The following is a 143,490-nucleotide window of genomic DNA, read 5'->3' on the forward strand; positions in this document are numbered from 1 at the left end:
CACAAAAGCAAAAAAAGGATTAATGACGATTTTCAGAGGCAAGTGTTACGACTGGAGATCTTCCACGCTGCACACTCCGTTCGACCAGCCTTTCGCCAGACCTCCGACTCCTACACCTCCACCCCGAGACTGCCGCTGCGGGGAATTCCCGGCCCTCACCTCCGCGCGGCGGCCGTTACTCACCGCGCGGCGGCAGGGCGGGCCGCCAGGGGGCGCCCCTCCACAGGCGGCGCCGGCGGAGCGGGGCCGCCCGGGCCGCCTCCCCCGCCCAAACCGGCGGGGGGATTTCGGGGGGGGAGGCGATTAAAACGAAGCGGGATGGCCCGGACGGGTCAACGGGCAGCTTTGGGCAGAGCAGGAGCCGAATCGACACCCGCCCCCGCTCCTCTCCCCAGCATAGAAGGGGTGGGGTCTATTGTTTAGGGTTACCTGGGGGGCTTCCCCTCAGTGCTGCCCTCCAAGCTGAGGGGGCTGGTGGGTCTCCGAGGAGGGAGCTTGCTTATGTGGTGTTTTTTGGCTCAGGGGCCACGGCTGTTGACTTAGCAGGGTATGAATGTGAGGATCGAGCCTGCGTTGTAACGCTTGCGTCCGGATCCGTATTTGCCAAGGGTATAAAGCTGAGGCGTTAGTTCAGCACAGAGGCAGAAAATTCGAGCGGAGTTGCGGTGCAGGCCGGTGTTTGGGAGAGGCGTCCGGGGCAGGCCTGAGCCCGCTGGGGCTTGACCAGCATTGCCCTAGGAAACAGGTGGCCCAGGGTTGCTTCCATTTCCACAGGGAGCAAACTGAAAGCCAAGGGATGATGCACCTTGCACAGGGAAATACAGACCAGAGCTGGGAGCTGCGTGCGCTTCTCCTGCGTCTGACCGCTGGTAACGCCTGGCGGACACGGATCTAAACATGTAAATGTTGTTCGGATTACATCTGCAAACAGCGTGAGAGTCCGCATCCATTATTTATAACATAAAGACGGGATCTGAATGAAGTTACTTGTTTATGAGAGAGGAAAAACATCAATCCAGAGTACCGCAGACATAAACTCGAAGGGGTCAAACTGCCAAAAGGAAAGAACGTGTCTGTAGAAAAAAGATAAAGTTTCCCATTAAAATCCACAGGGGAAAAGTTTTTAGTCTGCAAAACCAGGGGAGATTTTCTCCTTTCTGGGAAGTAGTGTGGCTCCATGGGGTACTTCTAGGGGTTTCTTCCATGAAAGGAGGCTGGGCAGAATGTGCTTGTATATGTTATCCTGTGAGCTAGGTATGACATTTATGAAGGGGTCTGTTGCTCCACTGGAAAATGTTTGGTTTATTGTCCATTAATCAAAAAAGAGTTTAAAACCACTTGTGTAAAACTGCTCATTTCTTAGCAAAAAGTGGGCAAATTGTTTGCCTGCAGGATAATAAAAAGGCAGATTGGCTGTAGCTTTTCCTGCTTTTATTCTCCATGGTGACAACTCAAAAGCAACAACTTTAAAACTGCAAGCACAGCAAATGCATAATGCTTAGTAATTGGGAATGAGGATGTGTCCCAAAAAGCTGTAGAAGTGTTGTATTTTCATTATACACAGTACTGTTATGTCCTTCTCCCCCCCATTTTGAAAATAAGTTCATTACAGGAGAGAAGGGCAATTTAAGTAAAATAACAACAGCCGAGTACAGCAAAGAAAGCCACTCGCTCACACCATAATGGGGGGGAAATGGCTGTTGCAGGCGAGCAACAGCAGCAGAAAAAAAAACCCAGCTCATTGATAAACAGCAAGAGGAGTATACCCCTGGGCTGGGGCTTTCAAAAAGCCCTATGAAAAGTCAGCAACAGCAGGCACCTAGCTCCCACCCCAGAGTCTCCAGACTGTAGCTTGTACAAACAGAACTAAAGGTGAGTCTGTTGGGATGCATGATGGGAACAGTGTTGGTGCTCTGCGGCCTCTTTGGCTGGGACAGGGATGCACAAGAGGCTCCTTTCACCTCTGAGTTCATTTGGGTGCTTGGAGCACAGAGGGCATGTTGTTCTCAGAGCACTAGTAGAGGCTTTGCAGAAAAAAATATGGTTTTGTAAATGAAGTGAGCAGGTGTGGTGGAAAGCAGCCACCAGGCGTTAGAGATTAAAACCCTGACACTTCCTTGAACTGAATTTTGCTTTAAAAATGAGCCTGTCAACTTTTAATTCATACTTTTAAACTCAAATGTAACTAATAGCATCTTGGAATCCCATTTGCTTTCTATGACTCACAAAATGCTGCTTCTCTCTGCCACTGCTCCCACCAAGGACCATGAAAACTGAATGAATGTGCTTTTGTTGTTTGCACTTCTGAGCTCTGACTGCAGCTGCCCTGGGGTTGAAAACAATACTTACTAATTTTGAAATTATGTTCATCTTTAATTGTTAAAATGTTTTCAGTAACATCCCTGCTTGGGCTTGAGACGCCTTGGGGTTTTGTTTTGTGTATGCTACAATTTTTGCTTTCATAGGGGGTAAAAATGTCTTTTTACAAAATGCCATTCACTCTACATCTAAATTGACCGGAACCCCTATGCGCAACACTGAGGGTTAACTCAAAATAGCCAAGGAAAGCAGAGGGGTCAGAGAGGGATTACAAGCATAACAAAAAGTGACAGGCAGAAAGGGAGAGGAGGTGAAGGTCTCTTCTAGCAAAGGCCCCTGTGCAGGCAGGGGTGAATGTCAGAAAGCAATTATAAAAGTCAGAAGAGAATTCAGATGGGAATCATGGCCGATTCATTCTTTTAGTATTAGCTAACTTTATTCTTAAGATTTTTCTGTTTCTAATGCTCATAATCCAGCTACCATTTTTAAGATCATATCAAAATGATACCTGTCCCATCACATTATGTAATGGATCTCTTTTCTGATCTCCCAGGCAATGGAAAAGGGTCTTTAGGAGCCCCAAGTGACAATGATGGTGGTTTCAATGTCACAGTGGTTGTAGAAAGCCCGTATGGCTAGTACAGCCCAATGGAGATGCTGTACCACAGAGATTTCCGGAGTCATAGGGTCAGATCTGCAGCATCTGGCTTATGCTAAAGGTCTCTTTGCTCCTGGACCCAGTCAAGAAATGAGCTAAAGCCCCATTAGCTTCTGTTTCCACATGTCCCAAACCCTGTACCTCGTGACACAGAACAGATCCTCACCCACAGTCCTGTGTGAAAGCTCCCTAGAAAAAACGGAAGATAGCTCCAAGCAGTTTCTCAGCAAAACAATCTCCATGACATTATTTTCAGAATAGCCCACGCATGATAAACAACTGTGTTGTTGTGTTTATGTACCTGTAACAGTCTGTGGTTAGGTTTGGCTTCTGAAATGTTTTTGTCATTGCTCCTTCTCAGGGATCTATATTTGTACAGCCCAAGGGCTGTCCTGCATCTCTTCAGAGAAGCTTTGGGAGGGACCTTGGGTCAAAAGAGACTTAGTCCTCTTCCAACATATGGAGAGTTAGCAGTTACTTTGCTCAAGACAACCTGGAACTGTAGGAGTGGGCTGGCAACTTGACCAAGCAAAGCTCTTCTGCGCAACGTCAGATCAGTCGGTTATTGGAGGAAGCTGGTCACATCCACATGGGGTTAACTGTCCTGAAATTCCCCGAAAAAAATGCTCCAAGAATGCCCCTTCTCTCTTTGCAAAAGGCCAGTACCATCTTACAATACCGGATACTTTCTTTGCTTCTCCCTCCCACAAATTTCTCTGGCCAGTTTTATGTAACTTTCTGGAGAGGGTTGGCGTGTAAAAGTGCCTTTGCTGACTGCAAAACCATTTGTCTTATTTCTGTTACAGGCGAACTGGTATTGTCCACCGAGAGGGGTCTTGTTGGAAAAGGTCAGGAAAGCAGTGTAACTACTGATCCGTGGGCAGCAAGTACCCAGAGTCACAAGCCAGAATGAAAACCACAATTCGGTGAGCTGCAGAGGGACCCAGACATCACAGCAGGAGCTGGGACCTCTTGGGAAACTTGGCACACACAGCTGCCAATGCTGCCTGCAGGGAAAGTCAGGTGGGCCTGGGACACGCTGCTGATGGCCATCTCTCACCTAGTAACAGCAACAAAGGCTAGCGTGCTTACAGTTCCAGTCCCCTATATTATATGCCAGCACAAAGATCTGAATAATTCCGGCTGCCTGTCTTCAGGTGATATATGTTGGAGTTTCTCAAAATTTCTAAGTATTCAAAGTGCTAGTTTTGTTAATTTTCCATTTCAGTGGAAATGGAGTGGTCTGAGGATATTCACACTGAAGCCACCCCCTGGAATTTCTAGTGTACTTTAAAGGAATAATGGGATTGTTGAGAAGTCATTACCATTGGTATTTATTTTCTCATTATGTCAAAACTTTTTTCAGTAGCCCAGATCACATTTTTGACAGCACAGCCAAATTTACCGCTGATGCTTGATCCTGCTGTTGCTCTAAGGACTCTTTTTTTACAGGATTCACTCATCATCTCGGTTGTCTTCTTAGCAAGTCACTGTTGTGATGCTTCATTTTAAGGCCACAAAACCATCCGTGTCCTTGACATGACCCAGACATCCATATCCTGTATTAAAAGGATTTTAATTTTATGCCAGCAATAAAAAATTATCACTGGAAAATCTATAATTTGAGACCCCATAATAATCAGGCTCAGTATTTTCCAGTGCCAGCATTCTGCAGGTGTTCTGAAACACAGCGCAGACACAAACCATTACTTCTTTTCTGAAACAAGAGGCTCCTCTCAGCGTCTCCAGCAGCCTCTGGCCCCTGGCTCCTCTCTGTTGCAAGTCACGGGTCATTAGGGTTGCGCAGCTATAGAGATGGAAGCCCTACTCTACGTCACCCCTCGCTTTTTGATTTGGTCCATTTGGTGCTGCTGCAGACACATTCCTAATGGGAAAAAATAAAGATGGCCTGAGGACAGACACTATCAGTAACTGAAAATTCCTTCAGATTTGTAAAGGGAGATACGAAATCTAAAATTTTAGAGCAAAGGTGGACCCAACTGATGGGTGCTGCCCAGATCTGACTTCAGAGAATTAAGACCTCCTCTTTTGTTTTTTTTGAGGCTGAAACTTTTATCATCTGGTAAAACTCATAGAATCACTAGTCATAAAATCTTCAGTATTCTTCCAGGTACTTGGATTTAAAAGAAATGTTGGACAGTTCTTATGAACAGTTGTTTCTACAATTAAAATAGTTTTCTTAAAAGAATTAGCTTGCAACTACTTATTTATACGCTAGATATATAAATGGCAACTTGTCACACATAGTGTACAAACACCCTAAACTACCATCATCAAGCAAACAAAACTGATTCAAATAAATGAGGGGAAGGCTTGTATTTTTAATACACACAACTCATTCCTGAGGGCTTGATCAAATAAACTACAGTGACTGAGATAAGGGACAGACATAACCAAAATGAGAAGGAGATTGTGACGCTCTGGCTTTCAGTATGATTTAAAAGATACAGGTATTCAGAGACTGTTAAATGGCTGTTTTGGCCCCTTTCTGATATCATCATTGTTGCAGATGCACTTTCAAATTTCTATGTATGTAAAATGTTTCCGAGGTCTGCTGGATGTCTGATGGAAAAAGATAGCAGGCTAAACTCCCTTGCAATTTGTGGCATAGGGGTTGCCAAGGTTTTCAGACTAACAAACATTAATATTTCTTGCTGCTGGTAGTATCATATGTGAGGGATGAAATGTTTAATTTAAAATAACATGTCGTGTAGCTCTGTAGACTTCTTAAGGCCATGGAGACCTCAGATGGCAACCACCTGCCCACCTCTTGTTAGCTATGCTGTGATTTTCTTAGGAACATACATTGAAGATGAGAAAAGATGAAAACACTTAAAATTTAGTCTCTCCAGCCGTAATACAAGTAAATGTAGTTGGCATGTAGCTAGCAAATGTAGTTGCTAAGCCACTCTCCCTATCTGAAAAGTCATGGCAGTCAGGTGAAGTCCCCAGTGACGGGAAAAAAGGAAACATCACGTCCATTTTTAAAAAAGGTGAAAAGGAGGACCCTGGGAACTACCAACCAGTCAGCCCCACCTCTGTGCCCAGTAAGATCATGGAACAGATCCTCCTGAAAGCTGTGCAAGGCATACGGATAGCAGGGTGGCGATTAGAGACAGACAGCATGGCTTTACAAAGGGTAAATTGTGCCCAACTATGTGGAAGCCTTCTACGATGGAGTGACTGCATTGGTGTGTAAGGGGAAGAGCAACTGATGCCATCTACCTTGACTTCTGTAAGGCCTTTGACATGGTCCCACACAACATCCTTGCCTCTGAATTAGAGAGAGATGGGTTTAATAGATGGACTGTTCAATCAATAAGGAAGTGGCTGGATGGCCACATCGAAAGAGTTGCAGTCAACGGTTCAGTGTCCAAATGGAGATCAGTAACAAGTGGTGTCCCTCAGGGGTCCATATTGGGACCAGTACTGTTCAGTCTTCAGTAATGACAGACAGTGGGACTGAGCGCACCCTCAGCAGGTTTGCGGGTGACACCAAGCTGAGTGGTGTGGTTGATTCGCTAGAGGGAAGGGATGTCATCCAGAAGAACCCTGACAGGCTTGAGGAGTGTGCTGATGTGAACCTCATGAAGTTCAAGGCCAAGTGCAAGGTCCCGCACCTGGGTCAGGGCAATCCCCAATATCAGTACAGCCTGGGGGATGAATGGATTGCAAGCAGCCCTGAAGAGGACTTGGGGATAGTGGTAGATGAAAATTGGACACGAGCAGCAATGTGCACTCGGCAGCCCAGAAAGCCAATTGTATCTTCGGCTGCATCAAAAGAAGTGTGGCCAGCAGGTCGAGGGAGGCGATTCTCACCCTCTACTCTGCTCTCTTGACACCCCACCTGGAGTACTGTGTCCAGCTCTGGGGTCCCCAGCACAGGAAAGACATGAACCTGCTTGAGTGGGTCTAGAAGAGGGCCATGAAAATGGTCAGAGAGCTGAACACCTCTCCTGTGGAGAAAGGCTGAAAGAGTTGGGGTTGTTCAGCCTGTGGAAGAGAAGGTTCCAGGGAGACCTTATTGCAGCCTTTCAGTACTTAAAGGGGGCTTATAAGAAAGATGGAGAGAGACTTTTTACCAGGGGCAATGGTTTTAAACTAAAAGAGGGTAAATTTAGATTAGATATAAGGAAGAAATTCTTTACAATGAGGGTGGTGAAACACTGGAAGAGGTTGCCCAGGGAAGCCGCAGATGTCCCACCATTGGAAGTGTTCAAGGTCAAGTTGGCTGGGGCTTTGAGCAACCTGATCTAGTGGAAGAAGTCCCTGCCCATGGCAGGCAGTTGGAACTAGATGACCTTTAAAGGTCCCTTCCCACCCGAACCATTCTGTGACTCCATGACTGTATGCCCCTACAGGCTAATCATTTTCTGGCCAAGAAGACCCAGGACTGGGATTTCCAAAACTGCATTCATCACTAGAGGAGTGTGGGAGGAGAAGAAAGCCATCCTTTCATCAATTCACCTTCTAGCATGAAAACTGCCCTGTCATCAAATCTATGGATATTATCCTTCCTCTCCCCTGACCATTCCTGGTGAACTAAAATGGCAAAAGAGTAACATGGAAATGAATCTGTCACTTTTATGGAGAACTGCAGTGCTGTTAATAAATCTCATGTTCCAAAAAGTATTGCCAGAGTGAGCACCTGAGGCCAGACAGCTCCCCAAATTTCCATAGTAACAACAGAGATCGTATTTCAGAGGCTGACAATGTCCATACCACAATAGGTTTCTAAGTTGTTTCTAGGCGTAACAGGGATCAAGATGCTGGACCTTAAAATGTTCCCATCATCTTCCTTCACATTATGATTTTAGCAGCTAAAAATTAAAGAAATGACTGCATTATACCCTATGAAAACCAGAATGTCAGGCTTCCAGATGGTATGAAGCACTCACTTCTAAATTCAGCTGTTCCTGAGACAACAGCCACTAAAACCATGTCACAACTGAAGTGAATGAAATGGTTCTAGGTGAAAAAGGTGACTTTCAAAGCTGTGTTCATCCACAGCATTAATTCTTTTTCCATTTCTGTTACTGCTCTCTTCAATGTCTGGGAAGAATAACCAGAAAGGAGTAATACTGGTAGCACAGAATAAAGATCTGCAGCTGCCCTCTCTCTGAGACTTTCCCCTTTTTGCTTCTTTAAAACAAAAAGGCCACTCACTAGGCAGAGATGTCTGGTGGTGCTGGAAGCAGAGCGCCAGCAAGGCTGGAGCACTGCTTACGATATGGTGGAGTCGATATTCTAGCTTGAAGCTCTACAGGGTCACAGCTCAGCTGCAAGAAAATGCAACTGTATCAAAACAAATTGCAGTTGGGGATGGGGGAAAAAACACATCATGCTCTCATCACAATAAAAGCTACTTTGATCCACTTTCAGAACAATACATCAATCTCACCTGCAACTCTCATCACACAATGAACAGAACTAAATATATTTAACAAACCAGTCCATAATTGTCTCTCTCTCTCTCTCTGTTCAGCCCTTGCCAAAGTAATACCTCATCAGTCCTTTTCTATAGTGTCTGAAAGGCTGTAGATTTTCTTTTACGATTTAGGGTCCGATCAGCTGGAGGCAGTCTGCAGCTGTAAGAACAAGGCCTCCTCCCAGCATGGGGATGATACAGAAAAGGCTCTAAGTGTAAGTATTGAGACAATATTTAATCCAGAGAACTGAGGAGACAGTGAGAGCAAGAGGTATGCACACAGGCCTCTCTCCACACACCAGACAGGGCAAGAGGCACAACAGCAGCCTTGCTTGTAGTTCAGGGCTGCAGGGACAGTAGGGACGTGGCTGCCTTCCAGCGCAGAATGGAGGGCACTGGAAAGCAGGGTGCCAAAGAGAGCCCTGGCCTCATTTTCCTGGCAGACTCCCAGAGCCTCTGAGATTTGAGTGCTGTTCATGGGAGTCTGTCTCTTACAAAAGCCTCTGCTCCCCCGATGAAACAAACAATTGAAACAAAGAGTCCATGGCTGGTGGCTGTGAAGGTTCACGGAGGCCCATCTTGCTTGTTGCTCTGCATCTTTTCCACCGCAGCCACCTCACAGTATCCAGCCCATCAACATAACATGTCCACAACTTCAAACCACGAGGGACATCCTCGTTGGGAAATCGTTCTGAGAGGGAAGAGAGAAGAGAAACGTCAACAGCAAAGCACCCATGGAATGGACAAAGAGACAGATGTAGCTTTGACAAAGATACAACCAAATAGCAACAGCCTTGTCTGCTCACACCCCTTTACTCTCTCACACGTGCCTCTTCAGCTAAGGCCTAACAGCCAAGCTGCTCCAGTGATAAGGTCTTCCCCATGGAACAGGCTTCCTGCAGCTCCCCTTCCCTAACAACCATACGCTCATCAGTCCTCACTAGACTGTGGCAGGGCGTTTTGCACACTTGCTGGTACCCTCTGTGAGGAATGCCCATGGGCATGCACCCACAGGAATCTGTCATCTCATCCCTTTCTCATGCCTTGCTACTAGCCCTGTCCCAGTCCAGAAGAACAGAACCTCTCAACCCTTGCTTAACAAGGATCAAGGCCAAGGCAATGCCCTGTAATTTCTGTAAGCCCTGGATAAGTTCCCTTCCCTACCATGACCCTCCTAAACCCTAGATAAACTCCCACTTCCTTAGATCACCAGGACAAAACAGATGCCAAAAACATCCCTTATCTCCCCAGTCCCAAGCATGTCTGTCTCTCCCCTCCATCATGGAGTCCCGTGTAGGAGCTATTTCACTTTCTGGCCTCCTACACCCACAGTGACTGCTCTATTCCCACAGTGACCCTCCTTATCTGGGGTTCCCCACACTCAGTCTCCAGGCTCTACCCTCCTGGAGAGCCCCCCCGCCCTGATTAGTAACCCCTGCCTGGTGCCTCCCCAGTCAACCTATTTGGATCAGGAACACCAGACATGGCCTCACTGTTTTCTTGGGGTCCTTTTTCCTCTTCTTGTCAGAGGCATTGAGGTAGGCCTGCTCCCTGGCCCTGTACGAAGGGCCTCGGCTCAGCTCCCTCTCGCTGTACGGGGGCAGGGTGTCCTCCCCTTCCTCCTGCTGAGGCGGTGGTGGCGGCTGCTGCGGCTGCTGCTGCGACTTCTCGGCTTTGTAGGTAGAGGGTGGTGACCAGGCATAATATGTTCCCCCTCCTCTCTGGCTGGGCTGCGAGCTCAGCTTTGAGGGGGTTTCACTGTGGTCACCGCTCTCATCGTAGCTCCGGGATTTCCTCTCCAAGACGCTGCTGAGGTAGGAGTGATCGTATTTCTGGCTCCCTCCGGGCGTCCGGCTCACCAGCCTGGGCAGGTGCTTCTCCTCATGGGCCCGTCTCCGGGGTGGACTGTATGACCAGCCCCGATCCGAGTCCGTCAGCGGCTCTCGGTTCCCTCTGCTACGCTTGGTGTAGTACTCCTCCATGGAGCTATCCTGGTGGGGCAGCCCGCCACCACGGCCGCCGTGCGACTCCGACCGCTCGAAACGCCGAGTTTCCTGGCTGTCTGCCCGCCGGGTCCGCTGGCTGTAGGACTCCGCAAAGGCTGCCAGCTCATCCATAGAGACGGCCGGCACTCCCACAGAGAAACTCTTACGGGACAACATCTCGGACTTGGATCTCTGCTGGCTGGAGGAGGGAAGAGGTAGTGTTAGAGGGCAGGATTCAGCTGCACTCATCCCCTCGGCTGCCTTCACAATGGAGGGAAACAGGGACTCCTGGGGCATGAATCATCACCTGTTTTCATCATCTTCTGTAGGAAGAGATGTATCACATCCTTGAAATCCCTGCTTCTCTCTGCCAACTATAAAGGCAGCATAGTGTGGATAGCTAGGACTCTACATGTCTAATGTTACCTGAGATTAACCCCCAAGTGCCCCTCCCTTGTCCTCCAGTATGCAGGGCTGGACTTGCTTGTCCTTGGCCCTAACACTTGTCCTGCCGGGAAAACCCAAGAACCTGGCTATAGAACTCACAGGAGCACAATTCTGAAGCAGATTTAATGGGAGTGAACTGGCACAATAGCCCCCTACTGAGGGAAGGAAATCCCTGCCATTGCTTTTGGGAGACTGGGCTGCTAGTATGTGAGGGAAGGATGTGATGTCTCTCTTCTAGGCACCAGAGTGCCAGTCCTTTAGGCCTGGAGTACAGCTCTTGCTGACCAAAGCACCAGAGTGTGATTCCTAGTAAGTGCACCAGCACTGAGAAGTGCTGGAGGGAGCACATACAAATCTCAAGAGAGCACTTTGGGAAGGGTGGCTTGGTGTCCTATTGACCTCACTTTTACATCCCACCTGGAATGGGGCTGGTACCTAGCTTTGCCCAGCTGGGTAGTCTTCAGCAGACTTGTGGGAATCAGATTGGTTCTGACCTCATCTAACGAAATCTCCAATTTTCACGTTTCTCTCTAACCCCTCTGTCCTGCTAAGCAGAACCAGAGCAGCAGGAAATGGAGACAAGCTACCAGTCCATCTGTCCCTTCTCCTTTCTTTACTACTTTGCCAGATATAGCTGCCTCCCAACACAGCACTCCTCACCTGTGCCGGAAACTGTCCCGCTCATCTCTGTAATCAGAGACAGCCTGTGATCTTGATGTGCTGCCCCCGCCGATCACTCCTGCCCAGTATTCCGCATCACCATCCAGGTCCCCCGCAGGAGGCAGAGGTTTCCTTCGCACCTGACGGTAGGGCTGCCGGAAGTTCAAGTCCTCTTCATGCAAAGAGCTGAGTTCAGAAATGGTGTTGTTATCTGCAGGGGAGGTTGCAGAAAAGGAATGAGATAGGCATCACCTGACAGCACGTGTGAGAGGGGAGGAGAGGACAGGAAGGCTGTGGTAAGCCCAGCTGCAGCTTTTTCAGAAAGAAGCTGAGCTGCCCTCTGTTAGAAAAAAAATCAAAATGGAATCCAAAGCCCTTCTCCAAACCCTTGACTGATCCTGCCCAAGACTTCTGGGGCTCAGTTTGGACACAGAGCTGCTGTTAGACCTACAGGTCTTCTGAACTGGTAGCTGGCAGCCAGGAGGGATATTCTAAGGGTATCGCAAATGCCATCAGATGACTGTGTTCCAGGTAACTGAGTTCAACCTTCATGCAGAAATCCCCCTTCAGCCCTGCTTCCGCAACACATGTGAGCTCTCTGCTCTCGCGAGGTGGGCGCTGAGCTTGGTGGAACATCATCACAGCAGTTGTGCCACCTCCCCCTTTCCTGGTGTGAGCCAGGCTGGCTCTGGATTTGGCCTGACTTGCCCAGCTAAAACAATAACAACCCCCTCAAAAAAAGATTAGGAAAAAAGTAAGAGACTGTCTGAATCACTGTCAGTCTCTACCCTGTCAAGCACACTGACATCTGGAGGCCTGACATACCAATCTGGAGAGGTCTTTTTATAGTTAATCTTGTGGGTGGAGAAGACAGCGTGCTCAGCAATGACTGTTTTAGAAGTATATATAATTTGTTAGTTATGCCTAATCTGTACAGAGCTTTGATGTAGTGTCATTCCCTAAAGCCCTTACCTTCATTGATTTGCAGGATCTCACACATCTGTTTTAAACGAGCCTCTACCAGTGCCTAACGTGGGTTAGGTCTGTGCGAGTCAGATGCTGCCCGGAGGAACTGAGCCCCCAGCCTGCTGCTGTCCTCCGCACAGAAGAGCTAGAGGACAAAGAGCAGCACTGCAAGCCCTCCTCATACGCACACCTTGTCCCACCACTGCACCTCTGCCTCCTAATGTGGAAAGATCCTCACTTGGGTTTGTATTCTCACACCCACTAAGTGCAGCCTCAGCCTCTGTTTAGGGAAATAAAGCTTGCAAGAGGCTATCAGAAGACAGCGAGGAGTTCCACACAGCAGCTCAGTTCTGAGTTTGCATCATGTACCTATTCACCACCCTCCTCCCCCCCTTCACCTGCAGTTGTCTGACTGCCAAGCCATTAGTACTGATGCATGTACCACCTCTGATCTTATGTTGACCAGTGTCACAAAATCTGGTGATCCCCTCATTTCTTGAATCTTTCTTGTAGTCCCTGCTCCTTCTGCAGGGCAACAGCCACTCCAAACTACCTTTCTGCATCCTTCAAACCACACTGTGCTCACTGCAGCCCACAAAACACACTTTTAATAAAATCAACCCTCTCCTATTTTGCCATGCTGGGAATTTACAGGCACCACACTGTAAGACATACAGAAATTGTGAAGACAATATCCCAGGTATTATCACACCACAGGCTATAGAAGGCATGAGTACAAACTTGGCTTTTTAGATGTTGATGATCCAAAAGTTTAATTATCCAAGTGGACAATTTTCATGAGCATTTGAGTATCCCTCACGTTGTTTGCTCTAATTAAGGATGATTAGGTCAGCAGCAGATCTTTAAAATCAGAACGTACCTGTAGATGCCTAAAATCTAGACTTTATCTGCCCCAAGTACCATATCCTGGACATCATATCCTAGAGGCTGGCTCTAAGGCAAAGCCGGTGAACTTCTAACTATGAATTTGCAGTCTCTTTCAGGTCAGTGAAAAAAAATAATCAAACCATGCTTGTTCCTCACATCTTTCTCGCATCCTCCTAGCTGGGTCAAACTGAGCCAGTTCTTTCTCGACATAGTACAGCACCTTCATGGAGTCCCTTTCCTTGTCAGTCTGGATCCTGTACCCTTTGCGCACTGCTAGGGAGAAAAGAAAACCATTAGAAAACCACATTTAAGTCCACGGAGACTTTTCAACAATATTACTTCTATAGTTGAGCTCACGTCTGCAGGCAGGTAGGCTGCGTCTTCCAAAACAGAATGAGTCAGTCCTTGCTTCAGAATAAATTTGTCTATAACGTGGGATGTGAAGTTGTGAGCAGCTGCATCATTTATAAAGTTTGCAGTAACAGCAAAAATGGTTTGGAAATGCCCAATCTGTACAAGCAAATGCATCAAGTGGTGTCATTGCCACAGAGTGATTCCACCTCCCACAAAGAATAGCAGAGAGAAAAGTAGCATTCATTTCCCCTTCCTCAGCACTACAGAAAGGATTCGTCATGGTACAGAAGAAGCAGTCCCAGATCAGGCCTCCTCTATGCAGCAGGGGCCGTAAGCTCCCAGTCTGCAGGGGAAGCAGGTGGCTGAGCATTTGGGAGCTGTCACTCTGCAGGACCACTCCACCCTCCCATCCCTATGAATTCTGCTCACACAGGTTGAAGAGCATGTGGTAGGAGAAGCTCCAGAGAATACAGAAGGAAACACAGAAAGTCCCACAAAGCACATCACACTGCTTTGAGATTTATACCAAATCCAATGACGGGGTCAATCAGGTCACTTGATAACTGTGAAACTGCCTGCTCTGGCATTCTTTACATGCTTTTACAGAAAAGGTATGTCTTACACATACACTAAGTGTTTGACTCCTGGGGTTACTCCATTTGCAGGGGAATTCTGGACAGCTTTTTTGGCTTTTCCACATTCCTGTGTGTGGAAAAGAAGCCCCTACACACCTGGAACCACAGCAGCTCTAAACTAACTCTGGCAGGCTGGCTCCATGCACACTTTACCTGCTAACCCTATGAACAGCCTGACTACTTCAAGGCAGTTCTATAGTCAGCAAGCAGAGAACTCCACCCATCAGGACTTTGAAGAAAATAAGGCTTTTATAGCAGATTATTTAAGAAAGGTCTCAGCCTGGGGCTATTTCAGGATTGACAGCAACACAGGTCTAAGTACAAAAGAGGACTACAACCCTCAAATTCAGCCTCGTTAGAGAACTGTAGTGAGGACAATTCACTTAGCGCTACAAAATGGAACCTGTCTGCCTTGCATGGGGTTAATATGTTCCCTTGTGTGAATACCGCAGTGTTGCATGAGTGCTCCTCTTGTGGCACAATTTAAATACTTGGATGGTGGTTTTGAGCCAACCTGTTCTGTTTTATCCCACACCCCGATACATCAAGCTACTAACATATGGGTTTGGTAGTACGTTGCATAGTATGCACTGTGTGGGCTGAACAAGGACTTGGCAGAGGTATTCTTAGGCACCTTCTGTCCTAAACTGCTGTGCATGTGTCTGTGCACTATTAAATAACCATGCTCTGCTTGAGAAATGGCTGTGCCATAGAAATGGGTAGAATGATTCCTGCAATAATCCTGCAGATTGCTTTAGGAGGAAAGTGCTTTACTGTGGGTTTTGACTGTGCACATGTAAGGTAACTAACTACATCTTGAAATACTACTTTGTGCAGCTGTACTTGGGAAAGGTATTAGATGTTAAAACATAGTATGGGTCTGTCAGGATTTTGCTTTCAACATGTCTCCAGATAGCTTAGCTGACAGCAGTCTGGAGTTTCACTGTGTTTTATTATCCCCGTGAATGTGTGCACAGTGACTGCAAATGCACACAGTGATTTACAGAACACAAGGAACCCTGCCTCTGCCTTCCAAAGTGGAAGACCATCACATCTCTTGAAGTGAGGTTGCTGCTGTGAAGAGGGGCTGGACTGACTGGCCTCAGAAGCAATGACTCCTGCTGCACTGCATGAGTAACAGCAAGACGAGTTCTCCACTTCACCTCACCATCATGGCTGACCTCTGTCTGGTACCTTGCCAGGAAAGAGGCCTCTCGCTATTCCTTCATCTAACGTGTCTACTAGGAGCTCAGCTAAGCTGCCACCTCATTTATACACAGGCCAGCAAATAACCATCAGCTGGAAATTACTCTAACATACTAATAACCTTTGGGGAACTTGAACAGGCAGCTTCCAGACTCTGTCTCCCCAGAGCCACTACTCATGCTGGGGCTGTGCCAAGTATCTATTTGGGCAACATCTATAGCTCCTGGAACTGATGGAGAATTAGCCAGGCTTCATGCTAGCTTCATGCTCGACTTGCTATTGCAGCTGTGTATCAAAAGGCAAATGAATTTCTTGGTTAATTCTGTAAGCATCTAGAAATTAACTTTGGGTTTAAATCTGCAAAGATGACCGTGAACAGCTCATAAGAAGTATTTTCCATTATAGATGAAGCATATTTTATCTCTACATTTATTTATGAAATAGTTTTTGCAATGATATTGAATGTTCAACTTATTAAATCTCTTTATTATTCCTTCGTGTGACAATCAAAGATATTATTGCTTCCTCCTCACACATTTCTTCATCTGTAAATTGCCATAACCCTTTAATAAGGTCTGAATACTTTTAGGCCCATCTTAATTATAAAGGAACAAAGATGCAGAGACATTAACCGCTTGTCCAGAACCATTCTTCCCTGTTAGACCATATTTTCTTCTCCTGAACAGTTCATAAATTCCTAATGTTTAATCTGTGTTTAACTAGACACTTTTTTTATTCTTTTGTGGGTGGAACCAAGTCAGCCAAAACTGTAAGCTCTTTCCCTCCCCAGAAAGGACAGCACTACTATTTTTTTCAGACAAGTGTGGTCAGGAAGTAAACGATGTCTCATCCTCATACATCTTCCATATTAAAGGTCTGGAGTCCAGCCCTCAGATCAAAAGCTTCCCTGTGTGCATGGTTTAAGGAATCTATGCAAGCATCTCCAGGTAACCACTGCATTTAAAATAGAGCATACATCCTAACTTACGTGTTGCCAACACTCTTCTAAATAAGAAAGCTGGAAGTCTTTTTTTTTTACGGTGTTCAGCCCTAAGTTTAGGATGGAGTTCCTGGGCTTCACTGGAGCTTTGTCACATGGCTTTCATGTAACCCTAGACAAATTTTCTAAATATCCTCATGCCTGAGTTTGCTCACTAGATCACCTCACAGGGGTCATTCATAAGCACAGAAACTATCTAGGGCAAAGGCTGTCCTTTTTAGCCTGGCTGCCAGGATCACAGAATCCTCCAGGCTCTGTCCCCCAGCAGTTCTGATCCCATTTTTTTAAATAGACTTGACAGAAAGGTTGAAGTCTCAAAGATACCAAGTTTCAGATCAGACCTACACTAGCTACGTGGAGGACACAGAGACACTAATTAGTGCTCCTTCTGAGAAAAGGCCTCTATTATAAACTCAACCATTACCTGTTTTGTTTAGCTTGCTGTCTGGCCAACCAGCAAATAAGTAGCTTGAAACAGCCACATAATGTTTTCTCTTCTACAGCCTGTAATTAGGGTATATTCTGGCATTGTGGAGGACCTTAAGAAAAAATGAACAGGGTGCAAGGTATCACCCTTCCTTAGCTCCACAGTTCAAGGAACACCCTGAACAACAGGTGCATGATCCAGACTAAGGGTTTGTCCATATTATTTCAAAAAATATTAATTAAAAATTAAAAAAGCTTAAGAACCTCTGTTGTCTTGCCGCAACAGTTAAAACTCTGTAATAATGGTTTTATTTGCAATATGTAGTATTTCCTGTCAAGTCCTGAGTTGAGGGATTACGTCCAGCCAGATGATTTGGATTATATAATAAATGCATCTTTCTCAGTAATGAACATGGGATGCTAAGAGCCATTCCATTTGGTTACGAAACGCATCCACAGTTTTTCATTCTGCATTTGTGCTCTGCTAGTAACGTACAGCAGAGACAAGACTGGGGCTGTGATATGACTCTTAAAAAATCCCTGGAGTTCCCATGGCCAACACCATGCTCTGCATGCAGTGACATTTTTCACAGGAGAAAAAAATTAAGCACTGGACTGTCATTCATCATTTTCTGACAAAGGTTTTTGAATTGGATACATTCTGCTTTGGATCAGTGATTGATTGATTTCCTATTTCAAAATGCTCCATTCCAGAGCTCTGTTTTGATTTCAGTGGGGAAAAAAAAGTATGATTGTTGAAGGAAAATACTTTTTGTAATTCCAGAAAGGTTAATACACTGAATGGGGCAGCAGAAGGATGTGTAGCATTGTTCCAAAAGCTTAATTATTTGATTATGCTACTTGGTCTTGTGTCTTATCAACACATCGTCATGAGCAAATTTAACAATTGATAATTAGTGTGGTGCTTTGAAATCAGACATGTGGCTGGATCAATGGCAAACCTACTGTGTCAGTATGGTGACTCTACATTGGTGATTGTCACTTCTGCTGCAGCGTGTTTGAATATAGACAGCCACTCTGATCCTGAAATGCTAGCATGTGGCTAAATATCTACCCTCTTTTTCCTTGATGGCAGCTTCCTTTGCAGCGGGAGAAGTGACCCTCACCAACAGAGAGTCATCATACTGATACTCTATGTCTGACATTGATCCACAACTCCTTTCTAGTTAGAAGCCTTTTATCACTCACATTTCACAACTGCAAAGGCTGAACAAAAGAAGTGGCCTACTGACTTCTGTAAGGTAGGAGAGGGGGTCCAGCCCCAAATGCTCTTGGGCAGAAACACCAAGGGAGCACGTGCCCGTGCCCAAAATGCCATGAGGACAGTAAAACATGCTGCAGCAAAAACTGCTGCCAGAGGGCAAGCAGTGCCCTACAGAGGGTAGGAAAAACAGTTTACCAAGAGACAGCAGCTCTAAGGGGAAAATGGCCACTGCCTCTGCTCCCCTGAAATCATCTTCACGCTTTTGTCCTCTCCAAGTAAACATTTGCAGCAGTCATGAGAGGGGTCCTGGGCATGAACTTGGCCTCCCATTCCCTGCTGACCTAACCAGGCACCCACAAACTGAGACTGTGCTGATGGCACTAGAAAAGCTGGACCATGTAGCCCTAAAGGATGCAAATGTCATTGTCAGAGCCAGGATTAAAATGCAGTTTCTCTGTGTTTCTTCTGTTCATAGCACTCTATCAGTGACAATCATTCCTCCCTTTCCCAGCCCTGCTCCCGGTAAGAGGACTGAATGTTGTGCCTAGCACTGCAAATTACCATTTTGGCTTCCTCCACTGGAGTCACTTGGGGCTAAGGGAGGGGGGTGCGACTTATCCATCAGCACAGCAGGAGACGGGACACCAGCTACAGGAACACTGGGGATGTAGTATGGACCTGGCATGGAAGAGACTGCAGGAGGGTACCCAGCTTTTGCTGCTTTACCTGCTACATACACTGAAAAAGAAAAAGAACAGCAGTCAGCATCACACCAGCCTCCCACAGACCCACACGGCACGTGGCTGAAACCTGCACATCACCAACATTGGTGACAACCCAGCAGGAGACAACTGGACAAATGAAATGACAAGGACCAATCTGAATTTCTCTAAGCCTCAAAGGGCACTGAGGGAGTTTTAAAAATGCACACGGCAGGTGAGATGAGCACTGCGAGATGCCCAGCAATTGGAAGACATTCAGGGTGTTACAGCCAGCATTACCGCTGCCATGATTTAGTGGCAGTTCAGCTTTAAAAACAACTGATGACTCAAGCAGCAAGGATGAGGCTCATGAAACTTGACAAATCTGCCTGAGCCTGACCAGGAACCTTGCTGGGTTGCAAGGATTTTACACTGTTGTAGAGGGCAGCTGCTTTGCACTGCTGGGAAGAAGCCTCCCAGGATGCCCTTAGCTCTGACCCGCAACATTCACTGACACGGCAACAACTTTGGAAGGGGAGCATGACACTTTGGAAAAGGAGACACAGCTGCCAAGGCAAGGAGGGCTCGGGGAATTACATCTGTAATTAACTTTGAGCGCTCAACCATTGAGCAATAGGTCAGATGCTTCACTCCCTAAGAACTAGTTCTTTAGTCAAGCAAAGTGCTCAGGGCAAAGGAAGCAATACTAGCAGATTCTCCTCCTGTTCTGCCAGGGAGCAGAAGTAGTGCAGGAGATTTGCATCAGGCTTGGACAGGGCCACTCACACGCCCGGGGACAGCAGCAGGACTCAGGACAGCAGGGGCAGCGGACGTAACAGCAGCAGCTGTGTGGGCAGCACTGGCACCAGCAGATCCCCACCAGGAGGAAGAACAGGAACGCCCCCAGGATCACCAGGCCCACAAAGACCCACTCTGGAAAACAAGGGGAGAAAGAAAGATACTTACAGGATTGCACATTGCTGTGGAAGGGAGCATCAGCAACATCCTCCCAGGGGAGAGCATAGGGGCAAAACAGGTAGGTGAATAATAGAAGTGGACTTCCTGCTGGACTAGGACTACATCCCCCTCTGTGTCGAAGCAGAAATGGCAGCTACAGAAACGTGGTCCCTTCCTGCGATGTCTCTGGCTGGCTGAGAGGCGAGCAGCACAAAGGCAGGAGCTCTGGTTCCCTAGCATAGAAACACTTCACACCACGGCAGACCTGTACGAACACTGCAGGACATACTCCATTAGCATTTGGATCTCATCAAAGACTCATTCTTCCCGGCCATGTTCATGCCCTGTTTGTGTGTTTGTTCCCTACCCACATTCTAGTTTTCATGGGACAAACGATGGTGAAAAGCATGCTATAAATAGCCCAGTAAATGAGCCAGGCCTGCCCCTTCGCAAGTAGGCCCACGCATGCAATTATTCTTTTGAATATGCCAAACGAACATCCTATTCAGGCGCTGCAGCCAGCCAGGAAACCTAACAACCACTTTTTTTGGTTTTCCCCCGCTGAAGCCTCAGATGATGTCTGCCAGGCCCCAAAAGGGAACGGCTGAAAAACACCCTACAAGTGAAAGCACAGAAGAGCTGGTCCACAAAAACCAGGATGGGGTTTAAATGGGAAGGGGAGCGAGAAAAGGTTTCTCAAACTTCGCTGCTGGGAAATTGGCAGTGGCAGCAACCGTGGTGGGACCAGGTGCCCAGCCCGCACCGGGACAGCTCCCAGCTCTGCATCTGGCCACCCTGCGCTTTGCAGGGGATTGCATGCACAGGGCTGTGCCTACTGCCACGTGAGAATTCCCTGAGTTAAGGGAATGGTCAGTGAAAACATCCGGACCAAAAAATCTTAAGACTTTGAATGTATAGGAGGCCTGGAGTTGGTTTTACATCAGAGAGATGCACCAACCTATCTAGAAGTCAGGCTACTGGTGAGGGAAAACCTGTGGGGAAAGACAGGTGTACCCGGGTGGTTATTCAACCACCTTAGAAAGATGGTAAGAAAGCAAAGAAAGAAGTGGTGGGGCTGCTTTGCAGAGAAAAAAAAGCAGCAGACCACTGATTCCAAACAGAAGTCCAGCGTTCACTAAGGGGTCTCCTGGTACATCATTATTTAAGATGAAGAAGTATTGATACAAGGATTGCAATGTGAGTACAGAATCACACCGGAGAAAAAAGTGCACCTCTCACCTGCCTCGCTAAGCTGAAAGGTCAAGGAAAAATGTTCAGCTTGAACCAATCAAAACAGAAGTTTTTTCTAGTTCTTAATAAAATGCAAAATAAGAAGTGTCATTTTTGATTCATCCACAACATTCTGTTTGAGCAGAAGTATAATTCTTGGCTTTGCTGGAGTTTTCCTTAACTATTCTACAAACAATTCCCTTTTTTTAATGCCATTTTTAATACAGAACTTACAATTTCCTTTAAAAAAGGTCAGTGAAAGATCTGGCATTTACACTTCATTTCAGAAGTGTCAAGTGAAATGTTTTGTATTTTTTGAGTATTTTATTTCTTTTTTGGCTGAAACAGATGAATTTCATTTAAATTTGCAAATAATTTTGGTCCTTGTGAAGTAATTTTTTTTTGTGAAGTTACTATATGCTGAGAAAAATTCAGCTAATGAATAAGGAAATGGCAGGAGGGAAGCATTCATAAATGGAAAAGTAAGAGCTGAGAAGAGATTACTGATACAGTTCCTCAAGTGCTGGTTCTAGGAACCATCTTATTTAATATTTTCACAAATGACTTTTACACAGAAAATAGGAATGTGTTAATGTATCTTGAGGGTAAGAGGTAGGAAAGAATTGTCACTAAAGATGAAGACTGGGATATGTTACAGAAAGGGCCAGTTGTCCTTTCTATAAGGACAGTAAGAAACATGAAATGCAGCAATATACTGAATTTCAAGGTATGCAGCAATACTTTCAAGGTCACACATTCAAGGATTAAGAACAATTTCTATTCTGAACAGGACTCCATTAGCTGAAAACAACTGAAAAACAAGAGAAATTATCCAGTATACTATTCCATCATAGAACAACTGTAACCACTTATGCAATACAGCCACAAAAACGGCACATGTAATCCTATGCCCAACAGAGGAGGAATTTCCAGTAGCGTTAAGGAAATATTAATGCCATCATACAAGGCCTCCATGTAACTTCATCTGAAGTTACTGATGTTATACAGCTCTGGTCATCTTTGTACAAGGAAAGATGAATTGAAGTTGGAGCTGATGCAAAGCAGGGATTTGAGGGGATGAAGGGACTCCATGGCCTGCCTTGCAGCAGGAGAGCTGAAGTTTGCTGCATTAATCTATTAAAAAGAAGGCTGAGAGCAGACGTAGCTGCTGCCTGTAAATATGCTAGGAGGATGCATGCTACGAGGGAAAGCAGGTATTACAGTTAAAGGCCTTACATAAATGGGCATAAACAGGCTATGAGTATTGTAGATGTAAGCTAGAAAAAGCACATCAAAGAAAGCGATCCAATGGGAGAGAGAAGGGCCAAACCCAGACTACTCTTAAGCTTGCTAAGCTATGGAAAGGATGAAATTACATGGTGCTTGGGATAGCAAGCAAGATAGCAAGCCAGACTACCCTTTCCAGTCCTGTACTTCCTAACCTATGCCAATCCGAGAAGGGCAACAGCTCAGTGGCTTTTTCTTTTGTCATGTTCTCATCTTGTTCTCTAAGACCATCACTGATACAGAGAAGGTGGTGAAATAGTATCGCATGACAGAAGTCGCCAGCCACAGCTATGCAATGAAGCTCAGATGTCAGATTTCCAGAGCTATTAGTGAACAGTTCACAACCACTCCATAAAGGACAACAGCCTGGTAGAGAAAAAAAACAAACAGCAAGTCCATTTTAAGTGTATCTGTGGTCTCTCTGAAAACATTCTAGGAGTACAAAAGGAGGTCAGGTTAGTATGTACATTGCACATTACAAGATACTTGCTCAGCACCAGGAGTGGATGTTTGAAATCAGTGTCCCAGTCACAGAGACCTTTGAATCAGGAAAGATTTTACTTCACAGGAAGTCAGACCATTTGCTTCTGTGATGAGGTTAAGGAAACAGCAAAAGAGCCTTCTGGCTCCTCCTTTATGCACAAAACTCGGATTCAACCACTTCTACCTGCAATTCCCTAACACTTCCTCCAGTACAACTGTTGTCTTCTTTCACAGCCCTTCCAGATACAACTGTGTAACCCTGAGATTCATATGACTACCAAGCTGAAATGCTGTGTGTCCTTGCTCTCTGGAAACTCCTGTTTTGTGCTTGCAGGAGCATCTGCTTTTGTTTATTCAGGTAACAGGCAATGCTAACAGCTGAAATGGGTTTTGCCACTGCCTTTTACACTTTCTCCTTGTTTATACCCATGCAGTGAGGGTACCAGAAAGCTACCTGGCCAACACACAAGAATTTTATACCCATTCAATAAAATTGTAAATAGTGGGGGGGAAAAGTGTTAGGCAACAGAAAATCAACTTCTGTCTATGCTGAAAAGACCAAACCATCTCCTGCCATGCTGAACTTCCAGGGAGCTTTGGGTTACACTGGAGGCGGAGGAGTGTCTGCCTTCTCTCTGTTTGCATCTCTGGGACAGACTTGAAAATAGCTTCACACATTTATGTGGAGTTGCATTTTTGCGCAAAGGTGTGAAAGAAACACTCCTTGGGCACTGTCAGGGGATGATCAGATGACTCAAGGGCTAAATGTTCTCACAGCTTTTCCCTTTCAAGGACAATCTGTTGCACAGTCTCTGTTTCCTCTGCAAGGAGTGCCAGAACTGGTGGCTCTCATTAGTTTGGCTAGCAAGGAATTTATCATGGGCAGAGAGCTTTCATGTCTGGTCCAACCACCTGGTGTTATCTAGATAGTGCCCTGGCCATGCAGCGCAAGAGGGGCTGTGCCATTGATGGGTTGCTAACCAGTGCTCTATTTCTAGCACCTCCTGTGCTACCATCTGTGGTGATGGCTATAACAGTACCCACAGGATAGGGTCTGCGGAGCGGAAGTTACTGCTGCACAAGAGCAGCTGACGTACAAAGCCATATGGGCACACAAGGCTGCCGAGGTCTCGCAGGCTGGAGCGGCATTACCTTTGCGCTAGCAGGGGGAGAGCAGAGAGCTTGATATAAAACCTCCCCTGAACAGCGCTGGCATTTCCGCTCGCACACTGATCCTGGCATGACATCAACCATCTCTGTATGTTGGCTCCCAGCATGGCCATTCCTCCCCCAAGTCCCAGAATCAGCTCTCTCATATCTCAACCCAATACACTTTCCCAGTAAGCGATAGGCTTTTCCCTTTTTATCCCCAGATAAAACACACGTAACAGTGAAACATACACCACATAAAGATGCTGTAGAAGGATAAACAGACAAGATGACAGAGGACTGGGTGAATGAAGGGTGAAATGACTGAATACCTGGCATAATCTCCACAGCAAAACTGGGCAAGAGATCAGCAAGCAGCCCTGTCCTGCCTAGAAAAGACAGAAGGAGGAGAACAAGGAGAGAGGTTACTGCAAGAAAAACACACTCCCCAGCCCCTGCCTTAGCCTCCAGTCCCCTTCCTCATCAGCCGACTTGCACTGTTAAGTGAATTCCTATCAACCACAGGTGTCATCCTGCTCGATGCCTGGTGTCTGCCTCTGCACTTCTGCCATTGCTGTGTCCTTACATTTTATCTTTAACAGCAGAGTTGGGGGGAAAGAATCTGCAACAGAGCTGCTCCGATCTAGGCACAAAACGACAAGAAGAGGGAGGTCCCCTTAGCATGGTTACACGGTAACATCTTTCCGGAGTTATGCTCTACACATGCAAAAAGCTCCTGGAAATGCATGACAGCCCTCAAACAGAAGGATTTAGTTTACTTTAAAAATGTTCCGATATAGTTTGGATGGATGTGTAACATCTTTCATCCAAGGCCCTCGACAAGTCAGCCACATGCGTCCAACACCCGTGGGTGGTGCTCTCCATGTGGGGCTCTGCAACTGCAGAGACACCGCCAGGAAAGGAGTCTTGAAGTGAGTATGTGCTACTTATTTCAAGATGCACGATCAACTTGGTGAGATTGTGTGATATAAGGCTAACTCTCAAGCAAAGCAAACCAACCAGGGAAGGATTTGTGTAGAAATTTGTGGGATTGCTTTGCAAAAGAAAAAAAAAAAAGCAAGCCAACTTCTTATTTGTAACTGAGTACAAACAAAATCCAAGACCAAAGGCAGCTTGGTGCCTGTTTGGTTTGGCACTGAATGTCTGGGGTATTTCTAATACAAAGCAAACAACCTGCACAGTGTTCAGCTATAACTTACACACACCTGTGCATCAGCAGAACAACCCTACGTGCAGCTGTGCTGCATACTCTTTTATATAGCACCAAGCTCATGCTAGGTTTTTAAAGACGTGCATAAGGTAGGAGAGTTGCACTCTGAAGAGAGACATACGTTGTGGATATAACATAGCAAAAGCAACTAAGGGTTGCGCAAAAGTGGTAGAAAGCTACCTTTAACCTCCCCACATGCCCTTCAGGTCCTGCACTAAGCAGCACTCAGACACAATGATGAACTGGATCCCAAGTTCCTTGGCCTCTAGTCTGTCCTTGAAGCGTGTTATAACCAAATTCCCACTGTCCATTTTTTCTCAGTGCTTCAGCAGAGGTTCTGTAGAGATCAAAAATCCACAAGGATGCTTGCTGCAGCCATAATAAACATACTCTGAATGCAGGCAGCGCTTTGCAACCAATTGCAACTCATCAAAGCTGTCCAGTACCCACAGTAACACCATCATGATGAGGTACTCCTGAAGCCTTAGCAAAAGATACAACACTGATCTTTCAGGTAATTTACTACTTTGAAGAAGGACTCTTGCCATCAGTCTACTGCAACATTTTCATCTACATATACAAAGAGTTTCATTACATTCTTTGCAGCCCATTTTCTGGAAGGATCAGGTGTCCAGAATGCTCACAGCTAGCTTGTTATGACAAAGTGCTCATGTATGCTTTCCGCTCACAAGATATAGGCACGTATACAACATATTCATGGCTTGTCTTGGGTGCCACAAGTGGGCTCCAAACACATGCAACAAATGTATGCCTTGTGTCACAGTATGCTACGTTTACATTACGTTCCATGTGCGTATTAAATATACTCCTTATTTTCCCAGTACGCACAAAAAAATACGCAATTCTTGCATAGGCCTCTGTGCGTGTATGCAAACAATGTACATGTGAACCACATGCACGCAGAACATATGGACTGACACGGGCACACAGCTTGCTTCCCATGTGTTGCTACCTCTGCACAAGCTCATACGCAGCCCTAGTGTGAGAGCAAACGCCAATGGACAAGTAGCTGGAGGTATATAGCTAATTTAGGGCTGGGACTTGTAGTACCAGAGGTTAAGGGAGTGAAACCTATAAAGAGCAAAAGTTCCATCTCATGAGTCCAAATAGGAGCCTGCTTTATTTTGAACCTACCTGAAGAGCCTCCATCCCTGCTAGTGCTGGGTCTTATGGTGCCTCCTGATCCCCAAGAGGAACCACATGTTCAAGGGGAAAGAAGCATCCCTCAAAAATAACAGTGCTTGAGAACTTGGTAGCTTGTTACAAAGACAGCCAAAGTAGTTCCTCTGTGCTACCTACAAGGTGTTCAAGGAACATGTGGACGAGGCATTGTGGGACATGGTTTAATGGGCATGGTGGTGCTAGTTGATGGTTGGACTTGATTTTACAGGTCTTTTCCAACCGTAGTGATTCTATGACACAAGCAGTCAAGTGTTTCCCTGCTCGTGCAGCCTCACTCGGCTCTGCTGAGCATCTGCTTGGGGAATTTGCTCCCCCTGCCCTGCCAGTGGGGCTCGCACAGCCTTGGGGGACCCAGAGCCACCTGCGGGGGATGCACAAAGCCCAGAAGGGCCGGAGGCAGCAGCGAACCCCACCACACCACGGCTCATCCCCAACTCCGGCACCTTGACTAGCCCAGCTGCCAGCCAGCAAGCACAAAGGCCGCCTCTGGACTGCCGCGCCCCAGCAGCTTTCAACGCACCCCGGCTCTCCGCCCTCCCTGTCCTGGGCCGAACTGATTCGCTGAGAACCCTTCCCCCAGCGTGCGCTTCCCCCCGAGCGGCTGAAGCCAAGCGGCCAAGGCTGCCCCGCGTTGCCACGGCGACGGGAGGCTCCCCGCCACTGCCTCTCATTGAAGACTTTCCTCCCGCCGCCGCCAGCAACAAGTGGAGCAAAAGCACCCAGCCTGCCAGCCAGCGAGCGCAGGGGCCCTGGGGGGGTGAGGGCCGCCCCTGACTCTCGCTTGCCTGCCCCGGGCAAGCCTGGCCCGGGCACGGGCGCGCCCCAACGCCAGGCGGTAGCTGGTGGAGGGGAGATAGGGCCGGCACGGCGCCCGCGGCTGAAACGCCAGCCAGGAGGAGGCCACGGCCATCATGGCCACCAGCCTCCTGGCTCTCTGTGGCCAGGCTGCTCCTTGTGTGGGCATTAAGCTCACCTTACTTCTCTCTTCTTTTGGTTTGTTTTTTTTTTTTTTTTAAGGAAACTTGAAGGTATAGGGCTGGGGCTACAAAGCAATTGGTGGGGAGGAAACAATTTAGTAAAACATCCTGCCAAGAGACCATCTGGCTGCAGCACCTCTGCACTGTGGCTCTGCTCGCCTGAGAAAGAGGACTGCACCCTGAGACACGGCCGGGCACAGCTGCCGAGTCGCAGATCGGCACCCCTGCAAGGGCTACGTGTCCTCTCTGCAAGCTCTCACCACCGAGCCCCAGCAGACACGCCCAGGGAAAGAGGGAATAGACGATGGCCCCATTTACCAGGGTTGTCCCGGGTGGCTCTGTTGGAGCTAGGAGCTCGTCCTTGTCCCAGCACAAATCTGGGACACGCTCCTGTCTCTATTCCCACCATACTGCTCTGGGGCTTTACCTGCCCACAGCAGTCTCTCACCAGGCATCTCACACAACCCGGGCCCCAGCCAGCCCCAAAGTGCGAGGGAACCAGCGAGCCCCCAGTCTGCACCAGCAGAGAGCAGCAGGAGAGGGTGGGGAGGAGGAATGGGAGAGGGAAAAGCTGAGGGGGTGCAGAGCGAGTCCAGAAGGTGCAGAGGTACAGGAAAGGCAAGTGAGGACAGGAGTTAATAGGCAGCAGGAGGGCGGGTGACAGAGCGGGAGAGCAAATAGCAGCAGATGGGGGAGGACCTGGAGTCAAGCAGACTATTAGCAGGGAGTCTGCAGAGAAGAGACACGAAAATAATTAGGGTAAGTGGTGCAGCTGAAAAGAAATGATGACATGAATAAAGTAGGTGCAGGTGCTGTCAGGAACATGGCAATTGGGTAAATATGGGAACATGGTAAATACTGGCAATTGCATAAATGTGATAAATATTGGGTAAACACAGGAAGAACTGTTGAATTGGCTTCCCTGTTGAGGACTGCCTCTGCAGCCCTATCTGCAGCAGTGGGACCATGGGAGGCAGCAGCTACAGAGGGAACTATTTCTTCCTCAGTGGCGGAAAAATATGCTAAGCCGTGTCACAGCAAGAGGCCCCTGGCACAGGACACTGCCCTGAGAGGAGGCTGGAAAGCACAGGAGAGGAAGTGTGGCCCTTGTAAATCAGATACTTTTCCAAGGAAGCTGCTGTGAGATTTATTGGGAGAGCATGGCTCTGCAATGAGTTCCTCTGTGCTCCCTCTGCTTGGAGTAAACTTTATCCTTTCTTCCCATCCTTCTCTTCAACTGGAGGGAGAAACAGCAGCAGCTTTTCCTGGAGATCAAAGTTTTAGCAGGCAACAAAGACCTCCAAGGAGGCTGTTGCCATGGCTACCTTAGTAACTGAGGTCTTTTAATCACGCCAGTCTCCTTTGTGAGCAGCATGAGGCTGTCGCTGGCAAGTAAGGAGAAAAAGAGGAGTAAAAAACCTTGGCAACAAGTAGCACTTCTAAATGGTGTGAAATAAATAACTAGGAGTAGCCCCAGCTACAATGAGGGGGATTGGACCCAGATTACAAAGGCAGCAGCACAGTGGCCCAGGGCAGGGCAGCAGTGTCTGGCAAGGACAGGACCAGAACTTTGGGGGCACGAGGACACCAGCAGCCTTCCTGACATCAACACCTTTCCTACATTTTTGAGTGGAGGGCTCCCGTGCCTATCACTTCTTTCGCCTACTGGCACTACACGCCTTTGGTCACAAGGGCGCAGCTCAAGGTTGGAGAGCCCTCACCATGAAGTTGCTCACAGACACCTCCCCGGCTGAGATCTGGCCATCTCATCCCCAACACATGGCCAATAGCACTGACTTCTCTGCCAACTGCTGTGACCAAGTACTGGCTCAGATGCTACTGGCAGCTTTTCAGCGAAACAGAGCGAAATCCTAAAACCATCGTCTTGTAAGGGAAAATTTTGCCAAGAACTTTTCCGTCTCCAAAACTACATCAACTTCTATAATACAGTCTCTCCTGGCACACAAGTGACTCCAAACCTGGCTATATTTATACCAGCTATTGAGTCACTTTGCTGAGTAAGAACTGTCTTATTAACATTGCATGCCATACACACACATGCCAGTAGAGATTTATCCTCTCTGGAAGCCAACGCATGTCTCTATCAGTACATTAATTATTGTGCGCTATGCTGTGTGTATATGTATCTACATTCTTTCCCACCTATGGGTGTTAGGCTTGATAAATTTTGGGTTTAGCCTATATTGATATTGGCTGGTAATAGAAGCTACCAAAGATGTCAGTTTACCAATGTTAAGTGCTAGCTGACTTCGGAAATTAACAAAAACCTCAAATGCTAATTGTTGTTATGTAAAGCCTAGTAACAGTAGAAGTTGAAGCTTCTAAAAAATTAATTATAAAATAATATTTCACTAATGTATAATTTATGTAGTATTAGCTGCCAAATTGGATGGAAAAAAAAAGCTGGCAATAGCTGTCCAGCAAAGCACATGGATCACTAACCAAAGTACCAAACCAACAACTGGGATTAGTGGATCACTTTCCTGCCTCTTCCAGGAACTTGACACGTCCTTGGGAATGAAGCCACCATTTCATGAAGCATGTCTAAGCTATGCAAAATCTCGTAATGCAAACATTGCCAACCTTGCACAGACCTACACATTTCAGGGTAACCAGCTATGCCTACCTACAGCCATTGCTCTACAGCTGTACCAGCTTGGGAAGGGAGCAGCATAGCTGCTTTCCCAGGACCCTGCACCTGATTAGTAAATTCTGGCTGTCGGAAAGGCTTACTGGGTTATAGGCAATCCCATACAATTAAGCTAGACTGCTTCCTGATGTGAGCTGGGTCACATGAAGCTAGGATGGGATATCCACTGACACTGTGCTGTACTTCTGATTCGAAGGTTACTCCAGGCACCCTGCATCCACTGCACTAGTACACTTGCAGTTCCCTTCAACAAAGACTGCAACGAATGGCTTTACTGAAGCCCACTGACATTCTCATATAAAAAGCAGTGCACAGGTGCTACCAGTAACCATTTCATTAATAGCACTGTCTGTGTTTCAAGAAGCAGGACACTCAGCTGCTAGCTACTAAGATAGAAACGTAGACTTTCTTAAATTTAGGATTCAACCAATTAGTTCTAAAAAATGAAAATGTATGAAGTTCAAATGGATTCACTAGCCCAGCTGTAATGTCAGCAAAGGGTTCTACACTTCTGGTAAAAGACATGAATACAGAGACTATCACTTGACTCCTGTTGTGGAACGGCAAAGCTCTGTACTAGTCTAGCCCTGCTACAGCAGGAACAGAATTCATACAGTTTCCAGCACGCTATACCCCCTTTGGAGATTCCAAATGCCACCAAAAAAATAGTACTTTTTAATTTAAATTCTTCTCTTACTCTACAGGAGGTTCACTACCAGCCATCTCCTCCTGTGTTTCTGAGGCACAGAGGTTACTACCCCTCTTCCCTTGCCTGCACTGATTCCATTATAGAGGGTTAAAGTCCCTGACTAAGCAAAACCTACCGAATGGTCCTTTCAGCAAAGCACATAAGCACATGCTTAACATCAGGTATGCTTTATAAATCATATCAGCTTTGTTGAGCACAAATGGATATAAATAAATGCTTCTATGCTTTTCTGAAATAGGCCTGAAATGAAGACAGCACATGGGATTCTCTGATGCTACCTAGAGTTCTCCAGTCTCTTTATATGTCAACATGACACATCCAGGTGACAAAACTCAACATACAATCCCATCATGACCCAGGCTGACTGGCTACTTAGACTTCACTGGAAGTCTCTGTGATTGCTTCCCTCAGAAAAAAGGAATGCTGTAATTTGCTCAGGTTTTGGATTTTGCTCCAAGTTGTGATAAAACAGCTTTTGACCAGTTTTAATGGTGCAATTCACTGTATAAAAGCTGGACCCTCCACTTTTAGCTAAACAAATTTCCATTAATTTATTGATCGTGTTAGGTATCTACCATTTTTGCCTCTCAGACCTTTCAAGGTTTCTACCCTGTCCTGTCCAGCAGTATCTTTCACTAACCTAAAGACACGTTTCATCTTGGCATTAACATGAAACCACTAGAAGGGGTATTTTCCTATTTCCTTTCCGTTCTGATTTTTCTGTCTTCCCCCACTGACAACATGAGTGAGTAGAACCTCTGTTCTACTCAAAATTCTAATCTATGCTTAAATCATGCAGCAGCCCCAAAATAAGCAATGTAAATTATATTTGAAAGACCACTGTCAGCAGGGAGCAAACAGCAATGTGCGGTGGGAATCATAGTGTCTCTTGCAGACACTATGCCTCTGCTGCTCCAACAGCTCTAACAGGGAATCTTGGTTCCACCCAAAGAGCAGCAAACAGCAAAAGAGCAAACAAAACTCTTTTACCACATGTCCTCTAGGTCTAGGGAATCACTCAGATCTACATCTGTACTCAACTGTCTCCCTGCAAGTCACTAATACCTAGCAGAGCAGTGGGATGGAATAAAAAAATGTCCCAGAAGATGTTAGAATATTAAGAAATGGTATTTTTCACCACTGGTTGCTTCTTCCTTTAGCCATCAATGGGGAGAGGTAAAGGAAAAGGAAGAAAAAATACCAGCAAAGGCAGAAGGAAAATAAAAAGGTGGGAAAGGGAAGGAAGGGAGGAAAATGGGTAGGTAACCTGGAATCGCTCCAAAAGCTGGAATGTTGCCTCCATACACACTACCCAGGAAAAGAAATACACACAAGCTGCGCCAAACAGCATGAGGCAGAACAAAGTATGCCCACGACAAGTATGCTTTCATTCTGCTGCCAAACTTAGCAGAGTGCTGCACAAAGTGCAAGGTCAGACCCAGAGGCTGTAGTGAACAGAAAAGCAGATGCAGTCAAGGTAATGCAGCCTAAGCTACATGTTTCGTCCCAACATAACCACAATGAACTGGGGCCAGGGACATCATCAAGCCAGCCTCAGAGGTGGGGATTTCTTTGTTTTCCCCCCACATAGTCTTCTGTACACACTGAAAAACAGATTCTTCCTGTTACCATGGCACTGTTTCATCACTAGTGTCTGAGAACAGTTGTAGACACAGATAAAAGAAGACACCAAATCCTGGACAGGAAGGTGAAGACGGGACAAAATTCCGCAGCCCGTCACCACGCAGCTGCAGTCAGCTCCTCTGGGGAGGCTACGTAACAGCTACAACTGACACCTGGCAGAGATAACCTCACCTGAATTAACACAGGTCAGTCTTGGGCCTGTTATTAACTAGCATATGATACACAGTCTCACTGTGGATTTAGACAGGGGTATGACACTGTTTTCTGGAGGGACCCATTCTCCAGTTGTCCGTTGCTTGACTGACATCTGAAAGAGTAGGGAGAGGTGATGGCACTGTTATAGTCACTCACCCAAGCCATTCAATCTGGTTTAACTTTGTGATGACAACTACAGCTCCAAATATAAATGCCAATTAAACTCTGACCTTAGCCATGAGAGCAAGGGCGCTTGACAGATGTGTTCTATCATATGCCTCTACAAATCATCTACACACTATAGACCCAAGCTTTTTAACATGTCCTTCACAGGATGCACAGACTCTACACACCCAAGAACCATGCAAGTACGCAGACCAGACAAACACTGGTGTCAGCAGGTTTTAAGGTAAGTTGGAAAAAATTCATCTTACTCTCCTGGGGCAGTCTAGGGGTGAAGTACTACAACTGGCTCAAGGCAGTGTCAACAAATGCCCCTGAAAGGCCCATTCCACTCTGCTTTTCTCTCCTAGATGGGATCGGTGCTTTTTTGACCTTCACAGTGAGCTGGACTCTGGAAGCCATCGCTGAAAGCTAACCCTGCAAATTGGAAAGAAACTGATCCTGCTCACCACACTGCTCAAGGGAGCTTAAAAGAAACACAGAGCCAAGTGTGCATACGGCAGAGAGGACAGGTCCTTTTAGTGGCACCAATAGCTTAGACCTGATTAGGGTGATTGTGAAACTGCACCTCTAACTGGACAAGTATAATCAGGCAGACAGAAAAATCTCCCAAATTGACACACTCAAGCAGAAAAACACCGTGCTTCTTGACATCCTCACAGGTGAGAAGAGTGGGACGAAGGGAATGTTAAAAGACTGCAGAAAGCATATGATGTCTTCTGGGTGTCTATTTTTAAAAATAAAGACTCTGTCCCAAGTGTTCACTTTGCTGCAAGTTTATTGTTTTATGCCTTAAAAACAAGGGTTCTGACTTTCCACAGCCCTGCACTTTCTGTAGTCATTTACGCCTGTGTAACGTGTGAGCAGTGTGGGTGTAAACATTACTATTCTGGTTTGGTAGCATTTGCCACCCACTTTGCCTAGGTGTGAATGACTGCACAAGGTGCAAGGCAATGGGGAAGATACTGTGGGGACTGTTTTACATAGATCTTACACCCATAGTAATATGGTGCACAGATACGTAGAGAGAGCGAGAGCAGAAGGAAAGATACATCAGCTATCTGCTGAAAAAGCAATCTGGCAAGAGGGCTTACCAAGCACAAGCAGCTCCACCGATTCTTCATTTTTGCCCTCCACATCATCCGGAGTGATAATAAGGCAGTAATAGAGCCCACTGTCTCCCCACATCAGCTTCCCAATCTGAAGGTCTGCATCTGAAAGGCAAAAAAGAAAAGTCAGGCTTTCCCTCCAACACTTACAGGAAGAGTGAAGTGATGAAAGCACTGGATCCGTCTCCGTGTCCCAAATCCATTTTGTTTCTTTACTAAAAAGAGGGGTTAACCTTATCCATAATACCACAGTATTCAGGAAAAAACAACAGGCTCAGGACTCTGTGGCTCTAAGCGGGAAGACAGGGAATGCCACAGAGGCAGCTCACTTTGCAAGTGCTGAGAGCAGAGGGGTTAACTAATGTCACTCTCTGTCTGTCCTATCACCTAAGGCCTGGGGTCCCAACAGTATTCGTGCTGTGCAAGAAGGGCTTAGACAGTGTCTCCTCTACAGCACTTCAGCCATCCACCAAAGAGGTTACACGGAGACAAAGGAAAACACTCCCCTTTGCTGAGGCTGATCACATGCTCTCGACACCAAGGAGCCTCCAATTCTGGCTAGGTGGTCTCCCAAGTCAAGCAGAAGCCTTGTACTTTTGAGGGACAAGGTTTCTCACACAGCCTTCCAGACCAAATGTTTAAGGACCCTGGCACCCCCCATCTCCACCCAACTTGACTTCACCTCATTGGAATCTCTTCCTTTCACACTGCCCAAGGCTGTGTGGGTTTAGGTTCAGAATGGGGTAAGCTGACAAAGTCCAGAGTTGAGCAAACATGAGGTATAGGATAATTTTGGTATTTTGGAACTGGGGAAAAAAATCAGTGGAGTTTGCAAGGAAGAAAAACCTAACCTGCAGAGATTGAATTCGTACCTCTCTTAGTGGCACCCCTTTGTTAAGGAAAACCTACATACAGAGCAATACGCGGAAGCCAGGAATAAAAACCTTCCAGTTCATCAAAGGGAAGAGAATACTGTATCAGGGTTGGAGACCTACACAGAATCAGATGAAGGGAAGCACCAAAGGAAATGACCTTTGGGTCTAGGGTTGATTGGTTGAATCTTAAATGTCTAACATACAACAGCTCCCTTCCAGCAGCCTTTTCTAAGGGAGTTAACTAAACAATTACTGCCAGCCTCCAGTATCCCAAATTGCTAAGGGTCCATTCCAACCCCCACCAAGCATCACTGGGGTAGGAGAGTTACCGTGGACAATGCTGACATCTCTTTCCTTATAGAAGTCCCCTATAGTGACGGCAGATCCTTGTTTGGAGGCCACGACACGGACTGTCCTCCTGCTGTCCACACAGTCCAGGTAGGGATCCCAGTCCAGGTTCCTCTTGCTCATCGTTTGTAAACCAGAAGTCGCCATGCCCAAAGCTTCTCCCATCCGGTCCTGGCAGTAGGATTTAAACCTCCACTGTACCACAGCTGGTTGGGTGGAAGAAGTAGAGAAATGGCAGCGAAGCAGAGCAGGCTGAAACAACATGGCCACCTTCTTCTTCTCAGGCACGGTGACCTGCAACCCTTCCACTTCAGCTAGAAAACAAAAACATGAGTGTCATATGCCTTGGCATTGCTTGAAGAGGGAGCTACTGCATTTTATCATAGCATCATTCTCCCCACGTACATAAAATTAAAACGTCCATCTGTCTGTTTCAGGTGCTAGGGTGCAACACTCCTCAATGTATGTGAGCACAGATATTGGCAGCAGAAGTAAGTTAACTTTTTTCATAGCCTACAGCCACAAGGAAAAATACAGCACGATGGGGCTGAAGGCTCAAATGTAGTATCCTTACACTCTGCGGACACCCTAACACAGTGGTGTGATGATTCACGGCTTCTGTGGCAGGTTCACAGATAAGGAAGAGGTATTTTAGGGATGGCCATACTCCACTTCTACAGCAGGTCAGCCAAGGGGCCAGATCCTGAGTTCATAACAATCCCAAAGCAGAATAAGTCACCCCCCTCCCAATTTCAGTGGCATCACACCTCCTCTTTGAAAGTCAGGCAGCACACAGTGCCTGGCCCAGCCTGTTGTGCACTGGTGCCCAGTTAGTGCTGCTTGCTCTGCCAAACTCTAGAGATGCATGAAGGAGTGGATCCAAATCGTACAGCTCCTGCCAGGAGTGGCACGTAGCGCTGAGAAAAATTGCTCCATGTGGGAGATGTGGAGAAAAATGGCCCAAACACTCAAGTTTTTCACATTCCCAGGGAAGAGATGGATCTCAACACGTAATGTTTATCTACCAGCTGACAGGAGAGCTGCAGCCTGGAGCTGATGTATTAAGGCCGCAGAGAAGATGCATGGGACTGCTGCCACATCCTTGTGTAGCTTAGGCAGAAGCTGAGAGGCAGTGAGCAATGCTGGCAGAGAGCACTCAGGAGAGTGAGGTACTCTATCTACATGCAGGGGAATGGCCAAAACCTCCCCCATGCCCGTCACTGCTCCCCTCCTTCTTGCACTGCAAGCAGCAATGACCGAGAGCACTTACGCAACACTGCAAACACATGCTGACACCTTCCCAAGCAGGAATGTGCCAGCCTGTGGAGGCACAGAAACAGCCCAGGAGCAGGGGAGGGGGCATCTAAGAAAGAGGATGTTTGTAACCAGGGACACTCTCTGCAGCTGAGGGGCAGCAGGGCCTGGTGGTTTTTATGACAAAAGGGAACCAGTTCCATTATGGGAAATGTTGATGACCGCAGCTCCCTACACTCAGTTACCACACATGCCAAGGCCCAGAGCAGTGCACAGTGAAAAAGAGGACAAGACACAAGGAAACGTTCAAGAGAATAAAGCCGAAGAAGGTGTTTACACAACATCAGGAGGAACTGATTGACTTAGGGGAAACGTAAGGAGGAATGAAAGACTGAGCACAAAGAAAGGCTTCCTGGTGTCGGGAAGCAGTAGGAGAGAAGGGCAAATGCCAAGAAAGAAGAGAACAGACAGAGTAAGGATAAAGTACCAGGGTAAGAACAGGAAGCAGAAGGATGAGCAGGACGACAAGCATGGAAGCAGGAAGCTTGGAAGAAGCTGAAGAAGGTGTCTCAGCCTAGGTCAAAATAATTTCAAAGGGCTGCAGCCAGGTTGCAGGAGATTAAGAAATGATGTAGAGATGAGAGGAAATGGAGTCAGCAAAAATAAACCACCCACTCCAGAAACTAGAGATGAAAAGGAGATGGAAGCTGGCAAAAGAAAGTGAAATGACAGGAGATATCTTTAGGATGGGGAAAAAAAAAAAGGCATAGACTAAAGCACTGAAGCTTAAAGCAGACGGAGAGCAATAAATGCATCAACACTATGACAACAGGAGGCATGAAGGGACAAGGTCAAGTTGGAGACAGCTGCAGACCTGAAAAGCAAAAGCAAGCAACAATCTCATGATCAGGAGCCAGAACCAAAGGAAAGTGGAGAGGCTGGACCAACACTGAATATTCATTTCAACAAGTTATCAGTGTCCAAAGTGGAAATCACAACGAAGTCTATAAACACCAGTCAGGGGATAAAAACACAGTATGGACAGAACCTAGGGGAAAGCGTATTTCAGAGAGGCAAGATAGTCACTGATACTAACAAACAGTTACTGATCTAGGCAGGATTTGACCCTGGGGACTACTATGTGAAGGCTTGCAGTGCACAGGGTGCTATGGCATTTGCACAGGAATGCTTTATTATGCACATGAGTGCATGACATTATGCATATCATACTCGTGTCATGTGGAAGTTGCACAGGAGATGTCATTAGTTTTGCTAGAAGTGCCTGGACCCAAATCTAAACACTGAAGTGTGGGTGTTCTCCACGGTACCAGGAAACACAGCTGAGGTCCCAACAAGATGCTCCCACAGGAGAGGCAGGGGCATGAGGCAGCTCCTCTGCTTTCCCAAGGCGTGGGCAGAGAGATAACTTTAGAAGTGGCAGCTGGGATGTTTCTGCCAGGCCTCCTGTTCCAGAGGACAAGAGGGGCCATGCAGCACTAAGAGAACATCACCATGTGCTTCTTAAGGTGAACCAAGTGGTGATGTCTTATCCTCTCCTCTCCAGAGACCCATGCTTCCCATATTGCATATAAATGCAAGAAACATGACAAACACCTTGAAAAATGAAGGGGTCCAGGTCAGGCCTGTATTTGGCAACTCTGTGCCTGACCCCACGCAGTCTGTGGCCAAAGCCAGCATGTGACACGGGCTGGTGAAGTGACTCATCGCATCACTTCAGCTTCAGGGAAAAACAGTGACACAGTGAATATTTAAATCTTTCCCTTGTGAACGAAGTATGCTGCTTAGCAAACACAGTGCTTTCAGCTAACCCTGCACCACTGTAGCCCTCCTTCCCTGTTAATGAGATTAATGAGTTTGGCAAGCCAGGGACTCCTTTAATAAATGATTAGCTGAGCTTTAGCAAACTCTCATCTGACTAACTTCCCCCCCCATGTGAATGTCTACAGCAGGAAAAGACAAGAAAAGCAGCTTTTGGGAAAACACAGGAATTCTTTTTCTACCCAAAAGCATCTGGGAGATGTGCAGCAAATTATCTAGCATCTTCTATATCCCATCCCAAGCTCTTTATTAACTTCTAAAGTATTCTTTTCAGATCCTTTCCAGAAATAGCATTTAAGAGCAACACAGTGCCTCAGTCTGAGAGACTGGAGCAGTGAAAACTCTACATCTATTTAAGTCAAATTATATATAATTATATATGGCTGAACTGGGAAATTATACACCTGTTATTTCCTCTGCCAAAAAAAAAAGGTTGGAATTTATTCATGTAATACGTCACTGCTGTAACAGCGTCCATCAAGAAGGCCAACAGGATGTTCGACTGCCTGAAGACAAGATGGTGACTTTACACCTATCAGTTATGTCCATGCATGTGAATTATAGAGATCTGCTTACGACTTCCTCAACTTCAAGAAGAAACTGGTGACCTCAAAAATCTTCAAGAGATGAGCCAAGATAAGACAAGCCTCAGATCTATCACAGGACAGAACTCTGGGCTGTTCATACAGCAGAGCAAAAAAGAGTGAAAGATATGAAAAACGATGACAAGCTTAGTGACAGCACCGTGGTAGCTCTTTGTCTAGGTTAATACAAGTGGGACTAAAAAGAAACTGAATTGCGCTCTGCTATGTTTTGACTAATGCAGACAGAGCAAGATTAGCCCTTATTTCAAATTCATCATGGAAATGTAATTCCTGCACTCCAGAGGAGCAACCTGTTCATTGTGAACTTCACAATGTTTGAACTTTCACATGAAAAATCTAGCTCGTGGGAGTCTCACGACTACGTGACAATTTTGCTTTCCTTCCTTCTTGTTCTTCTAAATCCCCAGAAAAAGGACTGCAAATATTAATCAAGTGCATCTTAAAAACACAAATATCCTTACTCTCAGAAAATAAAAAGAATCCAGGGTTTTGTGTGTCTGTGCATGTGTATACATACACTCCCAGAGAAAGAGGTTAAAAGTAATCACACCAGAAATATAATTGTATCGGTTTTGTCTGTTTCTCATTGGCAATGTGCATTTGTCTCCTTTCTCCAATTCTTTTCCTGAACTATCCTCACATTATGCATTCAAACTATGCAATCAACATTACACACAAGTCATCACTAATACATTTTAGTGGGATTAAAGAAAATTCCAGGAAGTGATTATAGAGGGGATATTTGTAAGGGTGCATTTGAGCCTTGTGAGCCTGATCTTCGTAAGCTCCTTCTATGAGTAAAAGAGAGAAGGCAATTGAGAGGTGATAACTTAGGCTCTTGCTTTTCAGTTGCCCTCAGGAGGAACCTATGCCTCCCTGAGGCTAGACAAATCCCAGGAAGATTCAGCTTCACTACACAGCCTTAAGTTAGCCTTTATGAATAGAATCATGGAATGGTTTGGGTTGGAAGGGACCTTAAAGATCATCTAGTCAGAATAAAGTTGATCTGAAGCACTAATCCCTGTAAATAATGGCAAAGCCAAATACTGTAGTCCAGTGTAATAGGTCTGAAGACTGCATCCTTCTAGCACATAAGATAAGATTTGAGTCCAAGAGAAGGTGGCACACATTATTCTTCAGGTCAGCATGGGTCTCTGTATCTGTGCATGCATCACATCTCTTTGCAATTTGGCTCACACTACCACCTGCCTGAGGCAGTACAGCTGATGCTATGAAACGACAAAAATTACATCCCCCATATTTATGCACCTTTATTGATAGGAGTAGCAGTTATGCACACAGGAGAACGGAAGTCCTTGGGCCCTCAACCAGGCACCCCAGGAAAACTACTCCTAGACTACACCCAAGGGATTTGGCAGAAAAGCATACGTTCATTGGTAAGACATAGTGCTTCTAGGGTAGTTTATATCACTTCCCCAAACAAAATAAACTGTTGGACAAAAGGATGCTATATCTTTCTTTTTTGTGCCTTGGCTATGCATCAATTAAAGTGTTCTTTCCCCCACTGCTGAATACAGGCACACCATCCACACTTTCAAATGCGGATCAAGCCTGAATCAGGAAGTGCAAGATCTGGGCTTTTGAGACTGCAAAGTCAGAGATGATAAACAGATGTGTAAACAGGTGAATGAAGAGCCAGTGGGATCACTGAGTCTGTGTTGTACAGATTCTTGCCTACTCATGCTGGACTAAATCAAATCCATGCAATTTATCAGCAAAAGCCATCACCATCAGATTGTGTTGAGTGGCTTATGGGAAATGAATTGGTTATCTTGGTCTGGTTCCTACCAAGACTTGTGTTCTTAGCTCTGTGGCCACTGTCTACTTTTTTAGCCAGCAAGAAACCAATGCCTAAATAGGTCAGCTGCAGCCGAGGTGAAAGCATGGTCCTGCTTTTTACAGCTCCATAGCAAAACTGAGAATTTCAGCTCCCTAACTGCTTAACCTGGAAAGCAGCAAAACCAAAGCAGTCGGAGAAAAGCATGGCCTTGCACACCCAGCACTCACAGCACAGAACCTGAATACAAAAACACTGCATGTAGGACACAGCCCAGACTCTGCACGCTGACTGCAGCAGACATTGGACTATTTCTTGCTCTTCCCCATTCCATGCGACGCTGTCCCCCAGGCACCCCATGCCCCTGACTTCTCTAGGGAAGTACACAGCTCTGAAATGGCAAGGACTGCGCAAGGGCTTTCACAGGAGCTCAGGACATTTCATGGGCTTTTCTAGGTATCAGTCTCTCCACTAGCTTCCCTGCGCTCATTACACTCTCTTACGACCTGCCGCTTTCCCACATTCACAAAAGTCACCCTGGATGTTTTCAGGTGAATTATCTCAGCTTTGGCCACCAGATCAAATCCACCCTGTCTTATTACTGTCTGAAAGCTGTTAAAATTGTCAGATGACTCCTGGTTTACAGTCTTGGTTCAGCATCCCAGAAATCACTCCCAGAACTATCACTCAGCAATTGGTCACCACTGGAAGCCTGAGAACAAAGGAAAAGACATGGGAAGAGTCTCTCCAAGCCTTGTAACAACAAGCCATAACACCTGTCCTCAGGATGGCACTGGGATTTCCACTGGTGCCAGTCCCATTCAAAGTGATCTCACAGGAATAAAAAGTAAGAAAAATGTGAGATTTCTTCCCAGGTACACTATGCTTACGCTGTATGCAGCCATTCAAGGGAAGTCAAAGGAATACTTTAAATCAAGGCAGATAAAACAGTCCATCCATTTCCCTGCCTTACCAAGAAGTCTGCTCAGTTGGCCAGGAAACAGCAAAGCACAACTGTGCTCCAGCATGCCCCCTCTGCTTGCTCTCCTAAACTGTAGCTGGGAAAGCCAAGGTAGTAAATCTACCCGCCTTTGTACTATACCATTGTACTGCAGTGGCTCTTCCGCATAGGGAGAGTAAATAGGTACCAAGTGCTAAATTATTGGTGAAAAATTACTTAACAGAGAGACAAGATCACATTTTAATGTGGACGGTTTTCTAACCGTAATCTTTCCAAGCTTAGCCCGAGTCGTGAAGTGGAAAAAAATTTGCTCTGCTTGTTCTGTAGGTAAAACTGGAGTTCAGCCTCCAGTGCAACACCTCTCTAGTTGTAAATACATTAGGAATTACAGCATTAATAAGAATAATGGTAAACACAAGGGGAGGATTCATTCCAGAATCAAGCCGCACTTAGTAGTTTACAAGAACCAGCTTTACACAGGAGCTTAAGGATACTTGACAAATTGTACCTTCTTTTTCCAGAATGAGAAGAACACAGTCCCACACATATCCTAACCTGTGTCACTTCACAGGAAGGAATAAAGGATGACCTGCTCTTCATCCTTTTGCTGTTGTTATTAAAACAGTAGCTTTAGCTACATGGGAGAGGAGGGGAGGAGGAAGAAAAGCCAAACCAAATCCATTGTACCTCACGCAGGATTTTTTTTTAAATTGCAGTAAGAAGTCACAATGCACAAAACCAAACAAAAGATAAATGCAAGAGCCAAAAATTAAAGACAAACAAAGGACAGAGAGGAATTATTACTGGGAGGAAAGGAACTGTGAGTGGTGGTTAGAAATTTCTCAGCCTACCTCGAAGAGGGAGGAGGGGAGAGAAGGGGGTGAGAGCCTCTCTCTCTTGCTCCCTTTTGTCTCCCTGCTTCCTCCCCATCTTGCACCCTGTCTCTTACCCTGGCCCCTCCACCTCCCAACCCCCACTTCTCTTTCCCAGAGTGGAGTGTACCACTCCAGCTGCATTAGGGCTCCTTACCTTGATGCAGACCTTCCATTCCTTTGCACAGCCACTGGGGAGAGGAAAATCTTTAATCCATGTTTGCTAGCCTCTCTCCTTTCTGTGCACACACATACACACTCACGCACACACACACCTTTGCTTATTTGCCTTCTCTCAGCCATGAAAAAGCACAGCAGCACCTGCTCTATTGCTGGGCGGCAGCGGCCAGGAGGCTGGAGGGGAGCAAGCTGACGCCAGCTGCCTCCATCTCTCAGCACACAGCTACGGCTAACCTGTTGCCTGCCAGCAGCCTTTGCCTGCCGGCAGTCGACAACACCAGCAGCAAGCAGTCCTGTCTCAAAAGCCCAGGACTAGAGGAGACTGGAAGGTCTTCCTACTGCAGCGGTAACTCTCCCTCTGCATAGACCTTGCATGCTCCAAACGGTGGTCACTGCCAGTAATCATGAACTACCTTTAATGGAGGGAGAAAGGTGTCAACAGCCCAGCCTTCCAGCTTAATGGAAAAGTCCTGATCTAGCCAGACATGTTCAGATAATGAAGCTCTTTAAAAAGAGGGAGGAATGTAATGTCATGTTTATCTACACCTTGTACTCCTTTTACCAGTCCCTGGATGCTATTTATCAGCATACTACTATGGCTAGTAGGAAAAGAGCGGTAGTTGTGGGTATGCTGGCACTCCAGACCAACTCAGTGAAGCAGGATACATTCGGAAGCAGCCAAATGGCAGGGAGAGAGGCAGGGAGAGAGGCAAGGAGGGAAGATGAGCTGGAAGCTGCGGAAGCCCCAGATGAGGCCGTGAAACCCTGGAAGGGAGCAGTAGGCAGGCACCGGTGTTGAAGATGACTCAGAGTGAAAAAGCAAGGAAAGGGGTGGGTGGGTGGTGGGAGAGAAGTGTTATGACTAAATGCCGAATTTACTGCCTGTGAATCCTAAATCTGAATAGGAAGAGGGAAGAGCCTGAGGTCTTTTTTGTGTGATACATTGGTGGTGGTGGGAAATATATGCCACTTAATTCAAGTGTGTCTGTTTCTTCTTTCAGCCTGTAACCAGCCTGCCTGGCTAAGTCAGCCTGCTGCAGCTTTTCCTAAAGCCTCCTGCTCCTGCCTGTGCCTGGCTGCTGCACCGGCTCAGAAGAGATAGATCCTGCTGCTGACCTGACAGGGCTCCCTCTTTCTCCCTGATTCCCGGCTGCCCTGCCGCTCTCACTCCGCTGAGATCCCTACTCTCTCCTTTCCTCGCTGTCCAGCTCTCAGGCCCAGCCCCTTTTCAGCTTGTTCCCCCTGCCCTCTGCCCAGCGCAGAGTCCTCTCTGCTGTCCTCTCCGCCTCCCCTCCCCCTTGCTTAGCGAGGGCTTGCCCGACCTCTTTGCGAGCCGGCCGGGCCAGAAGTGCTTGCCGAGCTGCGGCGGGGGGAGGCAGTCCCGTCCTGCCTGGGCACAAAGGCACAGCTGCACCATCACCGGGAAGGCCGGATTCTGCCCACCTGGAAGCCGGGGCAGAAGCGGAGCAGAAGCAGGGCAGCCCCCTCCTCTCACACCTCTGTTAGATGGCGTGTGCGGCCAGGACACCGGGAAAGGAGAAGTTCCTGCAATTGTTACCGGTCCGGCGTGGGCGGGCGGGGGGAGCCGAGGGTTGTCGCCATCCCCCCTGCACCGCAGCCAAGGACATTCCGCGCCCCCCCCCCCCGCGCTCCTGCTGCCTCCCCGGGCCGGCTCCCACCTTCCCCGCCACAAGTGCACTCCTCTCCCCGCCCCAGGCCGCGGTAAACAGTGGCCCAAGCGCCCCCCGCACCTCGCCGACAGAAGCGCCACGGGCCCCTCGGACCTGCCCCCACGGCCCCCCGGGCAGGCAGGAGGCGCTGGCTGCCTCCCCCCGTCCCCAGCGGGACCAGCCCTCTCCGCGAAGTCTCCGCAAACTGCACCGCGGGACGCCCCCGGAAAGACCCCCACCCCACGCTGGCTCCCTCCGCCACTGTCCTCCCGCAGCCTGCCGGGACATTTCCCCAAACCTCCCGCCTTCGCCCTAAAGAAAGGCATAGAGCCCGCCGGGCACGGCACGGCACAGGCACGTCGGGGCTGCCGGGACGCCCGTGCCCCCGCCCGCGGCCCTACCTGCGAGCCACAGGAGGACGATCCAGCCCAGGACGTGCCCATCCATCTTCCCGCTGGCCCAGGCGGCGCGGGCGGGCGGCAGGCGCGGGGCGGGGGCGCCGCGGGGTGGGCGCGACCATGCCGCGGGGCGGCGGCAGAGGCCCGGGGGCGGCCCCGCCCGGCGCGCCCGCAGCCCGCTCCGGCAGCAGCCTCCCCGCAGAGCCGGCCGGGCTGGCGGCGAGCGGCCGCGCTATGTGGCTCCGCTTCGCTCCGCTCCTCCCCCGCCGCCGGCTCCCGCGGCGGCTGCGGGGGGGGACCGCCTCGCAAGGCCGCCCCCGCGGCTGTCCGGGCGCGGCGGCAGGCGGGGACAGCGCGGCGGCGGAGCTCGGGCGGGGGGCGCCGCCGCCGGGAGGCGAGCGGGGGGACGCGGCTTTCCGAAACTGCTTCCCTCCCGCCGGCTAAGGCGCGTTTCGGTTGCCAGGTGCCGCTGGGGGGGTCTCCGGCGGGGCGCTGGGGGGTTGCCGGAGCTCTTCTCAGCCTACGAGCACCCCGGCACGTTTCTCTGCAACTACTTCAGCCGCCGAGCCCAGAGCGACGCGCAGCCCCCCGGCTCCCCCGCGGGGCGTGCAGCGGCCTCTGCCGTGGCCCCGTCCCCGCTTACAACTTCTCTAGTAAGCACTTAAAAATGTGCGCTCCGCTCATCTATCCTCCCCAAATTAACCAAATGTATACCTTGGGGACTGAATGTAGACTGTTCCAATTCTGAATTTCCCTGGGTTTTCCACTTCCAGCATGGGCACTGCGACTCGCTCCTGTCATTTTAGGTGAAGGGGGAATGTAATTTTAGATGAGGAGCTGTTCTGGCTGTTAATGATGGACAGCTGAGTTGTGGGGTGTTTCACGCCAACATGATATTGGAAGGGGATGGAAGTTTTTTGGGAAGAAAGGGACAGCCAACTAGAAATGCAGCTAAAGATGATAACTTTTTAGAAGATGGATGTTGCTCTGAAATTAAATGGTCCTGGCCACAGTGGACCCACCTGTATACATATGTACTGTACTTAAAACTTACAAACTTTCTGAGAAAGTGAAATAAGTCAGTGGAATTATTCACAGGCCTAGACCTGGCTAAATAGGAGCATGCTTTCTTTGGTAGCTCAGCAGCAAACCACCTTCCAACATGGCACTCACCATTGACAGCATCCAGCACAGCTTCCCTTTTTGTGTTGTTCATCTTTGGGCGTTTTTCTTTCAGGGGCTTGGCTGGTGTTTGTAACCAAAGTTTGCATTTTGCAGACATCAGTGATCCACATGGGAGATGGGAGTAGTCTTCAACTTCTCATCTGGAATCTGCCAAAGAACATAAACGATTCTTATTTTCTAACACAAAGCCAGGCCCCAGAAAGGAGCAGCGCTCGGTGTGTCCTGCTGATAAAGGCAGGGTGCACAGGGATGCCTGAGGTAAAACTGTACAAGCTATTTGCATTCTAGCAGGTATTTTCCAATTGCCTGTAAATTCCTCGTAATTTTGCCTTTCAGACTGAATTCTACAGGCAAGATAAGCTTTTTTCAAAAGCATGAATAAAAATAGATCAATAATTTCTGAGTGAAAAAGCAAAACAGCATGTTTGCTATGATAAAAGGTGTGTTGAAACATTTTGGTTGTTTTTGAACAGTTGTAGTCCCTCTGTTAATATAGTTAAAGTGGATTTAAGCAAGGAGACAATCCCTAGGCAGCCAGTCTTTTTTTAAGTGTTTTATTCGGAGCTGTTCAATGTTATTTAAAAATACTTTTCACACAGAAGTTTATTTTTATTCAACATTGCTTTAAAAAAAAATACACACCCACCCCAATCAGTGTCCTGATGTTCCTCTGACCTGATACATTATGAATTTAACTGTTTTGCAGTACTAGCTAAAAGCCACTATTAAGAACTAAGACCCTCTTAAGCTAAATAATGTACCTATGCAACAGCGCACAGTGCTGTTCTCCTTCAGCACGCAGTGATCTGATATGCCACTGCCTTTGTGCATACTTGCCGGTGGAAGGCAAAGTAGAAACTGTCAGTAGAGCCACAACTTCGGCCTCAAGAAATACATGTAGTTCCAGAAAACTCAGATGGAGCTATAATACTTAACATCAGCTGAGGGCCTGCCTCACCATTGTTACGTATCTATAGGATATAATCCATGAAAGATTGTATGGGCTGAATTAAGACTCCTAAAAGGTGAACACAAAGCTATTTTTTCTGTCCCTCCCTTAACTTTTTTTCCTGATAACCCTCAAAATTTCAAGTGAAATCCTGGTGCCTTGCCTTTCTGTAACTTAATTGGCCAAGAGTCTGATCCAGAGTTTCCTGAGATGATGTTGATATTATCTCATATGTTTAACATTGGGAGCAGTACAATCCCCTATGCGTCACTATTGTTAGCTACTCCTAGCTTTTTTTTTTTTTTTTTTGATCTGCTCCAGCTTTTGCAAATAAATTTGGCATACATGAGTTTTGCTAAACTTTTGACTCACAACAAAGGAAGGAAAGATTTTCAATACAAGGAAGGACCATTGTTCTGCATGTAACGTTGGATTTATAGATGCTTTGAAATTTTCATACACTCAAACTCACTGTACGGTGCTTTTTCACTTTATGTGATCTGTCATTTGTATATATGCACGTATGATGGATGCCCGAGCCGTGAATAGATGTTCCAGATCTCTACAGACCTTTGATCTAAGTATTGTAACATCTGAGCTGGCTTAATAGTTAATGTTGGGATGTTGTCTTTCCTTTTAGCCAGTTCTTGGAGACAAAAAGCAGCAGGACTGCAGTTAGCCCCATTTCACCTTCAAACAGTGGGTGAATTCCTATGCAATTAGCCAGATCGCTTCAAGCCACAGCCCAGCAGGGATTCTCTGTCCCCTGAAAAACAGCACACTGGTAGACTTCAACTTTCATCTCCCTGAGTCACTTGACAACCTTGATACCGGACAACCAAATTCCCCTTGCCTGTCCTGCATAATTTAGCCCCAGACTGAATCAGAAGAATACCATGCTACAACACTGTTTGTAAGTGATAACTGCGACTCTGTTTGGAGCAGTTCTCTAAGCAATGGGATCATGAACAAATTCAGTTGAACAATAGGGAAACAAACAAACTCATTTTACTCATGCTGTAGCAGCTGCTGGCTCTTTTCAACTACTTCATTCCTCCCTCCCTTCTTTCATCTTCCAGTACCAGTCTTCTGTGATCATTTACTCTGTTCGTAAGCAGAGTCAGCTTTTTAATAAGTTACCACCACCTGGAATGATTTACACCAGCACATCACTCAGAAAGACCCTCTCAGCAACATCCCTGAAAAACCTCTATGCTGCGTGAAAATACTTCTCTTCATGCGTACTTTTGCACATCCATTCAGCCCCCTGGATTTCCCCTGTAAGAATTTCCATAGAAACAGTGATTTCAACAGCTTTCTGGGATGTCATACTAGATTCAGCCATTAGACACTGCTCTCTTGATTTAGTACTGAGACCAGCACATTACAGAAGCTATTAGGTGACACATCATCAAATCATACCATTTAGTGAGTCTCTTCAGAATAGCTACTAACTAAAACTTTTCCTTGTTTGCTTTGCTATACTGGAATCTCCTATTAATAGTTGATAGCTTCACAGCAAGACATTGCTGAAATACATGCACTCTGCATATATTGTTTTTTTTGAGCTGCCTGGCTACATTTGATAGCACAATAATACAGAGCTTTTACTTCCCATTAACGTCAGGAGTGGGTGATATGGATATATAAACTGCTTTTGTTCTTAACCATGATGTTTGACTTTCTCATTCCAATGAACCTTGAGTTCTGTAATATAAATTCAGCGTCAGAAAAAAACCAAGAGAACAGCATCTTTCTATAGTATTCACTCCTCTGTATAAATTTCCCGTGATGCTCCTGATTCTTTTTTAGAGACTAAAAATCATAGCGTACCTTTGTCACGCTTTCAGAGGGAACCTGAAATTTTCATTTCAGTAAAACACTAAGCGCATATCAGCAATACCGTTTTGTGAAGTTATTGTATAGGTACATGATCACAAGTGAATCATCCCAGCTCACAATCTTTTGTGTGTCACTATATGCAAAAATACTCAGAATAGGAATGAGAAAAACTCTGCCTGCCTATCTACAGATAACCAAGGAGATAACAGTTGTTAACCCCTCTACAGTTTTGGCTGTAAAGAAACTGTGGGCAGCACAAATACCTTCAGGGAGCTGGAGTTCACAAACGGGACTTTGGTGATTATCTAATCCAGCCTTCTTAATAAAACAGGCCACATCAGTTTGCCACACTACATCCTGTCTGAACTACAGCATATCTGTTAGAAAAAGAATCACCGAATACTTTGGGTTGGAAGGGACCTCACCCTGCCCCTAATTTTATCTAACGTCACCTTCTAGACTGCCAAGCTAGATGGAAGGGCCTTCTTCAGGCATTTCTAAACAGAGGTAACGACAGATTATGATCAAAGCACCCTTTAACGTTCTCTTTGGAAGTTCAACAGACTGTTATTTTGCTATATTCTTGAGCTAACACCAGATCTGGAGAGAGCATCCCAGGCACAGTTGCTAAAAGCATCAAAGCAGAAGTACTACAGCATCATCACTCCTACTTAGTATTTCTTTGTTACTCCTTCCAGGGATCATGCTGTCAGTCCTTTTGTATTACCTACATTATTAACTATTCCCTCAATCTTTGTATCATTTGCAAGCATCTGTGATGACTGTGTGTTTCCTTCAAAGGTACCAACAAATATTTAGTAGTATGCAGCCGAGAAATGACCTAAGAAAGATCTTGCTGAAAATGTGCAATTACAATTCCTCATTCAAAATTACATTTTGAGATATCCTACGCTAATGTTTTAACTGAGGACTGGATGGTCTCTGTATCATTGCATTTCCTTGATTTAGTGTTGTGTGGTCAAGTCACATGCCTCACGTTTCTGAATGCATTACCTTTAATAACCACACTTAATATCTTTTTGATGCAATTACAAACCAATGTGACAGAATCTATTTTCTGCAAACACATGTTGATTGGCATTAATTACATTACTTTTCTTTAATTCATTATTGAAGCAACTCCTGTAACAGTGATTCTATTCTTTTGCCTGAGATCCCTGTCAGTCTGACAGGTCTATAATTACCCAGGTCATTCAACTTAGAGCCAGATCCAGAACAAGATTTTGGAAAATTTTTGGTACCTAACATTTAGAACTGCAATCTAAAATCTCTTCATTTAGCAGCAACTTGAGACTGAAAGCACACATGTACTGTCAAAGTTGACTACACGCTTACTATTTTCCTTGTCTGCATGTCCAGATAGTCCTGAGCATAGATCTAACTCAGCAAAGCCCTGCAAAGACAGGCAAGGGAACAAGGCAGGGGGATATGGCTTACCTTTTGTAAAAAGGCCTCCTGACTCCTAGGTGTTCAAAGTTACTTCCTTAATCACACAGCTGAGATGTAAGGCACCCTCCACTCCTTTTGCAGTTGTGGTGCTGTTCAGAAAGAAACCCAAGATTTCATTAGGTCAAAATGAGTGAGACCAAGAGAAAGCTAATGGCTATAGCTTACTGGTTAAATCATTCGCCCAGGGAAGGGGAAGACTGCAGGTTCTGATGCCTGAAATGTTTATGCATTACATATGAAACAATAATAATTACTGGACTGGAAAGGCAAAGTTCCCACTTTGTATCACACTCCAGGGAAATTGTAGGTTTAAAACCTCCATAACCAGGCTGAGAAAGACATCAATTGTGAGATTATGTGATAAAAGCTTGTCTACACACCCACAAAGGAGTGCAGAGAGACAATGGCATGGGGATAGCCCAAATAATACCGTGCCCTGGCTCCTCCCACACCCATCACAAGAGCCATCAGCCCATCTCCACAAGTCCAGAGGAGCGCAGGGACACAATGGCAGATGGGAAGCCAAATTAAGGACTCAGAGAAAAGGAAAATCTGTCCAGGTCCCTCCCAGGGCTATCCCAGGAAAGTCTCAGCCCCAGGGTGCAGTCATTAAGCTCATCAAGACGGGTCAACACCACAGCAACTTTAGGACTGAGGGGGTTGCAGCCTACCGATATAGGACAAATTATGTGATGCAGGGGAAGAGCATTTCAGGATTGCACAGGACTTCTTATGGGATGCTTAGGGGGAAATCAAAGGCAAAGAAAGGGAGGGATCTAGGTGATTTGGGAAGGAACAAGTGTGGGAAAATAGAGGGATAAGGGGATAGAAAGAGCCAGTTGTGTGTGAACAGTTTGCTGGGTGATGTGCTTGTCTGCCATGCCCTGCACCTGCTCAGCACAGACCATTCGTATCTTTTTATTAAATTCTTTTATAACTCTTTTTCTGAGTGAAGGACCCTCTGTTTTGGGTGTATGCGTGTGCATGGGGGTCTGAGTGCCAGCCTCTAGACAAGCCATGGGTTGAAGAGTCTGTCTGCCTGGGTGACAGTGACTGGAGAGATAGGAGTGAGTCGACTTAAGTGCCAGAAACTGGAATGGGACTGTGGGTCATAGGGGCCCCCATGCGTCCATGGGGCCAGCAACTGGAGTGAGTGAGGGTCTGGGTGCCAGAAGCTGGGCTGGGACCGCAAGCACTGTGTGCCTGGGTGCCAGCAGTTGGAGAGACCTGAGTGAGTGACAGGAAGTGCTGTCCACTGGAGTGGACCAGGGGTCAGAAGCCCCTGCGTCAGTGGTGCCAGGGGGAGCGAGTGTGTGAGTGCGTGTGCCAGCATTAGTAACGATCAAGCTGGACTAGCTGGCGAGAAGGTGATGTGCCCTGAGAACCGGGGAGGGGGGAGCAGATGGTGCATCTCTAATGGCAACACCACAGGAGGAGCTGGCATGTTAGACTGGGAATACATGCTCAACCTCGCTTTGCTTGGACCTGGAAGTGTGGACCTACATCAGCCTCACCTCTCTTGGGCTGATGGATCTGGCCTGATTCCTCTAAAATAAACACCAAATATTTCACTTTGTGGGAAAGTGCTGTAGCCCCAGGCCAGCAGGTAAGTGGGTAGCAGCAGATGCAGTCACTGCCATGTTTTTTAGAATAACTTCGCTCATTCTTTCTGATGAACAGCTGTAAGACATACCTCGGAAAGATTATAGCCATGAATCCTGAATGGATGAAAATACATTACTGGCAGAAAAGCTCCAGATAGTTTTTCTCTCTATGTAGTATTAGGGTACATAGATCCTATTTTGAGGTTTCTGACAAACTCCATGGATCGATGGGAAAGCGCAGGCCCCTAATTCTGGAGCTGGGTTTCCAAGGCCAGGTACCTAGGAGTTAAGTGTTGGCATATCAAGTCAGTTAATTGAATTAAGTGCTTGGAAAAAAAAAAAAACTACAGACACAACATTTGCTTTTATCCGCTGGAATGGCCCCAGAGCTATAGAAGTTATTTACAAACGTTATTTACAGTGTAAATGGTCCAGAGAACTCCTTTGCCAGCTAAGTTAAACAGCAGACAATCAAAGAGTTAAAACACGAGTTACTTCAGAGGCACTGAGCTCTCCTCAGGGCCCTAGGGAAGAATACTGATGACCCGGTGCTCTGAACATGATCTGTTCCCTGTTTTTTCTCTGCCCGCACCCCACATAGGAAAATCCTTTCTCTCTCCACTGCTTATGAATTTTATTTTCCAACCACACCTCTAGCCCTAGGAGAGCTATTATTGGAGTCTGTGTTTTTCAAACAGTTGATGCACGCATTATCTGAATTTCTTTAAAAGGAAGGGCTGCTAAAGGGTGGGTCCCAAAGCTGCACACAAGAGAAAAGTACACGGTGTGAAGGAAAGTAAAACACATATGCACAGATGCACTCCTGGCAACAACTCTTACAGTAATATAACAGTAAATACTGGCCTTTCTGCCTGAAAAACTAGACTCTGTGCAGAAGTTTGTATTTACAAGTTATTTCTTGCAGTCTCTCCTCAGAGATTTAGCATTAATGTATCAGGAACTAGACCAGAATATAAATTATTTTCCACAACAGTGAATTTAAAAATGCTCACCTGTTCTCATTGAGTTTACATCACGATTTTATATGTTTTTAACAATGTGATTGGCTCCTCCTGTATGTTTAACAGCAAATTCAGTGAGTGGTTTACAAACATAAACCAAACTGTTTCACTGGATTTGAGCAAGACAGAATAGCCTCCGGAAGACTAAACTGCGTCAGCATTTTTTAACCCTCAGAGAAACCAGCCACCATCACATGAGATGCAAGAGCAATCTGATCTGACCTTACCTGCCAGCAGTTCCAGCAGTGACAAACATAATCAGCTAAGCCAAAGGTTTAAGCCTAAACAACAGCTACCTCCTTTGGAGCTAAATAGACTTACATCACCTAACCAGAAGATGAAAAAGGCAGCTAGTCTGAGGGAAAGAGGCAGAGTTTTCCAGTGGTTTGGAAATGCTTGGAGGTGTTTCATCGCCATTTTAATCCTCATTTCTAGGTTTACAGTAAATTCAAGAGGACTCTGGGGTAGAGGATTGGAAAGAATCTTCCAAGTCAGGGCTACACCATTCATTTTTATTGAGATTGTCTGGGTAACTCCATGGAAGACGGCTGCGTGAGAAGCAGTGTGTTAGCTCTTGTTCCGCTGCACTACACAGGATCTGCAACCACATGCTGAAGGAGATCCCTCAAAAGACAAGGGGAACAGTGAGGAATGTGGGAGACATCACACACCTGGGACAAGCAAAACCTGGCCAGAATTTTATCAGGACCTTTGCCAACACTGCCACTTCAGTAACCCTGCCTCGGGTCAAACATAGGGTCCTTTGTTGCAGGCAACCAGATTTCACAATTCCTTCTGTAAACTGATTAAACTTTGTTTTAAAGCCAGTCGTGGTCATTGCTCCGCTAATTTCCTTTTTTTACTATGGCCAGTGAGGATGCAGTAGGATGCCTGTTTTTTGAGAGAGATCAATAGAAAGCTGAAGGGGGAAAGCAACTCATCAAGATGATGCAGATCAGATTATTTCCAGCCTTTATCTTATCTGAACTGTGACTCATTATGCAAACTTTCAGTGAAGGAAGTGTCAATTTTATCAATGAGATAGATGAAAGGGGAAAAAAAAACCCAACAAAAAACAACCCAAAACTACAAAAAGAGAGCCTGGGCAGCAGCCTCAGTTTTGTATAACGTGAGCTCCCAAATTATTTTTAATAAGCAAGTCTGCCTTCTCAAGTACATGCATGCCCTCTCACCTCTCCCACTTTTCTACCAGATATCCCAAAACCAAACCCAGGGCTCTTAACTGAAGTTGGTCTTCATGTCTTCCCCCACTCCTTCCTGCATCTCCTGGGCCCCTACCCCCGTTATCTGTCACCCCCTATTCTCACCTAGGACCCCAGCTCCTCATAGCACTTTGAGCACTACTGGAAGTCAAGAGTTAGGTACATGACCATGATCACCTTGTCTCACGGAGTACCAGCTCCTCATGAGCTCGCTGTCAGGGATCAGCAGGAGCCAGGCTGCTCCAGAAGGAGAGGAAAGGCGGGAGCCGAGAGGGGTCATGCAGGCTGCAGGGCAGGCACCCTGCCCACCAGTGCCCAGCCCTACAGTGAGATGCAGTAGGACGCCTGTTTGGGTCTCGATGAAGTAGCTGCAACCAGTAATAAGTGATGATCTCTGAATACGTTCAGGAGTCCCACGTACCGGTAGATGAATTTTGGATATGGAATTCCAGTTGGTCTCTTCTTCTCCTTTTTTTTTTTTTGTTTATACATATGAACATATCTATTTGCATAAATGAATGTAGCAACTTTTTGTAAGGATTTCACTAAATTTAGCATATAACATTATTCAGAGTGAGAGGATATGGAGGAGTATGACCCTTTTCTTTTCAAAAATCAGTATATTGCCATTTTGTGAGGGTGGGGAGCCTGCATTTTGAACGTCTATGAGAATTTGGTGCAAGCTATCGCTCCCATTGGGTATTTCTTATTCTTCAGCCCCCACAGAACATAAAAAAACCCCAAACAACAAACAACCCTGCCACACTCTCCTCAAGGCCCATCCTGAGGTGACGGTTAAAACCCCAGGTGTGGACAGGGCGAGGACCGCCCAGCCCGCGGGCGGCCGTTACCTGTAACGGTCACCGCCTCCTTGCCGCCACAAGCTGAGGGCGGGCGCATGCGTGCCCTGCCCCGCCCCGCCCCGCCCCGCCCCGCCAGCAGTTCCTCAGGGAGCCCCGGCCCGGCCCGGCGGGCTGCCACCCAGCCCCGGGGCCGCCCTGTCAGCCACCCGCGCTCAGCGCCGCTGCGGCGTGGCGGGGAGAGCCTGAGGCCAGGCGAGGTCGGCGGCCGCCATGGCGCACCGCAAGGCCTCCCGCAGCCCCTACTACTTCTTCGTGCGCGACCAGCTGCCCGAGCTGCAGCGGCGCGGGCTGCCCGTGACCTGCGTGGTCGACGCTGTCCCCTACTGCTCCCAGGCGTGGGCGGTGAGGGGAAGGGCCTTCTCCCCCCGGCCGCCCCTCGCCTCTCCGGCCTCCTGCGGGGGGGGGACACGACACGGGTTAAGGCAGCTTAGCGGTGGGGGGGAGGCCCGCGGCGCGGTCCTGCTCCAGCCGCAGTGTCTCGGGGCCATGGGTTTCATAGCAGCGCACCTGCCTCTTGCTGGTGGGGAACCTCCACCCATCAGGCGGACCTGTGTGGTGCCCCTGTGCAGGTTGCGTGGGGGACAAAATGGCAGCGTGGCCTTTCTTGGATGGTAAACTAGCTGGCGGCTCAGCTGCCCTATGCTTAGCGGTTCAACTGGGCATCTTGTGTGGCCTCAGCTGGCTCTAGCTAAGAAGCACAAGCTACATCCTCCTCCCCTCAGCTGCAAGGGGGTAGCGGCATCCCTGGCTGGCAAGAGTAGTTTCAGAAGACCTCTTGTTTGTGGTGGGGCGGTGTTAGTTCGTCCTAGTCTGAAGATGCTTCAAAAGCATGTGCTCGCTAGGTGTTTTGCATCAAAGCTTATGGCTTCGTTAGGGAGAAAGCTACTGGAAATGTTTGAGTCAATGTTAGCAGTTGGCAGTTCTTGCCAAGCGTTAGTAATGTACTTTGGAAATGCACAATTAATTTCATACATGGAGTTTGTTGGTTTGTGGGACTACTAGAAGGAAGCAGTAAAAACCTTATTTTAACAATTCGCTTTCCTTCGAGTTGCTGACTAAGGAAGAAAAGATGGCATATACAGAGAAGTCTCGTAAGTGGAATGAAAAGAAATGCTCTCAGAAGACTGTGAAAGAGGTAAATGCTGAGAAAGGAACACCCTTCAATGTAGCTAAATAAGAGGGGGAGTAAGTGGTGTTGGAGTTTGGTCAGCTATGATGCTATGGAAGATCACCTGCCCTCCATAGCTTCCAACCTCTGTAGGTTATGGCTGCTGTAGTAGTCTGTACTGTTATGAAGGTTATGCAGAAAACCGTTTGATTTGAAGGTGAGGATATTCTATACCATTTTAAACCAGTACAGCTTGTTCCTTTGGGCTCATTTACCAAGTAAAACGTGGTTCTCTGACAAGTTAGTTTTATATTTAACAATATTTTGCAGTGACTGACCTACAATTTTTTTTATTTATAATACTACTATATTATTACTATTACTGTAATACTACATATATTGGTATGACTTCTGGTCATAGGTTCATGTTGCTTTTGCTTTGTGGATGTCCTTAATTTAGGTGGTTCTTGTCTGATGGCCTGAAACCACATCTTACACGCAGCTGATTTGGCATTCTCAAGTGGCTGCATGGTGGCTCAGGTCAATGAAATGTTGCAACCTACACACAAAAAGAATAATTATACCTTGCCATTATTTTTAGATTGGTTTGATTACGGAGAGAATAGTAATGGTGGAGGACGAAATCCCATAATGTAAAAGTAAGCAGTTATGTTAAGCTGAATGTGATTGTGGTCAGAAATAGTGCTAAACAGATCCCTTCTACTGTTTACTGTCATGAAAAGGGGGTGGTGGTGTGTGTCCATCCCCCTTTTTTTTTTTTCCCCTTCTGTCTGTCTTTCTCCCTCTCCCAGCAGTTCCCCGAAGCATAGTTTGCTTCGGAGTTTAAATTATGTGAGGTGTCAGAAAGCTTATTTTATTCCAGTCTTGGTTGGCAGTGTAAAAAATTTGTGTGTCAAAGCAAAGAGCCTGATTGAGTAAATGGATAATACTCCATTTACTTCTTTATCCCATATTACTAGATACTGACTATGAACTACAAATTACTGGTGAGGGTAAATTTTAGGACTTTAAAACACTTACATGATGCTAGGGAGAATGACAGGATAATCGTAGTTTGGAGTGACTGGTAAATCTAGGTTAGTTAATTCAGTCAAATCAGACTAGTAGAGAGATGTTAGGCAATGTTTTCTGATTTTGCGGACTTGCCTGTATGGGAAAGAGGTTTTAAATCGTAATCATCATTGTGTTATTTAGCAGGCTAGCTGTATGTAATTAATGAAGCTCCATTTTCGTATATAATGGAGAGCTACATGAAATGACAACTAAGTCATAAATGGGGGCTTCTGTATTTCCTTCCACAAGCAGCAGCATTTTAGAAAGCTGTAATCAGGTAAAGGAATAATTGCCTTATCAAAATAAAGAACATCATCCTTACTGCCTGCCTGTGGAAATAGGGAAGTGTGTATGTATGACATTATATGTGATATCATTTTATTAATCACAACCCTGTACACAGACAACCACAGTTATTTTGTGTGGTGAAAGGTCTTGGTCATCTTTGGGAGATGACCTAAGCTTACTTGGATGGGAATAATTCCTCATTTTAGTTTAAATAGTTCAAACTGATAATCAACGACCTTTGGCTAAGATAGTCATCTGGAATTAGTGTACCTGGATATGGATGTTATTTTCAGTTTGGGTCTTGAATGATTGAATTCTGTAAGCCTGCCAGGTTTCCCTTCCTGTCCTCTTAAAAGGTCATTGTTCATGCATGGATTTGCAGTGCTTAAAGGGCATACGCGCCCCTCTTACTTGCTCTGGGCCACAGCCATCTGATGACTTCCTTGAGGCTTTATCAGCTTTTCATGAATTCCATTCCTAGTCAAAGGCAACTAATGCATGTGCCAAACTTTTTCATAAAGTTTATGGAAAAAGTTTTTTGAAATTCCAATTTGAGAAGTTCCTCGCCTGTGACAAATGGTTGAACCTAACAAAATAATATTTTTTATTTTTTTAATTACATTTTGTAAATTTAGCTCTAGTTCTTTCCAGTTGTAGTGAGTTGACTAATATACTAAGAAACCTATCTCTCTTTTTGTTAGAAGAGAAATCTTGCCTTCCAGGTCTGCAAGTACGCAGGCACTTGTAAATAAACTGCAGACTTGTTCCACCTAACCATAACTGTTAGTGGATGTCATATGTTCCCCTAATAGAAGGATGTGAAGGACTTTATTGGGGTCCAAGATCCAAAATCAAGACTCTCTTGATTTTCTTTTAACTTTCTCATCTTTTCCAGACATGTAATCTGGCTCATCCAGTTCCTGCTTGTCTGACCACAAAGATGCCCAGTGTTACTTCTCTTCCAGATGCCTCTGCTATGTCTTGGAAGAATGACCAAGGTATAGTAATCTTAAAGCAGTTGATCCTGCGAGATAAAAGCTTGCCCTTTATAGATATTCTCAATGGTACCTATACAAAGCCTGTTTACAGTTTGCTAATAGCCATCTGTGTCAACTGTTTCTTTGTTGTCAACTAATGGTCTACTGCTGTAAAAAGGTCTTTTGTAGTACAGAGGGAAGTCAGTGCAAATGTGTCCCGTGTCGTGTCCGTCCGTCCCGCCCCCCCCCCAATAATTCTATCCTCTGTTTTTTAGCTTGATGGGAGCATAGCCACTAATAGAGTATAGCCACTAATAGTTTCTTTACAATTATTTCAAGGTTTTTAAGAAAAAGGTAATTCTTCAACTCCTACATTTATGATTTACAAGGCCTAATCCAAGTTCAGCATAGAAGAATACTTGCACCAATTTTAAAGGGTGAAGAGTTGTTAGATATCAAAGTCCAAAATTTGTATGGTAGAGGTGTTAAATAAAACCATGACCTGGACTCTTTGGGAGAATAAAAGAGGGGATATGTACTTTGTCAGTGCTTTTATAACAGCCTGGCTTGCTTCCATATTGAAAGAACTCTTGAAAACTAAACCTCTCTTATCTGTACCCCCTCTTCAAATGGATGTTTTGATTAGAATTGAATGAACACATCTGTAATTTTTGCCCCATGAATATTATATTATTCTGAAAAATGATAAATGGTAGTGCTTACAAGATAAGTCAAGCAGCCAGTTAATATTAGCTGTATCTTCTGTGTAGTTACGTTTCAGCTCAAGCCTTTTAACTAACAAGTATCTTGAACTATTTTCATGTTGTCATGGTTATGGAGGGGCAGGAAAGAGTAACTCCATATAAAGTGCAATACCTGTTAGCGTCTTCCCTGCCAGAGGTCATGGTCCCCTGTCATTGTGATGCAGATTTGATCAGGTTGGTCATGGTGGCTTGAGCTGAAACAATTGATCTTTAAACTGAAGGATAATGATAAGGGATAACTGAGATGCATTTTTTTGATGCTGCTCCTTAATATTTCTCAGTAAAAGTCCTGTATTGTTCCCTGGAGCTTTATCCATTTTTTCATAAGGAGCGCAGTTCAAACTCAGGTAGGAGACGTATCTTTCCTATGACCCCCCGCAGCTTGTAGAGTTTAAGACCCATGTAAGAGAGCACCAGCATTCAAGCTTAGGGCAGCTGGTGTTAAATGCCATAAAGTCTGGCATACGCCATCATTTCTGTGTAAAAACAGTTATACATCTCTTTTATTTAGTAGAACAAGTAGGATTTTTTTTTTGAGGGGCAGAACTTAAGAGTAAGGATTAAATAGCTACCTTAAACTTCAGTGAGAATGTTATGTGACATTCACGAAGAGAAGGATTAAAATGTATTGTGAAATATTTTTTATAATTGGGTACTTTTTAAATTAGTAAACTATAAATTTATTTCTTAACACTTGCCTTGGGTATTCTTGCTGCCTTCTTTGGGAGCTCATTTAGCGGAGGAGAAGCAATCCTTTTAATTAGCAGACTTCTCATCTACTCTTACCCCAGAAGATTATTACCAGCTCATTTAACTTGTGTAAGTTACTGAATTGAGCCTGTGAGGCTGCTTTGCAGTTACTGATTTTTTTTTTTTCCTAACCTTATTTTCCTAACAGGTGAAGAGACCTATCATAAAAAGGAATAGTAGTTCCTGTTGGATTCCAGGCCTCTTAGCATTCTTGTGGGTTTGGGATTTGATTTTTTTTTTTTAAATTGCTTTTATTTTGAGACTTTTTTTGCCCTGATCTCTGCACACAGTAGCATCTATGTAAGGTGTACCAGGACTACTGATATGCCTGACTCTTGCATAAGTATTAGTTACCTTGTCATCTCAGATACAGAGAAAGGCCTGTGTGTTTTACCTGGTCATTACCCTACTTTACTCACTGATAAGATAAAGTGCACCAAAGCTTTCAATGGATGAGGTGAGGCAAGGATGCCTTGCTGTAACCTCTGGTGACTCTTTTGAAATTTTTTTTTTCTTTTAGCTGTGGTTGTAGACATCTTCTACTTCCTGAACATTTACAGCCATGGCAAGCTGCCGTCCAACTGTGAACAGCGCTTCCTTCCTTGTGAGATTGGGTGTGTCAAGTACTCCTTACAGGATGGCATAATGGCTGATTTCCATCACTTCATAGATCCAGGTGAGTTCCAAGGAAGGGAGACAAGAAGTAGTTCATCTTGCTTTGGGGTGAGTGGGAGGCTTTCTAGTGTTACTGCTGCCCAGATTAGATTTCTGGTATTAAGACAAGTTTATTTCTTTGACTATAAATGGTTGGACTACTTAAAACATTGGAGCAGTGCTGATTGTTTCTGAAGAGATGGACTTAAGCATCAGAACTGCATGAAGCTTCAAAGAGGGTAGAACAAATCCAGGAGGACCTTAAGATGTTTGTGCTTTATATTTCATGCCAATTAAGGTTTGTCTTGATTGGACCTAAACATGCACACTGTACAATATACTTTGTTTTTTAAAATGCACATTGAAAATAACTTTTTCAAAAATACTTGTGGCACTTGTACAAGGCCACAAAGGAAGATGAAGCTGTTCCTTTCTGTATATGAAACTATGGTGTATAGTTGAGAGTTAAGGATCTATCATTGTGGATGTTGGATGATGATTGCTCTTTTTCTCCCATTTCCCATGCTCTTCTGCAGAACTACCACCACGTGGTTTTCGGTACCACTGCCAGGCTGCTAGTGAGTATCAATGGAGAAAAAGAATGGTATGCAAAAGTATACAGTTCTAGACTCGGCTTAGCTGATCTGTATCCAAGCGTTTTGTAAGTCTACAGTTTCTCCTTCTGGGAACTCGTCAAGTTTTGAAGGGAAAGAAGTGACAGAGCAGCTTGTCGCAGTAACCTTTTATGTTTCTTGTACCCACAAATGGCAGAGCACTTCACCCAAAATGGTTTTGTCAGTGGCAGAGTTATTTTGTATTCTGTCTTCCTATTTTAATTCAATAACAACTGCAGTGTGTTATTCTTAAATGGGACAACTTTTTATGGCTTTAAATGCTTTCAAGCCCATCTGAGCAGAGTGTTCTTCCCTTGATAGTCCTTGTGTATATCTTCAGCATGAACTGCTAATTCATAACAGGGTAACTTAAAGATACTAGTTTGTATTTAAAAGTTGTAAGTGTTTTGCAGCTTTACATATATCAACAAAGTTAAAGTATTTATACCATTGTTGTGTCTGGCTTGGCCTGCCTTGTTTCCCTTGTGACTCTTAAGTAGTGTTTATAGATTGCACTTTGTTTGTTAGGACACTTCCTCCCCTTGTGTACAGAGGGAACAAACTTGGCCCATGTTTTCCTATGTCAAATACGTGGATAATAGCCTTTTAAAAGGGGTAAGTGTGTATGTGTTTGTGCACAGCCCAGACCCGCCAGCCCTCTGCTGATGGAAGCAAGGTTTTGATAGCTTAATCACAGACACTGCCTGCAGAGAAGAGGAGATATGTGTGTTTGTGTGTATACATTTATGTATATAAAAAGATACAAAGGAGAGGGGAACTGTATTATTTAAGGAAGCAGGACTTCTCATAACTTGTGTGGTTTTTTTCTGCCCCCCTGCTTCATTAGGTGATGCCACTCATAAGATCCCTATATCTGGATTTGATCTTTCACGTACTTGTTACGCAGTTGTCCTACGGGAACTTCTTGAGTTTGCCCAGCCAGCCAGAGGTGTTCGGCCTCACTTTTACTGCAGGGTATGGTCAAGGTCAAAGTAAGATGCTCTAAATCAAAACCTCTAATTTCACTTCTGTGGGATGACTAAAGAGACACTTCACTCTAAAACCTAATCAGTGTGCAAATAAGTGGGAAAAGACACTTTTTCCAAAGTTTCCCGGTTCCATGCAGGAAGAAATGGCCCCTAGAAGCTAACCTTTTTACAAAGCAGAGACCTAATTTTCTGCCTTCTTATTTTCAGCTTGCACTTCTGGCTCTAGTCTACTGATGAACATTTCACTGGTCTCTGACATTTTGACTTAAGGGCTTTCAAGATTGACTTTAAATTGATTGTGCTGAAAAATAGTCACACAATCCTGCTTTTCTAAGGGATGTTTTTATGACTCTTTCCCCATGAGAATGCCGTACATCTTAATTTTTTCTCAAGTTTAGTTTGCCAATGAGCAAAACAATGTTAGGATTCAGAGGCATTTAAGCTTCATGACAGCTATATTATGTTTTGGTTCCATTCGAGCCTAATGTTAATCCTTAAAAAGGCAGGGAGGGTCAAAATCTTGGGCTCTATCCATAATTATAGGGCTCTGAAGAAATATGCATGAAAAAAATCTCAGAGCACTTAATGGAGATACCTGTAGTATGGGTTAACCTTTAACCTGTCCCCAAACATTACTCCAAAATTTCTCCTGGAGTTTGGTTGGAAAGCCTCCGTGGCATTTGGTTCCTCTTCAAGATAATTTGCAGGAAGAGTATACATTCAGTCCCACAAACATTGAATTTTGTTTTGGAGATTACTTTTTCAGACGTAGTCAGAAGTCCTGTAGATGTCAGAATTATATACTGTACTTCTTCAATGTGACTGAAATTTTCTTTCCTCTAGTCTACTGACAGATTCCGAATTAACTGGTGTCTCAATCGAATGGCTAGCATAACAGGTGGGAAATGAATCATTTTTGGCCTTTTTTCCCCTCCTCCCAAGAAAGAAGGGTTATGAAATCATGGACAGCTGCATTTGTCTGAAAACCTTAGGGTCTCAAAGCTTTCATAAAAGCTGGTAGTGATAGCTGGAACTACTTTGCGTGCTTCTCCCTCTTCTTTTCCCTCCCCATCTGTGACAGTAAAACAGCAGCATGATCAGCTATCTGGCTAATGAGCACATCTGTAGAACAACATACTCTGTTTCTTGCTCAGCCAGTTAAAGTAGCACTAGAGGCAGTGACATTACTGTGAAGGTGAGCATATGGTAACACATGGGAAAACTAACAGCTTCTGAAGAGAGGTGGCCTGTAAGTAGGATACATAATTACTGACTAAGGTGGAGGAAATTACATATATATAGGATGACCCACTTTGCTAGGAAGCCAGGTTTTGTTAAAACCACTGATGGAATAACTTGTTAAAGTTTACAAGAGCTTTGATGCTCTGGTAAGAGGCTGGGCAATGAACAGGGACTGACTGAGAAGTGAGCTGAGCAGAATATCCATTGACTCTTTTGTTCTCCTGACCTGGATTTTCTCTGAGCTATAGGCATTGAGAGCCATCTGGAGCTTCTTGCTGTAGAAGACCTGGTAATAGAACTGTACCGGAAGAAATACCAAAAGGAGCCATCCAAGACTTGGGTGTGTAGAGAACTGGATGTCTTCCTGTGGGATTTCTCCAGTAATACCAGGTATGATGGGTTCTTCTTTGTGGAAACGTGTATTAGCCTGACATATCTTGGTACCCTACATACAGCCTGTATGCTGCTAGGGTAGAATGTTCTGCCAGCCTTCTAATTGGAAATGCTTCTTGTCACATCATGAGTACAACTGGAAATGAAAAATACTTTCTCAAAAGAAGTGAAAAGATAGATGGCTTTTTAATGTTGAGTCTGAGGCCTAATTTAAAGGAGGGGTTAAAAAATGGGAATAAAATATATTGTGGTATTTAACTGGAAATCATAGAAGTGAGAAGATTCAGACTCTCTTAGAAGTGTAATTTGGATGGGACCTGGCTGTTGCTGTACATCAAATGCCTCATGCTGCTACTGTGATGAGGGACAAGGTATGTTTGCCAGTGGTGTAAATCAAATTCTCAAGCATAAGCGTTAAGCTAGATCCTATCTTTTTTCTTCCAGAATGAATGCTCTTTATTACACATCTGGAATTCTATTTACTTTGTAGGATTTTTTCCCTTTTTTTTTTCGCCCTATGTGTCTTGAACGGTAAAGCTTTTCCTGCTTTCAGTTTCTTCCATGTTTGTACAAAGAACTGGTAGGTAGCTTGTGGTGTTGCAGAGGAATATTTAGTGATGACACAGTTAACTTAGAAATATACTTTAACTTTTCCTCTGCTACTGTTTTAAGTAAGAACCAATAATTTGATCTTAAATTTTAGTAGAACTTTTCTTTAAAAAAAGACTATTTTTGGAAGTCTGCTTACAGTATGGATTTTAAGATCCATAGGGATAATCAGTGTCACTTTATCTTTTTATAGTCAGGCAGTTTTCCATTTCCATGAGTATCTTCACACTAGAGGGAGACCTTAACAAGAATGGAAAAATGTACTTTAAAACACACATTTAGAAAGCAGGAAGCTTATACTAAGAGGAACTATTTCACATTAGTGGGAAACTTCAAATTGTTACCTTTAAATTCCATTTGTCTCTCAGGGTTCTCTTTTCTCCCTTACCCCCCACCTCAGCATGAAGCAGGTTGCCCGTTAACTCAGCATGCCTTTTAACTCTGCATAAACCACTTAGAGCTTAGTTATTGAATGCTGGTCCTCTGTGAAAGTTTAAAGGTACTATATGGTCACTGAGACAAAAAGATAACATATTTAATATTTTTTCCTGTTCCTTCTGACCAGACAAACTATTCATGTTGATTAACGAGGTAGATGCTTCTGAAATAAGCCTGAACTTCATTTCATGTAGGTGCAAGTGGCATGAAGAGAATGATATACTCTGCTGTGCTTTGGCATCCTGTAAGAAAATTGCGTGAGTATTGCTAAGGAGTTATCTCCAGTATGATGACTTTTTATTTTGTTAGATGCATGCTTTTGGCTCTGGCTTCTCTGACTGCCTGGAGCAGTGGAGTTCTAGATCTTGAGTTTTATTTATTCCCTCCAACCCCAAGATTTTGTTCTATTTGTAACTTTCATTGTTGTTTATAAGGCTTAGCAGTATGCTGTAAGTCTTAGCACTTAAATGTAATGTAATTTCTGAATTTCTGTGATAGTAAGGTCCATCACTCTGTAGTCATTCTTTCACTACCTCCACTTACTATTGGAGAGTTGAGAGAAGTGTTAATTACATTAGAATTCACTGTTTTTCTTCAGAGGTTTAGTATACCTGTATTTGGTGAGAAGTTTTCAGTGTATTCTTTTATATCTCTACTTTGGAAACTTTTATACTGCCTTACATGTAATGTAGATGCGTAAGGTTCTGTAATCTTTTTGGTGTGGGGAGAGGGAGAGTAAATAGTTGGGAAACAAGGAAATGCCAGTCAGTAGTAGTAGTACTTTGAGAGAGAGAATAATGAGTAGTCTTTCATTTAAAAAAACCTCGTTACGTACCGCTATGCCTTGCAAAAAAAAAAAATGTTGCTTTTCACACTTCTAAGTGGCTGCATTTGACAGTGTGGGGAAGCAGTTGTTTTAATTTCATGTGTAGTTGTAGAATAGGCTGGTGGTCTTGGAAGGATGCAGGGTGACTAGCTGCTGCAATAATGTCCTTCTGCCCTCTGTCATCTGCTCTGTGCATCTCAGTCTGTGGTGGCTTTTGTTTGCCAGTTGAAGAACTAAAAATGCTATGCTTCCATACGTAAGCATTACAGACCTCTTAGCCAAACTTTCATTGTTTTCTTTTCTTCTTGGTCAAGTTATTGCATCAGTAAATCTTTAGCTAATGTGTATGGAGTCTCACTGACAGCAGCTCACCTACCTCTTCAAGACTCTGATTATGGTGAAAGCACAAATACGAAGATGGTGATACTGGATGCTAGACGTTTTCAGGTCAGATGCTTTAAATTGGTATCCTGTTTTATTTCTAGTTAACTCAAGTGTTCAAACTTGCCAATTTCAAGCTAGTTGTTTTCTTTCTGGGTGCTGTCTTTTGTGATATATATATTGGGCAAACTGATGAAAGAAAAATAATCACTAGCTGGGTCATTTCTTCTGATTTCTGACCATAATTCGTAGGTTTCATGGATAGTTGTGTATACTGTATTTTAGAAGACACATGTATTATTTTGAATGTTTATTTCTTCGTACAGAAAATGAAGGCTGAGAGTTCTGGATGTGACAGACATCTTGCTTCTCCAAGTCAGGATCAAGAATTTGCCCCTTCTAATTGTGAGTTTGAAAATTCTACATTTGTAAGGGGAAAGAGGTATTTAAACTTAATCCAATTGCTGCTTTTTCAAATTTCTGGGCTTAGGTGTTGCCTGTCAGTGGCATAAAGCTTAAATAACTCTGTATGAGCTGCGCTTATTCCTGCCTATGGTTTTCACTGAATTTCTGAAACATAGAGCTGCCCTTTTCTTACTGGACACAGTCTTGCAGTCAAAAAGGTCTCTCAAAATTTAGTTTTTCGTATAAATGTTGCTCTCTGATTTATGCCCCCTTATTTTTCTTCCACATCAAGTCCGTTCTCATATGCTTAGGTGCTTTGAGGCAGGGCCATCTTTAAAATACTCTCCTTGCTCTTAAGTCATTATATGTGCAGACTCAGCTGGTACTTGTTGCAAGTATTCTGTTATAACTCAGTTTAAAAAGACTGCTTATTTAAAGTTGTCATTTTGGAGACGAAATTTTTTTTTAATAGAAGGCATGTGAGCTCAATTCATCTAGGCAGTTCATAGCTAATCTTCAGAGGAGCAGAATCAAGTTTGCAAGACAAATAACTGTAAGAATTCTGAGTTTGCAGCTTATTTTCTTGCATATAAAATACATGCTGAATTAAACTCCAAAACTGTTTCAGTTATAAATCATGAGATCTTATGGTCTTGGTGTTTATAGAGGACACAACCCCGGTCTCTGACTTTTTGTATTAGAGCTATTGAATAGGTTCAGCTCCACAGCATATGAAGAACAATTCCATTAGTTTATGCAGGCTTTAAAGGCTAATTTGATTTGCAAACTGTATTTGCAAACTGTATTTAATTCAATAGGTGATTCTCCATGTGGTGTGAAGACTTCCCTTTATGGAACAAGTACCACGCGAGGAAGAGGAATTACTCGATTCCTGAAAAGTGCATCTGATCTATCCAAGTCTTTCAGTAGTTGAGAACCTTTTTTACATCCAGGACAGCTGTAAATTCTAGTTTTCCTTGTTTCCCTAAGATAACCAGCTGTAAATTCTGGTTTTCCTTGTTTCCCTAAGATAACCAGCAGTTTCTCCAGACTGCAGTTTTTCATCTTATGTGCAACCCTTGCAGTTCAAGTTCTTGTTATAATGATAAAACTATTGACTGGTTTTAAAGAAGATGAAAGTCTTGTTTATTATGTACAGAAAGACTTATTTTGAAGGGACCTGACAGTTGCATCCTCTCTTTAAAAATACATGCCATACTAGTTCTATTTCTTAATGGATGGAGTGCAAACTCAAGATCGATTAGTCAATAATATCATTGGATTAGAAGAATTCTTTAGTGGCCAATGTGACTTTAAACAAGTGCTTTATTTCTTCTTTAATAACCTCCTTCCCCTCTTCTGCATGTGGAAGGTAGAATTTCCATGCATAACAGTCTCTCCCCCAAAAATGATGGGGGGGAGAGCATTGGAGGTATGAAGGGCTGCACTAGGGGAATTAAAGGTGTAACAGTCTTGAAAGTTTGCTCATAATCTGTCAATTCCAGCCATGAAGAATTTGAGTGGTCATTCAAGGCAAAAAAGCAGACTTTCTATGTCTTGAAGGAAATATGGTGGCAAATTTATCCATCTATTAATGTTCTTTTAGAGGCACAGACTATATACATCAGGAACAAGTACACCATAGATACCGTTTTTCCCTTTGCATCAGTTTTCTGTTTAAAAAATGCATGTCCCTCAAATTTACAGACAGAAGAGGAGTGTAGGTGTTAACGAGGTTTTTTTGAAAGAATGTCAAATTTACAGACAGAAGAGGAGTGTAGGTGTTAACGAGGTTTTTTTGAAAGAATGTCAAATTCTAACGGATATATTAATCTGCAGATATAATTTCACAAGTTTAATCAGGTTGATAGATACCAGTCATAATTATTTGAGGGCACATAAAAACTGGGAGGCTGTCTGTCGTATCACTAGGAAGTTAGATGTTCCAATTTATGGATGTACAAGTTTTGGACTAGTCCCCCAAAAGTTGTCTGAGCCTCATCCTTAGTCCACGTGTCTTTAAGCAGCTGATTCTCAGAAATAAGAGCTTATTTTTTGGAGTTGTTTCTACATTTTGTTCCAACAGAGGTCCAGTTGTGAAATACTATTTCCATAGCAACTTAACTGTGAGAAGATATTTACTTCATTCTTTGTAGGAACTGAAACTCAAAATTAGGTCGTTCATTCTTTTGGATAATAAGGGAAAAAACCCCAAACAAACCAATCAAACAAAAAGCAAAACCCAACCAAAATAAGAGGTCAACACATTTATTCATAAAACTTGAGCATGCTGATCAGTATGTCAAAAAAGGCCAGTTGCTGGTTTAGTTGGAAACCTGTTACAGTTGCTATATGGTCAGTTGAGGCCCTTCTTCCAGTATTGTAGGATCACTGAAACATTTTGATGCCTCTTACCTAAGAGTTTGCTTATATCACTGAATTTTCTTGAATTATTCTGTATTTCCTTCCTTTGAAGCTGTTGTTCTACCTGCTAAATTTCACCAGATAAGGGACAATAAGCCTCTTAAGACTGAGATTTACCAGTCAAGCATCTGGGAATGTTGTAACAGAGTTAAGAGTGTCTATTTAGTAGTGGTAAAGGCTTCTCTGCATTGGAGTAGAGCTGTTTGAGGTTTAAGTTTCTTAACTGACAGCTGTTGCTGCACTGACATTTCAAAACACACATAACTGTAATCTTTGAGTTATTTTCAGAGGTCAATTTTGCAGTAAGTTTCACGTTTCAGTTCTTATGAAGAAGAGAATTCATTATTATTAAAATATTTATCAGTATTGGTGTAAGTACACAAACGTAAGAGCATTTGTTACTATGCTTAAGGTATTATATATCTTCAAGACTGAGATAAAGAATCTGAGTAGAAATGGAGAAATACAGAGTTAGGGTTCCATGGCATGTCTATACCTTATCACCTGTAACTTAAAATAGTACATAAGCTGTAGAAGGCCTAGTACATGCTGTAGGCAGTGGGCTGTTAACTAGGGCAGTAACTGTCTTACTGTAATAACCAATAACCTGTGGCGTTTTTTGTAGTGAAAACTGTAAGATCTATAAAATGAGAATGAGTACACTAACTTGATGTAACCCATTTAATACTATTATTCTGCATATATTGAGGGGCATCCCTAACAGCTGTTGGAGGATGATAGAAAATTCTTTCGTTTTGTAGCTCTGCTTCTCTGGCTGTTTTGCCATTTGAAACTCTGTTTGATTTCTTGAAAAATAAATTCTGCGTAAGAAACACAATACAGTAATGCGTCTCTCCTTCAATGGAAAAGTAAAGATGAGGTAAAGATGGTGACTTACAATCTTAGTACACTTCTTAAGTGCAAGAAATAGTACTGGTAAGGCACAGGCTATAGGTCAAAATTAGAACAAAATTTTCCCCACTTGCATGACAAAATTCTCAAGGGGAAATAAAACCAAGTAAAGGCAGAATGGTTCCTGAGCAGAGTTTGAGTGATGCAGCCTGGGAGCTTTAAACATGTACTTTCCACATGGGGAAAAAAGTAAGAGTAACTTAATACTCTCTGCATATGGGTGTATAGGTACCATGCAAATTGAACTGTCTAAAGAGTTGTTTTTGTAAAGGAGACATCTAGCAGATTCTATCAAACCTCACTTCCTGTCCTCCTATTAGCGTAGCTTACTCAGTCCTGTGACAGTAATGGGTACAAGTCTTCCTGGTTTTGTATACACATTAGGAAGTTAATAGGTATTTTTGTTCTTGTTATATAAGTAAGTAGACAAATTGTTGAATTGTGCATTACTACTCTCTACTATAAAGGTTTTGGCTAGGAGAACAGTTGTCTGAGGGTCATGAAAACACAATGGACTGTGGTGGCGACTTTGCTGATCTAGTCTGTGACATCAGTATATTAACCTGTAATCATACATTCTTTTACATTCTATTCAAAGAGTATATAACTGATATGGAAAAATAAAGCATGTTCATGTAGAGTAAGCAGCAGTTACTGCTTCTCTGAAGTAGAAACTATGAATTTGACTGTTATTTGTGCATTTCTGGCTTGTCCACCTTCTTTAAATAAACTGTAGAAACCTGGTATGCGGAAGAAGTTCCTACTGACCACTGTCTCTGCTCCAACTAAGAATATTCTTATCAGTACCCTGTATTCTGATTTAGCAGAAATGTTCTTTTAAATATATACTGTAGATACAATAATACCTGGTTTTGATGTCTGATTTAATTTGAAATTTGTTTTGAAGACTGATCTTACCAGTAAACATCAAGGCAAAGAAGGCATTCAGTCCCTTGATCTTCTCCTGGTCCTTTATGACCAGGTCCCCATTCCCATTCAGATGCACCCACAGAAGTTCTCCTTGTTGCCATTCATGTGCCTCACCAGCTTTAGCTCTGGGTGGGCTTTGGCTTTCCTAACTCCATACCTGCACACTCACACAGTATCTCTGTATTTCTTCCAGATGCTATCTCCTGTATATTTCCTTTTTATGTCTGAGTTTTGTCAGGAGCTCTTTGGTCGACCTCTGCTTCTTTTCTTGTTTATCTTGGAGGAGGTGATACTTGAAAAATCAACAAGCTCACCTGGACCTCTCTTCTCTTCAGGACCATATGCCACAGGATTCTTCTAAGCAGATCTCTGAACAGGTCACAGACCGCTCTCCTGAGGTCCAGGGCTGCGATTCTGCTGTTTGCTTTTTTCCTTCCTCCTAGGATTCCCAAACTCCACTATCTTATGGTTACTGAAGCTAAGTTTGCACCCCAGTCTTCACATCCCTGACCAGTTATTTCTTGTTTTTAAGTATGAGGTCCAGCAGAGAGCACCTCCCCTCCTTGGCTCCTCAGTCACTTCTATAAGGATTGTCAGGCTGCTTCCAGTTGTCTGAAGAAAGCCTTGTGTACTTCCTCCTGATAAGGCTGTCTACAGCAGACATCCACTAGACTGTCATCCATGTTGGTCTGCCCTCTGTGTCTAATCCATGAACTCCTGACTGGCTCATTGTCCACCCCCAGGCAGAGCTCTGTGCATTCCAGCTGCTCTCTCACATGAAGAGCAACTCTCCCTTCTCACCTTCTAAGTGGGAGAAAACATGCCGATAGTAAGTGATGTGTGGGAACGGAAGCCTAGTAATCTCTTTACTCCCAAGGCCTGTAGGCTTAACAGTTGTGCCAGTTTCAGGGTCTGCATTATAACTAGTTAAGTTATCAGAGAGTGTTTGCTGTGTCTAAAGTAAGATTAATCTTTATTACATCTTTAGCAATATGTTAGTCATCAAAATCTTAAAAGATAGAGGGAAGGCAGTAATTTGGTGGGGATTTTCTGGGTGGAGGGTCTGTCAAATATTAGGTGTTGGATTTTGCTGTTCAGGTGTGTGTCAAACTGGAGGAAGCACTGCTGTGATCCTTGGTCAAATGGTAGAGTTGATACTCTTTCCACAGGGTGTGTTCTTTTTTTAGCTCCCTGGGGTGAGGTCCATGCTGAGTCATACACAAATAGAAAACTTGCTTCCATTCCAGGGACTCTGGGTCTTGAGCCATCACCGTCAGATGGTGTTGTGCTGAAGGTCAGATTCTACTGAATAAAAATTTGCGTTGGGTGAATGAAAACCTGTATTCAGGGAAGCCCTGTCTGGATTTCCTTGCAAAATAGCTGTAGCTTTATGTTCCTGACATCTTTTAAAAAATCTGCATAATTAATACAGAGGGACTGTGCTTTTTGATCTGTTAGTTGAATTCAAAAGTGCTAATCCTTTCCCGTAGCAAGAATTTCAAACTTTCCCCAAAAGTTAAGTGATTCAAGTATATGTGTGAAACCGAGTATTTAATTTGTGGTTGATAGAAAGAGGTATATGCAGCTGACTGTAAAGGCTTTAACATCTTTCTATTTGGCAGAGTAAATGTACTGTAGTGGAGCAGGGGAATAACAAGTTTGTTGTCTAGTTTCTGCCTTCTTGATGTCTTCTGCAGGATTATCATCCCTTGCTTCCACCCTAGAATGAGCTGCCAGTTAATTTTTATTGCAATGATTCAGTAAAATGAAGAAATCAGCAAACACTTCTATTAGTCTAACCCTGTATTATCTCTGTTCCCTCACTTTTCATTGGTTCTGTCTTAGAAGCTCTCACAAGCTTCTTTAATTACCATTTCCAAATAATTCCCCTCACTCCCTAGCGAACAGGTGAAAGGCAGGAGAGAGGAGTTCCAAATTCCTTTATGTTGGGCTATAATAAATTTAATACTAGTTCCAGTGCATCCAGAATTAATCTAGATGGTTTGCTCATCATACTGTGAACTTCTTCAGATAGAAGACTGCCTTGGTGTCTTTTCCTGGAACAGATGATACAAATAAATAGAAAAGTAATGCTGTTACTCTAGCAACAAGAATTGTGAGATAATTAACTCTTGTCTGTCTGATCAGTTCTGAAGTGTGCACTATACTGAATCTTGTAATAACCAGTGGCAGTGCTGGGTTTTGTGCCTGTGTAATACTGGAAATACTTCTCAAAATCCTGAGAAGTGTGAGGAAGGCAGTGAGAGCAGACCTTGGGAGTTATGTGGGAAATAGGTAGGGGTAGAATCCCTGGGGGGCAGCTCTGAAGAATAAGGGAGTTCATTAAGGTTGGCAGTTCATTAAGAACAGTGTCTTCCAAATGCAAGAACAGTCCAGGAATGCAGGTAGATCTGTCAGGAGACTGTCTTGTCTTTACAGGGAACTCATGGCTGCACCCTAGTCCTAGTGCCATATATGGGAGGTGTGGGGTACAAAGGAAGAATCCACAAACACTGGCCAGGCATGTAGGGATGGTTTTTGGAAAGCCAAAGCTCACCTGGAGTTGATGCTTGCAAGGGATCAGGGTCAACAAGAAGAGCTGTTATGACTTTGTTAGCAGTGAAAGACTGAAGAAGGAAAAAGTGATCCTGTTGCTGAATGGTGTGAGTGATTTAGTAACATGGCTGGAGTAACATAGGTAAGGCTGAGGTGCTCAGTACCTTCTTTGTTTCAGTGTTTACTAATAAGGTCTCTCAGATCTCTATACTCAGGAAAGGTTCAGGGAGGAGAATACCAGCAGTGGATGAAGATCGAGTCAGGGATCAGTTGGGAGATCTTGACCTATACAAGTCCATAGGGCCAGATGGGCTCCATCTAGGATGCTGAGAAAGCTGCCTGACATCTCTGCAAGGCTGTTTTCTTACCTTTGAAAGGTCACAGAGAGCATGGAAAGTCCACCGCAATGGAAGGCAAACATTGCACCCATCTGCCACAAGGATGATCTAGGAAGCCATAGACTGCTCAGCTCCACTGGACTCCTTGGAAAAAACATGGAGTGACTCCTCTTGGAACATGTTTTTGGGTACATGAAGGAGAACAGGGGGAATGGGAACAGTCAGCATGGATTTGCCAAGGCTAAATCACTTCTGACCAGCCTTGACCAGCCTGAATACTTTCCAGGATAGGTTTGTGAATAAAGGGAGAGCAGTAATGGTCATTTGCCTTGACTTTAGCAAGGCTTTCGATATGGTCTCCCACAGTATGCTTGTATCCAAGTTGGGATGTTACAGTCTAGATGGGTGGACAACCAGGTGGGTAAAAATCTGGTCATACTCTACATGGAGTCAACTGACAAGCTGGGGTACTGGAGGAGTCTATACTATGGTCTGTTTAGTGTCTTTAGCAGTGATCTGGAGGAGGTGATGGAGTTCACTCTTGCCTGCAGAAAACACCAAATTGGAGAGACCAGCTGATACACTTGAGGGCAGGACTGCCATACAGAGGGACTTAAACAGGCTGGAAGGGTGGGCTAATAAGAACCTTATGAAACACAGCAAAGTCCTGCACCTAGGAAGGAAGAACCCCTTGCAGCAGTACAGCCAGGACTGGCAGGAGAGCAACTCTGCTGAGAATAAAGCCCAAAACTAAGAAGGGAACAAAAAAAAAGGGAATTTGGAAGGTGAAATAGGAGCAAGGGTGTTGATGAGAATACTTGCCTTGCAGGGTGTCTCAGAGGACTGGGAATCCTGACTCCTCTTTATCTTCATGCTTCTGCATTGTGGTGATCTGTGTCTCTAGTCAGGTCACTTACCTTCTGTTTCATCACTCTGTCACTCATAAATAATAGTGGTTTGCTTGCAATGTTCAGTGGACCTTTAAGTTCCTTGGATGAAAAGTGCCTAGATAGGGATAAGTCTTAAAAGCTAAGTGACTGATACTAGGAACAAATAACGAACATTTTTTCCCCAGTAAGCCATATAGTATATTGCCTTCAGAATGTTATAAGCAAGTAAAAATGTTAATGGAAACAATTAAAGCTGGGAAGTGAAGGAGCAGTGTACTGGGGAGACGTTCCTCCCCTTTAAATACAAGAGGGAAATGTCGTATAGTCCTGGTTAATGCAATTGCTTTGAGCAGTGCAGGATGAGCCGATTTTCAAATTGCGTGCAAGATTTTTGTTCTGCCTACTTTTCATTGGGTTGCTAGATTGGTGAAGTGGACTTCTTTGCTTCCTTTATATGCTTCTTTATAGAGTAAATGACTTGTTGCAGGTTGCTGAGGTAGGGTCAGAGGGAAAAAGGGGTAGTTTTTAAATACCCTTCTGGTATGCTTGCGAAAACAAATCTTGCTAAGTAATGATGTGTCAAAATCTTGCTGTGGTTGTTATTCCATTTGTGGTAACAGATCTCAGCAGTCTTGCAGATGGGAAAATGGTTTGTGAGGGCTTAAATCCTTGTGTTGTGGTTCTTCCTGTTCATGCACAGTTAAAGCTTATATGTGCATGTTCTTCCATGTGGAAGCTGAACTTAACTACACAGTAATTTACTGTAGGCTGTGTAAAGGGTAAAGTAGAAATTTACTTTCCTGCCTGGACATTCATTTTCTGCCTACTTCCTGCCTTTTGAGGGAAGTGAGTATTGAAGTTGGGTATATACACATTAATTATTTTGAATTAATTAATTATTGCTAGCTTTCTCCATCTTCCCCCACAAATACATTAGTGCTTCTTTAGTTTTGTTTAAAGTTGTGGGTATACTACAAGCTCTTGGAGTTATTCCTGCTTCCGAAGACATAGAAGACACAAAAGTAATTAATTCAGTCACAGGAAAACCTTGGAGTAAGCTAGGAATTTGAATATGTGTGTTTCTGGCTGAATGAGTTTAACAAATTGGTTGAGGAAAAACACATGTAGCATTCTGATAAATACACAACTTCCAAAATGTTAGTCTTATTTAAAAAAAAAAAAAGAAAAAAATTGGAAGCAGCGGTGAAATATCTCAGCCATCTCTCTATGTGATATGACTTAGTTTATTTCCCAGTGTGTAACTGAGCTTAGCATTGTAGAACGTAAGTAGTTCTGCTTTAATGGTTGTCAAGTTTGACTTTCTCTTTTTTTCCCCTGCTAGTTCTTATGGAACCTGCTTACAGAGAATTGAATTCATGTTTTTGGGGGTCATTATGTAATCTCTTCTATATTTTGTGGCTGGTTTCTTCAGATAACAATGCTGATTTGCTAATCTACATTTTTCTTTATGGTTAAAATGACCGATGTGCAAATGTTACTTCAAGACTTCAGCTGACAAGCAGCAATTAAGCTTCACATATCCTAAGAGTGAAGAGTATTGGATAGGTAACACAGTGTTAAGATGGTTTAGAGGCCAGAGCCAGTTTCTGGCCATAAATACTTCTGCTAGTTGTCAAGTCCTTTTGCTGGTCTTTCCAGTTAATATCCAGTTAATATCCTCTTCAGCCCCAGGGTATTGCTGTTTGTGAGGGAACACAGAGTGCTGACTAATGTCTGTAACATTTATAAAAGAAATAGCTTTTGTTTCACAGTAAAAACTTGTTACAATGCTAATTAGATAATTCATACTATACTTGCTTGTTACAAAAGAGAATAAAATACATATCAGCTCTGTTTCTGAGCTAGGCTCCTTGTTTTTTATCTGCCTCCAGCTTCTGTGCGCAAAATTTTTTTTTAGTCATCCATTTTTGCAATGTTTTGTCATGCATCTAAACTAAGCACGGGAATAGGTCCTCCAAATGTCTTGCTGAGTTGCATTTCAGGTTGTTCATTGCCAGAGAGATTTGGGTTTGTATGTACTTTGTAAAGAGCTCTGGTTGTTGGTCTTTACAGTTGCTACTAGTACAAATGAATAATTATATTTGAAGTACCATGTAAAACAAAGGCAGCCAGAAAGCAAGCCAGCATAACAATTCTGTTAGTCTGATTTACATAGTTTAAAATCTAGAAAATGCTGCCCATATGTAGGAGGATTGCTGGTTTTTCTTCAAAGTTATATTTTAGATTTTTGTTACAGATTTAAAAGTAACTACTTGGGGGTAAAGGGTATGTGGGAGGCATTGCAGTGAGTTTCTGAAACTCCTGAAGTCAAAGATGCAGTAGAGAGCTTTGAAAGGACAAATATTGTCGTGTAAGTCATTTATTGAACATGTCGTCTTTTTTTAAAGAAAAAAACAAAAAAACCCCAAAACCAAACAGCTCTTAATTAGATTTTAATACCATATGGACAGTTTTTTGGCAAAGACAGACATCTTATCTCTTCCAAAGATAAGATACTGGTTATGGGAGTTCCTCTCCACATCTGCACACATTTTGCGTATACAGCGCTTCTAAATAAATTGTTAACAATTTTGAATAAAAAAGTACTTTTCCTTCTTTGTTTTTCTTCTTTTTATTAAGCATGTACTTGCCATGTACATGCTTTCACACTGTTATTTCTTCAGAAGCAGGAGCAATGGACTATTTCTGACTTGCCCATGCAACAGTCAGGAGGGAAAGGATCATGTAATGAAAATTAGTATTTAGGAGCTCTCTGAGCTGGAACTCATAAGTTCAGGAATCTGACAGTATGTAGGCTACCAGACTGTTTCTAGATCTTATGAGCTGCCAATTACAAATCCATCTAACTTCTTATCTTATCCATTCCATTAGTATGCATTGTTGTTCCAAACAGGAGACTTTCATTGGCCATCTGTGATTTTTGTTTTTCCCATATTTTTATTTATATGTGCATGTATAATACATACAAAGAACACATTTTATAAAATGTCCTTAAAAATCAGCTTGCTTCGGTCTGCATAAAATAATTTCTATACTGGACAATGCTGTAAGCTGTGACATTTGCATAACACCATAAACAAGACCACCCTTCCTTGATGACTTGCAGTTGGTGACTTTGAAACCTTCTGTGGATCTGGGGATACAGCAGCAACTCTGTTCTCCAAATAGACCTGACTGGCTTCTTTTTTCAGAAAGTGGGAACTCTAGAAGGCTGGTTATTTTTGGGTGACCGCGTGAAACAGTGCTTCAGATAAATTTTTCTGCTATGAGGTTATGTATTAGTACTCATTGTACGTTAAGCACTTCTTTTCAGGGAGACAAGGATATTCTCTCCCAGAACTTGAAGGCAGAGCCATTAGCTTTAATTTTATTACTCAAAAAAACCTTCTTGCAGTAAGAAAGAGGGATTGATTTCTTTCCTACAGTGATGTCTGTGCCTCAGCAAATCCTGAAGATGGCATTGGCCTCCTGCTTCTTTCTTCATTCATCTTCAACATCATCCTCTGCTCTCTGATTCCTTGTAGGTGTCTCGTTGGAGGGTTCATTTCTATCTTCTCGCTCCCTAAAACATTGTTCAGGAGTAGAGATGTTAATTAAAACCAACTAGAAATTTTACTGAAGGGGTTTTGTGTCAAAATTATTTTAGACTGCTCTAAGCTGACCTGGAAGTACACCAAACTGAACTCCATAAATTAAGTCTTGTGGGTGATGCAAGAGGTGCATGAGCTATTTTTTTTTCCATAGCATGTATGTAGAGAAAGTGTGACTGGTGTATCTTTTCTCATCCTACTTTTGTTCCAATGGTCTGTTTCCATCATGAGAATAAACAAAACGTTTCTATCTTGGAGTGATAATTCTGAATGGCGATTTAGGCTAGCAAGGACAGAAACAGCTATAGGCAGTCAGAGAAATGAGAAAAAGTCTGGGCTTTGCTTATCCAATAGCTGTGTGTGCTTGACTGAGTTGGGTTTGCTAATTCAGTTCCAAGGTTTGGATGTTTGGGTTCTACCCCAGAGACCACAAAGGTGTCTGGTAATACTGGGCATATTCCATGAGGAGAGATGTGAGCCACTAGGGTAGAAACTGAAAGGAGAAAGCAGTGCACACTTTCCTTCTTTTTTTTGTGCTTTCCACTCCATAGGTTAATGCTGGAGGGAGAATGTGAGCCCTTCATATGTTCCATTCACTTTTCTAGAGAAAGGTACTTACGTCATCTCATAGTCCTTGTCCTTGTTGACCCGACAGCAGCAGCAATAGGCTAAAATACCAATAACTATAATTGCAGCAACAGTTCCACCAATGATGCCAGCGTAAAGAGCTATGTTCATCGATGCTACAGAGGAAGAAAAGAATTACCCCTTGCAGTGAGAATGATATTAAATACAATCAGCACAATCACTGGACTTCAAATCCCACCACCAGATGTCAGATCTCACTACCAGAATCACAGAATCACTATGCTTGGAAAAGACCTGTAAGATCATCAAGTCCAACCATCAACTAACACCACCGTGCCCATTAAACCATGTCCCACAATGCCACGTCCACACCTTCCTTGAACACCTACCAGATACAGACTGAGTAGAAGCCACACTTATTTTGCTACAGCAACTGGAATTAATTACGTACTGCATAGCTGATAAGTCTGCAGGAGCAATTAGTTAGATAGTGATAGGGAGGAGCCCCTGGATCTGAACAACTGCTGTACTTTGTCAATACGGTTTAAGTTTCAGACTTTAGGGGCTCAGGCCTATCTCACTCTACACATCTTTTTGTCATCTGTGAACTAACTCTATGAGTTAGTGAGTACTCTATCAGCATGTAAACCAATGCAGAGAATCTGTCTTAAAGGTAAAAAAAAGTGTGCTTTTTTTTTTTTTTAGAATGAAAGCAGAATTTTATACTTCTGTCTGCATTGTACTTTCTCTGGTACTGCTCTTCTAGTAAGCAACCCCATCTCTTACGTGGCACAACGCTGACTGTCATGTTGCAAAATTCCTTTCCCACAATGTTTGTTGAAGTGCAGATGTAAAAGCCAGAGGTATCTGCCGAGATGTTCTTCAGAGTTATTTGTTCCCCTGTTGCGAAACACAAATCCAGTCCAAAAAAGAAAAGAATTAAAGCAGGGAAGGAAGTGGGGACAGCAGCCCTTCAATTCTAGCCCAGGGTAGTGGGAGTGACGAGAGGCTATTAAAGCTGATGGATTACTTCATCTTGCTCAGGAGTTGCCATGCTAGTCCCTAGGTTTTAGTGTGATTTGCGGGAAGACAAATGGAAGTGTGCTGTTTTGATTACAGGGAACATGTGGCATATGAACATTCCTTTTAGAAAGAAAATTGTAGGTGGATGGTAAAGAAGTATGTGTGCTTAGTGAAAGCTTTTTTTGCATTGGATTTTGCTGGGCAATATAAGATGGCCCAAACCGGCATCTGGCTTTGAGAACTGGCCATCTGATGAATTAACTTGTAAAACAACAAAAAGCTCTTAAATCCTCCAGCTCTTAAGATTTCAGATCTGAATTGTTTAGCAGTGGGGGAAATAGCTTTCTAATCCTGGAGACACCATGCAGCCTGTGAAAATAAATGAAGGAAAAGAAATGCAGTGACATGGCATTGCTATGGCACTGATTTTTTCTGCCCAACCCAACAGAGCTCAGAACTATATACTAAAGCTTAGCTCTGTCTGCTCAAGCAGTCAGTTTTCATTTGTTCTGTCTCCAGTTGACATTTGTATGTGTAGTCCATGCTTTTTGCTTGTGATCTGCTGATAAAGGTCCAGATTCCTGCTCTAAAAGCAAAAGGCTCCGAATGCTTTTCAGTGGGTTTCCTGTTTTGTTTTCCCTGCGATCTCACTTCTGTCCAGACCACTCGTGGGACTGGGATTCTGTTTAGTCTCTGCTGGCGCCTAGTGCCAGATAGTAAAAGAGCATTTTATTTTTTTTTTTTAGTCTCTACTTACTGTCCATGCTTACGTCACGGTTTTTTTGCACTGTGATGTTTATAGCTCTCAGAGTTGCTGTCTATTACTGGACTGTAAATCCTCCTATATTAAATCAAAAGTACTTGACTGGTGTGTCAAATTGGGAAAAATGCGGGTCAGCTACTATCAATTTTGGAGTGGCTAAGGGGATTCTGCACACTATGCAGCACTGAAAGAAATTGTAGCAACAGTGGGGCATCCAGCCACCTTGGGGCAGAAGGGGACAGTCAGCACACTACTTAGACATCGGTGCTCTGATGAAAACAGAAATGAGGTGGAAATGGATCAGAAGAGACTCCTGTCCCGGGGAAGGACAGGATGAGGGCAGAAGCTTGCTGCAGCTGCTGCTGTAAGACGACAGATCCCGGTATGTTCAGGGCTGTGCGTGATGTGTTGGCACCACTTAGTGGCCAGTCAAACGAATAAGGTTTGTGTCCCTGGTGACATTTCATCTTTTGGATAATTTATGCAAGAATCAGCGAGTGTTGACTATACTATCGCATCTGATCATATTTAGTTTAATTCCTTAGCGATGTTACAATAACTTAAACCAAAAAGGGTAGGTTCAGATAGTCAGTTTTTCTGGAGCCGAACATACCAGGAAGAGACAAAGTTGTTTAAAGGAATAAATCCGAGTCCTCTGTCTCTGCTACACTTCAAAGACTATTAAACCCTCATTTCTGTGTGAATAGTTCTGCAAAAGATCCTGTCGTGGAAATTCAGTTCCTTTTTTTTTTTCCCCAGATTCTGACTTAAAATGAAAGCAAATAAAATATTGGGGCCTGTGTGAGAGTCCTAAAGAAGCAGAAGCCTCCTTTATGCTTAAAGCAAGGAATGGTGTAACTCTTTCTGATACCACCTTCCTCTAGGTGAGGAGTCATCTCTGGAAGGAAAGTAGCTTTCAGAGCCAAATTTTGTTTGCCTTCACCACAGAAAGTGACCTGGTCGTTGTCGAGTGAGCTGGGATATAAAGACACACCAGTTAGAAACCTCAATGTTATTCCTCATGTTATGCCCCCCTTACACCCAGAAATTGAGAATTAATTATTTCTGGCTGCTTCCAGAGTGAGACAGCTTTCTTGCCAGGTGAGAGCTGAAGTGAAAATCTTACTGACCATTGTTACTTCAGGTAACAGTCCTTTTCCCCCTAAGTTACTCGTAAGTGTGTCTTGTATCAAAAGGACAACTTTTCAAAATCCTGGTCAGAGAACTTCCTAGAAAAAGCCTTAAGTGTGTTTTTTGTATTTGCATTTAAAAATATTTCCAACCCTGATCTACAGAGAGCTCAAGGACTTGATGTCTTTGAATTTCCTGTACCTTCTGTTGTTTGTAGTACACGGGGCTCATTTTCTACATTGAAGCTTTGCCAGGTATATCTGGGCTTTGGGGAGCCCTCATGAGAAATGCAGGTCAGATTGATTGTCTGTCCATATTCTGCTGTCCCCAAAATCTTGCATTCTGGCTTGGATGGTGCTACTGAAGGAAGAAAAAAGGAAGGAGTTTTGTTAATCAGAAGCAGTTTTTTGTTTCAAGCCATGTACTGCACCTGTGGGGTTTTTATTCTTGCTAAAGAGAGGCTGGTCTTGCACCTACCACCTTCTTCTCAAAGGAACTGGAGTGAACTTGTCTGTAATTTGTTTCTCGCTTCTTGGCACTGGTCAGCCAAGAAGGAATTGTAACATGCTTTTTGGGATATGTCTAATAGTGTTGGGTAACTCAAGTCCTCCTTTGATAATTGGAGTATGACAAGCTACAGGGGGAATGAGGAATGCCCTGTAATGAGGCAAGGGTTATTAGGAAAGTGAACTATACAGTTCTCAAGACTGTTTTCTATAGTCAGATGTCTAAGGGAGTTGGGTGCTCTAAGCCTTCCAACCTACTTTTGTAGTAGTAGGAAAAGACCAAAGATGGAATTGTGCATGATGAATTCCTGGAAAGTTTTTTTCTGTTAGAAAATCTGTTGTCTAAACCAATATGGATATTAGAGGAAGGACAGCGTTTTATCTAATTGATCTGGTGTTGTCTCCATCATGCTTACCAAGGACTGAAAGAGCCACGGTTGCAGTCTGCCTGGGGGGGTCATTCCGTAGACGAACATTGCATGCATATGTCCCGTTGTCTTCCATGGTCACTGCATTGATGGTGATACTGATGTCCCCTTCATTCACATCACCACTAAACTGTACACGGTTTTCATAACCCTTGCCATACTGTACAAGTCCATCAAAATACCTAGTGACAGCATCATCCTGATAGAGAGGCAGGGAAAATGATCAATCTTAGTTTCTTCTGTGTGAGTCTACAACCTAACTTAATGGATTATCCCACTCTCAAGAGAAGAGCAGCTTGGAAAAGAGGGCCTTAAGCTACCCCAGTTTGCCAAAAAGCCAAGAAAAACATAGAAATTCAAAAGGATCTGGGTTTCTTTCTGGAATCCCTGTCTCCCACCTTACCTGAAGTCAGAGACAACTGATTTCTTTCGCTGGGGCTTATTCACCTTTTCTCACCATGACAGGACACTGTGAGACTTATCCGAGATTCATATTATCAATCAAATTCCCCTAGGATTATACAAACTCCCTTGCTTTTGTCCAGCAAAGATCTTCAGAGAAGAAACCCTTGGCAGTTACTGCAAGGAGATCTCCAAAGGCTGCTTCCTCTCTCACTAATTCCCAAGAAGTCAGGGAGAACTTTAGAGGTCTCTTTACCTTCAAATACTTCATGTGAATGTAGGAGACATCAAGAATCTCTCCATGTACTATTATCATCAACTTAAAACTTCTTACAGAGTATCAATGATATGTGTATATATAGATATATATAATATATATACTTATACATATATTTTTATATAGTATCTGAGTATTTCATATATGTTAATAGATGTAAACCCACAGTACATACAGTGATGTATCCTCAATACAGAGATGCAAGACCAAGAGAGAGAAAAAAGAAGGATGGGGGCTTGCCTAGTATCATGCAATAGATTTGGGATAAATTGCATCTAGAATCAGAGCTTCTGTTTGCATAGTTCTGAGATTAAAGAAAGTCTTGAAGGAATCTTTTTCTTCCAACACACATTCCCACCCACAGTTCTGCTTTCATCTCTCCTCCCACCCCCCTCTTGGATGCCCTATCATAGGTTTCTTTATGCAACTTGATTACCACACTGTTGATTTTCCTCCAGACAACAACATCTCCTGAGGTAGTAGAAGCCTTAGTTTTAAAATGACAGCGGAGAGTAACGTTGTTCCCTCGTGCCACCTGTATTTCCTTAGCAGGTGCTTCCACAGTGAGGGCATGAGCAGTCACCAGAACTAGGAAGAGAATAAACTCTGCAGTCAGCAAAATTAACGACATCTGGATTCCACGTTTTGTCTCTTTGGCTTTCTTACATGCCACAATAACCCCACATCTCCTGTGACATCCATGATGTTCCCCACTGAGCAAGAGGTGATGTATGCTGTGACTGATTGACTATAGGAAGCTGCTGCACAGGATGGCTAAGAGCTAAACTCTGCTTTCCGTTCCTCGCTTCCCTCTTCTTTACCTGGACATACATTGCCATGCAGTTTATAAAGACATATTTTTTTTCTGAGCCCTCTTTCAGTGTGACTGACATCCTTTGACAGTTCTAAATGTACAGAGGGAGACAGATAAACAGATAATACAAATGCATCAGCAGCCTTAAGGATTCAGGCTAAACTAACAAATTGATATTGTCAAATTTCAGGGATCAGGAAAACTGACAGATAACTTGCCTCAATCCAAGTCCACAGAGAAGTGACATTTTGTGCTAGGGAATCAAAACCTGTTCATGTAATGACCTGAAAAGAGAGAAACCTAGAAAAGTAAAGACAGCTTGAAAGAAACGAGAGGAGAACAGCTATTTGTTTTTACAAATGAGTAGGGTAGTAGTCACCTTTCTCCAAGAAATGTAGCTCCTGCCTGTGGAGCGCAGGAATAGCTGAGAGTTGAATAAACCAGAAATCCCTCTGTGCCCTGGTGAAGCATGCAGGGCGCAGGGTAGGTGTTTCTTGCTGTATTCCATTTGACTTGGTGCTTAATTCATCATACCCAAGCATTAGCTAGTGGCAGATCTTAGTTATTCTCAGAATTGGGCTGGAGGTTTACCACCGCCCTTCCATAGATGATTTTCATGCCTGTGGGAACCTATGTTTAAAAATACCTGCTTTGCCCTTACAGTTTGTGTGTTGTTTTTTTGGGGGTTTTTTTATGGCAACAAACAATCATTTGGAAAAAAATCTAACTCTGAAACCAGTTTAAGAGAGTGCAGGAAGGCAAGAAAGGGAGTGCTGCTCAGAGGCACTCCCATGGCAAAGAGGAACATGGTCCAGTAAGGAGGAAAGTGGAAGAAGGCAGAGATGTATGCTTTCCCTGAGAGGGGCAGACTGTGTGTGGTGGTGAAGGTTTGCTTCTGAAAGAACCAGGCTGAGTCAGTGTTCCCCATAGAGGACTTGACTGAAAAGTTGCTATCTAGCAAGCTTTAGGTCCTCATTCTGCCGTTATCTCTGTCCAGATTAGATCCATAAGGAAATGTAATGTGTAAGGGAGAGAACAAGGGGCATCTAGATTCCACCTTGAGTTGCAAATGGATTGTGAATACATGCTTTTTTAGTCAGGAAAAGACCACAGACACATGCATTAGGTCAGTAAGAGGAAGCCATTGGGAAGTTGAGCACTACAGATCCTTGACTATAACAGCAGTGAATGATAGCGTCCCTTAGAAAACAACAGCATAGGGATCCAAAAGATTTTGTTGTCACTGCGCTAGGAACCTGCTGGTAGCAGGTACTTGCAGAAGGTAACATGGGACAGTTGGCAAGGGGATTTGCTCCCCCTCGGGAGAGGCAAAAGCTTCCGTAACAGCTTCCCAGATCCAGTCTGTTCTGCATAGCAAATGGTCCTTCAAGTCTCTTCTTAGAAATGGCCTATACTTACAGAACTGCTGCACCTTTCCTCTCTTGAGAGGAGTTTAACAGGAATTTTCCCAGCAGCCAAACCTTTCCCTCCCCTATAACCCTTGTTCCTTGCTGCCGTTCAGGAATGCCCTCCCTGCCTTCTGAGGCAGCTTCAGATGTTTTCAGCAAGAGTACAAAGACTGCCTTCTGTGCTTGTTAGCATCCTGGTGAGGAGGGGCTGCCGAGTGACCACAGCAGGATGCTTCTAGCCGAAGTTCCCACCTTTCTGCATTCCCCGTCCCATAACCAAGTTGTTCTGTGGTCTTGCACAGTTAATTAGTTAAGCGTGTGTTTTAGTCTCTTCCTCTGTGACATGGCGGTAGTGGTTTCTGTTCTCTTGGGGATTAATTCATTTACAGCTGCTGACAGCTATGACAAGGAAACCAGCAGGGTAAAGTATTTCTAGCATGGTTTTATTGCAGCCACTCCCAGGTCTTTCCCTGCTCTGAAGCACCCAGTGAAAGGGCCATGTTTGCATAGCCCCAGGGCTCTTTCTGACTGCATTTTTCATTGTGCCCTCTGTATGAGAGACACTTACGAAAGGTTTCTCGTTGCCTGTCATGACTGGATAGAGACGCTTTCCTGCATTTAGGTGAAAAGCACGACCATCTGTACCAGGAGATGGAGCAAAACCCATTTCCTGATCCTTTTATCACTCAGAAACTGGTTCCACCAGGCCAGGGTTCACAGATCATTAACTAAGCCCTGAGGCAGAGAAGAGACTGCCCAACCCTAAGGCTTCCCCTCACAAGTGCTTTTCCTTCTTCCAATTGGACGACTCAAATCGTACAATAAATGAGATCTTTGTTTTTTCCTAAACATGTCTTCAGTGCAGAGTCAAGGAACAGACGAACCAAACACTGTGTACAAGAGACACAGCCCGTAACAAGCAAGACTGCTTATTCATCTGTTGCTGTCACCCTAATGCTCGACTTCTGGTGCTCTCCCATTTTTCACCCACAATATCTCTTTCTGGCTCCCACTCCTCCCTTGTTAGGGCACCTTCTGGCCCTTGGGGAAGCTGCATGGTTTCATTCCAGACACCATTTACTCACGCCAATTTCCTCCTTCCCCCTTCTCACTACAGCTCAATTCTTCACAAAGTCACCAACAGCCAGCTAGTCACAGTCAGCATGTCTAAAAATTGGGGTTTATTCTTCAGGGGTTGGTCTTTTTCTGAGAGAAAACAGAATCTATTCAAAGTACAGCTGAAGGGAGGAGAGGGCCAGTTCTGAAAGAAGTTCAGAAAAGGAGAGAGGGCAAATAGCCTATATAGTACTAGAGGGATGGCATCACCTAGATTTAAGCCTTAGAGTTACTTTTTTTGTGTTACTAATTAGTATGTCTATAACATTTTAAGAAATTGAGAAAGGTTTTGTCTCCCTCTGTTCAACTTAAACATTTGTACTTGTACAAATGAAGAAGAAAATCAAAGTGATGTGTCTACTTTCACATTCCTTACTGAGTAAGTGTTAATCAAAACAGAATGAAGGGCAATTAATAGAGCTGAAAATAATTAGAGGAATATTTGTTTGCTGAAAAAATTGAGACTTTGATCAAGCAAAATTATTGCTGGTTTGTCTTGGTAGATTTGGCTAGTGAGAAAAGTAGGAAAAGTGAAAATGTGTTACTTCACTTTCTCAAGGAAATGCTCCGACTTTTAATTCCTCAATACTTTACCTCAGAATTTATCTGAAGTTTAATTCCAAAGTGGGAGAGGGGAAACCTCTTAAATGTGAAATTTGCATTAAAAGTAAATACTTTGTTTTATTCAGAATGACCATTAAGGGGTTTTTCCTTCAGCAAGTACACAGTACCCATTGTTCACACAACTACAGTGAAAAGCCGTACAGCAGAAGAAATCGGCCTGTGCAGAGATCCTGATGCAGATCATTCAGGGCAGCGCTGGCAACCCAACACTGCACTGCCATGTGCTGTGCAGTTTCTCCACTCTGGTGCAGTGCAGGAATCTACTGTACCTTCTCCAAAAATTTTTTAACGCTGAATTATTACCATTTGAGTCCTGCCCAAGCAAGCAAGAAGAGCTTCACCCAACATAGATATTTCTGCTCTGAAAAGTTTCCCATCTATAATTTGGATAGCATGAAAGGTAAGAATAATGAAAAAGGAGAATGAATACCAATCGTATTACACAATTTACATAATGATCATCAAATCATGACTCAAGTCCCATTTGTTGCAAATGGACCACATCCACTTTTTCTAATTACGTTAAACTTTGTAAATTTCCTTCTTGTGTGTCTTATTGTTTCAGTGAGGTTTTCAGGATTTTTGTTAAAAAATCCAAGCAATTTCCATGTGCGTAGCTTTGTTTGAAGCCTGGAGAAGGTGTAGGAGCATTGGTATGAGAAGAAGAGACAGGTCAAAAAGAACTGAGACTGCAGGCTCTGCGAGGCAGGATGAGAAAGGGCAAATCTGTGATGAAGGCCAGGGGCGAACTGGCTGATCTATATGCGTTAGTAGGGATCATTGTGCATCCCCTTGATGTGAATAATATATAGAGATCACAAGTTGTATCAGAGTACATATAAAGAGCAGGATTTAAACTTGCAGAGACGTACGCTACATGCAGATTTATGTATGAAAGAATAAAACCCAAGGACTTCTCCATTTCCAGTTGGGAAGTTCCCTCTTCAGAGGTAAACATTGTATTTAATGGAAGCCATTAAAACTGTTTTTAAAAAATATTTTCCAGCCTCATGAAGAATAGCATTCTTTTCCTGTTCTTAACACTGTCTTTCAGCTTTAGGAGATGCCTGTGAGTCTGGACATTCGGCACAGAGATGGCAAACACACTTGCCTGATCATAAACATGAAGGAATTTTTACTAAACAAAAAAGAAACACACAAAGTCCATTGGAATACTTGGACTTTGTAGTGCTGTTTCCTTCTACCCAACCCTTGAGGACATAACCAAATTAGTACTCACTTGCACTGAAAACGAACAGCCAAAGTCTTTTCATTGCCATCCTCCTCATCTCTCCCTTGTTTCACCTCAAGGTGCTTTTCTTTGTAATCTCTAGGTGGCTGGGTGAGTAATTGGCTTTAGCTGAAGGGCTGCTTCACAGTGGCATCACAGGTTCACTTCCTCAGTCTCTTTTAAAGTGCTGCTTCTCTGGTCTGCCACTCCCCTCCCAGGCAGAATGACAAGCCAGATCACCAGTAGGCTTTGACATCGCTTGCTGCTCTCTGCCTAGGGGCAGAGAGGAGACTTGTGAACTCCTTCCCCAGTTATGAACTTTCTTCCCCAATTAAACCACCTTTCCCAGTTTCCCATGACACACAGGTACATAAAGCAAGAGAAGAGGCAAACCGAAGGGTGCGGTGACTGGGAGTGTACAACACAACTGAAGTCAGGCATGTGATGACATGTAACTAGGGGAGGGTAAGTCTCATTCATCTTAAATATTTATTAAGGGAGCCTAGGGCCAGAGCTAAAAAGGTATTGAAGTGTTTCACAATGCAGCCAGCTGCACACATCCAGGCTTTAAGGAACTGAGGTGCTTAACTCTGCTTACTTTAAATACCTGTAAGCATATGCAGTTTATGAGAATTTGATGACTAGTGGGTTATCTAAATATAAGTGAGATGCATCTCAACCAGGTTCTTACGCTCTTATGCCTAATGTTTAGCTGTGCCAGTGTGTGGCTTGCACAACAGCTGTATGTACTGAAGGTACTTTCTCCCTTTCTGCTGAAAAAGGCTGTTAGATAAACCAATCCATGGCTTGTAGCATGCTAGCTATGTATCTGTTGAGGAATGCGCAGTGAAAGTCCAGCCACTGCTCACATATTCTGCATGGGCACTTGGAAAGCACAAATAACAGCTACTATAATTGACTGAAGAATAAAAGGAGGACTGATGGCAGCTCAGGCAAATATCTGTCATTACATTTAATTGAGTGCAGCTGGCTAGCATGTCTTTTAAACTCTTCACTGCCCATAGGCAGCAAGGGATGTCTCCATCTGGGATAGTCATCTATGCTCTATTTCTAGCCATTTGAGAGGCAGTCACTTTTAGGGTGTCAGTGATCATTTTAGGCATCTTAGATGGGGACTTCATGTCTTCAGACATCATTTTCAGGTTAAATGAATCATACTCACAATAAGGTGATAATACTGAGGAACTCCGGGTTGATTATTGAAGGAGGTTACCTCAAAAGTGGGTGTCTACACTGGAGATACCTGTGTTTAGTCCAGTAAAGGGAATCTGGATCTTGATCGTGTGCTGACCCCATACTTGCATGGTAAGCCTGCCAAAAGCCATGCTAAAGACTGCCTTTTTGTCTGTATGACAGTTGTTTAAAACACTTCCAAGAGAATGAAACTTATGAGTGACTGGAAATCCAATCCCTCTGATAGAAAGGACAGTCTATACTTCTGTGCTTGATATATAACCTCAGTTCTTTTCAAACAAATTGCTAGCACAAAGCAAATTAAAGCACATCAGAGTACAGAAACTGTATTCTTTGGCAATCTTCCAAATGAGGACAGCCGGTAGAAAAATCCGTCCTGCTGTACGCGTCCTGTGGACGCATTCCTGTGCAATCTGCTCTAGGTGAACCTGCTCTGGTGGGGGGGTTGAACTAGACGATCTCCAGAGGTCCCTTCCAACCCCTATCATTCTGTGATTCTGTGATTCTGTCTCATCTTTGATAGGCTGCAGGCAAGGAGATGGCAAGGACCCTGCAAAGAGAGGAGAACCTTTTTCCAAAAACAGCTTGATAGCCTCTAAATGCTAACTACAAATGAGTTAAGATGTAAATAAAACTGGAGCAAGGTCAGTAGTCTCCTTTCTTCTCTTTGGAGCCTACAAGGATGAGGTTTCCCACAAGGATGAGGTTCTTAAATTTTTACCTCTTTTAAAAACTTTAAGATCTTTGTGACTTTATCACACAGCCTCCAGGGAGAGACAGGTAGGATCTTTACTCTAGCTTCCACACTTTTGATTTTGCTCCCATTTTAACTGAATCTGATGAACAGAGATAGTGACAGAAATGCCATCACTGTACACCATCTGCCCATACTTCCTCTGTTAATTCTCAGTTCTGTACATAACAGCTTTGAGTATTCACTGAAAGAACTTGGTTACAGTCCCTGACAGACACTGTATCAACTTGGTAAGCTTGCCGTTATCCTCTTCACAGAAATAAGACATTCACTTCTCCCCAATAATTTCAAAACCCACTATGACAGATTAATAGTAATCTTAAAGATGGGAAGTTCCTTTCAGTCTCATAAAAAATCAGCGATCCAAATCAGTTGGGATAAGAGAGAAATCTAAATTAATGGTACTTCTTAGGCATTAATCATTGTCTTCCATTCCAAGGATCTGTGGTTGCACAACCAATGCACCTAACCATGGTCTGTCTCATCTCTTGCATAGCCAGGCAGATAGGGAAATATGGTATAGTGAGAAGTGACAGGGGGCAAGAGCTGATGACTTTGTGAGGGATGTTTATCATGCTGGGGCACCTGGACTGCAGGACACACATCCATTGGAAACCAGGCTTGTTAATCCCACTGCTTGTGGAAATACATGGGGCTTAGTCTATTTTCTTAACTTCAGCAACTAGCTAGTAAAAAACCCACAATAGAGAGAACTTGCAGAGTTAATCTGAAAACAATAGTTCCTCAAATACCTAAAGCAGGTCTGAGCTTAGTAACCTTACTGTCTAAAAGATGGTATGTAGATTAAGCAGTGCATGTTAACCCTGGAACAAATGCACTATTTTCACATGAATTTAACTGTAAAAACAACAAGGTGCGTCCTCTCCAAGCGTATTGGCATGTGTCTCGTTCCACTGTGCTGGGGAGGAGGGACAGGCACTGGGTCTCATCTCACGGTCCATAACTGGGACAGGCTGCCTTAACTGGTGTCCATGCGGAAATACTGGTGTGGAAACGATTCACTGTGGGAACAGTTTTACCCTGCCTCTATCAGCCACTCAGTTGCATTACAAGTAAATAAGTTGGCACTGAGATTGATAATGTTCTGTTGTTTTGGAGGCTTAGCTAAATAAGACTGGTTTCCTAGGTATCATAGAGAGCCTATGCTTCAACACCTGATGCTTACATAAATCTGATATTAAGACACTTATTTAGATGCACTTTATTTATTGCTTTTGTTAGTTATTTAGGCCTAGATTGGAAAAGGTATTTAGGCACTTATATCCTGTTACTTTTCCCGGACAATTCTCGTTGGGGATTTCAGGAGCTGTTGATAAATGCAGGAGGCAAATGCATAGTTTACCTATGAAAAGTCAGTAGAGCTGCCCAAACAGAAAGACTGGGACAGCCAGCAATTTTAAGAGATTTTAATTTTGTTTCTGGGTTGAGTTTCTTTCTCTGTCTAGTGTGAGCTGCTAAAGTTCACAGGCATTGGCACCACAGCTAAAGAAATGCCATAGGTACCAGCAACACTGCCAAAGCTTTATCATGGCCCTACTTAGGCTAACACAGGCCTATGTCTTAGCATAGGCTGACACACACTGACTTCTTCATGACTCACCCATGGGCAACACAAACCCTTAAAGTCTTATTTTTGCTGATAGCTGCAGTTCTGGGGAATCTTTTGCTGATATATAGGATTTTTAGGGGATATTATTAGATTATTTAAATGAAACTGCCATTGACATGGAAAGCTTTAATAGGAAACTAGGGTGGCTACATTCTCTTGCCAAAAATACATACTCTGATAAGGCTCATCTATAAAAGCCAATGAGGATTAATGCATAGGTAGCATAGTGCTAACACTATAAATGGTAGTAACTCCTGTTAAGACAGAGAAAGAAGAACCTTCACTAAATCACAGAATCACAGAATCACTACGGTTGGAAAAGCCCTGTAAGATCATCAAGTCCAACCATCAACCCAACATGACCATGCCCACTAAACCATGTCCCACAATGCCACGTCTACACGTTCCTTGAACACCTCCAGGGATGGAGACTCCACCACTTCCCTGGGCAGCCTGTTTCCAGTTGCACCACTCTGTCAGTAAAGAAATTTTTCCTAATATCCAGCCTAAACCTCCCCTGGCACAACTTGAGGCTGTTTCCTCTTGTCCTGTCGCTAGTCACTTAGCAGAAGAGACCAACATCCACCTCTCTGCAACCCCCTTTCAGGTAATGGTAGAGAGTGATGAGGTCTCCCCTCAGCCTCCTCTTCTGCAGACTAAACAATCCCAGTTCCCTCAGCTGCTCCTCATAAGACTTGTGCTCCAGACCCCTCACCAGCTTCGCTGCCCTTCTCTGGACACGCTCCAGCACCTCAATGTCCTTCTTGTAGTGAGGGGCCCAAAACTGAACACAGTAATCGAGATGCGGCCTCACCAGTGCTGAGTACAGGGGCATGATCACCTCCCTACTCCTGCTGGCCACGCTATTTCTGATACAGGCCTGGATGCTGTTGGCCTTCTTGGCCACCTGGGCACACTGCTAGCTCATATTCAGCCGGCTGTCAGTCAACACCCCCAGGTCCTTTTCTGCGGGGCAGTTTTCCAGCCACTCATCCCCAAGCCTTTAGCGTTGCATGGGGTTGTTGTGACCAAAGTGCAGGACCCGGCACTTGGCCTTGTTGAACCTCTTACAATTGGCCTCGGCCCATCCATCCAGCCTGTCCAGATATCTCTGCAGAGCCTTCCTACCCTCGAGCAGATCAACACTCCTGCCCAACTTGGTGTCATCTGCAAACTTGCTGAGGGAGCACTCAATCCCCTCATCCAAATCATCGATAAAGATATTAAACAAGACCGGCCCCAAAACTGAGCCCTGGGGAACACTGCTTGTGGCCGGCCACCAACTGGATTTTGCTCCATTCACCATGACTCTCTGGGTTCGGCTGTCCAGCCAGTTTTTTACCCAGTGAAGGGTACACCTGTCTAAGCCACGAGCCACCAGTTTCTCCAGGAGAATACTGTGGGAGACAGTGTCGAAGGCTTTACTGAAGTCCAGGTAGACAATGTTGAAAGCCTTTCCCTCATCCACTGGGCAGGTTACCTGGTCATAGAAGATCAGGTTGGTCAAGCAGGACCTGCCTTTCACGAACCCGTGCTGGCTTAGCCTGATCCCTTGGTTGTCCTGCACATGCCCTGTGAGCAGCCTCAAGATGAACCTCTCCATAATCTTCCCCGGCACTGAGGTCAGGCTGACAGGCCTGTAGTTCTTTGGATCCTCCTTCCATCCCTTCTTGTAGATGGGCATCATGTTGGCAAGCCTCCAGTCGTCTGGGACCTCCACTGTTAACCAGGACTGTTAATAAATGATGGAGACTGGCTTGGCAAGCTCCTCCGCCAGCTCCCTCAGTACCCTTGGTTGGGTACCTTCCATCAAGATCCCATCTTTCCCACCTAAGAGGACAGCACCTGGCCATGTTCAGTTTGGGTTCATTTATAAATGGATATATTAATCACCAATGACAGATGCCCAACCACTTACAGCTTGTTACTTTTTGCTATGTTTGCATGTGCATACTTTCATTAGCAAAGGTTTCAAGCATCTTTGCCTCTGTTCTGCATGGTCATCTTGATCCCATAAAGCAGCAACTTGCAACACCCAGTGAGGGAGAGCTGCCAGGCTGCCTGCTGTCTGTGTATTCTCCACAAGTCTGCAGTGTATGCGATCCTATCTGCATCTCTGCATGTGAATGGTTGCGGTGGGCATGGCAGCGCTTTTAGGTCTAGCCATCATCCCCTGTTGCAGCTGTATCCTAAAGATTCATGAACAGGATTTTCAGAAGCAGCTCAGTGACTTAAAAGCATCAGTTTTTATTGGGTGTCAATGGTATATGTGCTTCCACAACATTTAGGTCCTTTGAAAACTCTGTTCTCCAATAATAAGGGAGTCCATAGGCAAATGTCTTCACATCACTTCCTGCCTCAGTTGGCAGTAATTAACAAGAGCACATGTGGCACTGCATTGCAGAAGCAGCTAAAAATTGCATTGCCCAGAGGAGGCAGCTGTAGGATCGACACAATTCATCCTCTTTTGGTACATGAAACCATTAGGATCTCTTCAAACCTGTAATCAGTAATCCATTTCTCCCCTTGGTATGACACTCTGGATTCAATATACCACTTTCTCTTGTTCCTGCTTGCTCATCCCCGTGACTGTATTAACACAAGTCTAGGCTATGAGCACACAAAGACTTGACCGCCTGTTTCACGGCTCTTCCCTGCCATGATGTGGCCCCATTCCCATTTGGGGATGCAGCACTCAAGCAAGAAGGAAGGGGGTGGTATGCAGGCCCTGCCCAGCATGATAGAGCAGCAAAGTTATCTGTGGTATCAGATAGGTCATTTCTCTTGTCCACTTCCTTTCTTGTTTGCTTGTTTGTTTGCAAAAGGAATCAACAGTGGGATGTCGTTGCATGACTCAGAACTGGAGCCTGCAGTATGGGGAAGTAGCACTTCGGCTTTCATCTTGTTCTGCCTCAGACCAGCCTGGCCCATGAGCTTTGCTGGGGAGTCAAGAGATGGGAACTGGAGGTTTCCTCTTTGAAAAGGAATTGGAGAAGACACAGTGTACTTCAGTCCTAGCTCTTCCAAGAACAAAAATCAGCTAATCACAGAACCACAGAATGATTTGGGTCAGAAGGGACCTTTAAAGATTATCTAGTCCAGCCTCCTTGCCATGAGCAGGGACACCTTCCACTAGACCAGGTTGCTCAAAACCCCATCCAAACTGACCTCGAACACTTCAGTGATGGATCATCCACAACTTCTCTGGGCAACATGTTCCAGTGTCTCACCACCCTCATTGTAAAGAATTTCTTCCTTATATCTAATCTAAATCTACCCTCTTAGTTTAAAATCATTGCCCCTCGTTCTGTCACTACAGGCCCTGGTAAAAAGTCTCTCTCCATCTTTCTTATAAGCCCCCTTAAAGTACTGAAAGGCCGCAACGGAACCTGCTCTTCTCCAGGCTGAAAAACACCAACTCTCTCAGCCTTTCTTCATAGGAGAGGTGTTCCATCCCTCTGATCATTTTGGTGGCTCTCCTCTGTACCAGCTTCAACAGGTCTGTGTGTTGTGCTGGGGGCTCCGGAGCTGAATGCAGCACTCCAGGTGGGGTGTCAAGAGAGTAGAGGGTGAGAATCGCCTCCCTCGACCTGGTGGCCACGCTTCTTCTGATGCAGCCCAGGATACAATTGGCTTTCTGGGCTGCAAGTGTACGTTGCCGGCTAATGTCCAATCTTTCATCTACCACTATCCCCAAGTCTTCCTCCACAGGGCTGCTCTCAATCCATTCAACCTCCAGGCTGTACTGATATTGGGGATTGCCCTGACCCAGGTGTGGGACCTTGCACTTGGCCTTGTTGAATTTCATGAGGTTCACATCAGTACACTCCGCAAGCCTGTCAAGGTTCTTCTGGATGACATCCCTTCCCTCTAGCGAATCAACCACGCCACTCAGCTTGGTGTCACCCGCAAACCTGCTGAGGGTGCGCTCAGTCCCACTGTCTGTCGTTACTGAAGACTGAACAGTACTGGTCCCAATACAGACCCCTGAGGGACACCACTTGTTACTGATCTCCATTTGGACACTGAGTGGTTGACTGCAACTGGATGGAGCCATCCAGTCAATTCCTTATCCATCAAATAGTCCATCCATCAAATCCATCTCTCTGCAGTTTAGAGGTAAGAATGTTGTGGGGGGCTGTATCAAAGACCTTACAGAAGTCTAGGTAGTTGACAGGTAGCTTGCTTCTAGTAAGCTTGGAGTGGCTCATCCCGCACTGTGTTTCCCAAGGACATCAGAGGTCATACCAGCATTTCAGGTTGTACCTGGTGGGGTCCCAGTTGCCTGGAGGCTCCCTGCAGGCAGAAGTCCAGCTGCACTGGCTCTGGGCTCTTCTTTGGGCTCCTCCTGCAACTGGGAAATGTTGGAGGATCCAGCCTACAGCAGGGAAGGAGTTAAGTGCTTGACCAGCTGCTGTCTACAAGGCACTGAATTCTTTCCCCGTGCAATCCAGCAGCCACCGTCAGGACAACACTATATTTAGAAAGCTGATAAAGGTTTGGCGTCGACAGTTGTCCTGCCCCTTGATGAATAAGCCGCAGAGAGAGTGAGAGGGGGCAGCTGATTTCTCTCCCCCCAGTACCGATCCCTGCCAGGTTTCCTTCCCTCTTCACTGGACTCCTTTGCCGTGCCTGGAGGCAGGGACCCCCAGCAGAGTTGACCAGGCACAGGGGGTAAGTGCCCTTTCCTTGCTCCCCTGCCTCCCTGCTCGCTGCCCAGTGAGCAGCAGCTCCTCAGCCCCGTTGGTAGCATGCGGCCGCAGCCCTCCTGCCTGAGGCCGGCTGCTGGGGCTCTTCAGAGCCACCACCAGCTGTCGTGGCACGTCGAGGCAGGAGTTGCTCTGGCCAGACCCAGGGAAGGGGCGGCTGCTGCTTTCTCATGCTCCTAACTGAGCTATGGCCCCCTCGCTCTCCCATGCCCAGGGCAGGCACAGCAGCCTCCCCACAAAGGATTACAAGGACAAAGTCCTGAGGCTGGAAGCGCCTTCAGCCTTGGGCTTTAGGAGCATTTCATTTTAGGGAGGCGAGGTCTCGTGTTTCTTGCTCCTGACGCTCCTTCCAGTCCGGCTCTGGCTGTGTACAGCTTCTTCCAGCCACCACGCACTGACTGAGCCGGCCAGAGGGGGGATAGAGTTTCTGCCCCGCCACCCCTTCCTTCCTGGCTTTCCTGCGTGCTTACTCACAGGCAAGAAGAGCATTGGCACTTGCTGGGCACCAGCCAGGGAGCTGCACGAGGCCTCGGGAACAGCAGCCATCCTGGCAGAAGAGCCAGTGTGGCTGGTTAGCGGCAAGGGCTGCTCGCAGGGTTGTGGGAGCAAGATGTGGGAACCCCTTCTGCTATACCCCATCACCGCACAGCCGGGCGATGGCCTCCTCTGCCGACCTCTGTAACGGCTCTCCATCCTGCTGTGCTCTCCTTGTAGCAGGTCCTCTCACAGCTGCCATGGCCAGTGGCAGAGATTCAGACAGCGAGCAGGCAGTGCCCGATGAGGAGGACGAGGGACCGGACGTGAAGGCCGTGCAGGCCCACTATCTCCGCAGCCCCTCGCCCAGCCGGTGAGTATGCTTGCCGCAAGCACTGCCATGGCCTCCCGGTAGCACGTGGTAGATCAGCTTGCCTTTCCTCCTCTTCCACCACCTCCTCTCTGCACAGGCATTTGGATCAAGCTTGGAGCCCAGGGCTTCCCTCCCCTCCCTGAGGCAGGGGTTAGTGTGCCCGTGGGGAGGGAGAGAGACTGTAGAGGCAGGACTCACGCGCTAATTAATCCATCCTGCTGAGAGTGTATGCGCACACAGGGGGGAATAAATTGCAGAAAGCATTACTATGGGATGGTATCGTTGCTCTTACCTGTCTGATCCTCTCACATCCACCCCCACACTGAAAATTCTGATCCAGATTTCAACTCTTCCCAAATTCAGACCTGTCTTTCTGTCCATTATAAGGACCTGTGGATTTTTTAATGTTGATATTAGCCTTTCCCAGCCTGAGAAAGACTGAGGGTCTCCAGATTTGGCTTTGGTTCAGAGCCATCTTCAGCTACAGGCTTCAGGCACTGAACAGGAGGCTGTCAGAGCGCAAGCAGAAATTGAGTTACCTCAAGCAAAACAAGCACGATTAGATGTGTTTTCTTCTAATACAAGGAAAAATACATCCCTTTGTACTCTTTTCGTAAAGCAAAATGCTCTGCAGGGCTTTCTGTACACTTTGAGATGCTTTAGCTGAAGGCAGGGAGTAGGGATCGAGTTTGAAAAGAACCTGCCCCAGTGGCCCTCAACAAGTAGGAGGTTATGAAATGTTTCCCATTAACTGTGGGGCACTGCAGAAAAATGAAGGCAGAGTGCTTATTTCATTTAACTACATGTGTTTAAAAATTGTTTAGGAAGTTCACTGAGCTCACATAAAGTAAAATTATGTATTGAACTTGATAAATCACTCTCCTACTGCTCATCAGTCACTCGAAATGAACAGAAGCACCTCTCCAGTTTTTTTCTTCCCTTCTTCCCTTCTTCTTCCCTCGTTCCCTCCCCTTCCCCTTCCCCTTCCCCTTCCCCTTCCCCTTCCCTTCCCTTCCCTTCTTGCCTTTTTTTTTTTTTTGTCTCCTTTTTTTCTTGCTGTCAATGCCAAAAGCAATGGCAAGGTCCTTCCCAACCAGAACAACGCCCTTGCAGCATCCAGGCTTGGGCAGTTCTGCACCTGTGTATTTCATGGATGCTTGGGGCAGCTACAGGTAAAATGTGTTGAGGCTGTGGTGGCAGATTATTACCAACTGTTACCTTTTTACTGAGCTTGGAGGCAACCTTTACAGCAAAAGGAACTGAAGGCAGGGCATAGCTGCAAATTTTTGTCAGCTCCTGTAAATGAGACTGAGACTCCCCTTGCTCATCTTATAAACTCCTTTGAAGAGCTAGAAAAGGATTACTTTCAGTCACGGTTGACAAGTGCTGGAACCCAACTAAATGACCTAGATGAGACCATTAAGTGGTTTCCGATGGCTGTGCCCTCCATTTTGATTCTGGAGAATGAAAGCAGTTTAGTTCTTCAGACACTTTGCTGCACCCTGACTGCACACCCTCCGTCTCCTGCTTTAATTAAACAAAACCTAACAGTGTGTTGCAAGTACTGCAAGCCTGCATTGCCAGATAGCTCTGTGATGGCAGCAAACTTGTAATGATCTGTACCATCTGTTTGGAAGGAAATATAGAGGGTGTGCATCTGGGAAAAAGCTCTGTGAAATATTTTGTTAAGGTGGTCTAAATAAGAAGAGAAGATTCACCTGGACTGTACAAGTGGACCCAGATGGAAATATATTTGTTTTCAAGATTGTGGCCCTTTTTTCCTTAACAAAAACTTATGTAAATCACACTGTGTGTCAGAGAACTCCCTTCAGAGGTGTTTGTGGGTTTCATAGTTGTTTCTGACCTGCAGTTAGACACCACTATGTGAGTGGAGAGACTGACCAGAGATTCACGCTATGAAGTGACCAATGTACTGAGTACTGAGGGAGAGATTCACAGGCTTCAATCTTAATGCTTGCATTTCAGCTTGTGATAACTCAAAGGATGCTTGTAGGCAATTAGCTAACAGAAAAAAACCCCAACAGTTTTCAAGCATAATCTGTTTTGAATTGTTCAATAAATTCTAGTTAGGACAATGTTCATGTCTGTCTTTCTAAGTGAGAGCTACTTGTGAGACTATTCCTTGTGATCCATCCCCCTCCCAGTCTCAAACCAGACACTGATCTTCTCTACCCAAAAACTCCTCCACCAGTCCATTTTCTTGCACTCCCAGCCCACTGCAGCTCCTCCCCATGGGACCTGTCTACATCCTGCAAACGCTGGATACCAAGGCATATTTGAAGCCTATAGTGCCATGCTGGAGAGCAGGGTGGGGGTGAAGGGTGGGAGAAGAGCCGGGGCTTCCCTTCTACCATCAGAGGATCCTCACTGCTCCAGTTCCCTGCTGCTGTCTTCCAGAATGGGTGAAAAGGGCTAAAGTCCTGGAGATGGAATCCCACTGGAGGGCATTTGCCTAATAGGCAGTGTGGTTGGTTGGCAGGTATTCAGTGATATCGGACACTGATACAGAGAGCATCTTCATGGAGCCAATCCATCTGTCATCTGCTGTGGCTGCCAAACAAATAATCAATGAAGGTAAGAGGAAGAAGGGTAAAAGAACTATGTAAGTAATAGGGGCTTGAGTTGCACTTGTTTTGCCTTTCTCATCCAGAGATCCTAAAATGATAAAAAAAACCTTTATGAGAAAACCCCACCTGAGGAAGACGTGAAAACCACAAAGAAGTAACAATTTACAGAAAAGTTTGGTGACTTCCTTTGAAGTTGTGCACTGAATCTGTGGCAGAATTATGTACGGCAGTCGTGAATACAGTTTGATTGCTGGTTGCTTGCTGCAACAAACTGAATAGAATAGAATAGAATAGAATAGAATAGAATAGAATAGAATAGAATAGAATATTTCAGTTGGAAGGGACCTACAACAATCATCTAGTCCAACTGCCTGACCAATTCAGGGCTGACAAAAAGTTAAAGCAAATTATTAATGGCATTGTCCAAATGTCTCTTAAACACTGACAGGCTTGGGGCATTAGCCACCTCTCTAGGAAGCCTGTTCCAGTGTTTGACTACCCTCTTGGTAAAGAAATGCTTCCTAATGTCCTGTCTAAACCTCCCCTGGCACAGCTTTGAACCATTCCCACGTGTTCTGTCACTGGATACCAGGGAGAAGAGCTCAGCACCTCCCTCTCAACTTCCCCTCCTCAGGAAGCTGTAGAGAGTGCCTGCATTCTTCTGGGGCTAGAATGAGTGTGCCCTTAACTCTCAAGCCTTTGGCCAGTGTGGGTCTCTGGACTCAGAGGACAGTGCTATATGCTCTTCCCATTACTACATTGAGGCTGCTAGATAAGCACGTACATGCACACGTTGCAGACAGAATGGTATGATGTTACTGGGAAAAAAGCAAGCCACAAGGCTTGTCCCAGGAACAAAGAATGACAGGTCATATATTTGCTTTGCTTTTACATGCTTTTAGTTACAATGTCAGTTTATTCCAGAATTGAAGACAAAGGATGCCAAGGTAGATTCCTTGTGCCCCAGGATGTTAGAGTCTGCGCAGCAGTTGATGGTGGAAGACCTGTACAACCGAGTTAAGGAAAAGATTGATGACACCAGCTTGTTTAACACGCCGTGCGTGATGGACTTGCAGAGGGCACTTGTGAAGGACAGGCTGGAGACCCCCAGGGATGCTGTGGATGAAGTCTGGCCTAATGTCTTCATAGCAGAAAAGTGAGTGTCAGCTTTTATCATCAAGTTGCACGAGACTCCCAGTGAAGGGTTAGATGGAACCATTGAAGGCATAACATGTACTACATGCATCTAATACCTTTCAACCCTGGAGAGCCCCAAAGTGTTTTTCAGAATATGATCACAAAGGTCTCTGTGCAATGAAAAGTAAATTCTTCTGGAATAGAATCATTAGCTTTCCTATGCTATTTTGATGCTTCAGCAATTTAGGAGAGGAAAAGGCAAATGAGCCCAAATTACACTGTTCTGATTGGAATTTGGCCCTGAAATTGGGACTAAAGTCTTTGTTATGTAAAAGCGAGTTAAAAAAGTGCCATAGCAAATATCAAGTGGAAATGGTTAGGTCTTCTGTACCATGGCTCAGCTGTCTGAGACACCTGTGCAAGTGACTGGAACAGGATTAGAAGGGGATAGTGTAAAGTATCAATTACAGAGTGATAAAAATTGAGAAATAAGTAAACAGCCTGAACCTAGGATGGCAGGATGAGTTTAAAATCAAGCTGAAGTGGAAACTGAGCATGCAGCTCTACTGGTGAGTGCAGGTTTCTCATTTTCTTTTCCTGGTGAGTATTCGAAAGAAATACCTGTAGAAGTCTCAAAGGACATTAAGGTCTGAGTGGATCCGCATGTTGGATGAGTAACACAGACTGGGAGCTCTGTAGCACTTTTAGCAGATAGCTTCTTTCCTACCCGAAATAGGAGCACCAATATTTAACATCTTTCTTTCTTTTCTGAAGAAGTGTTGCAGTGAACAAAAGCCGTTTGAAGAGACTGGGGATCACGCATGTCTTGAATGCAGCTCATGGTACAGGTGTATACACGGGACCGGGTTTCTACAATGGTCTGAATATCCAATACCTTGGCATTGAAGTGGATGATTTTCCAGATATGGATATCTCCAAACACTTCCGCCCAGCTGCAGAGTTTCTTGACGAAGCACTGCTGACTTACAGGGGTAAGAGAAGATTACAGTGGTTCCAGAATGCTTGGGAATTAATGGGTGGAAGCGTTACACTGATAAACAGCCAATGCCACATTCGTAATTGCATAGAAGGCAGATACTTTGTTCTTTGCATCCAGCTACGGTGAACACTGCTTGACCATTTCTGCCATGCCTCATTCAAAACAGGAGGGGGCAAACTAGTGAGAGGAGGCAGCCCAGCAGTCCCTGTTGCAAGCCCCATGTCTTTGGACTCAAACTGGCTGCAAGCCACCTCCCTCAGCTGCTTTGAAATTACCCTACTATTGCAAAGAGGTGAAGCCCTGCTCCAATGAATATTTTTTTAATATATTGATATTATATAATACTATATATATTGATATATTCCTGTACGCTGCGAGTTTCAATTTTGCCAGATGCTTACTACAAAAGAACAGGCTGATTACTAGAACAATCCAAACAGCTGGGTTGAACCCCTGGATATCTACACCCAGGCCACTGTATAATTTGCTGGACTCCAATTCCATGGCAACTGTTATTCTGTGGACCTCCAGTGCATACTGGTCATTTTGTTGCAGCTTCGGTGGAGAGTTAGAAATATCTTTATGGAATTCAATATGAAAATGAACACCACAATCCATTATATCACTGATATTCTTCATATGTGAATTCAACATGTTTAATTTTTGTAGAGATATAACAGGTTACCTCCTAGTAGAAGTGACAGTAAGAAAAGTGAGAAGTTTTGTTAGTACGCAAGAAAAGTTGAGCCAATTTTAATAGCTCACCAACAACAACACAAGGAGAGACACTGTACGCATCTGTGTTCTTCCTCATAACTCCCATTGCTACCCTTGGCACAGTACAGATGCTTACTGCTGCTGGCATTCGTTGACCCTTCAACTCACTAAACCAGCAAAAACTACAGCCCAGCAGGGAAGAGATGGTTTTCCATTGGGTTAGGGAGCTGAACTGGCTCATTAAAGGGCCGGGTGAGTACCAGAGCTGACCCAGGAAAGGATGCAGGGAGACAGAGGAGCCTTAACGAAAGCAGAGGAATGAGATCTCCCCCTTTTGGTGAGCTGTTAGATAGGTTTTACTGGCTGTTAAAACACTAGGAAGGCAACTGAGACTTTTAATACTAAGAAAGGTGTAAAAGACATTTTGGGATTGTAGGAATAGGTACATTACATACATACTTGCTGTAACATATCAACAGTCAGAAAGGTAGTGTTTAAACTGGCTTCATTAAGTTTCAGGGCAAACAGTTTGATTAAACTGGAGTTTATCACATTTAGAAGCAGTAATTTCAGTTATTTGCAGACTAGCAAATCCTCATTTAAGCTCTCTTCATATTTACAAGCTTTTCTTTAACTGTAATTTCCTATAAAGGTAACTTTAAAAAGCAATTCTTCTGTACCAAAGCTTAGTTTTCTGCAAAAGGTGGTTTCTGTGTAAATGCCATGAAATAAAGCAGATCCTCAGCTTTGATTCTAGCTCTTGCAGTCACTATTTACAGAATGGTGGGTCCCAATACTCTGGTGCAGCTGTATCAGTCTGTCAGAGTCAAAATCAGTTCTCTTCTGCTAGTCACTTGGTTCTCCTGTTCTGAGATATACTCTGACTCTGGCCTACAGGCAGTCTACATGTAACTGTTTGAGTGTACCTTGCAAAACAGCAGATCTGGATTCTGGCAAAAATATAATTAAATTAATATAAAATTGTATTTAAATCCTATAATATGCCTTATAAAAAATTAAGTTATTTGCTTATCCTCCCAATACCTTCCTGGAGGCTAATGCTAGTATCTCCCTTTTTACATATGGGGAAACTGAAGCATGGAAAGCTTAAATGTCTTACCCTAAGTCAGCCAGCATATCAGGAATACTGTATCACTTGTCTTTCTAATAGCTATTATAAGCTTTTTGATTATTTGGGGAAGTGAAGTGTATAGGTGAAAATACAAATATTATTTAGATTGTTTTAAAATGTGCCTGCCCACAGCTTTTGAAACTAATATGGTTTTTATTCATACGTATCTAGATTTTTATTAAGACAAAGCTAGCAAATATTTAGTATTGGTTTCAGTCACTGAAGCATATAATCTGTCTAATTTTTGTGCTACATATCAGAGCAAGCTCTCTGTGTTATTGGAAATAGCTAATCACTTTTATATTCAATTCTGTAGGCAAAATCCTTGTCAGCAGTGAAATGGGAATCAGTCGCTCAGCTGTGCTGGTGGCTGCTTACCTGATGATCTACCACCATATGACCATTCTGGAGGCTCTGATGACTCTGAGAAAGAAGCGTGCAATTTACCCCAATGATGGCTTTCTGAAACAGCTAAGGGAGCTCAATGAGCAATTGTTGGAGGAACGAGAGTTGGAGCATACTGGAGATGAAGAAGTCACTCCTAGTCAAAGTCCTGTTGTCCATGCAGGGACTTCTTCCCGGCTGTCTGGAGTTGGGGACTCAGAAAGCATCATGGAAGCCAAAGCCCACTCCATCACAGTAGAAGAAGAGGACACCAGCAGTCTGCTGGGTAGTCTTATGAGCTCTTCATCAATGGGAAAAACTAGCTGGGTTTCCAAACACTCGACCCTTATCAGTGAGGAGGAAGAGGAAAAGTTGTATGAAGAATGGAGGAAAAAACAAGGTCTGCCTGCAAAGGAACCAGGAGTTAACAATGAAAGAAGAACATCTCCAAAGTTTCTGGATCAGGAAGTGGAACAATCTGAGGAGGATGTGGAACAGAGGATCTATGACTGGCAGTGCAGAAATGAGAAATACCAAATGGAGGGTCCACCCAGGGAGGAGGATGGCAATTCCAGCATGGGAGGAAGGCCTTACCCATCAGGTGAATTCAGTGATGTTGAGAGTGTGAGCAGTTTTGAGATCCGAACCCTAAAACAACAGCTGGAAGCCAGTAGCTTTAGCAGGATGAGGAGGAGCCGCACAGGCTCTATGTCTTCAGAGAGCACTTGGGACATGTGGAACCAGAGGCTTCTGGAGATTGAGAAGGAAGCTGCTCAAAGATATCATTCTAAGAATAAAATTGGTGGGGAGAGACAATCCCCAGAAACAGGAAGAAAGGAGAGGGATGTGGATGAGGAGAGCGTGTTTTCAGACAGTAGCTCCTTTTACAATTTCTGCCAAAAGAACAAAGACAAATTGACTCCTCTAGAAAGGTGGAAGGTCAAGAGGATCCAGTTTGGCTTTCACAAGAAGGATTTAGAATCATCATCGTCTTCTGCACCATCTCCAGCAGAAGATGGCAGCCAGGCAGGTGGGGAGGGGACAGAAGGGAAGAGTTTGTCAGATATTAACCTGACTGCTTACCAGGCTTGGAAAATGAAGCGGCAGAAGAAGGTGGGCAGTGAAAGCAAGGAGGAATTCGTGGAGTTTGCCAAAAGTGAGGATTCTGCGTCAGCCAAAAGGAAGCAGAGGCGTGTAGAGCTCCTTGAACGTTCAAAGAAAATTTTAGAAGAAAGCCAGTCCATGTGCAGCTGGGAGACAGACAGTACAATGAGTGGGAGTATTCCACTGTCAGCTTTCTGGCCCTCAGCGCCTTCTGCAAGCGGTGCCGAGGATGCAGCTTCTGCACTGAGCATGCAGACAAATCATTCATCTTTATCACAGACCAGGAGCAGCATGGGGGCAATGCAGCCTCAGATGCCAAGTATACCCCTTCCCAATCTCCCAGTTGGCCCAGGTGACACAATATCCATGGCAAGCATTCAGAACTGGATCGCTAACGTGGTCAGTGAAACCATTGCTCAAAAGCAAAATGAGATCATGATGCTGTCCCGTCCATCATCTGCAATGGCCTCCAGTGTAATGTCAGGAGACCTTGGCAGGCGTGTAGATGATGATAAGGTTTCTCTTCTCAGTGCTCAGAGTGGCTCATCTCTTGCTACCTCTCAGCTTCACCAGCAGGACATGCATAGGGCTGAGTCTCAGTCTGTCCTGTCTTCCAGTACCTCAATGAGCACAAGGACAGAAGGGACTAGTTCAAACATGAAGACAACACAGACAAGCAAGCCACTGTACAGCCTCTTTGCTGATGATGTTGACCTGAAGAAACTCAGGAGGAAGGAGAAGGAGATGCAAATGGAAATGAGAGAGAAAATGTCAGATTATCAAATTGAAAAGGTGATTAGAGACAATAAACGCAGCACTTTATTTAAAAAAAAGATGACCAAAGGAGAGGAAAATGAAATAGAAGATGACAGAGAGAGTACAACAAACAGCCACAGGCGCCCCTTGCAAGCAGATCTTGACAGAACTGATACAGCCTTCGATCTGTCCAATCAAGCTGCAAACACAGGTGCACCGAAGTCAGAGACAGAGACTGATATTACCAAGTGGCTCAGTGGCCTGAAAGCAGAAAGAGAACCACCATCATATTACGATCAAAGTGAGAAGGCTAGAGAGAAATATGGCAGATCATCCAAAGTTAGAGAGATGGATTCTGAAACATCCAGTTACAGATTCTCCAGATCTCAAAGAGAAGAGCTAGACAGCTGTTCTTCCTATGAGTCAAAAGGAGATTCACTGAGAACCATGTCAAGATTTTCTTCTGCTTCTGCAAAAGAGGACAAAAAGATGTATAAGTTCACAAGGTCAAGGGTCAGTGAGACAACAGGTTCCAGAGAAAAGAGCCCAGACCTGCATGTTTTCAGCCGAACACCTGAACCATCCTTTGACTCTGACTCCCCTGAACCATCTGTACAGAGTCGAGTTAGATCTTATCATGTAGAGGCATGTGAAGAGGAGGCCAGGTCAGACATGTCAGAATTTGGAGCTAAGAGAAAATTCACCCAGAGCTTTTCAAAGTCTGAAGAGGATGGAAAGAAGGAGGCAAAAGTGGAACAAAGTGAAGAAAGATTTACATCTAGACAGTTCTCTCAGTACAGGCGAAGCATGCGTAAAGAAGAGGAAGAAGAGATGGATGATGATGCCATTATCGCTGCTTGGAGAAGCCGACTAGAAGAAACAACGGCAAAGCTCCGGCGGAGAAGGGAAGAGTGACCAAGATCAGATTATAGGAACACAAGTAGAGCCACAGAGTCCCTGAGTCACTCATCATTATATTTCTAATAATCCTTTGTGGTTTGTAGGCCATTTCCTGCAGATAGTTCTGTTCTTAATCAAAAGTGATAAAGGGAAGAGGTCAAGTTTTGGAAGTGTTTGTGGTTTGTCAGAAAGAAGATGCTAGTATTAAATGATCAATGTAGGTAGGAACACAATGTTAGAAGCCGTTAGGAGCCAGACGATGTTTCAGCAGCAAAAGCAAGTAATGGTGGCACCTCAATTCAAAAGACCAATCACATCCCATTTTGGGTATTTCAATTTCCTAGTCTCGTTGAAGACTGGACATGTTTTTTCTAGGATCTTTTTGATCATAAATGGAAGAAGCCAACAGCCTTTTCTAGGAACTTGAAGAATGTTCCTCTCTTAATCAGTTTTACTTCATACCCGTGAGAAGATATTGCCACGTAGGCTCCATTTTCTGCACCAGTCTTATGAATGTCTACAGAAATAATACAGTTCAGGGGAATACATGTACTGTTTTACTTCACTAAGTAGCAGAAGCAAAGTAAAATACTAGAAAAAAGAAGATGCCTCCTCCTTTTTAGTTCGATGCAGTACTTAATGTATTCCTGTGGTACCATTGTTTTCTATTAGATGGAGTCATCTTTGCTCCAGTATGGTTGGTTCCTGCTAATAACTTTGGGTCAACAAAGGAAAAATGCAGTAATATTAACAGCCATCTAAAAATTATGTTCTGATGTAGTTAAAGAGAGGGAGTTAGGGTTAGGATTAGTGTTAGGTTAGGCTGGGTTTCTGAAGTACTGACTTCAGTTTGGTTTATGTATGCAGCTCAGCTAAGTTTATACTTTTATGTCTATAGTCAGATTGTCATGTATTAATTTTCAGCATGATTGCTTTAAAAGAAAAGAGTGATACACAAACTGACCTCATAATAAAATGATGTATAAATAAAGCATTGGTATAAGGCATGATGCACCTATGGACAAATTGTATGTCTGTTGAATGTGGTACTTGGAAGCTCCTTTTTAGGAGATGATGGGTTTAGTTGGTGTGTTACAGTTAACGTGTTGTTTATATCATGAGCTACAGAGCCCACTTTTCAGAGTAAGTGGAAGGAGCACAGTCTTCATGTTAACTGATTACACCAAGTTAAGAGCCTCGGGTCTTTCCATGCCCTGCAGAGCCTTGTGAGCTTGTGTGACATGATCTGCCAGGCCTGCCACAGCATCACTTGTGTGGCTCGTGTGACGCTGTGTCTTTGACTCATCAAAGCACCCAACTCTTTGTCACCAGTCAACGTCCTCCACCTCTCTCTTAAAAACACCTAGACCAGTTTCTCCTGATTTCCACTCTGGAATTTTCTGTTCCCTCTTCTGTACAGACTGTATTTTGAAACAACCCTCTGGCAGCGCTGAGTATAAAACAACAATGGAGGGATGATTCAGTATTGCTCTCTCACAGGAAGTTTTGTCTTTCTTTTTCTTGTCATCTCTTCTCCCTCCCACTGTGATGCTTAGAGCTCACTATTACTATTATGCTAGTACCTCTCCCTATTTTAACTGCGTAATATAGACAGTAAGCTCCACAGGGCAAGGGCCTGGTCTTTGTCCTTGTCTGTATGACGCCACGCACATCAGCAATGCTATCTAAATAATGGTTACTGATAACAAAATGCAGCTGCCAATTTTCCTAAACTCAGAATCATTTCTCTCAACTATAATTCACTGATTAGACATTATCCCTGCTTCTCTGAAGATAAAAAGATTACTCTTTTTGACAGCCAGGACTAGGGTAAATGATAGCTACTTATTGTCAGGTGAATGGAGTCTCAAAATCAGGTGATTGAACAATAACAGGGGTAGAAAAATAAGAGAAAGAATATATTTTACTTGTGTGGGTGGGTTTTTTTTTTTTTTGAGTAAACTCAGATTACATTTCTGAAGTACATAAGGAACACGGTCTTGTTAATGTTTCAGGCATCCAAAGAGGCTATAAGGCTTATAATGCACTTCTACTCCAATATAATATATAATACAATGCATCCCTTATTTCTGCATACTTCTGTGAGTTGTATTTTTCTGAAGTAGTGGCATTCCTGGCTTTGATCCACATTCTGAGATTTTATGTTGAATTTCTGCAATGTGTGTTAGGATGGGCATTTTCCTTTTTTCTTCATCCCTGGTGAAGTTGCTCTGTGGAAAACAACTCTGCATATGCATATTTGGAGTTTGCTTTAATTTCAGTCTAGAAAAGGTCTTAAGTTTCGAGGGATCGAAGTGGAAATGTGCAATACCTTCTGGCACGGAATTTACTTTTTTATCAAAGGCGGGTTCCCTCTGAAAAATCTCTCTCCCGCTTCCTGGGGCTGGCTGTCGTTCTCAACAGAAATGTTTGTCCTCTGCAGTACTGCAGGGGGCATCTTACACTGCAAAAGATGAGCGTTATGTGATGTAGTAATTGCTTTCATTTTGCACTGTACAGCACAGCCTTTGTTTGGGTAGCGTTTTGATTTAAACAGTAATCTAGGTCTGCCACATAAATAAATTATTCAAGACTGGGGGGCAAAATATGGTTCTATAACAAGCCTGAGCCAAACCATCCTGATAGCGCGTTTTGACCCTTCTGGGAAAGGGTTAAGTGGGTTCTGCTGACTCACTGAGGTAGGTGGCTTATTAGTTCACTTGTGTAAAAGGGAGATAAAAATGGTTTGCTGGGGAGAGGCCATCTAAGATGCTGGCTGAGGAGTCATGAGGGAGAAGCCTTAGAAATAGCGGAACTTTATTTTCTTATTGCTTATATCCTTGTTAATAAAGCCAAACCCCCAAAGCAATAAGGGGGTGGGGATCATTTTGGACTCCATTCAGTCTATAGCCTGTGCTTGAAAGTGAGATGGGAAAGGCTCCAGCTCACAGGTATAAATTACATGAAACAGTGACATAAAGACCTTGCATGGTGAAAATATTAAAGCATTCAGTCATAAGACCAATAACCAGGAGAGACAGAAATGGAGAGGTTGAAGGCAGGCTAGAAAGTCAGGTTTTAAGATAAGAATTTAGAAGGAGATAGGGAATCCGTGAAAGAGGAGAGGTCTGCACAGATTGTTTCAGGTGACCAGAGCTGCAGAGTGAGTGGTTTTCCAGCAATGACACTGGTCTGACACTAGATTAGACGAGTAGGTAAGTACCCAAATTTATCTAGGAAGGATCTTTTAGCAAAGATGCACTGGGACTGATATTTTTGCTCAGCCTCAGTTTGCTGCTGTAGGCAGGAGGGGTTTTTTTGGCATTGTATAGTGGAAGGTGAAAGTGCAAGGAGCATCCATACAGTCAGTTAAGAATATAAACACAGGAACATCAGAAAGGCTATATGGGGTCAGACCAAAGGTCCATCTGGCTCAATATCCTGTCTCTGACAGAGAACAACAGTGAATACCTAGGGAAGACTATAAGAGCAGTGATAGAAGTGATATTTCCCCAGCATGATCTTCCAGCTTCTAATAATTTGCAACTCAAGGACTTCCTGAGCCAGATGTGATATTTTTGTATTTAATAGCCCTGGACAGTTTTCCTTTTATGGACGTGCCTAGTCATTTTTGAGTTATAGCCATTATAGCCTTGTACCCGCTAGCCTCCATGATCTGTGGCAAGAAGTCCCATGACTTACTCTACACTGAATGCTAAGCCATCTCCTTTTTGTCTGTTTTGAACCCGCTGCCCACTAGCCTCCTTTGATGCCAAAATGATCTCTGGTTAGTATCTACATGCCACGCAAGATTTTACCCACCTCTATCATTGTGGCCCATCCTTAGCCCTTTGTTTTTCAGCCCAAGTTACTCAGTCCTCATATGGGAGCTGCTCCATGTCTCTGATTATCCTTGCCGTTCTTCTCCAAACCCCCTCCAGTTCTACTTTGTCACATTTGAGATGAGGGACCAAATCCTCACAAGTATTCAGGGTGCAGGTGCAGCAGGGATTTATCCTGTGGCCTTCTTTTTTCTGTTCTCTGTTCCTTCCCTATTAACTTCTAACAGTTTGCATGCTTTTTGGCTGTTGCTGAGCACCAAGGTGATATTTTCATGGAACTCCTTATTATATCCACAAAATCTTGTTGCTGGACGGCAATGGTCAGCTCTGAGATAATAATTTTGTATGTTAAGTTTTCTTATGTGTAATGCTTGACATTTATTAGCCTTGAATTTCATCTGCCATCTTAGTGCTCAGTCTCTCGGTCTCATTAAGTCCCTCTGCATTTTTTCACAGCTGGCCTCTCATTTCTACTACTCTGTTTCCTTAATGTCCTTTGAACAATGTAGAAACTCAGGGTATGTGGGAAGCAAAGAAGTCAAGGAGGGATACGTGAGAGAGAAACCCATTTGATGTTGGTCTGAGTGAAGTAAGAAGTAAGAAAGTGATGAAAGCTGGAGAGCTGGGAGATAAGTGTTCAAAAAGAGATCTAAAGACAACAGGCAAATTAAGAAGGGGACTTACGTTGGATGGAGGCAGTAAGATATATATGTAAGCCGAAGAGGCTAACGCAAAATATTAATTTGTTTAGATGTATACAAATCTGGGAAAGGTTATGGGGCAACCTCTGTGGGAAGGAAGGAGATGGTGGGATTTTGGGATTTGCAGAGATTACAGGTTTGTGAGATATGTGAAGGGGACTGTGAAAAATGGAAAGGGTGAGAGACATTAGTGGGACATAGATGATAAAATTACATCTGTGCTAGACTGGGAATTCAATGTGGTAGAAGCAAGTTTGGAAGGAAGCAGAAATGTGCCAGAAATAAGTTATTCCTACTGTAACAGCTGCATTCTGCATCGCAATACTGATAGGTGTGGGGCCACGGCCCATTTCCCCCCATCTAGGATTTTCAGCGCAATTTGATTTATTGCATGTGGCACTAGTTTAGACTGGATAATTTTAAAAGGAGTTTAGCACCATTTCCTTCTTATAGAGCTCCTTGAGAAATGCTTACACATTAGCTGTAGTGGAGAGCTAGGTGAATTATGATACAAAAAGTTTTACTTGGGGATGGTTATGTTGCACTGCCTGCCTTTCCTTAAAGGGTTTAGCTGGAATGCATTCAATATAGACATTATAACATGAAAGCACAGTATCTATGACCTTCCTAAATTTACAGACAATCCAACTGAGATGCAGGGAGCATGTGATGAATATAGTTTAGGGCTTGGAAACAGACACTGCATGCTCATGTACTCCAGCAAAATCTCTTTGAGAGCTACGTACCTATTCTCTGGAATTTCACTTGTAATTTAGAAAAATGAAAGTGGGTTAAATCTCTGGGTGTTCTGATTGTGAAGAAAACTTCCAAAATTGGAACTATGTGTAACAAATCAACAGTTCTCTAGAGAGGTGAGAGCATAGCTCTAAATGGTGTGTGAATTGCCCCAGTCATCTCAGCAAGGTGCTAACTTATTTGCCCAGGAGTAATAATTTAAATGCCAATAAGATTTGTTACACTGTTCTTCATGTAAAAAATGGAGAGAGGTTCAAAGTAGGTTTATTTAGGTTGTGTATTGCCAATACCAGCATAATCTACTGAAATGAACACCCTGTCATTTTGGCTACCCCTAGGAACAGAGAAATTTTTGACATGGAAGAATCCTATCCTTTTTTTTTTTCTAGACTGCCTTTTGTTCTTTGGTACATTTCAACGTATTTAGGAGCTGATTTCATGTTGCTTCCATCTATCCTTCTGTTACGACCATTCAGTAGCTTCTGAGCTCAGTGTTTTTCTGTGACCGCTGTTCCCCTGTCACAGGGTGCACATGCATACACACACACACAGAGACATAAAGGGAAAACATGTATTTGTGACTTATAAAAGCAGGCAACAATATGAATTCAGTTCCTCCCAGGACCAACAGGTTAAAGTAAATGTTGGGATGTCTATGCCAAGCTACCCAGGTGTAGCAATGTGAAAACTGTCTTAGAGAGCAGAAGGGACATCCTGTCTGTGCTTTGAAACTTCCCCTCTAAATTGCGTTTCAAAGCTTTTTATTTGTACGTATCTTTAAAATAGAAAAATTTAGTCCTTGCACAAGACTGTAACTGCTTCCACATATGATTCATACCTGCAGGCAGACTGATTTACTCTTAGTTAAGATATGTATGCCCTGGAAGACACAAATGGGTATAATGGAAAACTAGTTTCATCATTAACTATGGAGAGAACAATGTCTCTACATAATCAATCAATCAATCAATCAATCACTTATTTTTTTCCAGTGCACCCTTCATGCCAACATGCCTGAATGCTTTACGGTCATTAAATTAAATCAAAGAACACACCACAGAATGGACAAGGCCAGATCAATAAATCTTAAAACCTGATTCAAACTTACCAAGGACTCTGCACAAGTAACCATGAAAGGAAGAATGACTCCAGTCAGAAGAGCATGTGTGTGGGCATAAAACTGAACCAAGACGTAGATGATGCTAGTTAGAAGACAGAAACATTTAAAGGAACTGATCATTTTTATAGCATCACCCAACTACCAACAGCATCTACCTGGAGCTCGATGTCTTAAGAGCCTTTTCGGACTTCTGAGTAATATTAGAAAGTAACCATGGTGGCAAGAACTGCTTACAACTGGCCAGACAATTATATGCTTCAGGTCACATCCTGCCAGGAACATGCCTAATTTTAGATATGTGCCTATTTGTGAACTCTCCATTTGATTATTGCAGGACATCATATCAAAGAAAGATTCAGCACATAGCAGCTGGTATTAAACATTGTGTGACTGGTCCGTCTTCATGGACCATCCCAGCAATTTGGTCTTTGCAATAACTCTGTACTGAACTCGGATCCAGTCGAAAGCCATCTGTTAGTTGAGCAGAACATCTCTCCCTCCTTGCTTGAGAGGAGAGCTTTATGAAACCACAATAGCCTTTATGAAACTGCCAATTAATGGGGAGCTTTGTACATTTTGCTCATAGAAATTTCCTGGTAGCTGTCATAATCTATGAAGGTTCATTCCCAGAGCAGATAAAATGACCACAGGCCTAACTACATTCAAAACTAAATGCAAACCCCAGTGCTTCAACTTAAACTTCCCTCCCTCAGTAATTTTGTGAGGCATGTGCTCCTTAGTCTGTGAATTGGATCAAAAGGACTGCCTAGAGGCAAAGGGTCAGAGGAGATTCCACATATGAAAAGCAGGAGGCCCTCAAAAGGGTGCAACCTCAGTTGCTGAACAGACACCACAAATAGGATGGATAAAAGCCCACATGAGACTCTGGTATGTGAGCAAGCAGAAGCTGACAGTTGCCCCTCAGGAATACAGTATAAAGCCTTCAGTTGTGCAGGAGACGTGATCTGAAAGTCTGCTTCCTGGGAGCAATCACACCTGAACTGTTGCATGGAGCTGCAGTTGCATAATTTAATAATTGTCATGTTTCATCCCAAGGTGAGTGTTCTTGGGGGTAGTGTACATACAAAATTTGTAAGTCATTAGGGATAAAAGGGTCTATGCAAGAAAAGGTCAGACATTATCCTCATGACTGGCAGAAGGGGTCCATATTAAAACAAAGAAGGTGTTTGATTTTCTTTTGAACATGGGCAGATGATTCAGACCCACGTGCCCTTCATATGCTCTGTCTCTCCCCTTCCCATCTCCTCTCTTTTGAAACAGATTTAAGTCCATCTACTTTCATATTTTCAAACAAAACCCATAAAAAGGCCATAAATATCATGACTTGCTAAAATGAAAGCTGTTTTCTTCTCTTCCCAGGAGACTCCTGCCTGAGAGAAAGACAGAAAGAGTTCACCTCTTTGAAAATTTCCTCCTCTGTTGAAGTAAAACTGGTATCTAAGAGCAGTCTTCAAGGCTTTGTTCTTATCATCTTGACCTGGCTTTGTACTGGCTTCTCTCTGTATTGCTTGTGGAAGTGTGAAGGACGGGGCTAGGGGAAGGAGTTTTGGCTATCACTGGCAGAGCAAGGGTCATGCTTGGAAAGGGATTTCATTGTGGTTTCAGAAAATGTTATCAACTCAGTGCACTGGCAAAAAGAATGAAGAAACTCATTCCCCTCCTGGATCAGACCAGTGATCCACCCCTTCTGTCTCTGATGTTGGCCAGAACCAGATGCATCTCAGAAGGTATAAAGAAAGTTTAAGTGGGTAATTATGAAATAACCTGCCCTGAGTAAAATCTCCCCGCCTGGCCCAACGCCCTCCTTCATCTCTCTTCCTTGGTTAGAGTTCAAGTCTATGCCCTGAAGCATGATGGCTTCCTCTCCCTTTCAAACCGCTTTTCATCCTGGCCTGTCTAATGTAGCTGCCTAAGACAGTGTTGTGATGGGATGTATAGGTCTTGTCCATTGAGAGTCTGTGACAGATCATAGCCTTATTGGAAAGAGAGGCAGAGAGGTGAAGAGAAGGCGAGGGAGGAGAGCATAAACTCAGATGAAATATCCATCAGGAAGATGGAAAGGAGAGTGAGTGGCTGAGAAACTAATTGCTGCCTGCTGACCTAGAGATAGCTTGCAAGTAAGCATTTTTACTTTTCAAAGATTTCAGCCTGGAGCATGCTAGGAAAGTCAGCTCTTGGTTGAAACTACTGTTCATCAATACTTCCACATATATATATATTTATTTTTTTAAAAAAAACTGTAGAAGTGTGAGAGTAGACCTGAGAAAACTATTCTATTAAATTCTGAGGAAGCTTTTTCTTCCACCGAAGTTCACTACTCATTTCTGAAAAGGTATTGGAGTAACCTGGAGCTACCAGACATTGAACACTGATGAAAATCAGGCTATTTTTCTACTTCCTGAAAAGGATTTAGGAATCCAAAGTCAGATATTCCTGTCTAGCTCCTCGTCTCTATCTTATAAACAGAAATGGCAGCTCATACTCCCGAGTGGAGCAAAGATTGTATCTGAAAGTGTCATGGAGGTTACCAGCTTCTGTGGGTTTGTTTGATCATTGCCAGTGCATCATCATTTATGTGACAGAATGCCAGATGCCCCAATGCAAGGGTTAGAATTGTCCAACACATGAAGGCTCTTGACTTTTTAGATGTTGTCAACATTATCTCCAGTGATAGCACTTTACCATAGTAAGTATTAACAAAGTTCTAGGGAATGCTTAGTGTACTTTCTAGTTGGATACTTTTCATAGTATACAGGTTGAATGTCAGCTTTCACTTATTTGTCCAGTTCAACAGTTCCTAGGGAAAGGGAAAGAAGACCTAGGTCTTGGATCATATCCAAGCCTCAGTAATGATTAATTTCACTCCCACAGTATCCCATATTCCTTTCCCTCAAAAGCATAGCAAAGTGACCCAGCGTTTTCTGAGTGATGGGTGTTGAAATCTCACCTGATTTCCCGGATGCCACACCGAGGTTTTCAGAGCATCCTGCTGGTGTTGGTTCAGCACAGGGGATTGTTCATTAAGAAAATTGACTATATCATTTATACTGGGAACAGCTGTAGTGAGCAATTCAGTGGCAGCGTTCAAGGCTCTGTAACCTACTGTTAGTTGCCACTTGCCATTAGGTTTCTTTACTGGCCATAAAGGAGAATTGTAGGAGAAATGAGATGTGACAATGATTCTCCTTTATCAATTCAGTAACAGGATGAATAGCATCAGAACATAATTTGTATTGTGGAATATTAACCAGCTTGCTATGCAGTAAAGGAGCAGCTGTTTGCAACAGATTAACAGTCAGGGATGCATTTGTAGGAGGTAAACTATGGGGCAAAGAGGGTGGCGTCCCTCTTTCCCATTTTCCCCACAAGTCCACCCACGACTGACTCTTCAATACATCCATACACAACACATTATGACAACCTAAAAGTAAAGTCAGGAAGATTGTCTATCCATTAGACAGAATTAGTTTAGCCCTGGCCAGTGGGTGGTTAGTGATTTTCCCATTAATGCCTACAATAGAAACTAACTGCTTGCTTAGCGAAGGCTGTCCTTTGTAAGTGTCCTTACCTACCACTGATATGTGGGCCTCAGTGTCAATAAGGAAGGTTGTAAGGTAGCAATCATTAACTGCAACCATCATCTCAGGACTGGGATCCTCATCCGTGGGAGTAGTGGCAGCCAGTACTGCCACTGAACCAAGCCCCAACCCTAGTTTCCAGCATGTTCACAGTCTAGGTTAGTGCTGATAGATTTGGGTATATCCCTGAGCTCCCATCCCTTGCACCCTCTGGCTCCCTAGCCATTTATCCTTTTAAACCGTACGGTGTCACCCCCATCTCCTGACACAGGTCCTGGAGGGCTATCACGAGAAGTGAATGAGGGAAACCAGCCCAGCTGCAACAGAAGGGGAGCTGGCAGCGCATTGAACTGATTGGGAGAGAGCCCCTTCACTAGACACATTTTCCATCATCTCTTACGCTCAGTAGTAACTGAGGGCGTTTCCCAATTTCCCCTTTTTGCTTTTATCTTTTGCATGGAGACAGGCTGTCTCTTTTCTTTTACATTTACTTTAGCTGAGGTTCTCCCCTGTTTTTCATCCTGTGGGGCTCTTAGTGGTAAATCTGCTAGCATACGTTGAAGGACCTCTTGGAAAGTAATACCATTTAAGCCTGTCTTAATGGCTAAAGCTAAAGATTTCAACATCCACTCAGCTCCCTTTATTACAAGTCTGAAATGTACAGGCTCCCAAATCACCTCCCAGGGATGTGGCTCTGTGGGAGGGGGTTGTCCAGCACCCAGGACAATGGGTGCTGGTCCTTCTAATCCAGCTAAAATCACATTATTCAGTAGGGCAGTTTGCAGGCTGGCTGCCGAGGCCTGGGGCCATGCATTTCCCCCTTCACAGTCAATGGGATGCATTGTGCATCCCCAGTGCAAAGCGCAAGTCCATAAGGTAATGGTAATTTGGCCCCACAATATCTAACAATATTCCTGGACCTAATGCTAATGATCGAGCTTCAGCTGGGGTAAGGTGCAGCTGTTTGGCTCCGGCTGTCCGGATCCATCCTAGCCAGTCCATAGGTGTTTTCCCTGGGTTAGCTTGGTATCTCTCCTCCAGACCTCTTAACTCTAGTGCAGTAAACCCTGTTGTGAAGGGAAGGCGGGTTTTGTGCCCTCACGGTGGACGCGCTCTGTTGTACGGTCTTGATTACTGGTGCCAAGAGGGCAGGGGGCAGGGAATCATCCTCACTATCACCTCGCCCTGAGGGGAGGGCTTTCAGGTCTGCTTGTTTCCAGCTATCCCCATCCCAATCATTATCATACATGGCACAGTAAACTTTAACTGGGTCTGCCACAGTAGCTTCCAACAACCTTCTCCTGTGCTCTTCAGCTTCTGCAATCATCTGGGGCTGAAGTTTTGATTCAATCAGTCTATCTCTAACTGCTTACACTTTACTTCCAAAGTATTCTTTCTATTTTCCTTTTCCTCATTTTCCTTTTTCAACTGTACATTTTCCCCTTTCAACTCATCAATCATATCTGTTGCTGCCCTACGACAACTGCCCAGTAGCGAGCACATAGCATCTTTCCCTTTTCCCTTCTTTAACTTAGAGGAAGTCTGCATCTGGCAAACTCCTGCCAAATATGATCAGCATCTGTGCAGTGGCTCTTGACCCAGGACAAATCACACTTGGGATTTCTCCATCCCTCTTTCTCAAATTCTTCTCCCAGTTGTTGCCACTCAGTGTCTAGTTTTTCATGGCACAGACAAACACACAGAGACACAGACAATATCTTTACACTCACACCAAACCAACTGCCTCAACAGGCATGGCAAAGCACCTTGTGCTTACCAACAGAGCACGTCCAAGACAGATCCCACTTCTGACACCAATAAAATGTCACAGTCTGTTTGGATCTCTCAAATTTACAGGAAACCACCAGACAAAAGATGATGGTGGCCCGAGACAGCAATTTGCAGGTGATCATGGCTGCACAATGGCCCTTTAGCTCCTTCTGGCCACCTGTCCTGCCTACCTGGTGCTCTGGTTTTGACCTAATGGTGCTGCTCCCAGCATACTTCAGGCCTTAGCATGAGCTGGCTTAGCCAAAATTTAAGCAGGAGCTGAGTGAACAGTCACAGAAAGGCCAGGTTCTCGAACAAAAAAAAAGAAGAAAGCAAGGGGTTATTATTATTTATCAGAAAGTGTAGTGATGGTACAAGGGGTATCTGTTTTAAACTCAAAGAGGGTAGATTTAGATTAGATATTAGGAAGAAATTATTTACTGTGAGGGTGATGAGACACTGCAACAGCTTGACCAGAGAAGTTGTGGATGCCCCCTCCCTGGAAATGGTCAAGGCCAGGTTGGATGGGGCTTTGAGCAACGTGAACTACTGGAAGGTGTCCCTTCCCATGGCAGGGGGGTTGGACTAGATGATCTTTAAGGTTCTTTCCAACCCAAACCATTCTGTGATTCTATGAAGATAAAGTAAACCAGTATGTAATTTCTCATTTAAGCTCATTTCTCCTTCACAACAAAAAGGAATCACAATTGTGAGATAGTATCATACTGCAAAGAATGGAGAACATGGCTGTCTGTATGAAAGCGTCTCCTTTTCTAACTCCTGTGGATCAGCTTAGTAAACCGCCCTTTTGATGTGTATGCATCCTTCTTAACACTGGGAAGCAATACTGTTTCTCCCATAGGCTCACTGGAAAGGCAGCTGGGACACTGCTTTCCAGCAGCAGATCTCTGGCAGAACTTTGTGTCTTCTGCTTTCTCAGGTGAGCAATGCCTGGGCCTTCTCAGTGCCGGCTAGCAGATTTCTGGCTACAAGAGATGCTAGAAAGCCAGGGGTTTAGTGCTGGCTAATCTGGTGAGCAGATACTTGGGCGAGGCTTTTGCGCGAACAATCTAACAGGTGATCTGTAACATGGCAGAGCTGTTACCCTTTTAAGCTGCCGTTTACAAGTTCGGACAACTAAGCGTTTTCTTCTAATCCCATAACGTAGTACCACGCCCTGGTATGGATGGGATGATAAGAATATTTTACTGAACTGTTGTCATACACATGTCCACAGCTTGGTCTGATGACAGTCACACACTGTAAAATAATGCCTTACCTCATCATCAAATCTCTCTTCTGCCCACAATTAAGTCCCCTTTATAATTCCATTTTTTGCCATGTTGACAACAGTATAGTTCTTGCAAGTGTATAGAAATTGTAAATAACTTACCTATTATTTTTCCTAGTCACCTTTCTCCTTGCCTCTCCTTCAGTTATGAATGCATTGGAGAAGAGATCATCCTTGCATAGTGCCTGGAAATTCCTTAGCTCTTAGGGAGTGATACAGTAAATAAAAAAATGATGCTATAGTCTATTTTCACTACCAAAAAAAAAAAAAAAAAGCCAGGTTATAACCTGATTTGGTGTGATTATACTGTAAATAGGCCATAAACAGTCAAAGGGAAAATAACCCGCAGTATTCACACCATGGAGAGACTGTGTAGTGGTAATCGCTATTCTTCCCTGCTGTTCAAAATATTTTCCAAGTGTCCCCAAAACTGCATTGGCAGCAGACTGTGGCCCAATTCAAGGGCTTTAATGCTACTGCTAAGTAGAAATTCTTTTTCTCCTAGAAATTTTCAGTGAAATAGTCTCTATTTTGCAAAATAAAATCATAGCTATTCACTGCAAAGACACTAGAAAAAGGCAGAGACCATTGAAAGTATTTGACAAGTCAGTTCTGTGTTCTAAAATATTTAGTCCAATTAAGGAAAAAGTACAAATATTGCATTTCAAAAATAGGCATTTTCTATCTGAAGATGCCAAAGAATTTTTTCAGGGTTGGTTGCTGAAGTTAATAGGGAACATAACCTCTGCTTCATTCATGGGGAAACAGAAACAGAAATTTGTTTGCCTTCAGCTTTTCCCCCAGAATTGTTACACTTTCTTTGCCACACAGAGAACCAGCATTTTAAACCAGTGTTTTAGTTTACCTTCAAGACCACAAATCTTCACAGAGAGCATGGCCACCTCTGCCTGTCATAACGCTACAGAAGAGCTCTGCCTGAGATCCATTTCTGACCTTGATACAGGGAGATGCTGTGCTTCTCCTGCCCTTTGTGGAGAGGGTCTTTTTCATGTGATATCCATGCTCAACACTTCCAGACATTTCCCCTTTATGACCTTTTATTTCTCTGCATCCTTTTGAGCTTAGTAATAGCTAAGGATATAGTTATTTACCGTTGCTCCATCAGTATCCAGAGGTCTTAACTAGGACCAGGACCCCATTGCAGTATGTACTGCACGCAGCACAATTCAAGATGTTCTCACCCTAAAAGACTTACAGATTAAATGAACGAAACAGACCCAGGCTGGGAGAAAAAGACTGCATCTGTCAGTGTATTTGAGACACAGAAACTGAGCCCAGCGTTGTACGAGAATACTCCAGGAGAGGAAGTCTGCAGAAAATTTCAAAAGATCAGGCTAAATTCATGTTGCTAACAAAGTCATTCTCCCTGAGCCATCACTCAGCTCTATGGGGCACAATTAAATACTCTCTGGCCTCCAGAGAGCACAAGCTGCTCTAAACTGGTGATTAAGGCATTCACCTGAGAGGGGCAGCCATACGTTTCAGGCCTTTTTCCAGAGACTATGCAATGTGAAAGAGTTAAGTGTTCATCAATGCAGGCTTTTCCCCTCCGAAGTCACTGTTCCTGAGTGCTAAGCTACAAAGATGCGCTTCATCTTTCTGGTCCAAAGAATACTTAAATAATCAATTCAAAATGATATAGTTGATGTGAGACCCTTTCACTCCAGAATAACCAACAGAACAGGGAAAGAGCCTGCCACTTCCTCAGATACAAATTCAGGTTCTCTCAGTGAGTTAGAGCAGTATCTCCCATCTTCTGAGATGGCCTGAACACTGGGCTACTGCGTTGAAAAAGGCCACTTTCTGCTTTTTGTCACCTCTTGCTAATGGGCTATGTCTTGTCTGTGGATAAGGGTTGGTTGTAAGAACCAAAGGTAAAGTTCAGCTCAGGCTAGAAAGAAGTGCTTCGTTGTAGTTTCATGTTTATGACTAATCCAGTATGATTGCAGACTGCTGCCAGAAGTGGTGGTCCCATCTCCCTCACCTTGCTTTCCCCAGCCTCCAGGCAGTACATTGACATCACATTGCATACATCAGATCTAGCAGTGACCTGAGTATGGGGCTTGTCAGTCAGATCAACTTGTTGATTACACAGAAAATTAATCTTTTTTTAGAGGTGGGGGCATGGTGTTAATGACTACCCCGTGGCCACTCAAATCGCTATTCCCGAGATAAAGATGTCAACAGGACTCTACCTCAGTGGGAATCCTCAAATACACCAGTGTAAAATTCCACCTTAAGACTGCAGCAGACCCAGTCTTTGGCATTTCTTATTTATTTTATGAAGAGATTCCCCATTCACTGTGGTGGTGTTAGGACATAAGGAAGCCAGATATGTAACAGAAAAACTGCAGGATTGGTAAGCAGGTGAGTCCCTAAAAGCTAGATATGCTGCACTGAATTTTACAGTGCCTAAATCATCTTTTGGATCTGGGTCACATTGTGATGGTGCAGGTGGTTTCAAATATAAACATAGGCTATCACATGGATGGGGCATACATTCCTGGCAAAACTGGCAGCTTTTCCTATGTTTTTCTGTTTGAGAAATGATTCATAAACAATCAGATTGGTTCTGACTCTCTGTGGCAGATTGCACTCGAGTATGCGGCAGCCTTCTAGCCAAAAGCTAGGCTGAATCACCCACTGAAAGTACAAGCCTTCTTTAGCATTTAACATGTCCTTAGCATTTAACAGCAAAACTCAGCCAAGCGCCGGCTTTTATTTTTGCTTTGTCCTACTCACTCTCCCAAGGCTCAAAAGATTGCAAATGCCTCTGGAGTATCAAAGCTTCAAATCCAATGTAGACTGGCTATTATTCCCTTCAGCCGTGAGCATGGCAGTCACAGAGATGGGATGAATGCTCCCCATCTAGATAATTTAAATCCAGAGTTTAGTATTAATTCTGTCACTTTTTAACCTGACTTTTAGTTTGGAAAGTAGTCGGCTGACAACACAGGGCAATGCAATCCCCTATGCCTCTGCTGGACTTGCGCATGCTAAGACATCATCTTGTAACCTCAAGGTGCTGCTGGAACTTGCTGGAATGGGAGGGCCTTGTGATTTTAGGTGAGATTAGACAACTGGCAGAAGAACCTGCTCTGAGGGAAATGTCTTGCCAAGATTTATGCAGGCAGTGACAGGATTAGAAAGATACTGCATGTGGCACATTACAGTGGACAAAGAGTCTCCCCTTCCCTTATTCTACTACACGGCCTGAGTTACACACTCTAAAAACCATGGTCCTTGCACGAAGGAGCTGGATGAAATACCATTTGGCTTCAGTCTATTCCTGCTTGTGAATGTAAATTAAATCTGTTCTCTTTCGTATTTCTTTTGTTCTGCTGCTTTTACCTTTGTGGAAATTTTCATTGGTGACTTCTCTGTCATCAGTCTCACCCTGACAGCTGAAAATCATAAACTCTTCTAATGTCACAAGCTCTAGGAACATCTGCTTGGTATCTTCCTATCTTGGCTGGGGGCAACGTGGAGTTACAGAACCCCAACTAGAGTGCACTGGTATATTGGCTTTTCCTGCCCTCTCCTGCACAATTATTTTGGGGAAAGCTATGAATCTAGGCCAGAGAAACTATATTCATAACATCCACTATTTAAGCCTCTCACTCAGGTTCTGTCCTTGCAGCGGGAACTGACATACTGTCGAAGTTGACAGCACTATGCCAGTCTATTGCCCCAAAAGACCTGGCCTTTTCTTTCCTCCCATCTCCTGAGCTCGGCTGCTCCCATTGTATGAACTCTGGCTCACTCCTGTCCTCAATAAAACCTCCATGCTCCATATGCTCCCTCAGCCTCACTTTGATTAGTACTCCCAGAGTCTTCCTCACTGCTGACGTCGGGTGCATGCACAGCTCTGTAATTTCCCGACAGTCCTTTTCAAACACTGGCTTTTAATCAGGCGCTCTGTTTTACCAGCACTTCCTTCTCTCACAGAGTGCCTTTGAAGCAAGGCTGCCGATACTGGTGGGGTTCCTTCTCCACTGCCCTTTTTTGTTGTTTCCATACAGGATTCTAGGACAGAATTTTGTAGCTTTTCAGATGCTCTGATTTTTCTTATTTTTTTCTGTGTCGTGATCCTAATTTTCTTCAGGATTTCTTCTTCCTCTCCTGGGAAATTTGTCTCTATTTCTGGCATCTGTCCTTCCTAACCCTTCCCACTTTTTTTCCCTTCCAAAGACAAGAGAAAAGAATCCATTTAATATTTTTCTGTAGTAACGTCTATCTCATCTGTCAATAAATTACCCTTTGCCATCTCTGGGAGACCCCTTTGTCTCCCTTCACTGACCTTATTCTGTACCTTGCCTGTTTTTTTTAAGGGAGGATGCAATATCCCTGGGCTGTCATTCCATGAAGAACAGCTGTCATTCCTCCCATAGTGTATGCGTATGTGTTTGAGGAGGGAGGGGAAAGGGAGGGGGGAATTAGGGGAAGACAGGGAGCTGCCATTGGGAAATATGATGGTCCTATTCACAGTGGTGAATGTTTTTTCTTTCATGATATTCAGCTGCAATTCTCTCTCTTTCTTGCAGTGGTTTTAGACATTAATCTTCTGATTAACAGAAATCTAGCAGTCATATATCTGAAGTGTAACGACAAGAATATTTATTAAAGTAAACACATTTTAAAAAGTAATTATGTATTCATTTTACAAATTTCTAATTTCTTCACAGTCTCTGCAACTGTGAATGCTACCTCACTGTCAGAGCTGCGGTCTGCTACTAGAGGATTCAGGAAGCGTATCTGTGGCTAAACAGCACATGACTTTTCCATATATTTTCAATGTTACAAATTGAAACACTCACTGAGAGGGTTAAAGAGCATGGTATAGTTCTGCATGCTGTGCAGACCTGCATGAGGAAGAGACAGACCCATGAATCCAGCAATTCCTGCCCTTTCCTTACTCCTCACTGTGCTGTTTCAAGCACTGCAGACTCCCAGGGAAGTAATCACAGAGCACTCCCTCTGTATCTTGTGGTCCAAGGGCTGCTTTGTGCTGGTCACATGTAGCACAGGTCCAAGTTCCGTTCTTCCTGCCCCTGCTCCCCCACACAATCTAACCATAAATTAGTACAGTTTGGAAATGCAAATTCTGGCTTTGATCAAATTTTACCAGTATCTTTAAAGAAATAAAAGAACTAAAAGAAATCTATTGAAGATGCCTCTGTAGCATCTGGCAATTACACTTCCTAATGCATTTATTCTCACAATAGGGACGTGAAATAAGGAAATGCAGTTATTATCTATGATGCAGGCATGCATTAGAGATGCACCAAAGTGACCTGAACGTACAAGACATAGCACATGCTGGGGCCCTCATTCTCCAAGTATCTGAGTCAAAAACCTGGTGGAACACACCACGACTCTTGTTTGATCCACACTTGGGGTTTCCTTTGTTTGGAAACCAGCAACACGTGCCATGTGTGTGCCGCAGGCCAGATGCAGGCACGGCCAAACTCGGGGCATCCCTCTGGACCTGCGAGCTTAGAGGTCACAGAATCATAGAATTATTTAGTTTGGAAAAGACCTTTAAGATCATCAAGTCCAACCGTAATCCTAACCATGCTAAGTCCACCACTAAACCATGTCCCTAAGTGCCTCATCCACACATCTTTTAAAAACCTCCAGGGATGGTGACTCAGCCACCTCCCTGGGCAGCCTGTTCCAGTGTCTGACAACCCTTTCAGTGAAGAAATTTTTCCTAAGATCCAAACTAAACCTCCCCTGGTGTAACTTGAGGCCATTTCCTCTGGTCCTATCACTTAGCACTTGGGAGAAGAGACCAACATCCACCTCTCTGCAACCCCCTTTCAGGTAATGGTAGAGAGTGATGAGGTCTCCCCTCAGCCTCCTCTTCTGCAGACTAAACAATCCCAGTTCCCTCAGCTGCTCCTCATAAGACTTGTGCTCCAGACCCCTCACCAGCTTCGCTGCCCTTCTCTGGACATGCTCCAGCACCTCAATGTCCTTCTTGTAGTGAGGGACCCAAAACTGAACACAGTATTCGAGGTGCGGCCTCACCAGTGCTGAGTACAGGGGCACGATCACTTCCCTACTCCTGCTGGCCACACTATTTCTGATACAGGCCAGGATGCTGTTGGCCTTCTTGGCCACCTGGGCACACTGCTGGCTCATATTCAGCTGGCTGTCAATCAACACCCCCAGGTCCTTTTCTGTGGGGCAGTTTTCCAGCCACTTGTCCCCAAGCCTGTAGTGTGTTCCAAGGCCCCAGATTAGCCAATGCTAGAGGGACTGAAGAGCTCATGCCAAATCAAAAGGGATGTCTAGGTGTGACGTATGTATCAAACTCGTCACTTCCTTGGCCTGTGCTAGTAGGACATCAGCAGAAAATCTTTTCTCCTAAAAGCACTATACTACTTATTTTACAACTGTTTTGTGACTGATGTCTGCTCTGGCCCTTTCTCATCTGACAGCTCTGACTCACAGTCTCTGTTGGATTTAGCTGCCCTAACTGAAAAGGTAACCCATCTCCACAGCCAGAGGTAATAAATTCTTCAGCGACCACAGCAAAATACATCGATATGATCTTGAATTAAATCACTCATTTCTGCAGTTCTCAGTCCAGGATATAAGAGTAAATTGGTATCAGTTGAAAGCAGATTTACATTAGTGCATCAGGCTACGAGCTGAAATGGTTAGCAGTGGACACGCTACTCATTTGGCCACCTCTTTGGGTTAACTACCTCCAGCACCTTAGTAATGCAGGCAGCTGAGGACAGTAATATCTCAAACTTCTCCAGGGTGATTCACTAGGGCTTGGGAACCAGAGCCCTTACTTCCCTGGGATGTAAGATCAGGGTGCTGTAAACAGCCTCGACCCTTCAGGGACTAAGGCTCTGTCTGCATATGGAAATAGGGTTTTCAAATGTGTGCTCCTACTGGTAACACCAACCCTGCTCCAGCACCAGGAACAATGCTGGGAGTCTACTGAAGAATGGCTCCTGGCTACTGCCATCTTCAGGACTATCCCATGTTAATTATTCAGGTCTTTTGTAAAAAGACACCTGTGGCAACTGGCAGACTATCTGCACAAACATTACCAGCCTTGAGGCTGAGAAACTGTTAAATAGCCTTAGTAATAGAATATTAAAACCTTGATGATGAGTGAGCGTGGGTGGAATAATTGTCTGCTCAGAAAGAGGCGCCTTTTTCTCATTCTATTCCTGTAGTTGAATCCTTATCTCCTGGATAAATAAAAACAAACCTCCCCAATTATTATTGTTCTTGTTCACCTTTTGACTCGATTAGATTTACCGCAGATACATTCCATGTGTGGAATCAACACATTTCTGATGCATGCCAGTGGAATTCTCACCCCTGCTCCACCTCAGACCATCAAGCTCCTCATTTTCTGAATGGCTGTTAATTACTCGTCCTTCTAGCTCATGTCTGAAGATAGATAGATACATCTTTCTGAGTGGTCACTCGCTCTGATCAACAGACTGTTCTGTATCACTTTGAATCTTTAACTTATTTTTAATCCCCAGCACTTGGAGCCAAACCTGATACCTCTCTGAAGACAGAAACTCATGGTGATAGCTGCCTCACTTGGGCTGTTTCTCCTTCATGTTTGTCAGTGTTTTCCCAGATGAGGCCCCAGGATTATTGCAAACCAGTCCCAGGAAGAAATGCTGCTCAATTAGGCGAAAAGAAACTCGAAGGAAAAAAGGAGTAGAGCCAGCAAATTGCTTGAGATAACAATCTCCCCCCACCCATGTGTCTCTGTAACTAAGAGGATTAGCTGAACTTTCTGTGTCACACCAAAACTGACAATAAGCAACAGTGACTTCCCCCCGCTGGCACTTGTACCTTCACATGTTTCATTTTCTTGCCCATACTACTGCCTTGCCCCTTGCTGATTGTATGACAAACTTGGGGATGAACATGATGGCTCTTTCCTTTCCTTTAAGATTTATGACTCAAAGCCAAACAAAACCCAACTCTAGTTATTACATGCTCTGTTTCCTCCTAACAACAACTCGCTTTTAACAGTATAAGCCAATCAAGGAAACATGGAAATATGGTCTATTTGATCTCACCTGATCTATCTGCCGTTTGCCAGAGATGCAAACAGCAGCCTCAGGTCTGCTACCACGGGAGTAGGCATAAAGATGTGTCCCTTTGGAGCAGGACCAAATCTGCAGAATATATAAAGCAGAAGTCCCACCAAAATTCAGAGTGACTGAGGCTCCATGTAAATACAGCACTGCCAGCAAGGAGCTGGATATTTATTTCAGGTAAAGATTTATCATTGTGGTAGGAGGACTATCCAGGGTACTTTTGCAGTGAAGGGAAATTAACTTTGGTGAAGGACTCTGTTGCTAATTATGGAATCAGCCCCATGTACCTCTGTACAACTGCATACACGTGGTGAAAAGAATGTGGCTTCTGGTTGAAGATGATCAAACATCAAATAATTCCAGTTCCTACACTAAACCAATTCCTTTTTGCTGAGCTGTGTAGAACATCACTTTAAACCAGGTAAGCAACTCCTTTCCATCAGCCTGCTACAGAACTTGCATGAAAAGAGGAAGTTTGTTCTAGAAGACAAGGGAAGACAAAGGAGGAGTATTCTCCCATCAACACATGCTCCCTGCCCTTCTCCATCCCGCGCTTCTGCAGAAGACCACAGCAGAAGGTGGTGGAAATATGAAAGGTGAATGACTCTGATACCTGAAGGGTCCCATGCAGGCACACTGAGCAAGTAAGCAGCTGTGCCATGGTGAGGAAGGAAGTGGAAAGCAAGAGGAGACAGGAGAAGCAGAAATATTTTCACAATGATGTAAAATAGATACCAACACTTAAAAAAGGACTGTTGTGATAAACCAAATTGGGATGTGGGACTCAAGTGATTGCCACCAGGGTAGGGAATGAGGGAAAATGCTGGCAGAGCAAAGTCTGCAAGAAGTATTGGGGTTGGGTCATAAAATGCATAGGATTTGCCAGTTTTTGTAAAGCGTTTTACTGAACTAGGCATCTGTGCTGTGTACTTTCTCATTGCTACGCAACTCCCTGAACCTAAATTAAATCACTATGGCATTTCTGCCATGTTAAACGGTGTGAGCAGGTACTCTCAGGCCACATAAATTCAGCGAAGTAGTGGTTTGGAGGTCCCTATACAGCTTTATTTGCGATCAAAGGGTATGGTGTTGTGGGGGAGAAATACCTCCAGACAGATTTAGACTTTTACTCCAAAAATCTGTTCAGACTGAGGCATTGTAAAAAATGCCCAGTGTATTGCCATGGGGTAAGACTGCCTTGTCACTTTATAGCAACCCCTGTGTCGCCTATATGGAGAAGCAGTTTTAGTTCAAAGGGATCTAGGTCCATTCTCTTTCCCCATTTACATGAAATGGGACTAGAGTGGAGCGTGGCAGCCTTTTAATAGTGCCCCACAGCCCTGCAAGGGTTCAGCCTAGAGAGTGAAGGACACCGTGTCCAATTGAAATTACAGAGGAATTTAGGGTAGGCAGAATGTAATTACACAATTGGAATTTAAACTGTGAAATTAAAAGGAAATATTCAAGGATGAAGGGGCAGAGAGAATCCCTAATCTCCAGCCAGGCTAGGCTGTGTGCCAGAAAAGTCCCCTTCTGAAGAGGGAATAAGCAAAGAGCCTGTCCTGGAAGAAAGGGAGGTAGAGAATAAAGACAATGTTTTCAAAAGCACCCTAACTCCAGCTGTGTGTTTGTTTCATAGGCTATGTCTATTCTACAGGAAACCTTGCGGTTACTAAAAAGTGTCAGATGTGTCCCTCTTGGCCCCCTCTTCACTGAGGTCAAAAACAATTTGGTTCCCCATGTAAGCAGCACCAAAGAATTCCCAAGGCCTACAGCAAAAAGCATGCTGTACATCTGGTCAAAAAAAAGAGTTCAGCCCTCTTTTTCATTTAGGTCCGAAAAACAGAGTTTGTCCTTCTATATGGGGTTTGCCAGACTGCAGCCGCTCTTGCTGTAACATCTAGGCATTTCCCAAGTCTTAGTTAATAATCTTCAGAACTAAAAATACTATGTATTTTTAAGGGTTCCCTTGTAGTAAGGGAAGGCAGAGAAAACCACTGAAAACAGATCTGTGGCAGTTTTGAGTGGCCACTTGAATCAGGCTATTGCAAATCCCACTCCCCATGAGATCTGAATCAAGTTGTAGGACCCCATTGTCGTCCCTCCCAGAGTAGCAAGACAGGTAAAGACGGAGCCTCCCTTGTGGATCTCCAGAAGAGGAACAACAACAACCTGAACAGGGTTTTTCAATCAAAGCACAATAAAGAGAACTGGGGGGCTCCTCTTCTCAGGCTGCCCAGCCACACATGCAACTGAAGACAAGTTACTTAATTTCTCTGCCTTAGTTTACTATTACTAAAAAAGCACAGTGATAATTTCCTGAATCTTCTAAGCTGGCGATTTGTGAGAGGTAATTGATTAAAATTGGAAGGCGTTCATATACTGCATTGATAACCACCATTCAAATGCATACAAAAAATTGAGCTAGAAAAAGTAAGTGCACCAAAGCAGCAGAGAGTGAGAAATAGATTGAAAAACCCACCTGGAAAGATAAGTGTCCTTTTAGTGACTACCTCTGCCTTTCCTGAGGAGGTGTGAAGGTTCTGAATTACAGGGGTTTTTTAAATATGAAAATGAAAACCATGTTTCTTTTCGTCTGTGCTCCACTTCTTATCTCCAAAAAAGCAGTTAGCTGCACCTGGGAGGGGCAGAGTATTATAAGATGGTACAACTTTCCTGTTACCATTTCATTAGCTGGGAGATTTAGAGGATCGGCGACAACTCTCAGAAATAAGAGATTCGGGGTCATCCTTCCTCCAACCCAGAGACTACAAAAGAGGGACAGAAAAAGAGCCAGAAAGCAATCTTGTCAAAGGAGCCAAAAGAGTGTGTAGGGGAAAGTAACAGCCTATATATGCAATGGACAGTCTCCATTCCTCTCCTGCCCTTACAAGGCATGTAGGAAGGAGCTCTGAAGAGGGGGCAGAGCATAATACTGGAAAGAGAAGGTACTGGTGGGTCCCAAGCCTCGGGGGCAATGGTGTACTGTCTCCTCCATGCCCAGGAACAGGAGGAGGTCAGGGAACAACACAGGAGAGAAAGGAAAAACAGCTTTGTGGTTAAAGTACTGAACCGCACAGCCTCAGAGCACCTAGGCCCATGTCCAAGTCCCACTAATGTCGCTGCTGTGAAACTGGAGGAACTATGCATGGTCCTTATATTGCTTTTCTTCACTTCTCCTCAATCAAGGAGCTACTAATCCTATTTTTCCCTCATTCTTTGCCTGCCATCTCTCTAAATTGCAAGCTTTTTGAGACATGGACTCTCTTTTGCTGTTCGTATCTGTAGCACGTTAAAAAAAATGAGACTGTAACCTGTGTAACTATTACAGAGACTGTAACAGAGAGACTGCTGGTCTCTCTGTAAGAGTGGGTATTACACATGAAAAATGGTAAACAGAGAGATAAAGGTAAGTTTAATTAAAGGTGAGACAATCCGAACAGTCGGAAAGTAAAAGGCATGGAGAGGTTTTGGGGAGGTATGCAGGAAAGCGTAAGGGGCAAAGAACGACTGTTTTGAGGCAGAAGCCTCCATTGCAGTACCTGGAGGACAAAAGGGAAAGCTGAAGCAAACATGACTCTAGAAGCAGGGCCTTCTTGAGGAGAGAAATGTGATGGGAAGAAAACATGATAGAGAAAAGGGACATTGTGTGAGAAAAGCAGCATCTGGGATTCACATCTGAGTGGCACAGTGGAACTGGAGCAGAGCAGATAAGTTTGCTCTTAATTTCTCTATACACTAGAGCTGTGTGGGGAAAATTTCCTTCCCAATGTGCTTTTTGCTTAAAAACTGTGATTTGTGTTTCTTTTGCCCCCTGCCTCCCCACCTTAAAAAAAAAAAAAAAAAAGGCTCTGAAACGCTACTGAATTAATTCTACCAGGAGACAGAAAATTCAGAAGGTAATTTGGGGTTACAGGCACAAGGAGAGCAGGCCAAGAAGGTCTAGGAATTAGGAGGTATCTGGATCAAAATCAAAACAGACACAGATATACTGCAGAGCTTTAAAAGATCCTGAAATACTATTTCTTCCCTTTACAGGTGTGTTGATTTTGAACACTGTATTGTTTTTCACTGCCAGAAAATATTTTTAAAGCAAAATCCTTATGAGAGGTGGTTCTACAAGGCTGACAAGTCCAGCCAGAGAACAGAAACACGGCGTCCCGCAAGGTGCTCGCTGCTTTGGGTTCTGTTCAGCAGAGGATGTAAGCGTGTTCTTAACCACCAGTGTGAGCCCAGTCTCGCTGACTGCAGCTGAACTCTGTTTCTCACTTGAGTCTTTTTGTGAAATGAATCTGGAGTGCTCAGCTTCTTGTAGGACTAAGCTTCGTATCATCTTTGTGTCCAATTATCTCAAATTTCACGTATTTCCAGCAAGTTGCTCACAAGTAAGACAGCAGTCAGGCACTATGTGGCAAGTAACATCAAATAATAGGTTTGCAGAAATCACAAGCTGTTCGCAGACAACTCACAAAAATAGAAGTAAAATTTATCTGATAAATTATTCATCACTAATGATTTGGCCAGCCTTCCTGGATATATAGCCACAGGGATGTATGACACCTTGGGGAAGGCATCAGATAGAGATGCATTCAAACTAAACTAGAGAAGAGGATGCAGACACAGGTCCAGGGCAATCTTTAAAGAGAGAGGGAGAGCAGCTATGTGGCCAAACAGAATTAAGTTCTCTTTATAGTTGGTCAATTGGAAAACACAGAGTGGTTAGTAACTACGAGAAAAAAAAACCTAATAACTATTTGTTTTCAGACAGCTTTTCTTCGGCAGCTGTGGGTTCCAGCTAACCGTGCAGAAGCTGAGCAAGAGCGAAGGCTAAATCAGGTGTGGTAATGGGAGCAAATTCTCCCTGGCGAGAAGCTGCTACTATCAGGGAGGAGGTTACTAGGAAGTAGCATTCAGGACTGAGAAGAGTCTACGGGTGAGATGGGAAGATATGGGAGAGAATATTCAGCGTAGGCAGGATTAGAGCTGTGCAGAGTCTTAATCTAGGCAGCTCTTTCTCTACACCTTTATCTGTCACGGTGCAGCCACTGCATGCTGCAGTACTGGTATAACCTGGCCATAAAACTGGATTAACTGGCCCACGAGGATCATGGCTGAACAGAAGAGGAGCAGGACAATACGCCTTTGTTTACATGTTCACTTCTGCGAGTTAAAACACAGATCTTTGTGAGACAGAGTGCTTAATTACTGATATGGAATATCAACAAATGAATGTGCAAGAGTAGCATTAGTGTTAGAGGAAGGCTCTTGCTCTTTCATAGCACAGCCCATTTCCACTGTTTTCTGCAGTATCAAGAGGTTATTTTAGAGTATGGAAAAAAAATCCCATTATCAGAGGAACTTATTTTAAAATAAAAATGTCAAAACTACCTTTCTGATTCAGCCCTTGGAGAGAAACCCTGCTGTCTCCTTCCCTCAGCCTTTTCTTTTTGGTTTTTCCCTACCAATGAAAAAAATCTAGTGACTGCCTCTGATACAACTCGTAATTTCTTCAGCAACAACATGCAAGAACAGATCCTTGCCAATTTCTCTTATTCCACAAGGTTTTGAGCCCCAGAAGAAAATCCAGCTTGGACTCTGACCCACTGAAGTTAATGATGCTTGGAAAACGTTAAGACTGAGTCCTTAATGAACACTATTCTATACCACCTTCTGTTTCTTCTTTTTCTTTTTATGGATGTACATTACAGAGCTCAGGGATAATGTGTATTTATGCAATATTAAGGTTAAGAATATAAGCAAGTTTTATTTCTACTCTGCCATATTTGTCAAGAATCGGCAAAGTTTTGCTACTCTGCCTGTTTAGCTGATCGCTTGTCCTGATTTGGAAGTTTTGAATCTAAAGCCGATTTTGTTGGTCCCATTATTTACCTTTTAATGAGGGAGGCATGCAGCCTGACTCCCTCTTCCTTTCAGGTTAGTCAAATTTGATGTGGAAGTGGAAGAGGATACAATATACGTTTGAGAAATACTGCCCAGGAGCATTGTACTGCCGAGAACGAGGGGCATATTACAGTGGGTTTCTTAGCAGAGGAGAATCACTTCCTTGTAATTGCTCCTTTCTGAAGGAAAACTGGACCACCGCTCACGCGCCCTCCTCCACACACAACTGCAGGTTCTGTTATTTCATTTTCTCTGTGTGCAATTCCTTCTTATTCATAGGGGATTAATTTTACTTGGCGCTTGTGGAGTACCTGTCGTGCAGACACAGTCACGAGAGGCATTTTCACACCACCGCTAGCAGATACAGCTCTTTTCGAAATGCCCCTTCAGCCTAACCGTTGTACTTGAAGATGCTGTCATGTCGTTGCCTCTCTTATACTACTACGGTTAACTATTTGCACGACTCCCCGTCGGTCTGGCGGCCTAACAGTTAACGAAGGCTCTACGAGGCAGGGCTAGAAATACCCGCTTTGCTGGGAGCGGCTCCTCCCTGCTCGCGCCTGCCCCGCCGTCGTTAACCCGTAGCGGCCTTCGCTCCGCGAAGAAGCCCCCGGCGCTGGAGAGCCGCCCCCCCCCCCCCCCCCCCCCCCCCGGCCCCCGCTCAGCCAGCGGCGGGCAGTCCGGCACCGGGGGGGGGGGGGGCAGGACGCGCTGTCCCCCCGCCCTGCGCCACTCGCCACCCCCGGCCACAGCCCGGGGGGCGCAGCCCGGCCCGCGCCACCCCCCTCCCCGCTGCCGGCGGGAGCCCCAGTGCGCAAGCGCCCGCGCCCCCTCCCCCCAGCACAGCGGCGGGCGGACCCGCGGGGGGGGCAACTGAAACGCTGGTGCGCGCGGCGCGACGGTTTACACGTTAACGAGCCCTCGGCCAGAGGTGAAGCGAAGGCAGACGCGCGCCTGCGCAGTGCAGCGCGGAACCTACGGGGGGGGGGGCGCGAGCGAGCGCGTCTACTCGCTCGGCGCATGCGCGGCGGCGCACCTCACGCTTGACGGGAAAGCAGCCGGGGAGGGCGGGGGAGGAGGAGAGAGCCGGGGGAAGCTTGCGCAGGCGCAGAGCGAGGCCGCGGCGCCGTCGGTTGGCGGCTGCGCAGTAGTGCGGGGGGGGAGGGGGCGCGCGGCGGGGGGGAGGGGAGGAGGAGGGGAGGAGGGAGGGGGGCCGGGAGCGAGGGAGGGTTTATCGGGCGGCCGATTTTGGTTAAAATATTCAAAATGGCGGACGGAGGAGCAGCGAGTCAAGATGAGAGTTCGGCGGCGGCGGTGGCGGCAGCGGCAGGTAATCATTACTGCATTTTACATATTCATATTCATACTCGCACACGCGGCCCCCCCGCCGCCCGCCCGCCCCGCTTAGCATAATTTATTAGTACTCAGGATTATTATAATTAACGGCACAGGAGGGAGCGGGGGGGGGGGAAGAAGGAAAGCAGCCTCCCCGTGCGGGGAGACACACACACACACACACACGCTCCCTCCCTCGCCCGCCCGCCCGCTCCCTCACACGGAGCCGCGCTCGCACCCGCCCGCACGCCGGGGCACTGGCGCCGGGGCAGAGCAGCGGGGCGATGGGGGGCGGCGGCGCGGGCGGCGGCGGCGGCGCAACGGCGAGGCGGTGGGGTCGGGGTGGGGAGTCGGCGGGGGGGGTGGGGGGAGAAGCCGGGAGGGGGGAGGCATCCCCGCACCCAAAAGCGGTCGGAGGGGGCTTAGCCACCAGCCGGCCGTGCTCCCCCCCGGCCCGCACGCCCACAATAAAAGCCTCTTTACATATTCATGGCGGGGGGGGATGCTGCTGGAGCGGTCCCGGCGGGGGCCGCGGGAGGGGGCACGGCCCGCCGGGCTTGGGGGGAGGCGGGCGGCCCCCCAAGTGAGGGCAGGACGGAGGGGGATGGGGGTGCTGGCCCCTCAGTGGGGCCGGGTGAGGGAGAAAGACTTGATTTCCTCATCTCTCCTCTCATTGCCCCCCCGCCCTCCCCCGCATGCCCCCCAGCCAGGGTTATTTCCCCAGAGCCTGGGGCCTGCAGGCATGGGGTGGATGGGTGCGGATGGCCTCGGGGAGGGGTAGGACGAGAGCGTGGTTTGGCTTTTTATTTAAAGTCGTGTCCGTCCCCCCCCCTTCCGTAAAGTGTAGGTTCAGTGTGGGGTGACTTGGGGGGTGTGCGGGCAGAGTTTCTGCGTGCCCCTCTCCGGCGGGAGAGGCCGCGTGTTTGCACCCCCGACGGCTGGATTTGCCCCGGCGGTGTTTGCCCTTCTCCCCCTTCGCCCTCCTGTTTCCGCAGCCCCGAGGGCTCGGGGGGAGCGGGGTGCTGCGGCCCCGGGGCAGGGCCCCTGGGTGCCGGGCACCGGCCCCGCGTCCCCTCGACCTGGGTGCCGGGGCAGGGGCGGGTGGTGGTGCCGGCAGCCCCGGCGGGCTGGCACTGGGGGTGCGGGTCCCGTCCCTCTCCCTCGCTCTCTCTCTCCCCCTCTCCTTCTCATTTGAATAATGTCTAATTCGGGGAGGTTTATATTATTGAAATGGCCGCCTGGCTTTCCCCGCCTCTCATGTTTAGTAATTCAGACCTTTAATAACAGCCACTCAGAGCCCAACGCCGTGTTTATATTTTACATTCGCCCCATGTGCTTTTGTGGTTCAATATGATTCTTCTTTCTCGCTCTCTCGCTTTTTTTAAATTTTCTTGGCAACCCACAGGGCCCCGAGATCAAACCCAGGCTGTGTGAGGAGAGGAGGGGGGAGAGCTAGGCCCTGGCTGCTCTGGCAGGCGCCTAGGCCTCGCTCTCTGCTGCTTGATTTATTTACTAATAACCAAAATGACCCCCCTCATCTCCACTCCACCCCTGCCAGCAAAAACAAAACCCTCCTGGGGCTTGAGCAGCATCAGATCTGCTCATAGATTCTCAAACACTCATGTCTTTTAAATAAGGGGCTTATTTTTAATTTATAGCAACTCAAGACTGTAAAGCTGTTCCTTTCATATCTGCTTTTCAGAGGCTTGGGCATTTTTGGTCCCTTTGTCCTTGATTCTTTTCCTTAAAGGAGAGTTGCTTCTAATTTACGTTTCCTGGCACTGAGAAAGCAATAGAAGACACACTTAAAATCTGAACAGCTTTCCTTCTCCCTCTGAACACTAACAGAACTGAATACATTGAAGATAATCTTATTCACCTTTTTGCTTAGTGTGGATGCAGTTTAACAGTGCAGTGTGTCAGATGCTTTTGTCGCCGCTTGTATCTTTGACTGTTCTGGGTTAGGGTTTTCTTACTTTCATTTAGGTTTGTCTGTCAAGACAGAAGATACTACTAGGCAGTACAGGGTCTAGAAAGGAAGATAAGTTTTCTGTGATTGTAATAAGAACACCAAGTGAAAATTGAAATTAATCCTCTTAAATTGTCTGGAGTAATTCAGTTTTAAACCAGATACTAGTCTACTTAGAAAGAAAACAAATGGATTACTTTATTAGAAGGAGGTGGTAATTTAAAAAAAGAAATATTTGTGCAGGGGTGGGCTTCAGATAAAACTGTGTAGGTTTTCATTAGTGACGATTGTTTTCACCCTGTGGAGAAAAAGGACCTAACAGCAGGGTACTTCAAAGTATCTGTGCCAGATTAGCATGTAAACATCTTTGAAACATGACTAGGAAGAGGGTTCACATACAAATGCAGGCAGTGTATTTTGTAGTTTGGTTCTAAATTTAATTTGTCACAAAATACTACGCTGCATCTAATGAAAAGCATTTTGATTTCAAAAATAACAACTCAGATTATTTATCCTTTTTCTTCACCCTTGGTGAAGACAGGCCTTGAATACTAGAAGAAAAAAAAAACTGTAGAAGCCGTAATGAGACTGTTCAGGTGACTGACTGTTTCACAGACCAACAGCACAAGGCTGGCTGGACAAAAAGCAGTAATATGATTTCATGCCTTAAATAGCATATGTTTTTGCACTCGCTTCACAAGATGTGGTCAAGCCGATGATGTCATTGGCCAGAGGACAAGGTGCAGTTAATTTGATTTATTGACCTGGGGTGAGGTGTAGCACTGAAACCTTCTCATAGGGAAACCATTTATCTGAGGACAATTTCCTTTATAGCAGCAATTTAACCACTGCTGAGACTGTAGATATTTTATCCAGCATGATAAAAAGGTACATTGCATCTTGCAAACAAAATTTTTTTGTCGCTGACATTTTAGTAATTTTTATAGAATGGAACACTGGATGGTGGCCTTGTGCAGTGTTATGGCCGAGCTGGGGTTTATAACTCTGAATTCAGGTATTTACATGACAAAATACAGATGTATTTCTCTCAAACATATATTTGCGTGCCTGTGTTGTAGCTTAAAATTTTACAGGAAGGTGTTGCAGATAGAAATGTCTTCACCAGTGAAGCCCATAGGCAGCATGTTTGTGGGAAGCCGCTTTTCCCAAACACTGGCGTCATCTTCACTTGTTGGAAGGTGCCAAGACTACTGCGTGGGTATTACTCCTCAGTCTTGAGTAAGGACTTTTATGTTAGTTTATCACTGATGGGTGTCAGATTTTAAGCTGCTTCTTGAACCTTCTCTGTCAGTGGTGGGTGGGAGAGTAAAAGAAACTTTTTTTTCTTCCCTACTACCTGGCTGTGGTGAGGGTGGAGGGTTGTGCTACTGTTCCAGTGCTTCCTAATTCTTACCAGGGGAATATGTTCTCCTATTTTTGCTGTCCTCTCAGCTTTTATTTATTTTATTAGGGACAGCAGGAAGGCAGCTTGTCCTCCCTATGAAATAGTTCCCCTGCCTGATTACCTCTGCTCAGTTATCCAGGTGGCTCTGCCTTTTTCTTCTTTTTTCTTTTTTTCTTTTTCAAAACTGACCAAAACTTAACAGTCTTAACAGCTGGTTGGAAAATAGGCTAAGCTGTGTCAGTAGCCATGCTGCCACATGTGGAGCAGAATTGGGAAGATGTGTGTCAGTATGGTGATTCCACAACTAGAGGAGCTGGAGCTTACTCCTCACTTACTAGAAAGAAGGGGGAAGAATCTGAGCTTCCTTTCCTGTCATTTTAAGGGGGGGGGGGGGGGGGAACAACAACACCTCAGGTTTGCTGTCACTAACAATTTCTCAAAGATTAGCCTGCAGTAATAATTCAAGCAAGTAAGTGTTAACACTGGCTTCCTGATGCTGAATGTGGATAGCTTCTGAATGCTTGTCTTAGCAAGTAATGGTGATGATGCCTGGAGTTGCCTCACTTGACGGAATCAGTGAGGTAGCCTTCAACTCGGTCTGTCCGTTAAACCTAGGAAGCACCAACATATTCTGTGTTAGGAGTCTCTTATGTGGTGTGAAGAAGTGTTCCTACTTCTGCTTGGTCGTAATAATGTGTTCCCCAGAAAAATGAGATTTTGAACACCATTGTCACTTAAATAATCTTGGTCAAATTTCAAGTGTTAAATTCCACATTCAGAGTAGCACATTTTTGCTGTTTGCTGTATTATTCGGATGTGTGAGGATGCAAATAATTTTGGGGTAAACGTTTTGTCTGTGCTATCCGGAATGTTTCTGTTTGGTTTGATCTGTCATCCGGCTTCTTTCTGTTAAATAGTATTCATCACCTCCATAGACATGTTGGTTTTCTCTCCTGGTTCTCTGGCGAATTTGTGGTAGTTTTTTGTAGCATGCAATAAGTTTTCATTTGCTTTCCTCAAATTTTGGCTCCTGTGGACTTCAAGACTTCAAAACAGATTACAGCATTTTTAATGTGCAAATCTAGTCAGTTAATTTTGTTACCTTTTTTCCAACATTATTTTCTATTCCCCTCAAACTGTTGTTGCCCATAGGACAATAATCTTGATGCCGATATTTTATCCAGCTGATAATTAGGCAGCCTCTGCTACTTGTACTTACACCTTTATTATTTTTATCTTGAGACAATCAGTGACATTCCTGGCAAATTACTGTCTTTTATGACATATATATTTTCAGTTTCTGTGACAAAGCTGTTGTCAAAAGAAGGTGTTGAACAAAATTAAGACTTGAGTGTCCCAAATGTGATATGCTTGGTTTGGGTGCTTAAACTAGTATGTGAATGAGAGACCATCTCATGTTGCTGGATAGACTTACAGTGCTGGCTGTTTACTACTGCAGAGATTTGCTTCTGTGTTGACAAATTTTCCCACTCCTTTTCCTATTGTGCTGCGTTGTTACACAGGGCAAGTTAAGCTTGGGATTTGTTGGACTGAGTGCGAGAGATGAATTTAAGGAACAATACTGGTCTTGGTTAGTGAGTATTAAGTAATTGCTTCTCTTTTACTTGAAACTGTTTGACAATTGCTAATCTGAGGAAAAACATGTCCATAGGTGTGTTTTCTTTTCTGTAGTTCTTTGCATTAAATTTCTTGAATTGTGTGAATAGGCCCTCATGCTGCTTCATGTGCACTTATTTTTCTCTGTAGAAAAGAAAATAATTACTTGAGATCTCAGTATTATTCCTTTTCCTAGTTTCTTATTTCACAACTAGCTAGGAAATATCCACATTTGTTAGCATAACTGTATTATAAATTATGAGCTCTATAGTGCATTACAAAGTCTTTGCAAAAGGAGTTTTTTATAGACCGTTACTGTCTAATTGAGTTAGTTTAGGGTTAATAAACAACACAGCTGAGTGATGAAGTGTTGGTTTGGTATCGAGGATTTACTGGGTTCCAATCCTGAGTTTGTCACCAGTTTTGCTTGCTTTGCTGTTCTGGGCTAAATCTGTGAAATGGGAATTATAGAGAACATTTTCACAGGGGTGTTGCTGGGGAAATAATTAGCTAATGTTTTGTAGTATTTCTGAAGGTAAGAATACTGTGATTCTTCTGCTTCACATGTAATCATCTAAGCTTGTGCCCAGGTTAAACTTTGCTTAGGATGTTTCAGTGCTGGTACTGTTCATGTACTCTCATCAGCAATGAAGGCCGCCTGTTGTAAAGGCACAGATTACTGTCAGTTCTAACTACAGCGTGATGTATATCTGCTGTAGGGTATGCAATTCAATGACAGTTTAAATCAGCCCGAGCCTATCCTCATCTCCCTGTGTGTTCCTGCCCCCTTCTCTGCACTGGTGCAGATGCTTGCCTGATTCCTTTGCTGAGCTAGTTCAGGGAATTAAACTGGCAGAAAACAAGCCTTGCCAAAAATAATGAATAGGGTTTTTTGTTGGTTTAGCTCTCTGAACTGGCTTACAATGAGATTAGGCAAATAGCAGTACCAATCAAGGAAGGGAACAAGAAGCACATGTGTTGACCCAAGTCTTCTCATAATTTCATTCTCTCTGATGGCTTTCCTGTTGGCATAAATGGGGAGTCATGCTCTCAGCCATGTCATCCTACCACTTACTTGGCACCTGTCCTAGCACTTACTGGTTTCCAGGATACTCTAGCTTAACTTGCTAACCTGGTGGAAGACTAGCCCCAGATAATTTTAGATCTTCGGTTTGCGAGTTGAAATTGGCTCAACGAAGGCCTTCGAGTGCAAGAGAGAGGGTAGAACCATGTGAGTGAAAGTGGAGGAAGGGGAAAGAAGGAAGAGAAATGAAGCTTCCTATTTTTCAAAAGCAGCAGCAGGCATTCTGATTAGCTTAGTTGTATCATATAGCTTTGCTTTTAGATTGACATAAACCACTGTGAAACCACAGTTGGTTGAGTTGATGAACTGCAGTTGATCTAACATGGTGCTGGCTAAAGGGAAGCGATGGGAATGTATAGCCATGGGCACTATGCTGGACCTCCTATTCTAGCAGCGTGCTGCACATAGATCACTGAAGCCAGTGGTGAAACTGCACCTAAGTAAAAGAGTAGCTTGGAAACCAATAGATGCTGAAAATTTGGCGTGGTTTGTGCTGTCATAGGTATGATTGCATTAATGGTAGCCATGGCAGAAACTTTTAAATAACAATTGTGGATGAGACCTTTAAGTGGCTCCTATTATTTTAGTGCTGCTTACAGTGAGACACCTCTCTAAAAAGGAGTGTGGCTTAAAAGGGCATATTGGCAGAAGTACTTGGGAAATTACAGACACTGTTACTTGTGCTAAATTTTGGACTGATATCGTTGCAAAGCAACCTTTAAAAAAAAAACACCACACAAAAATCCCAAGCATAAATGCTTCAGCCATTTAACACGATCACTCTGAGACAGATTTATTTTTTCTATAAATCGTGATATTGTGACAGGGAACCTTTTGCTCATCGTTCCTTTTATTTTTTTCTTCCCAGAAATCAGATTTGGCTGTATAGAAATGAAGTAGCATATAGAGCATATTTGACGCTGTATGACGGGGCATGAAGTTTTGGGAAAGGAAGGTATGAACAGCTAAGTTACTAAAATAGTAAATATAGTTGAAGACTTAAAAATAAGTGTAGAAAAAACTGTCTGGAATGAAAAAACTGGCTGATTCGATCAGGCTGGAGATGTAGCTTGCTTCTTTTCCCCCTCCTTTTCTTTAAGAGCTGTTAGGAAGCCACCATCCTTTTTGCAGTGAGCTCCTTCGCTATTTGTTCTCTTTGTCCTTCCGATGATTCGGTTTTATTTGAAAAATACCATGTGACTTAGTAATTTGTGCCTGACCATACCAGTGTGAAGTTGTAGCTTTATACTACCTGGATGTAGCTGAGGGGGAGGAGTATGCAGTGAACACAGGTAGAAATTACTCAGATGTTTGGTGAATCACTCATTTCTACATTATTGGTTAATACAGTCTACTGAATGAGAAATGAGATTCAAGTTTCTTCCAGGAATCCTTTTGCAAAGGTGCCTTTCTAATTACTCATATTATGTTTCTTACCTGCTGATCTTTAGTAGGTTATCACTTTTATTTGAATTTTTTCAAATGTGGGTTTAAATAGATATTTGAATTTGCTTATTTCTAAGGCTGCGGAGACATGGATATGCCAGCAAGTGCTACCTCGCCTCCCTACCAGCTCCTCCGGGAGTGTTTCCCACCCCATCCACCAATGCATGTACACACACCTGAGTGCACACATGCTTTGGAAAAAGCAGCAGAACACTCAGGCTGGGGACAGTTTCTTCTAGCTCTGATTGTAGTAGTAGAAGACATTACTGCTTCTGAC

General features: G+C 44.4%; 4 protein-coding genes across 4 annotated transcripts; 2 read left to right on the forward strand and 2 right to left on the reverse strand.

Annotated features, from left to right (window-relative positions):
- Window positions 1-9,880: 9,880 nt before the first annotated feature.
- Window positions 9,881-44,796, reverse strand: ILDR2 (immunoglobulin like domain containing receptor 2). Its single transcript, XM_059818318.1, has 9 exons — window positions 44,751-44,796; window positions 35,152-35,484; window positions 33,933-34,052; window positions 24,358-24,414; window positions 19,706-19,852; window positions 18,780-18,956; window positions 13,529-13,645; window positions 11,519-11,729; window positions 9,881-10,610 (listed from the first exon to the last, which is right to left on the reverse strand). Exons 1-9 carry the CDS (start codon window positions 44,794-44,796, stop codon window positions 9,881-9,883), a joined length of 1,938 nt encoding a protein of 645 aa, XP_059674301.1.
- Window positions 44,797-55,115: 10,319 nt separating this feature from the next.
- Window positions 55,116-67,351, forward strand: MAEL (maelstrom spermatogenic transposon silencer). The gene is made up of 12 exons (XM_059824651.1): window positions 55,116-55,247; window positions 55,954-56,040; window positions 58,271-58,373; window positions 60,387-60,542; window positions 61,057-61,098; window positions 61,982-62,109; window positions 62,967-63,021; window positions 63,614-63,755; window positions 65,000-65,062; window positions 65,946-66,078; window positions 66,339-66,417; window positions 67,236-67,351. The coding sequence occupies exons 1-12, from the start codon at window positions 55,116-55,118 to the stop codon at window positions 67,349-67,351; spliced, it is 1,236 nt and encodes a 411-aa protein (XP_059680634.1).
- A 10,617-nt stretch (window positions 67,352-77,968) lies between these two features.
- Window positions 77,969-88,448, reverse strand: GPA33 (glycoprotein A33). Its single transcript, XM_059826097.1, has 7 exons — window positions 88,400-88,448; window positions 83,633-83,784; window positions 82,506-82,716; window positions 81,785-81,943; window positions 79,453-79,566; window positions 78,698-78,821; window positions 77,969-78,050 (listed from the first exon to the last, which is right to left on the reverse strand). The coding sequence occupies exons 1-7, from the start codon at window positions 88,446-88,448 to the stop codon at window positions 77,969-77,971; spliced, it is 891 nt and encodes a 296-aa protein (XP_059682080.1).
- An 8,112-nt stretch (window positions 88,449-96,560) lies between these two features.
- Window positions 96,561-108,273, forward strand: STYXL2 (serine/threonine/tyrosine interacting like 2). The gene is made up of 6 exons (XM_059835979.1): window positions 96,561-96,663; window positions 97,413-97,545; window positions 100,046-100,140; window positions 101,058-101,289; window positions 102,045-102,262; window positions 104,436-108,273. The coding sequence occupies exons 2-6, from the start codon at window positions 97,433-97,435 to the stop codon at window positions 107,276-107,278; spliced, it is 3,501 nt and encodes a 1,166-aa protein (XP_059691962.1). The 5' UTR covers window positions 96,561-96,663; window positions 97,413-97,432; the 3' UTR covers window positions 107,279-108,273.
- The last annotated feature ends 35,217 nt before the right edge of the window (window positions 108,274-143,490 follow it).

This window comes from Gavia stellata, chromosome 1 (genome assembly GCF_030936135.1).
Source record: "Gavia stellata isolate bGavSte3 chromosome 1, bGavSte3.hap2, whole genome shotgun sequence".
Lineage (NCBI taxonomy): Eukaryota > Metazoa > Chordata > Aves > Gaviiformes > Gaviidae > Gavia > Gavia stellata.

Coding starts and splice junctions, on each gene's coding strand:
- ILDR2 (XM_059818318.1), bottom strand. CDS start 44,796: ATGGATGGGCACGTCCTGGGCTGGATCGTCCTCCTGTGGCTCGCAG. Junction 24,415..33,932: donor GGTGGAGCTGCTTGTGCTTG/GTAAGCCCTCTT, acceptor TGTCTTTTCTAG/GCAGGACAGGGCTGCTTGCT. Junction 18,957..19,705: donor CTGCTGCTGTCCCCGGGCGT/GTGAGTGGCCCT, acceptor TTTCTTTTTCAG/TGTATGTAGCAGGTAAAGCA.
- MAEL (XM_059824651.1), top strand. CDS start 55,116: ATGGCGCACCGCAAGGCCTCCCGCAGCCCCTACTACTTCTTCGTGCGC. Junction 63,756..64,999: donor GATTTCTCCAGTAATACCAG/GTATGATGGGTT, acceptor CATTTCATGTAG/GTGCAAGTGGCATGAAGAGA. Junction 66,418..67,235: donor AGAATTTGCCCCTTCTAATT/GTGAGTTTGAAA, acceptor TTAATTCAATAG/GTGATTCTCCATGTGGTGTG.
- GPA33 (XM_059826097.1), bottom strand. CDS start 88,448: ATGAGGAGGATGGCAATGAAAAGACTTTGGCTGTTCGTTTTCAGTGCA. Junction 83,785..88,399: donor GCTGTTCGTTTTCAGTGCAA/GTGAGTACTAAT, acceptor TTCTCTTCCTAG/TTCTGGTGACTGCTCATGCC. Junction 78,051..78,697: donor GACAAGGACTATGAGATGAC/GTAAGTACCTTT, acceptor ACAATGTTTTAG/GGAGCGAGAAGATAGAAATG.
- STYXL2 (XM_059835979.1), top strand. CDS start 97,433: ATGGCCAGTGGCAGAGATTCAGACAGCGAGCAGGCAGTGCCCGATGAG. Junction 100,141..101,057: donor CAAACAAATAATCAATGAAG/GTAAGAGGAAGA, acceptor AGTTTATTCCAG/AATTGAAGACAAAGGATGCC. Junction 101,290..102,044: donor AATGTCTTCATAGCAGAAAA/GTGAGTGTCAGC, acceptor TCTTTTCTGAAG/AAGTGTTGCAGTGAACAAAA.